This window comes from Doryrhamphus excisus, chromosome 3 (genome assembly GCF_030265055.1).
Source record: "Doryrhamphus excisus isolate RoL2022-K1 chromosome 3, RoL_Dexc_1.0, whole genome shotgun sequence".
NCBI lineage: Eukaryota > Metazoa > Chordata > Actinopteri > Syngnathiformes > Syngnathidae > Doryrhamphus > Doryrhamphus excisus.
Genome location: NC_080468.1, coordinates 28,182,334 through 28,304,424, shown reverse-complemented (window position 1 = coordinate 28,304,424; position 122,091 = coordinate 28,182,334). Strand labels below are relative to the sequence as shown.

At 40.8% G+C, this 122,091-nt stretch overlaps 10 protein-coding genes across 12 annotated transcripts; 4 read left to right on the top strand and 6 right to left on the bottom strand.

Annotated features, from left to right (window-relative positions):
- Window positions 1-2,473: 2,473 nt before the first annotated feature.
- On the bottom strand, window positions 2,474-8,992 carry tp53 (tumor protein p53). The gene is made up of 10 exons (XM_058068177.1): window positions 8,826-8,992; window positions 8,156-8,258; window positions 7,775-8,066; window positions 6,220-6,394; window positions 6,040-6,152; window positions 4,856-4,965; window positions 4,646-4,770; window positions 4,082-4,194; window positions 3,931-4,001; window positions 2,474-2,852 (listed from the first exon to the last, which is right to left on the bottom strand). The coding sequence occupies exons 2-10, from the start codon at window positions 8,236-8,238 to the stop codon at window positions 2,756-2,758; spliced, it is 1,179 nt and encodes a 392-aa protein (XP_057924160.1). The 5' UTR covers window positions 8,239-8,258; window positions 8,826-8,992; the 3' UTR covers window positions 2,474-2,755.
- A 1,407-nt stretch (window positions 8,993-10,399) lies between these two features.
- Window positions 10,400-31,040, top strand: LOC131126037 (solute carrier family 2, facilitated glucose transporter member 4-like). The gene is made up of 11 exons (XM_058068176.1): window positions 10,400-10,622; window positions 14,831-14,926; window positions 15,735-15,895; window positions 18,250-18,374; window positions 20,485-20,600; window positions 21,917-22,079; window positions 23,019-23,206; window positions 23,270-23,374; window positions 27,889-27,990; window positions 28,066-28,269; window positions 29,412-31,040. The coding sequence occupies exons 1-11, from the start codon at window positions 10,590-10,592 to the stop codon at window positions 29,634-29,636; spliced, it is 1,518 nt and encodes a 505-aa protein (XP_057924159.1). The 5' UTR covers window positions 10,400-10,589; the 3' UTR covers window positions 29,637-31,040.
- A 718-nt stretch (window positions 31,041-31,758) lies between these two features.
- LOC131126040 (Y-box-binding protein 2-A-like) lies at window positions 31,759-40,092 on the bottom strand. The gene is made up of 10 exons (XM_058068180.1): window positions 39,925-40,092; window positions 39,163-39,226; window positions 39,051-39,084; window positions 38,885-38,974; window positions 37,381-37,635; window positions 33,823-33,902; window positions 33,588-33,759; window positions 33,417-33,530; window positions 33,269-33,346; window positions 31,759-32,203 (listed from the first exon to the last, which is right to left on the bottom strand). The coding sequence occupies exons 1-9, from the start codon at window positions 40,025-40,027 to the stop codon at window positions 33,305-33,307; spliced, it is 954 nt and encodes a 317-aa protein (XP_057924163.1). The 5' UTR covers window positions 40,028-40,092; the 3' UTR covers window positions 31,759-32,203; window positions 33,269-33,304.
- Window positions 40,093-41,703: 1,611 nt separating this feature from the next.
- LOC131126047 (eukaryotic translation initiation factor 5A-1) lies at window positions 41,704-53,098 on the top strand. 2 transcript variants are annotated; one of them, XM_058068187.1, is made up of 6 exons: window positions 41,704-42,011; window positions 47,426-47,595; window positions 47,666-47,770; window positions 51,191-51,322; window positions 52,413-52,489; window positions 52,746-53,098. In XM_058068187.1, the coding sequence occupies exons 2-5, from the start codon at window positions 47,428-47,430 to the stop codon at window positions 52,473-52,475; spliced, it is 468 nt and encodes a 155-aa protein (XP_057924170.1). In that variant the 5' UTR covers window positions 41,704-42,011; window positions 47,426-47,427; the 3' UTR covers window positions 52,476-52,489; window positions 52,746-53,098. The 2 variants fall into 2 exon arrangements, with proteins under 2 accessions (XP_057924170.1, XP_057924171.1); XM_058068188.1 differs by having other exon boundaries at window positions 47,423-47,595.
- Window positions 53,099-54,325: 1,227 nt separating this feature from the next.
- On the bottom strand, window positions 54,326-59,505 carry gps2 (G protein pathway suppressor 2). Of its 2 annotated transcripts, none has more exons than XM_058068178.1 (11): window positions 59,337-59,505; window positions 58,509-58,626; window positions 58,317-58,426; window positions 57,630-57,742; window positions 57,468-57,547; window positions 57,308-57,387; window positions 57,061-57,232; window positions 55,110-55,193; window positions 54,886-54,962; window positions 54,707-54,802; window positions 54,326-54,636 (listed from the first exon to the last, which is right to left on the bottom strand). In XM_058068178.1, the coding sequence occupies exons 2-11, from the start codon at window positions 58,600-58,602 to the stop codon at window positions 54,544-54,546; spliced, it is 999 nt and encodes a 332-aa protein (XP_057924161.1). In that variant the 5' UTR covers window positions 58,603-58,626; window positions 59,337-59,505; the 3' UTR covers window positions 54,326-54,543. The 2 variants fall into 2 exon arrangements, with proteins under 2 accessions (XP_057924161.1, XP_057924162.1); XM_058068179.1 differs by having other exon boundaries at window positions 54,326-54,612.
- An 828-nt stretch (window positions 59,506-60,333) lies between these two features.
- Window positions 60,334-64,555, bottom strand: LOC131126048 (gamma-aminobutyric acid receptor-associated protein). Its single transcript, XM_058068189.1, has 4 exons — window positions 64,310-64,555; window positions 63,758-63,836; window positions 60,660-60,778; window positions 60,334-60,586 (listed from the first exon to the last, which is right to left on the bottom strand). The coding sequence occupies exons 1-4, from the start codon at window positions 64,397-64,399 to the stop codon at window positions 60,500-60,502; spliced, it is 375 nt and encodes a 124-aa protein (XP_057924172.1). The 5' UTR covers window positions 64,400-64,555; the 3' UTR covers window positions 60,334-60,499.
- Window positions 64,556-66,269: 1,714 nt separating this feature from the next.
- Window positions 66,270-76,082, bottom strand: LOC131126046 (CTD nuclear envelope phosphatase 1A). The gene is made up of 8 exons (XM_058068186.1): window positions 75,430-76,082; window positions 70,720-70,786; window positions 69,421-69,539; window positions 69,266-69,337; window positions 69,078-69,194; window positions 68,186-68,297; window positions 68,019-68,103; window positions 66,270-66,960 (listed from the first exon to the last, which is right to left on the bottom strand). Exons 1-8 carry the CDS (start codon window positions 75,532-75,534, stop codon window positions 66,900-66,902), a joined length of 738 nt encoding a protein of 245 aa, XP_057924169.1. The 5' UTR covers window positions 75,535-76,082; the 3' UTR covers window positions 66,270-66,899.
- Window positions 76,083-76,621: 539 nt separating this feature from the next.
- Window positions 76,622-83,274, bottom strand: elp5 (elongator acetyltransferase complex subunit 5). Its single transcript, XM_058068185.1, has 8 exons — window positions 81,968-83,274; window positions 81,838-81,898; window positions 80,599-80,679; window positions 79,626-79,843; window positions 78,195-78,364; window positions 77,011-77,094; window positions 76,834-76,934; window positions 76,622-76,767 (listed from the first exon to the last, which is right to left on the bottom strand). The coding sequence occupies exons 1-8, from the start codon at window positions 82,020-82,022 to the stop codon at window positions 76,659-76,661; spliced, it is 879 nt and encodes a 292-aa protein (XP_057924168.1). The 5' UTR covers window positions 82,023-83,274; the 3' UTR covers window positions 76,622-76,658.
- On the top strand, window positions 81,710-93,770 carry phf23b (PHD finger protein 23b). Its single transcript, XM_058068181.1, has 5 exons — window positions 81,710-82,821; window positions 83,521-83,552; window positions 83,631-83,723; window positions 87,270-87,867; window positions 92,721-93,770. The coding sequence occupies exons 1-5, from the start codon at window positions 82,794-82,796 to the stop codon at window positions 92,912-92,914; spliced, it is 945 nt and encodes a 314-aa protein (XP_057924164.1). The 5' UTR covers window positions 81,710-82,793; the 3' UTR covers window positions 92,915-93,770.
- Window positions 93,771-107,738: 13,968 nt separating this feature from the next.
- On the top strand, window positions 107,739-121,653 carry LOC131126043 (phospholipid scramblase 2-like). Its single transcript, XM_058068182.1, has 8 exons — window positions 107,739-107,887; window positions 111,540-111,613; window positions 111,812-112,089; window positions 113,977-114,019; window positions 114,094-114,314; window positions 119,499-119,660; window positions 119,741-119,902; window positions 121,286-121,653. The coding sequence occupies exons 2-8, from the start codon at window positions 111,607-111,609 to the stop codon at window positions 121,343-121,345; spliced, it is 933 nt and encodes a 310-aa protein (XP_057924165.1). The 5' UTR covers window positions 107,739-107,887; window positions 111,540-111,606; the 3' UTR covers window positions 121,346-121,653.
- The last annotated feature ends 438 nt before the right edge of the window (window positions 121,654-122,091 follow it).

The following is a 122,091-nucleotide window of genomic DNA, read 5'->3' as shown; positions in this document are numbered from 1 at the left end:
GCTGGCGACCAGTCCAGGGTGTACCCCGACAGCTGGGATAGGCTCCAGCACCCCCGCGACCCTCGTGAGGAAAAAGCGGTAGAAAATGAATGAATGAATTAAAATTATTTGTAGCATTTATTGTATTTTTTTATAGTGTTGTTGTCGGAGGCGGTAAATACATCTGTCCGGTAACATCTTATTTAAAGGGAATTTTTATTTCATAGAAATGATACATCCATTATACTTTTTCAAAATGTTATTTAATCATATGGAGAAGGAAGGGTCCTGAACTAACCCGCAGAGCATGGGGAGAGTTTAGACCTTTGCAGTTTGTAGGCAACTTAATCCCCCCAGCCCCTAACAGCAGTGTAAAACACACAGCAACATATATTTAGAACACTATTTTAAATGCACATTCACACTCACTCACTTGAGTCAGCTCTTTTCAGTCATTCAGTCCGTGTCCAGCTTGGATAACAGCGTATAATAACTAACTGTTATCTGAGATAACAGGGATAGCAGGGGGAGGGCAAAAGTTGTCAGTATGTGGTGTGCCCACCAAAATCACCGTATACGCTGATCCAGTGAGTATGCTGCCCGTGCAGGCACTGGGATGTTTTCACCTTCCGGGAATTGTGTACAGATTAGTGATACCGTATGTCAGGGGTCGCAAACTCAATTTACCTGGGGGCCACCCGAGCTAGGTTCTGGGTGAAGCCGGGTCGCATCAGGTTTTCAAAAAAAAAAACCAAAACACATTTATTAAAAACTCGAAAAAAAATCTTAAATGCTTTTGCTTCTGCTATACCCTACACTTTTTCAGTACTTTGGTTCCGGTTTTCCACACCAAAATATCTGATAAAACATTCCACTGTTCTCAAATATCTTAATTTTTATATTTCTATACACAAAATAAGATTTAAAAAATTAACAAATTAAAAATAAAGACAATAAATCAATCAATCAGTAATAAATAAGTAAAATAATAATAAAACAGCAAAAAACGTAAGAAACCACATAGTACAGTTGGTAGAGAATTTTTTTTTTCAGATTCAAATGTACAGTATTAACAGTTATTTAACCTTTAACATGAACATTAATGAAACTTAATAATTTTACCCAATTAGCAAGTTAGCGTCGTACTCAGTTCCATCTGGGAGCAGCGTCGTAACTTTAACAACATGTTTGATGAGATGCTTTATCTTGACGTGTATTATTTACGTTTTATTCCAAATCATTTCCTGCATTTATTTGTACCCAGCGTCATAAGCCTTTAGCTTCACTGCTAATCCAAAGCAAAACAGGGCGGGGTAACAGGGTAGGGTAACAGTATGGGCGGGGCAAAATCATGTTAATTGTGTCCGGTGTGCACACAGCTTTAAGCTGTCATTTCAACATTAAACTTTGGTATCAAGGTGCCTCAAACTAGCGTCTCGCGGCCCACATTTGGCCCGCGAGCCGCGAGTTTGAGACCCCCGCCATATGTCATATGCCATTTTGTTTAGCTAGATATTAGGATGCCGTCATTACACAATCCGTGCCAGAAACACGATCGGTTGCACGTCATACATTTACGTGAAAAGAGTTGTAAATAGGCGGCACGGCGGTCTAGTGGTTAGCGCGCAGACCTCACAGCTAGGAGACCAGGGTTCAGTTCCACCCTCGGCCACACTCTATGTGGAGTTTGCATGTTCTCCCCGTGCATGCGTGGGTTTTCTCCGGGTACTCCGGTTTCCTCCCACATTCCAAAAACATGCTAGGTTAATTGGCGACTCCAAATTGTCCATAGGTATGAATGTGAGTGTGAATGGTTGTTTGTCTATATGTGCCCTGTGATTGGCTGGCGACCAGTCCAGGGTGTCTTGGGCAATGCCTGTTACGATGGTGCATTCAAATAATGAGATTGAGAAAGTCGTAAATTAACAAGAAAAAAAACTTAGTCATAGATTTACACACAGTAACCATCAAATGAAAAGCAGTTCATGAATAAAGAGCCACCATCCACCAGTACCAGCCTGGACTTCCTATATTTTTTAGAGAAAAAATATACACATTAGCACTCAAAGTCATCCAATCTTACCTTAATGCATTCCCACATTGCATCAGCATTTGGGAGCAAATATGAGGTGAAAGAACAAGGCTACAAATACAGCGTAGTAGTGAGGCTGGGACAATGGTGCATTCAAGGACTGTCCGAGTGTTAATTACCAGTTACTGAAAAAAGTAACTGCAATTTTAAATGCCAACAACAGCACAGTAACATTCTATCATGTTGTGTATAAAGTATTTGCAGAGATGTGAATACTGTACTCGCGTTCTTTCTACATTTTAGGCCAAATAAATGATTAGAAAATATAAGCATGTAAAAATAAGTATGTTTAGCAGTTTTTAGCCATTTTACGAGGCCACACGTGTGGAAGCGTTAACCGTCTTAATTAGCTTGACGTGTCCCTTCACTTCTCATTGTCATTCAACAACATCAACACTTGAATAACAAAGACCCTTTTTATTTGGGGGATATCACAATACAAAAACATGTCAAGTAGTTAAAAAAAAAAGCATGTACTGTAATACTACATGCAGTACAACACTATTTCGCAGGAGGGCGATGGTGTGTTAACAGGAAATCATAAAGTAAAGCAAAAAATGTAATGGGTTAAAAAAAAGGAATGTACATTTGACTTAACACATGATTTGGTCAAAAGAAATATATCAAAAATAACATCATCTCGACTTTTTGTGTGTGCTGAATTTAGCCCAACGGTTATTTTTGCTAGTCTGTGTCGCTACGTGGTTCTTTCAGCAAGAGGCGTTTCCCGACGGAAGGCAGCGGAACTTCACTTTTCACTGCCACAGGTGACTTGGTTTTGCTGCAGGGGTAAAAAACAAAAACAAAAAGGTAAAATACATAAAATAACAGCTAAACAAATATTTTGTGTGTTTTCCCCCCAGAAACAATACAAGCAGTTGATGTTTGCTAAATACAAGGATGAAGAGTCTTCAACCAGTCATGATGTGCTATATATATCACTATATTGACACTTACTATGGTACCCATTATGTCATTGGATGCTCATATCACCTCCTACTTCGGTATGTGACAAAAAATTCATTCATTCATTTTCTACCGCTTTTTCCTCACGAGGGTCGCGGGGGGTGCTGGAGCCTATCCCAGCTGTCTTCGGGCGAGAGGCGGGGTACACCCTGGACTGGTCGCCAGCCAATCACAGGGCACATATAGACAAACAACCATTCACACTCACATTCATACCTATGGACAATTTGGAGTCGCCAATTAACCTAGCATGTTTTTGGAATGTGGGAGGAAACCGGAGTACCCGGAGAAAACCCACGCATGCACGGGGAGAACATGCAAAACTCCACACAGAGATGCCCGAGGGTGGAATTGAACCCTGGTCTCCTAGCTGTGAGGTCTGCACGCTAACCACTACACCGCCGGTGACAAAAAATTAAAAAATAAAAATTAATAGATAAATAAAAACTTTAATTAGATTAGGAAAGCAGGAAGTGAACAAATGTAACAGTTACTGATTGTAAAAGTACCAGATGGAGGGGTAGGATTTAATAAGCTTTGCTTCTTCTACTCCTTTTGACATGTGGAACTGTGAACTGATTATGGGATGCACTCAATTGTAATCTGATGCATGTTCAAATGAAATTAAACCAATACATACAGTAGAATAAATAAATATATTCTCACCCCCACTTCTTCTGGTAAAAATGTGTATTGAATGTGATTGAGTGTCAGGTATTCCCAACTGTCATCATCTCCTGATGACAAAGGCAACAAAGCTTTCTCTCTTTGAACATGGTGGGATGGTTGAGCTCCATAAGCAAGGCCTCCAGCAGCACTGTTGCTGCTGAGCTTGGACGCAGCAGGACCATCATTTCTAGATGATGTACATGCCATGTACATTGTAAGCTTACCTTTGCTTGTCCAACAGCTCCAGGCCGTCGTTGACTTTCTTCAAAAATTCGTAACGCTCACGTCCACGAATCTGCGTGACAAATGCAACATCAACGGTGATTAGCGGCATTCCAATGAGGTCCCCCCACCCACCCGCTTCTACCAACTTACTTCAAGATGATATATTTCTCTGTCCTCCTCATCGGCACTGGAGGCAGCCCTGGGCTTCTTCAGGGGGGCGGCAGTGGTAGCAGCTGCGGGAGCAGCGGGGCCTGAGGCGCTCTCTGTGCACACAGACAGGGACAAGCATGGGTAACCTGTGGACCGCCATTCTAGCTTCAACGCCGAGACCCCCTTTGGGCAGCACCGACACACACACACACACACACACACACACAATCCATATTGCCACTTCACCGTCCCTTTCCTTAGACCCGCTTCACATCCTCATTCAGGTATCCGCCCACACAAGGGGGTGTGAACCCCCCCAACCCCCATCCATGTGCCACCACTGAGTGGCATGTCCTGACATGGGATGCAGGCCAAGGCTGCCTGTGCACTCATCTTCTACTTTGTCCAATCCTCCCAACTTTTCCTGGACATTCGTATAAATCAGTGACTTCCACCAATGGTAGCGTAACTTACGCTAGCTATGTTCGACAAGCATCCCACTTTCATTCATGTCTACGTTCCCAAGACTCCATGGGTGCTGATGTTTTCGTTTGTCAAACCTACTTCGTTTTTTGGTTTCTTTGGTCCCGTTCTCCATCTTGGCAGCGTTCTCCTCTTCGGTTTTGCGGTCACGGCCGGGACACGCACAAACACGCACCTCAAAGCACCTCCGGCCCAAAACAAGCCCACTGGGGACAAGACAAAAAACGGTTAGTTGGGGTGTTGGGGGGTCCCAAGACAATGACATTCAAAGGTGAGAAATGGGGCACCCACTCTGGGGTCTCCAGGGTCAGGATGGTAAGGATGGGTCTGCGGTTCATGCCCCCCATGCAGGAGCTGTTGCACATGAAGCTCAGCAGGATGGTGGTCATCTCGGACCCCAGCTAAAGGGGTGGGGGGTGGGGGCAACCAAAATAAACAACAGATACTGGATTAATCTCCAAGAGAAATTCACTTTTCCAGGAGCTCTGCAAAAATATCAATGAACTTAATCACAAAAAAATAATAGCCAATGGAAGACATGAGCCATGGGAAAATAGTACTTGTATCTATATATCACATCAAATTTGTAGTGCAGTATTATATAATAATAATACATAAAAGGTAATAAGTTGGAGTGGGACGGGGATAGTAATCTGCCGGTCTTTCAGTGGAGCGGGACGGCGATAGTAATCTGCCGGTCTTTCAGTGGAGCGGGACGGCGATAGTAATCTGCCCGTCTTTCAGTGGAGCGGGACGGCGATAGTAATCTGCCCGTCTTTCAGTGGAGCGGGACGGCGATAGTAATCTGCCGGTCTTTCAGTGGAGCGGGACGGCGATAGTAATCTGCCCGTCTTTCAGTGGAGCGGGACGGCGATAGTAATCTGCCCGTCTTTCAGTGGAGCGGGACGGCGATAGTAATCTGCCCGTCTTTCAGTGGAGCGGGACGGCGATAGTAATCTGCCCGTCTTTCAGTGGAGCGGGACGGCGATAGTAATCTGCCGGCCTTTCAGTGGAGCGGGACGGCGATAGTAATCTGCCGGTCTTTCAGTGGAGCGGGACGGCGATAGTAATCTGCCGGTCTTTCAGTGGAGCGGGGCAGCGATAGTAATCTGCCGGTCTTTCAGTGGAGCGGGACGGCGATAGTAATCTGCCGGTCTTTCAGTGGAGCGGGACGACGATAGTAATCTGCCGGTCTTTCAGTGGAGCGGGACGGCGATAGTAATCTGCCCGTCTTTCAGTGGAGCGGGACGGCGATAGTAATCTGCCGGCCTTTCAGTGGAGCGGGACAGCGATAGTAATCTGCCGGTCTTTCAGTGGAGCGGGACGGCGATAGTAATCTGCCAGTCTTTCAGTGGACTGAGCTGGTGCGTGATAAACCAAGGTCTGGCATATCACGTGTGATGGCAGCCCTACACATAATATACGTATATGCTTTTTTTTTTTTTAAAAAAAGGACTGAATGAGCAACTTCTTACCTGGGGCTGTTCATACGGGACGGTGACGCTGTGTCTCTTGGTGTGGGGGTCCTCGAAATACAGCGCCCTCTGGCTGCCTTCCACTCTAATCAAATGGCTGCGATGCTCTGTGGCTACAAAACAAACCCTGTGACGATACAAGTATGTATAGTTGTACTTCTTAAGTCATAGCGTATTTACCATCCTGGTTCTGGTGGTGCGGACATCTGCGTACCACGTCAGCCACGTGCTCCGTCTTCTTGTAGACAGCCGTGGCCCTGAGGACGGCCCCCGCTGGCGGCGCCTTGGTCACCAGCACCTCCACGGGGGTGGTCTTGGCCAGCTGGCAGTACAGCTTGTTCAGCACCTCGGAAAACTGCACGGCAACAGAAGAATTTCATAAAACACCTTGAATTGATTTGTAATGACATTCCCTGAGTTCATGTTGACTTTTAACCCTTTGGGGGCTGCGGGAACATGTCCCGTCATGTTAAGCAGCAGTCGGGAAGAAGGTGGAGGGACCTCAGCGGAAGGCGGCCAATCAGAGCGAGCAGAAGGGCGAGTCATTGCACACCATTGGCTATACGTGACGCACTCTGAGGCCAAAAAGAATGAATGAGTCTACAAGCACGGCCGCAAGTTAACGGGAAACTAAGAGGACGTGTATGAACCAGGTAAGATTTGAAGGTTTTTGTGTGTTTTGGTTTGAATGTTAATGTTAGAAAGTAACAAGAATAACAAAGCAAAGCTGCTTTATTCTCACAGCATATATTTTAACTCCAGTTTTGGACAGCAGAGAGAAACTTCCCCATGATTTCATTTAAAACATTCTTTAAAATAATGTCTGAATACACAAAAGGTACAGTAGCATTTTAATATAGACAGCTTTGCTGCATTTATTCTCTCATCCCATTAATAAATGTACTTTGGTATGACTATACATATACAAAAATTAATAACAGAACGAGCAATTTTCCACCAAAACTAAAAGTATTTATTATGCCATAATGCCGTGGTCCCTTTTCAGTTTTTCCTTTGTCCTACTTCTCCACTCTGAAAGACTTTTAGAAAGTTTAGAATCTTTGAGATGAAGGCTATTAGCATGCCGTGTTTAACACGATACTGTCTCCTGTGCTGCGCAAGGTGGTGTAAACAAAGAATGAAATATGGTGTCATTTCATGTCTATAGGGCTTGAATAATAATAATAATAATAATAATTCCGTTCTAAATGTATTTTCCCCCCAAAATATAATAATTTAAGTTTGACTCTAGAACAGACTTCGACTATACTGAAAAACTGTGTGACTGGGTGGGAAAAAAATTGCAACCATACACTGTAGAAAAAAAAACCTGAAAAAAAACTTAAATGTAAAAAGCATACCGTAATGCATTTTTTAAAATAAAAGATAATATGTGACTAGGCAGACGTTGTGTAATTACAAAAATACCACACTTGTATTCATAAAAAAATGTAAACTGAAAAAGCTTAAATGTAAAAAGCATACCGTAATGCATTTTTTAAATAAATGATAAAAATTTTAATAAAAAATTTTAAAAAGTGAAAGAAAAACTATTTCACGTTGACTCTAGAAGAGAAAATAAACTAGATAAAAATGTGACTGAGGGCGCAGGGGGCACCTTGCTTACTATAGGAAAAAAATCTATTAAAATCCTTCGAAAATGTATTAAAAAGTAATTACAAAAATACCAAATTTGTATTCATAAAAAAATTGAAAAGAAAAAAAAAAAACTTACTGTGGAGGTGACCGACTTGGCAGTGCCTGATTTCTGGAAACGAAGCTGGAAGTCGTAATCACCGGGACAGTCGGTGGTGACTGGGACGGTGGGGCCGGTGGAGGGTGCCGCCGCTGCCGCCGGAGTTGGTGGTGGGAGTGGGGGCAGCGGTATCTCAAAGATCTTTTCATCAAAATTGTCAGAGAGGGCTCCGTCATCTAGGAGTTGCGTCAACGGGATGTCCGTTTCGGTCTTCCACATGAAGGCGGGGGGGTTGTCCTCATTGTGAATGCTGGAAATGGACGGCGCTTTCCTGGGGAGATAAACAAAATGCATCACGTTCTGCTTCGCCGCATATGTAAATCCATATTAATATAAATCCATATTTAAAGTGTGACTTACACACTGTCCCACAACTGCTGGAAGGACTCCTGGCTCATCTGGATCGTGGGGCTCAGAGAAGGGTCCAAAGATGAGTCCTCCATCTTGATGAGGCGGAGGAACGCTGAAAAAAACAGGAAGTGAGTGCTAACACTACAAAAATTAAATCTAAAATATATAAAACATAAAGCATCTCTTAAATACAACAGCTAAATCACAAAAATAAAATAGACATTATGGAAGTGTAAAATAGTCGACATTTAAATAGGTAAGGACTAATGAAAATTCGTTCAAACATAAATGAGTTAATTATTGATTACCAATAGGATGAAAAAGATGAAAATGAGTCCATAAAATGACATGACCGAAATGAATCGTTGTAGCATTGAGAGCAAGTTGTGTTTACTGCCGCAACCTAAATACAACCATGGGCCTTCAAACTAGGCAGACGCTGTGTAAACGTGAAATACATATAAATCACGGCAAATACTGCAAATATGAATACTAACTAAACGTGTTCAAGTGTTAAGCTGAGTTGAGTTAAGTAGTTGTTGCCACAATAAACTATCAGACGTAAATTAGCAAAATAGCATTAGCATTGAACTAGCGCTGCTAGCTTTCAAGCGCGTTTAGCATAGGCGAAAAACGTCATTATTGCAAAATCGATTGCAGGAATTCCGCTGCGCTTTACCTCCTGCTCCACGCAGAGTGCGGAAATGATATGAGGGTGTGGCTTTTAGTCGATAGAAATGGCAAAAAACGCCAAAATATTTGGAGAGAAAAAGTTCCACGCGATGTTATTAATGGGGGATTCCCACAATAGTCAAAACATGGAAGACAGTCGCTCACTTCCGGTACGGACTATTTATCCAATCACATGTGACTTTACTGGCACACAGCTGCTGAGTGTGAAATCATCGTGATGCATTCACCAAGCATCGGGATTTCCGCAACTAAACAGGAATAAATAACTTTGGACACTTTTAATGATAATAGATGACTGTAGTCTGACTTATTTTGTACTTCTTTTGTACTTCTTTTGTACCCTTTCTCCCCTTTACGGCACCCCTGTATGTAAGTATACAGAGCACATAGTTCTGGTGTGTTCAAGGACGTTCATAAGTATATAGTAGTTCATTTTGACTGACATGAAATCAGATAAAGGTGTCCAAAGTGTGGGCCGGGGTGGGTTTTTTTTTATTCAAATTAATAAAAAATCTAATTTCACATTTTTTTTTACAAAAACAGTAGCAAAAAGTGAGAAAATCTGAAGCAGTTTTACAATAATAAAGTGAAACTATTGAGAGAAAAAAATTACAACTTAAGTCAACAGAATAACATGGTAATATGATGAGGAAAAAACTGTGATTTAAAATGTTACTAAAATCTGATTTTATAACATAAAGTTGAAATATTAAAAAAAAACTCTTAATATTATCATAAACAAAACAAGTAACACTGTATTTTTAGGGTAAAGTGCTATGAGAATAAAGTAAATATATAATGACACTAAAATCTTGGTTACAAAATGAAAAAGAAAAAAAACATTGGTTAGCGCGCAGGCCACACAGCTAGAAGACGCGAGTTCGATTCCACCCTCGGCCATCTCGGTGTGGAGTTTGCATGCTCTCCCCATGCATGCGTGGGTTTTCTCCGGATACACTGGTTTCCTCCCACATTCCAAAAACATGCTAGGTTAATTGGCGACTCCAAATAGTCCATAGATATGAATGTGAGTGTGAATGGTTGTTTGTCTATATGTGCCCTGTGATTGGCTGGTGACCAGTCTGGGGTGTACCCCGCCTCTCGCCCGAAGACAGCTGGGATAGGCTCCAGCACCCCCGCGACCCTCTTTTGTAGTATGTCTTTTGGAAGTCCTGTTTATAATAATAATAATAATAATAATAAAATGTACATGTATGGTGGCCCCCGGTGGGTGGCGGGCTTGTCCAAGTTGATGAACTAAGAGATTTGATGCCATAATAGATCCCAAATAAAGGTACCACCTGTTTCCCGGCTCTTATAAGTGCACTGTTGTGTGCAATGGCAGGGGGGGCCCCCAAGGGGGCTGGGCGGGGGGGGGGGGGGTGAGACCATTTGGCATGTCCCCTCAAAAATAGAAACAATGGCACGTGGTTGGTTAAGGTCAAGAGAGTCTTCCACAACTGCTTGACGTCCTCTGTCGCAGGACATCAAGATCAGGGATCATGGGAAATCCGCCCACCCAGCCCTCCACCCCCCACCCCCCACCCCGCCTCCCAGTCTGTTGAATAGTGTTTGGTCTCTCCGCCAACTGGACAGATCTTCAAAATCAGTCATACACGCTGTTGGAATTCCTCCTTTTTTGTTGAAGTTTTTGGGTTCTTTTTTTTTTTGTCCGGCGTAAGAGTTTTCAGAGGAGTGGGGGTCTCACGTGTCTCCGCTTGTGTCACCAAGTGGGGGGGCAGCCAAAGTCATGCCGGCCGGGTTTCAGCAACTGGGAGGAGAGGTTAGTGTTTGTTGTTTATTTTAATGTGGACGTGTAATAGAAGAAGTAGCCAAAAGGTACAGCAGAAAGGTTTGTTTTTATGTCCTTTAAGGTTTGACCTTGACTGTTAAGTCAGCGACTGCTTTGACTGCTTCACCCTTCTAAGCTAGCGCCCACATAAACAATTGCTGTTTTTAATATAAAATGTTCGTCAAAGTTCCTCAGTATGACAGAAGTTCTCTGCCAAAGAGTGTTTGCTGTTTTTAAGGACCTACTGCAAAAAATATTTTTGAAAAACTCTTGTCAAAGATCCTTTATATGCCAGAAGTGCTACTTTTACTGAATGCACCAAAGATCCGCTTCATAACAAGAGCTCTCAGTTGTGTTAAAACTAAAAGGGTGGTCAAAGATCCTCCACACAAGAAGAACTGAACTCTCTACTGTTTTTAAGGACTGTACCGCAAAAGAAGGCTTGTCAAAGATCTTCTAAATGACAGACGCACTCTGCTGTTTTTACTGAAAAAAAAAAACACCACAGCAGCACTCTGCTGTTTTTAAGGACCTAGTGTAAAAATGCAAGTCGGAAATCCTTTCGGAAAGAAGAAGTTTGCTGTTTTTAAGGACCTACTGCAAAACCATGCGTCAAAAATCCTTCAAAAGGCTTCATTGATTTTAAGGATCTCAAAGATCCTCTATACGCCAGAAACATTGCTGTGTTTATGGAAACAATTATGATAGGCACACGCTGCTGTTTTTAAGGACCTACTGCAAAACATACGTCAAAGATGTGCCCTATAACAGTAGTGGTCTGTTGTTTTTAAACAAAAATAATGGTTAAAGATCCTCAACATGTGAGGAAGGCTCTACTGTTTTTAAGGACTCTACTGCAATATAAGGCTTGTCATAGAGTCTCTACGTATATGACAGGAGCACCCTTCTGTTTTTAAGGACCTACTGCAAAACCACTAGTCAAAGATCCTCTATATAACTGGCACACTCTGCTGGATCTACTGCCAAAAAAAACCCCAAACACGTCAAAGATCCTTTATATGCTCTGCTGTTTATCACAAAGATTCTGTATATGACAGAAACAGTTTGCTCTTTTTAAGGACCTACTGTAAAAATGCTAGTCAGAGATCCTCTATGTGACCGGAAGGCTCTGTTGTTTTTTAACTAAAGTGGTGGTCAAAGATCCTCAACATGAGAGGAACTTTCTACTGTTTTTAAAAACCTGCTGCAAAAGAATGGGAGTCAAAGATCTTGTATATGACGGGAGTGCTTTGCTGTTTTTAAGGACCTACTGCAAAACCACAAGTCAAAGATCCTCTATATAACTGGCACACTCTGATGTTTTAAGGACCTACAGCCAAAAAAAAAAAACTGTCAAAGATCCTTTATATGCCGGAAGTGCTCTGTTGTTTAGGGTCTTTACTGCAAAGGAATTTGGCTTGTCAAAGATTTTGCATATGACAGAAACAGTTTGCTGTTTTTAAAGACCTACTGTAAAAATGCAGGTCAGAGATCCTCTATATGACCGGAAGGCTCTGTTGTTTTTTAACTAAAGTGGTGGTCAAAGATCCTCAACATGAGAGGAACTTTCTACTGTTTTTAAAAACCTGCTCCAAAAAATGGGAGTGAAAGATCCTGTATATGACGGGAGCGCTTTGCTGTTTTTAAGGACCTACTGCAAAACCACTAGTCAAAGATCCTCTATATAACTGCCACACTAACTGTTTTTAAGGACAGACTGCCAAAAAAAACCCAAACTCGTCAAAGATCCTTTATATGCCGGAAGTGCTCTGCTGTTTAGGGTCTCTGCTGCAAAGGAATATGACAGAAACAGTTTGCTGTTTTTAAGGACCTACTGTAAAAATGCTTGTCAGAGATCCTCTATGTCACCGGAAGGCTCTGTTGTTTTTTAACTAAAGTGGTGGTCAAAGATCCTCAACATGAGAGGAACTTTCTACTGTTTTTAAAAACCTGCTGCGAAAGAATGGGAGTGAAAGATCCTGTATATGACGGGAGTGCTTTGCTGTTTTTAAGGACCTACTGCCAAAAAAATCAAACTTGTCAAAGATCCTTTATATGCTGTAAGTGCTCTGCTGTTTAGGGTCTCTAAATACAAAGGAATTGGGCTTGTCAAAGATTCTGTATATGACAGAAACAGTTTGCTGTTTTTTAGGACCTACTGTAAAAATGCTAGTCAGAGATCCTCTATATGACCGGAAGGCTCTGTTGTTTTTTAACTAACGTGGTGGTCAAAGATCCTCAACACGAGAGGAACTTTTTAAAAACCTGCTGCAAAAGAATGGCAGTCAAAGATCTTGTATATGACAGGAGTGCTTTGCTGTTTTTAGAGATGTACTTCAAAACCACTAGTCTGCTGACACTTTGTTGATTTACCCTTATTTACCCTTATTAGTCTTGGTTCTGGTTTTCGTGACTTTATTTTGTAGTACTTCCTGTTGCACAGTTCTGTTTGTCGTCATGATCGATGGTTGTTCATTTTCGTTTGCCACATGTCTGTTGCCTGCCTGCATCCCTTCTGCAAGTTTCCCTGCTTTTGTTTCGCTGTTGGGGATTCAATGAAAGACTTTTTAGCTGCACTTGGGCCTCGTCTCTGCATCCTGAGGTCGTCGCCAGTCCACCACCACGCCAGGCTGTGCCAGAAGGATGCCCAGATGTTGACCTTGCAGAGTTAGATGACTGGACCAAGCTGTTCCTCGGGGCAGTGGAGGAGCAATGGACAAGGTTCATGTCAGAGGAATTGGAGACGATGGTTTGGGGGCCAGACTGCAGGTTGGTCCACATGGAGTCGGTGTGAAGGTGCAGCCTTCCCTCCCTCCTTCCTCTTCATGGCATGCTGAGGTGCAGCAGCCACACTCTGTTCTTGAGTGCCAGCCCACGGCTCAGCCAATGACGGTCCCTGCTCAATGTCTGCACGCCCTCCAGGTGCCATCCGCACCAGTTTTACCTCCAGTACAACAGCAACAGGAGGTTATTTAACCCCCCACTCCTGCACCCCGGCTCATCGAGATCCTCAACACTCCCGGAATCTGCACCACATCAGCTCCCAAACGCTCCTGGAGCCGACACCATATCAGTGCCAGCACCACGCTGTCTCAAACTTCAGACTCCCCCAGTCCCTGTTACATGTTGTCTCAAACCAGTACCGGCACCACGTCTGAAGTCACCATTAGTTTTGGCCGAGGGAGCATCTCTCTGTCCATACCTGGTTTTGGCAGAGGAGCCCTGGAAGTCCCTTTGGAGCTGGGGGGGGTAATGTACACCTCGCTCCCATTGCTCCTGCTTCGCCGTCACATCAGGCGGATGAGAAGTTCTCTGCTTTGCCGTCACGTCAGGCAAACGAGACGCTTCCTGCTTCGCCTTCCGGCCCTGTGGACCTGCCGCTTCTCTCTGCACTTTACTTTGTCTTCAGTTCCTGTCCTGTTCCTCAGCCTATGCGTCAGCCACAGTCTTCGGTTCTTGTCCCTATGCCGTCCATGCGCCAGCTGCAATCACTTCCAGGATCCAGTGCCCCCTTGGTTAGTCGCCACGGGGTCTCTCAACGATATGCCTGTATCCTGGAGTGGTTCTGTCGGTTTCTCTGGGCTTGCATGCTCTCCTGGCCATCACCGGGATACTTTTTTTTCCGGTCCCAGTCGGGACTCAACACCGGGCCTACCGCCACTCACCATTTTTGACTCTGGATGTATGGGACCCGTCCGTAAGGGGGGTACTATCACGCCCTGTGTGTCAGATTTATTTCCTCTTATATGCTCTTATATGCTTTTCATGCCTATTTTGTAGGACTTCCTGTTTTGCTGTGTTCTGTTCCCAGCTGCATTTACGTTCCTGATTATACCTGCTGCTAATTTGATCTAATTCAGCCTTTGGAATCGGTCCTTTGTTGAAGCGTTGCTTTGTGTTTGGTGTCGTCATGATCGATGGTTGTTCATTTTCGTTTGCCTGCCCGCATCTCGTTACGTGCCTTCTACAAGCTTCCTTGCTTTCTGTTTTGCGGTTGTGGATTCAATTTAAGACTTTCTAGATGCACTTGGGCCCCGTCTCCACGCAACGTTGGGACATTCACAGCATCACAATATAACGCTGTAAGGATGCAATCACATGACACCAAACCAGGAAGTGTGGAGTCTCATTGAAAACAATTAGTTTGGCCCTTGTTGACTTTATTCACAATTCAACCAACAAAAACGTGTGCCTTGCAGACGGTGACTGGAACCCTCGCGCTGTCCGTCTTCACTGCTGTACTGGGATCACTGGAGTTTGGATACAACATCGGTGTCATTAATGCACCCCAGAAGGTAGTACTAACTTTAAAAATGCCGCAAATGCTGTACAGTAGAGCAACATGCTAGCTCGGTTGATGCTAACACTGTAAATGTTGCATTGATGAAATCAATAGATATCAGTATATATTGTACAATATATGTAAATTAGGGCGGCACCACGGTCGAGTGGTTAGCGCGCAGACCTCACAGCTAGGATACCAGGGTTCAATTCCACCCTCGGCCATCTCTGTGTGGAGTTTGCATGTTCTCCCTGTGCATGCGTGGGTTTTCTCCGGGTACTCCGGTTTCCTCCCACATTCCAAAAACATGCTAGGTTAATTGGTGACTCCAAATTGTCCATAGGTATGAATGTGAGTGTGAATGGTTGTTTGTCTATATGTGCCCTGTGATTGGCTGGCGACCAGTCCAGGGTGTACCCCGCCTCTCGCCCGAAGACAGCTGGGATAGGCTCCAGCACCCCCCACGACCCTCGTGAGGAAAAGCGGTAGAAAATGAATGAATGAATGAACTGGAATTATGTACATAAATAATATATATTATATAATATAATTCTACCAAATCTAAATAAAAATAGGAATATATATGTAAAATATTGAAAGATTATTTAGAGTCAGGTGACTTTTTCCAGGGACGTCTCACCTTGACCCTCATGCAAACGTCAGCTGATGCTAACACCAAAATAGAGGCTGACATGTTTATGCCACACACACACACACACACACACACACACACACACACACACACACACACACGCAACCTTTAGTGTTGACGTCATCAGATGAGTTAGAACACGTGTCTTTTATGCGGTTTTGTCTTTTAGATCATTGAAAAGGACTACAACGCGACATGGGTGCATCGCTATGGACAGTCCATCCCGACCGGGACGCTTACGTCCTTGTGGTCTCTGTCCGTGGCCATCTTCTCTATTGGGGGCATGCTGTCCTCTTCCTGTGTCGGTTTTGTTTCTGAGTGGTTGGGAAGGTAAGAGCGTGTCACTTTAAGGACAAATGAGACCCAAACAAGAAAGAAAAGAAGGGGGAAAGTGACACAACTGCAAATTTCAAGTGTTTTCTTCGACACTGATGATCAAACTTCGATCAAACTTGAATTCATTCATCTTGACAGGAATTGACAGGAAGCAATATGTTAAGATAGGAAAACACACATCTGCAAGTTTATATATTAAGTGCGGAGTACCCCAGGGGTCAATACCGAGACCAAAACTGTTCAACTTGTACATCAATAATATTTGCAAAGTCACCAAAGACTTAAAGCTGGTATTATTTGCAGATGATACCACTGCTTTTTGTTCCGGAGGAGCACAGAAGAAATCATTAGAAAGGTCAGAGATGAAATGGTCATATTAAAAAGATGGTTTGATAATAATAGATTGTCCTTGAACCTAAGTAAAACTAAAATCATGCTGTTTGGTAACAGCAGAAAGGACACGTACCAGCAAATACAAATAGATGGTGTGGACATTGAAAGGGTGAAGAAAAATACATTTCTATAGATCAGTGATTCCCAAAGTGTGGGCCGTGGTGGTACTGCAGGTGGGCCATGAGAGGTCATTAAAAATGAATCATTTTGCAAATATTATTTTTGTTGTAAAATATTTATTGCACAATAAAAAAATATTTATAAGCCTAAGTAATAACCTATTGAGCATTATTGACCTGTCACAATATTTTAGGAACCTTATACAGTTTATGATTGGAGCGTAGTTCTCTGGTCATCATGCCAGTCTTGAATGCAGTTATGAAAAGTATGAGAATTAATTCTGTCTTGTGTGTACACCACAGATTAAAAGTTTATCCCCCTGCTTTCATTTCAATCCTTTTTAAAATCAAATTATTATTATTATTAATAATAATACATTATAATGATACATAATAATAATCATTATTATTATTTATTGTTAATTAATAGTATTGATATAATAAATAATAATTGTTATTTATTAATATTATTATTAATAATTATTATGTATTAATATTAATTAATAATGATGATTAGTAATGAATATTAATTAATAATAATTAATATTATTATTCATTATTCATCTATTACAGGGGTTCCCAAACTTTACCAACTCAGGGCCCACTTGAAAATCTAAAACATGTCTGCAGCCCACCTTTGTCCTATAAACAGCACATAGACAAAATGCTGCATTCTCAGAGCACTTAACTTAATGATAATAATAATAATAATTATTATTATTATTAAAAAGATCAGTAAGGATAATCCATAATGCCGCCTATAGAGAACATACTAACTCCTTATTTCTAAAAGTCACAAATACTAAAACTTGCTGATATACACTACCGCTCAAAAGTTTGGGATCACTTGGAAAAATGTTTGGCCAGTCTGAGATAGGGCTTTTTCTTGGCAGTCCTGCTATGAAGTCCAGCATCCTGAAGTCGCCGCTTCACTGTTGATACTGACACTGGTGTTTCATGGGTACTATTTAGTGCAGCTGCCAGGTGACGACCTGTGAGGCGTCTTTGTCTTAAACTACACACTCTCAGATATTTGTCTTCTTGCACAGATGTGCATCGTTTTTCTGTCCTTGTTAGACCCAGTTTGTGCTGCTCTCTGATCTCTGATAGTTAACAGCATGGTAAGAGATTTTAGTTTTAGTTTAGATTTTTAGATGGGTTTTCTAATAATCTATTAGCCTTATAAAATGATGAACTTGGATTAGCAGCCATACCAGGAGATTGATGCAGAGGACTGACAGTTGTTGATAGTAGGCCTCTATGCAAAAATGGAGATCCTTCTTTGAAAATCATCTGATTCATTTTAATTCTTTGTGAAATGGATAAAAATGTTTGCAGGAAATTTAGGTTTTTTTTGGAAAACAAAGAAGTTCGCAAGGGATCCCAAACCTTTGAACGATAGTGTCAAGCTAACAATAACCTATTAGCTAAACATGTCATCAATACTTCTCTACAAGAGAGGAGAAATATGATCTCAGGGAAGAAGTAAATATGAAACACTTATATGCTAGGACTACGTTATGCTAGCCATAGCATTTCAGTATGTGGAATCAAACTATGGAATGGATTGAGTATGGACCTCAAACAATGCACAACGATGAGCCAATTCAAGAAACAATACAAGCAGTTGATGTTTGCTAAATACAAGGATGAAGAGTCTTGAACCAGTCATGATGTGCTATATATATCACTATATTGACACTTACTATGGTACCCATTATGTCATTGTATGGTGACATCACCTTATACTTCAGTATATTTCAATTTTGTCAGATGTCTTGACTGCATGGCCAACATGCTAAAAGAAATGATATGATGCAAAGTGTCGTTCGCCAGGAGGAAGGCCATGCTCATCAACAACCTGTTTGCCTTCATGGGCGGTAGCCTGATGGGAATGTCCAAACTCTGTCGCTCCTTTGAGATGATGATTCTTGGACGCTTCATCATCGGTGCCTACTGTGGTAATGCCATATTCATTGTGTGTTGCTGCTTTTGTTTTTTCTATTTTTTTGCTATGTTCTAGTGTGTTTTTACTGAGAATTACACCAAGTCTGTTATGATGGCAATTTGCATGTACAGTACCGGACCAAAGTCTTGTCGTTTACGACAATAAATCATAACTTTTAGAATCAGAAATAGCTGATATCAAAGGCAAAAGCCTCTAGATCAGGGGTGGGCAAACTACGGCCCGGGGGCCACATCCGGCCCGCCAAGTGTTTGAATACGGCCCGCCCAATCTTTCAAAAGTATTTAATTTAAACTCAACATACAACCTGGCATCATGGCCTGAGCCAACCTTTTGATGGTTTTATCAATTTCGTTGTTTGACATGGTCTGTTGTTTACAAAGTGCTCCTGAAAAAAGAGACACAAGCACATAATAATAATAAAAATTAAAATAATAATTATTATATTATTATTATAAATATTATGATTATTATATGTATTATATTAATGCTAATTATTATATTAATTATATATAATAATATTGTTATATTTGCATATTTTACATAATAATAATATAATAATTATTATTTTAATTTTATTTTAATTATTATAATATTCTATTATTTTTAAAATATTTAAATATATATATAAAATAATAAATAATAATAGTAGATTGCATGACAATTTTACAGATACAATAATACCAGGTGGACTGTTACGTGTAAAATATATAGTCTGCCCCCCCCCCCCCCCCCCCGGAAATTTTGTTATATCAATGCGGCCCGCGAGTCAAAAAGTTTGCCCACCCCTGGTCTAGATGATGCTTGTTATAGCAAAATAAGGTCTTGTACCATGATCAGGTAAGATTGGGCTAACAAAAACATGCAAATTCTGACAAACTCCCAAGCATTGGTGATGCAAGAATGCGCGGTCATCGGTCAGGATGCCGCCCACAAGTCAGTGGACGGCATGCCGCGCCAAATGGAAAACACCACAGTATGAGAGCCACATTGAACAAAAATACATCGGAGATTTACAGTAAAAAAGGTCGGAAAATTCATTCAAAAAAAGTCATACATTTACAAGATTAAAGTGGTAAATTTAGAAGAAAAATTTGGGATAATAAAATTGGAAATTTATGAGAAAAACATTGTTAATTTACAAGTAAAAAGCCTTGAATTTATCACTCAAACAAGTCATATATTTATGAGAAAGTAGTTGGATATTTACATGAATGAAGTCTGAAATGTATGAGAAAAAACTTTGACATTCATGAGAAAATAAGTTGGACATTTATGAGTAAAAAAATAAATACAAAAAAAAGAAAAAACTAAACGTACAAGAATAAAGTCATAAATTTATGAGTAAAAAATAAACACATTTGCAAGAATAAAAGTTTACAAGAAAAAAAGCCCAAGTCAAGGTCAAATCATCTGAGACTTAAATAAAGTTGTACATTTACAAGAAAAAAAACTTATATTTTATATTATGAGGATTAAGTCATAAATTCACAAGAAAAAATGACTTTATTCTTGTAAATGTACGAGTTTTTTTTTATTATCCCATATTAATTTATTCTTGTAAATTTATGACTTATTCTTGTAAATTTACGACTTTTTATTCTTGTTAATTTATGATTTTATTCTGGTGAATTTACACCTTTTGATCTTGTAAAATTGTAAATCTTGTCAATTGCTGACAATTTCTGACAGTTCTATGAGGTTTATAAGAACTGTCCGGAACAACTACATCGGCTTTGGAAGGCCTTGAAGGTGATCTGAAGGTGAATCTGGAGGATTCGGTGAAATCAAGGAAGAAGTCAACTTTATGAAAAGCAAAACTTGTGTCATTGTCAAACGTTTGGCCATGACTGTACAATAAAGTTACAGTATACAGCGTAGAATATACAGTCATACTGTAATATGTACTATTGTGGCCACTGGGCGGCAGTAATGACACAAAACTTTACCACAACATTACATAACATTGAATCCTGTATTGTGGAAATTCATTTATCACTGTCAGGTTTGGAAGGAATTAACTGCCATAAACGAGGGATGACTGCACAGACAACGAACCAAGATGGCGTCAGAACACAGAAGCCTAATTCAGGCTTTATTTGCAGGGCTGGCGTCAGGCTTGACCCCCATGTACGTGGGTGAAATTGCACCGACCAGCCTGCGGGGGGCGCTGGGTACGCTGCACCAACTCGCCATCGTTACTGGGATTCTCATTGCTCAGGTAATACTTCTACATTTGAACATTCTACTTTGGGATGACGGCTGTCAAATTAATTATAAATTATTAATAATAATAGAATATATCATATCAAATATTATTAATATTCAAATTAATTACAGTTTGTTTATATGTGCCCTGTGATTGGCTGGCGTCCAGTCCACGGTGTACCCCGCCTCTCGCACGAAGACAGCTGGGATAGGCTCCAGCACCCCCACGACCCTTGTGAGGATAAGGAATGGATTAATCATGATTAATCACCATTTGCAACCATTTGTGAAATAGATGAGTTGAGGTCAGAATAAAGGCTCTGAGTGACGGTGTGCGGACACTATATCGTGCTGTGTCTGCCGTCATAACAGAGAGGTGTGGCTCGATAAAAAATGATGCAATGTTTTCATAATTTGTTACTGCCATGTAAATAAACAATACAATCAAATTCAATCCTAGGCATGCTAGCATGTTAGCATCGCTTGTGTGGATCATATCAGGCAGGGGCATCACTAGGTTCTGAGTACGGGGGGGTGGGGCTTAGCCCCCTGGAGATGCACAGGATATGAATGAATGTAGTAGACATTTTAAAAAAATCCAAAAAACAAATAAGGAACAAGAACCGGGATTTAACTTTCCCACTTTTGGACAGATTTAGTAAAGATACTCAATTGTTTTAGGCCACCATTAAATTTACACAAGTACACACAATCTGGACTGCAAAACCGCTGATCAAGCTCTGCAACCATTCTGTCCAGTGATCAATGATATAATAATCATTATAATGTTATTAATTAGCCTAATATTATTACTATCACCATTATTCTTCTGATAATTATTACTACTACTACTACTAGTAGTACTTGGCTAGTATTAGCCTTCTTATTGGCTTTCTTATTAGCCTGCTTTTGCCCTATTATATAAAATTAAAAATATATATAATATATAAATATAAAAATAAAATAATATATAAAAAAAAATATTTTAAAAAATCAATAAAAATATCAAATGATTTAGGCGGCTTAAGAACATTTTAAATAAATAAAATAATAAAAGAAAAGAAAAAATAATTAATAAAATAAGAAGGAACCCAAGAGGCCTGCAGTGGTGCCGAGTGAAGCCACGAGACCAAGACTGCAAACACAAAATTAGCCAAAACTATCTTAATCGCTACGGTGATGAACAGACTGGCTCCGGATGTTTCTCGGCGCTCCACTCAGAACTAAAGAAAGAACTAAAAGAAACAAAGAACTAAATCAGCAAAAAAAAAAATAATAACAACATAAATCTTTTTCACGCGTACTGTGTTTGTTTTTTTAACCGGACAGATTCTGGGCCTGGAGTCGCTACTAGGCAGCGAGGACTTGTGGCCCGTTCTGTTGGGGCTGACGGTGGTGCCGACCGTCCTCCAGATGGGGCTGCTGCCTTTCTGCCCCGAGAGCCCTCGCTTCCTCTACATTGTACGCTGTCAGGAACACCATGCCAAGCGTGGTTAGTAGGATTTTTACTTCTTTGGAACTATACATTTGTACCTTACATTTCCTGGTGCAGTGAAACCAAGGTTAACGTCCCTGGTTAGCAGGCTAATGTCAAAAAGTTTTGCCTCGTTTTGCGGTCATTCTTCGGTACGTTCGTACGATATGGCGTACGCCTTGTTGTGTTGTTAATACACTGCGTGAGTCCATCTGTATTCTTTGTATGAATTTTTTTTTTTTTATCAGAAAACATCCTTCCTGGGATGGCACGGCGGTCAAGTGGTTAGCGCGCAGACCTCACAGCTAGGAGACCAGGGTTCAATTCCACCCTCGGCCATCTCTGTGTGGAGTTTGCATGTTCTCCCCGTGCATGCGTGGGTTTTCTCCGGGTACTCCGGTTTCCTCCCACATTCCAAAAACATGCTAGGTTAATTGCCCACTCCAAATTGTCCATAGGTATGAATGTGAGTGTGAATGGTTGTTTGTCTATATGTGCCCTGTGATTGGCTGGCGACCAATCCAGGGCTGTACCCCGCCTCTCGCCCGAAGACAGCTGGGATAGGCTCCAGCACCCCCCGCGACCCTCGTGAGGATAAAGCAATAGAAAATGAATGAATGAATGAACATCCTTCCTTGTTAGCATCCTATTAGCTAGCAAACAAAATGGCTGGCTCGTGACCCGGAAGTCACATACATCAGCAGTTGACTCTCAAAACACCTTTTCACGGTTTTCAAATTATAGGTTTACATGCATAAAACAATTGTAAATTAACTTTTTTACTTTATTCGCCTAAATGTACAACTTTATTCCAGTAAATTTCCAACTTCTTTCTCGTAAATTTACCAGTTTATTGTCATAAATTTATAACGACTATTGGCGACTTTATTATCATAATATTGCGACTTTATTATCGTAATATTACACACTGATAAACGTTGAACCACTTTTCACCAGGCCTGAGGAGGCTGACTGGCCGACAGGAAGTTGGCGACCTGCTCGCCGAGATGAAGGAGGAGAAGAGGAGGATGGACATGGAGCGCAAAGTGTCCATTTTGGAACTCTTCCGATCACCCGTGTACCGCCAACCCATCGTCATTTCTATCCTGTTGCAACTTTCCCAGCAGCTATCTGGCATCAACGCCGTACGTAGACAGTTGTAATTCAATTAAAAGACAGGAATGAAGTAACTTTTGTTGTTGTTTCAGATTTTCTACTACTCCACCAGTATCTTCACCAAGGCCGGAGTCCAAAGTCCAGTTTACGCCACAATAGGAGCCGGCATCGTCAACTGTGCTTTCACTGTCGTGTCGGTCAGTAGGAACGCTTGATAATACGCTGGTCTCATGTCACATCGCAGTTACTATTCCACGGCTTCACTCGATCATGGTGTGTCCAAAATACACTACCGCTCAAAAGTTTGGGATCACTTGGACATTTTTTTGGGCCAGTCTGAGATATGGCTTTTTCTTGGCAGTCCTGCCATGAAGTCCAGCATCCTGAAGTCGCCGCTTCACTGTTTATACTGACAACTGGTTTTGGACGGGTACTATTTTTACTATTTTGTCTTTGTCTTAAACTACACACTCTCAGATATTTGTATTCTTGCACAGTTGTGCATCGTTTTTCTGTCCTTGTTAGACCCAGTTTGTGCTGCTCTCTGAAGGGAGTAGTTAACAGCATGGTAAGAGATTTTAGTTTTAGTTTAGATTTTTAGATGGGTTTTCTAATAATCTATTAGCCTTATAAAATGATGAACTTGGATTAGCAGCCATACCAGGAGATTGATGCAGAGGACTGACAGTTGTTGATAGTAGGCCTCTATGCAAAAATGGAGATCCTTTGAAAATCGTCTGATTCATTTTAATTGTTTGTGAAATGAGACCCAAGTTCAATTCCACCCTTGGCAATCTGTGTGTAAAGTGTGCATGTTCTCCCCGTGCATGTGTGGGTTTTCTCCGGGTACTCCGGTTTCCTCCCACATTCCAAAAACATGCTAGGCTAATTGGAGTCTCCAAATTGTCCATAGGTATGAATGTGAGTGTGAATGGTTGTTTGTCTATATGTGCCCTGTGATTGGCTGGCGACCAGTCCAGGGTGTACCCCGCCTCTTGCCCGAAGACAGCTGGGATAGGCTCCATGCAAAAATGTAGATCCTTCTTTGAAAATCATCTGATTAATTTTAATTGTTTGTGAAATGCAGGAAAATTTGTTGTTTTTTGAAAACAAAGACATAGGAAGGCAGGAAGTGAACAAATGTAACAGTTACTGATTGTAAAAGTACCAGATGGAGGGGTAGGATTTAATAAGCTTTGCTTCTTCCTACTCCTTTTGGACATGTGGAACTGTGAACTGATTATGTGATGCACTCAATTGTAATCTGATGCATGTTCAAATGAAATAAAACCATTACCATTACATTTGCAAGTGATCCCAAACTTATGAGCAGTAGTGTATATTAATTCACAATCAAGCTGTGTGCTTGGATCAGTATTGCCAATCATAAAAATGGCTACATGAAGTAAAATACAAATACAAGACATTCAGGTAATAATAATAATAATATTAAACATATTTTTCTGCAACCTTATTTCCTAAAACTTATTTGTTTTGTTTGTTTTTCATATTATGACATCTTATGACATCCCCAGGCTGCATTTTGGACACCCATGATGCGAAAGGAAAGCTTTGTTTCAAAGTGGACATTTTCGGGTTAGGAATGATATCCAGGAGTCCAGGGGTCCTTCAAAGACCAAGTTCTACAAAGACTAGACAAAGAGTTCAAGCTAAACTGTGAATTGCCGGACTGACCATAAAAAAGCGGATGTTCTAACTCAGGGGTGTCAATCATTTCGCATCGTGGGCCACATACGGCCTAGGGAGATGTCAAGTGGGCCGGACCATTAAAATTATACCATACTCTGCTATGAATAACCAAAATATCATGTCTTTCCTTTGTTTTGGTGTAAAGAAGCACAAGAACATTAGGAAAATATTGAAATTTAATGAACTATCCTTTTACAAAACATTTCATGAAACACCTCATATTTCCTTAGAACAGGGGTGTCAAACATACGGCCCGCGGGCCGGAACCGGCCCCCAAGGAGGTTCGATTAGGCCCGCAGGATAATTTGAAAGTGGAAAAAATGCATAAAAGACATGGAATTAATATTTTTAATTCGCTGCAATTCATGGATTATCCGCTAAGGGGCGCACTCTTTCCATCAGAGTAGCAGACAAGCCGCATCACTGAGACAGACTGAAAACAGCAGACGGTATCAATGCGCCATCTGCTGCTTGTTACGACGTTGTTAATACCTTGGTCTCTACCGCTCCGCTACACCCTCATTAGCCAAAATGTCGTTATCCAAACGGAGAAAAGTAGATAAGGAGTGTAGAATTTTCAAAGAAAAATGGACCACGTCCTATTTATTTACAGACATGCACGGAAAACCTTTGTGCTTGGTGTGTTTGCAACAAGTTTCGGTATTGAAGGAATATAATATTCGACGCCACTACGAGACTCATCACAGCGAAAAATATGACGGCTTACTGTTTGCATTGAAAGAATACAGCTCTGTGAAGATGAATCCTTACTGTGGTGATTTAAAAAATGTGCACTTTAATGTTAGTCAGCAGCTTAAAAAAACAAAAACAAACAAAAAAAAAAGTTGTGTGATGGAATTCTACTGTTCATACAACTCCATAAATGTTCAGTATATATTGTATGTGTATGTATGTTTCATGTATGAAGTTTACAGATTTACAGGACAGGCGAACACATTCTTCATTACACATTTAAAATCACTCTCCTTAGTTTGTAAGGTGTACGCAGGGATTACATTTAGATTTTATATGCGTATGTGTAAGTGGTTTAAAAATCCCTTTAATTTAATCTTAAAGTGCATTACTATATTTTTCAGTACCAATTAAAGTTTTGTGCCTTTGTACAATCAGTGGGATCAGTTGCAATGCATATTTGTGAATGATAAAAGTAAATTGCACATTTGTCTAAGGAAATATGAGGTGTTTCATGAAATGTTTTGTAAAAGGATAGTTCATTAAATTTCAATATTTTCCTAATGTTCCTAATGTGCTTCTTTACACCAAAACAAAGGAAAGACATGATATTTTGGTTATTTATAGCAGAGTATGGTATAATTTTAATGGTCCGGCCCACTTGACATCTCCCTAGGCCAGGGGTCGGCAACCTTTATTATGAAAAGAGCCATTTCACCCCCTTGCTCACTAAAGAAAAATAGCCTGGAGCCGCAAAACATAGTATGTTTAAAACAAAATTGGAGGGAATTTGGGGCTATCAAAGTAGTTCAGATAAGAAAAAAACAAGTTGGAGTACTCTTGCTAGTATTATATTAAATATAAACTTACATAAATATATGTGTAAATTACTGTAAACTTACCTGATACCTGAAGTTCCAATGTCGCTGTTTTATATGATCTCTAATTTATTTTTTAGAATTGTCAAATAGCTTTGGGAAAGTATGAAAAGTATTTATAAAGTATTTTCCTTAATGTTTACCTGTGAGAGAGAACTGAATAGCATCCTGTCTGCTCATCCTTGTACTCATCCAATCACCAGTCAGAACTCAGTCAGGATGCATTCATGGACTCACACAAAGTTGGATTTTTTTAAACTCATTACAAAGACATGCTTTTTCCCCACTGTGGTGTTAAAAAATATTCAAGCATTGCAAAGGGAGCCACAACAAAGAGGCTGAAGAGCCACATGCGGCTCTGGAGCCGCGGGTTGCTGACCCCTGCCCTAGGCCGTATGTGGCCCACGATGCGAAATGAGTTTGACACCCCTGCCTTAGACAAATGTGCAATTTACTTTTATCATTCACAAATATGCATTGCAACTGATCCCACTGATTGTACAAAGGCACAAAACTTTAATTGGTACTGAAAAATATAGTAATGCACTTTCAGATTAAATGAGACTTTTAAAGAAAGGGATTTTTAAACCACTTACACATACGCATATAAAATCTAAATGTAATCCCTGCGTACACCTTACAAACTAAGGAGAGTGATTTTAAATGTGTGATGAAGAAAGTGTTCGCCTGTCCTGTAAATCTGTAAACTTCATACATGAAACATGCATACACATACAATATATACTGAAAATTTATGGAGTTGTATGAACAGTAGAATTCCATCACACAACTTTTTTTGTTTTTTTTTTGTTTTTGTTTTTTTGAAGCTGCTGACTAACATTAAAGTGCACATTTTTTAAATCACCACAGTAAGGATTCATCTTCACAGAGCTGTATTCCTTCAATGCAAACAGTAAGCCGTCATATTTTTCGCTGTGATGAGTCTCGTAGTGGCGTCGAATATTATATTCCTTCAATACCGAAACTTGTTGCAAACACACCAAGCACAAAGGTTTTCCGTGCATGTCTGTAAATAAATAGGACGTGGTCCATTTTTCTTTGAAAATTCTACACTCCTTATCTACTTTTCTCCGTTTGGATAACGACATTTTGGCTAATGAGGGTGTAGCGGAGAGGTAGAGACCAAGGTATTAACAACGTCGTAACAAGCAGCAGATGGCGCATTGATACCGTCTGCTGTTTTCAGTCTGTCTCAGTGATGCGGCTTGTCTTCTACTCTGATGGAAAGAGTGCGCCCCTTAGCGGATAATCCATGAATTGCAGCGAATTAAAAATATTAATTCCATGTCTTTTATGCATTTTTTCCACTTTCAAATTATCCTGCGGGCCTGATCGAACCTCCTTGGGGGCCGGTTCCGGCCCGCGGGCCGTATGTTTGACACCCCTGTTCTAACTAGTGTTCTTGACAGCTCTTCCTGGTTGAGAGGATGGGTCGGAGGACGCTACACATGCTGGGACTCAGCGGCATGTGCATCTGTGCAGTGATCATGACTGTAGCGCTCAGCTTACTGGTCAGTATGCCAGCAATTAGCCTGCACCGGTTTCTGGCTATTTCCTGACGTGTGTCCTGTTGTAAACCCTCACAGGACAGTGTTCCATTCATGAGCTACATTAGCATGCTGTCCATTTTCGGCTTCGTGGCTTTCTTCGAGGTGGGCCCGGGTCCCATCCCATGGTTCTTTGTGGCCGAACTGTTCTCTCAGGGTCCCAGACCGGCCGCCATGGCTGTGGCGGGCTGCTCCAACTGGACCGCTAACTTCATCGTTGGCATGTGCTTCCAGTATGTTGCTGTAAGTATTCATTTGTAACTTTTTTCTCGCAAATTCACGCCTTTTTGTCTTGTCAATTTACAACTTTATTTTCGTAACATTATTTTCTCACAAATAGAAGACTTTTTGTAAATGTACAACTTTATTCTCATAAGTGTATGACTTTATTCTAGTAAATTGACTACTTTATTGTGGTGATATTTCTTTTTTGTCGTAATTTTTTTTTTGGTAAATTTCTGACTTTATTCTCACCATTGTATAACTTTTTTCTCGTAACTACGTCCTAGTAAATTCAGGACATTTTTCTTGTGAATTTGTTATTGTTTTTACACATAAATGTATGATGTCTTAATTGTTGTGAATTCACAACTTTTTTTCTGGTAAATTTACGACTTCATTCTAATATAAAAATTTCCATCCATTCATATATCACCCATCTACTACATATATTGGGTCATAGGAGTGTAAAGGTGACTATAGGGGTGTTAGTTCATGTCTAGAGGGCTCTAATGTTAAAACATATTGAGGAGGAATCCTACTACAAGGGAATTCACTTTATCAGAGTTGGGTCTAGAACAGGGGTGGGCAAACTACGGCCCGGGGGCCACATCCGGCCCGCCAAGTGTTTGAATACGGCCCGTCCGTTCTTTCCAAAGTATTTCATTTAAACTCAACATACGAACTGGCATCGTGGCCTGAGCCAACCTTTTGATGGTTTTATCAATTTTGTTATTTGATGTGGTCTGTTGTTTACAAAGTGCTCCTGAAAAAAGGGACACAAGCATGATGATAATAATAATAATAATAATAATAAATTTTAAAATATTTAAATATAGAATATTTAAATAAAAATATTTAAATATAAAATATTTAAATATAAATATAAAATAATAAATAGCAGATTGCATGACACTTTTACAGATACAATAATACCAGGTGGACTGTTATGTGTAAAATATATAGTCTGCCCCCCCCCCCGTTTTGTTAAATTAATGCGGCCCGCGAGTCAAAAAGTTTGCCCACCCCTGGTCTAGAACCAATTAACTGTGCTACATTTATTAGGGATTAGTGTATAATATTTCATCTTAGTGTATGCGAGTAGAATTCCCTATGCAAATTTCACAGTGGCTAATTCTGCATTAAGTATAATATTTCTGTTTTAGGATCTTTGTGGTCCGTACGTCTTCCTGATCTTCGCCGGTCTGCTGCTTTTCTTCCTTGTATTCACATTCTTCCGTGTTCCTGAGACGCGGGGAAAAACCTTTGACCAGATTGCAGCAAACTTCCTACAGCACTCGGCTGACGGCATGATGGATATGAACCTGGACCTAACCACGGACAAGACCAGCACGGAACTGGACTATTTAGGGGAGGAAATCATGGACTGAGAGAAAGCGAGAGAGACTCATGGTGGTGAAAATGTGCTTTGCATTGTGTTGTTTCTAATACTGTGTGCTGTTCTCCAAATACTTCAATACTCATGAATTCCACATACGGGATTTCCTGCACTTTATCGCCACATGCGGCAACTTTTAGCAGCTTTTTCAAACTATGCGTGTCTGCTTGTCCCTTCGGATTGCCTTCCATATAACATACCAGTCCTACTCAAGCAGCACTGGCACGGAAACAAGAGTTCAGAACATTAAAATATTTGAGTCCCCCTTTTTTTGGCTTCACTGTCGAACTAATGTCCATTTTTGTAAATCCATCCCAAATGTTCTCCATTGGATCTAGATGAGGGGAAGACCCATGATGGGTCCTCTGGAAGACGTCCTTTGTCATCACCACACAGACCAGGGCCTTCAGTCATGAGAGATGCCCCCTGCAAAATCTCCACATAGCCGGCTTCCGTCACCCCTGCATGTCCTGAATCGCCATCGTTCCATTGAAGGATGGTGGAAAACATCAGGTGGGATCTTCTTGGGCGCCAGGCACATCAACGGAGAAGAAAACCTATCACCTTTCAATGTCCCATGTTTGGAGGCGTTCAACTGCTCATGCCTGGCTTTTTTTCTTCTGATGTTATGGGACTGCCCTCAGCACCAGTACCAACCTTCATTTGGGCCCAGGATGGTCCCTGTCTTGACCAGCCAATGGGATCCTGCGGCTCATTTTGTGTTTGTTTTATGGTCTATCCCACCCTCTAATCCCACCTTGTTCAAAGAGAGAAAGCTTTTCTGCCTTTGCCACCAAGAGAAGACTACCTGACAATCACTTCAATACTCATTTTGCCTTTTAAAGGCTGTGCTGTGATGAACAGCCTATTTCACGTGAATGCTTCTTTGCAATAAATTGCTAACTGTTATTTTTTGTTTCACTCCCATTTCCTTTTTTTGCATTTTGAAGATAAACTGAAACGTTTTATTATCCTAAAACGTTTAGAGTGATCTAATGAAATATAATAGTTTATATATAATATAACTAGAATTTGTATAATGTATTCCATTGACATTTTAGCCCTGCCTTTAGTTCCTTGATCTTATTTTTGCATGTTTGACACAAATGTTTCAGATATATAAAAAAAAAAATAGTCAACACCACAAAGGTTAAACTTTAAAAGGGGAAAAAAAATCCAAATATAAATGCGCCCCCGCCTGTTAAAACGTAACTGAAATAAAGCCATTTCTAAAGATTTGGGACTCCAGCCAAACACAATGAGAGCCATTAACCACAAATGGCCAAAACAATGGCAAACTTCCCCATGCAGGAGTGGCCACCAACCAAAATGACCCAAGAGGTCACAAAAGACCCCACAACATCATCCACAGATGCCTCAGTTAAGGTCAGGGTTCATGACTGGTGTGGTCACCAATATTTCAAGGTCATCTGAAAATTTAAGTGACAAGACATGGGGGGGGGGGTGCAACACTTCACAGTATAGTGTACATTCACAAGTTTATAAAGATGTAAATATCTTAAAAAATAATACAAATGCTGGCAGAAATTCCGTCCCAGTGCAGGCCCAGGTAGCAAAGGCACCATTGAGAAAGGTCTGCGTTCTAGAAGTAAGTCCTAGCATAAGGCTAAAGTGGTGTAGGTGTAGCTCTATGCTACCGCTACCAAATCGCCATCTTTATTAAAAGCGATGTGAAATCTTCATTTGTCATTTTCATGCTTTTCAAATTGCTTCCGCATGCAAATCTTTGTCATTGTAATAAAATTGGAAAAAAAAAACTCACCTGGGTTAGCATTATGATTTGGTTAAGAGAATGTTTTGGTTTGAGTCAGAGCTTCTGAGAGAATACATGATGCTAACTGAGGTTTCACAGTCATTTAAAACAGCAGTAGTCATGCCATCTATCGCTTATCTGTGGGTGGCGGGGGGGGGGGTGAGGACAGCGGGCCAAGCAGAAACGCCCAGACTTCACCCACCCACCCACCCAAGCCCCGACCCGCCAGGCACGCTGCATCCCGAGGCGTTCCTCCGCCGGAGACAATATTTACCAAACTAAAATGTTCCAAATCCCCAAGTTTGCCAAAGAAAAAGCAAAATGGTGACAATTGCAAACATTTATTCACATTGTTCAGTCATTGCACATAATCCCCTCCATATAAAGAAAAAAAAATACCCACAAATAAGTAAAAAAGTAAAGTCGGGCGGTGGTAAGAACTAATCCAAGCCCTTTAAATGCACCTGCTCTGTCCCTTGTCCCCACAGGGTTTTTTTTTTTTTTTTAAACAAAATTTAAAAAGTGAAATAAAAATCAAGCCTCTAGTTGCTACTTGATGCATTGAAGGAAATGAATATTTAAATAGGGGGACAGGAACAAGCATCTGTTTGGTGCATATGATTTTCTTTCCCTTTTAAAGATTTTTTTATGTAAATGCACACCCCGCCCCACCCGTGTCGCCTGGAAACTCAACAGGGGGTGGTGGGGTTGAGGATGGGGGAGTGCAAGGAGGGGAGACACGTGCCGTGTTCTCAAAATAAGGCCAGCCCCTTCAACCCTGGAACCTATGGGCCAGTGGGGGGGAAAAAAAAATATCCATCAATTTGCATTTTAAAGTACCTGTTGACACTTTTCTATTGGGTTTACTACGATATTTCAACAGGAAAACTTATAAACCATAATACAAAAACTATAAAGACAATTTTTATTTCTAGATAAAATGCTCAATGAATATATTTAGTTATATCAAGTACTTTTATTTTGACAAAAGTGGCCGAAATAAATGCTAAAAACGCAACAAGCTAGCATGTCATTACCGAGGGTGCTAGCATAGCCCTTTGGCGTACCGGTGTGTGATTGTGCTAGTCTTGTAAGATATTAAAAAGCACTCAACAAGGCAAGGTAAAATAACTGTATGCTAGCATAGCTTGAGGCCAAAATGGCGCTAAGCGCCAACTCAGGGCGGCCCAAATTTACACACAGACGGGCCACTGATAGTATTTGACATTTTATAAACCAAGCCAAGTACGTATTCACTAAGGAGTCTTAGATTTAAAATAAAACCGCCTTCATATGAAGCTTTGAGTTATGCCCGGATCCAAAAATATTTTAATTCTTGTACTTTAATTTTCCCCAAATTAACACCATTTGTTTCCCCATTACAACTTTTGCAAGTCTTTATACTTATATAAAAATAAAATATAAAAATATGACTATGCAATCAAAATTGCCATTATCCTAATGGGTCGATATTCTTATATTACCCCCATTTTTACTGTTTTGTTTTAGTTCTGTTGTATTGTACTTCTACAAAGTGCCACGCAAAACAACCCTGCAACAACTTTCATGGTCATTTCATGAACAGCTTGCGTGGGAACCCATAGCGAACCGACGTAGATGCGGAAATTGGTAACGCTAACGCCACTAACAGCCAGTACGCCAACGTGTAGCTTGCTAGCAACTGGCTAATGAAGAACGCGTGTGTTTAACATACAGGTGCGCAACACGCTAGCAACAGTATGCTAGCCCAAGTTGCAACTAGTGTGCGGTTTCAGGTAGCATTTCAAAACTCATTAGCCTAACAACTGGTATGCTAACATAAAGCAAGGTAGTAGCATGCAAATGCGCACCTCTTCCCATGGGTCACATGATCCCGCTTGGGATCATCACTCCGTCGGTGCCGGAACAGTTGCGGTGGTGGTGGCTGCCTGTTTGAGAGTTAATATTTTAAACCTTGGCTAGGAGTTAGCTTACAAGAAAGTGGCTTCGGCGCCTTACTTCTGGTGATTTTGGCGTTTTGGGAGATCGTTTCGGGGATTTCAACTTCAATTCGGCTGACTTTGATATCTGCGGGGGGGTGCCGGGGTCTGAAGGCAACTTTTCGGTACCGTTCTAAGAGGACAGAGTTTAAATAAAGCCAACTTCCTGTCCAGGTTCTTATTGACTTACTTTAGAAGCTGAAGACTCAGAGTTCCTTAGCCGACGGCGTCTCGTTTGACGACGATCTTTGGCGTCTTCGTCGTTCGTCTGGGAAGATTCCGCATGCTCATCCGATGACGCCGGAGGAGGCGGAGTCGTAGGGACATCTGTCTGTTCCAACACGGGACGTGCACGGAACGGTCTGGAAACGACAATGTTAGCAAGTCTTGAAAATTAGGGGGGAAAAAAAAAGTATCCAAGTTACCGTCGATATGGCCTCCAGAATCGACGCCGCTGGGGTCTTTGAGTTTGTTCGCCTTCAATTTTTGTTTCACCCGCTTCCCCCTGCAAGCAAACATCAATCACCACCATCGCTTAGCTCGAAAGTGCAGAAGTCATCAGCAGTGCAGCGCCAACACTACGACAGATTTCCACCAACTGCACCGCTAACGTGGGTTAGTCGTTCCATTCGTAGCATGCTAACTAGCGTAGCAAGCGCATGAAATTCTACAACATACTTCAAATTTCATTTTACTTCTCAAAAGAGTACATCCCTTCCGAAGACCCCAATGGTTTGGTCTTGACCGTCCAAAACTCAACGGCCATCAGCTCAGACCACAAACTGATAGAAGCCAATGGCAACTTGGATAAAAAGGTCAAAAGGACAAGTCATTATGCAAAAGGAAGTCGAAATTAGGAGCCAAAAAGTACAGTCCGAATGACGAATACAAATAGGATAGTCAGATTAAAATGGCTAAAATAGATTAAAAAAAGGTTAAAATGACCAGAAAGTCATTCTGGAAAAAAGTTAAAATTCAGAGAAATTGAAATTGTGAAGTCTAAATTAAAAATACAAAAATTGGAACGGTTGAAACTGAGGAAAATGGTTGAAATGGGGGGGAAAGCGTCCCAAAGTCTAAATGAGAATTGTGTTTGTGAAAATTCCTTTTACCTTCACTGAAGACTGGACTGTCCCCAAAGACGCCATGTGGCAGCCACATCAACCACCTTAACCAAAATGGAGGCAGAAAAGTTGCAAATGGCGACATTTTGATTAAACCACCATTGAACTCAATTAACTTGTGGCAAAAACAGGATGATGGCGTCTGTGTGGTTGATCTGGCTGCCACATGGAGTCTTTGGAACGTCTTCAGTATGTTCGTATCCCTTTCATCCATCATTGATATGCATGTTAATTGATTGATGCTAGCCGTCGTTATAGGTTAGTTGTACCCTACTCGTGAGGTCAAATTACGAGGGAAAAAATAAAAAGGTTGAAATTATGAAATAATCTATTACAAGAAAGTGAATTGTGAACAAAAAGTGGAAATACACTACTGCTCAAAAGTTTGGGATCACTTGGAATTTTTTTGGGCCAGTCTGAGATATGGCTTTTTCTTGGAAGTCCAGCATCCTGAAGTCGCCGCTTCACTGTTGATACTGACACTGGTGTTTCATGGGTACTATTTAGTGCAGCTGCCAGGTGACGACCTGTGAGGCGTCTTTGTCTTAAACTACACACTCGCAGATATTTGTCTTCTTGCACAGTTGTGCATCGTTTTTCTGTCCTTGTTAGACCCAGTTTGTGCTGCTCTCTGAAGGGAGTAGTTAACAGCATGGCAAGAGATTTTAGTTTTAGATTTTTAGATGGGTTTTCTAATAATCTATTAGCCTTATAAAATGATGAACTTGGATTAGCAGCCATACCAGGAGATTGATGCAGAGGACTGACAGTTGTTGATAGTAGGCCTCTATGCAAAAATGGAGATCCTTTGAAAATCAGATTAATTTTAATTGTTTATCAAATGAGACCCGAGTTCAATTCCACCCTTGACAATCTCTGTGTGGAGTTTGCATGTTCTCCCCGTGCATGCGTGGGTTTTCTCCGGGTACTCCGGTTTCCTCCTCCATTCCAAAAACATGCTAGGCTAATTGGAGATTCCAAATTGTCCATAGGTATGAATGAGAGTGTGAATAGTTGTTTGTCTATATGTGCGCTGTGATTGGCTGGCGACCAGTCCAGGGTGTACCCCGCCTCTCGCCCGAAGACAGCTAGGATAGGCTCCAGCACCCCCGCAACCCTTGTGAGGATAAGCGGTAGAAAAGGAATGAATGAATGTTTGTGAAATGGAAAAAAATTGTGTGTGAAATGCAGGAAATCTGTTTTTTTCTTGGAAAACAAAAACATTTCCAAGTGACCCCAAACGTGAGCGGTTGTATAAGTTGAAATGATAAATGCCCACCAGATGGTCACATGGTACGAGACGCGACACCCCATTGACAGACCGGCGACGTAGTGTCCAGTTCCGGTTGCGTTTGCTACCAAGGAAGGATGTTTTCTGATTAAAATATGAATAACTTGTTTCCATTTCTCAAAAGACAACCCTTCAACCCCATTTGATGCTTGATCGAGACAAGACTGTGTGCTAGAGTTCCATAAAGGTTCTACCTTTGTGTTCTTTAGTAAATCAGCAGCCATAAGTCAGTTTCAGCAAAAACATACATTTCAAACTCATTTTAACAAAATTAGCCAAAATATCTAAACTATGCCTACAACAACAAAAATGTTTTATACAGGGTGACCCAAAAAGATGCGTACCCATGAAAATTTCAATTGTGACTTTGATTAAAAAGCTATTTATTTCAAATTACAACCACACATTATTCAGTTTATGGAAGACCATTCACCAGAGTTTCAGCTATTTCTGTCCATTTTTAGTCAATTTATGGCTTTCCCAAGATGTGTTCCAAATGTCCACCATTCCGTTGCAAGCAAACCTGTACTCGTCTGACAAAGTTGTCAATCACTTTTACACACTCCTCTTTCGGGATGGCTCTTATTTTTGCTGTGATGGCAGTTTTCAGTTCCTCAATTGTTTGTGGATTTCCCTGGTATACATTGTCTTTGAGGAAACCCCACAGATAAAAATCTGGGGGGTTAAGATCTGGTGAGTGTGGGGCACATTCCACATCGCATCTTCTGCTTATGAGTCTCTCTTCGAACCTCTGCCTCAACCAAGCAAAAAAAAATAAGAGCCATCCCGAAAGAGGAGTGTGTAAAAGTGATTGACAACTTTGTCAGACGAGTACAGGTTTGCTTGCAACGAAATGGTGGACATTTGGAACACATCTTGGGAAAGCCATAAATTGACTAAAAATTGACAGAAATAGCTGAAACTCTGGTGAATGGTCTTCCATAAACTGAATAATGTGTGGTTGTAATTTGAAATAAATAGCTTTTTAATCAAAGTCACAATTGAAATTTTCATGGGTACGCATCTTTTTGGGTCACCCTGTACATGAAAATTTTTAAACTATAACAGTGAACTATTAAAAATAGTCACATTTGCAACTGAAGCGTGTCTAACATGCACAATTTGTGTAACCTTCATTTTCACTTCCTGGTTGCCGCAAAAACATGCAGAGTTCTCAAAAAAACTGTACCAAATGTGATCTCTTCTATTGTGGAGTCGCATCATCGCATCTTTGTGCCTCGTGGACAGAAAAAATGTAAGACATTCACTCATTGGGAGTGAACAGTCTGGTTGGGAGAAAAAAAAAAAAAAAACAAGATGCGTGCCATATTGTATGCCAACTGGAGAACCGAAGCAAAATTGTGGCGTAAATTTGGCTTTAACCAAAAAACATGCTAACCAAGGTTCCACTGTACTAGGAAGAAATGGCAACTTTGTCACTGTGAGTTCTTAATATGTTCTTGCAGTGAATTTTTCTTCCACTATTCTGCAACTTGTGGTATATATAGCATGCTAATTACGTAGCATTGAAAACAAAAGGCGAAGTTTCAAGGGAAGGTTTTGCTTACATTTTGTGCTTCTGGGAGCGGTCGGCGAGGTCTGCGACGTTGCGTTCGAGGTCTTCCGTTCTCCCCTGATCCTGCCTCCTCGTCCTCGCCGCCGCCGCCGCCGGGGGGGGCCTGGCCATCCACCACCTTGGCCTGGTCGCCGGGCCAGGGGCTGCGGGGGAAGAGCCGCCGACGGAAGCGACGTTTGTTGGGAGCGTAGCGGCTGCCCTTGACCGGCACGCCACCGGGACCAGTCACGTTGGCCGCTTCTGAACCCTGCAGAGGGACGAGATGCACTTCATAGCAAACATTGTTGGAAAAAAAACATTAAAATTTGAACTTAGACGATCAATTTATGACATTCTAATTCTTCTAGATGTGCATTACATTCTTATTTATAACAAGCACACAAAAGCCAAGTGTCACTTAGACATTTATAAAATTAATGTAGTTGAATAGTTTGTAATCGTATGAAATTTGACATGTCCAAAGTGCATTTTATCACTCCAACAACAAAAAGTGCATGCAGACAAAAATTTAAAATATCCAAATTGCACTCAAGACCACAAAAATCTAATCTAGCTGAACCTTGGTTAGCGTCAATTCCTTCCCACCAAATCAATTTGCTGATTAATTATGTAAACCCAATTCATCTGCGCCAAGAAAGGCAAAAATGTAAATTCCGAGCTACCATGGACCGCGGCTCTGGTCTGGTAAACAACGCAAGAAACGAGCTAGCTCCGCTGCAGAGACGGCTTCAGGGTCGGCGGCGTCCCAAAAGTTAGTTCTGTTGTGCCGTATGGCCGCCGGAGTAGCAAAGCTCAGACTTAATGAGCCTCCAACGGGGATTTCAATCTTGCAGAATTCCGTGTGATCCCAGGGTAACAAAGCATTCCAATGCTAGCTTGGCATGCACGTAAATGATTAGAGGATCAGTGAACATTTAAGGTTACTTTCACCTTCACTGAAGACTTGATTGAAAGGAGTGAAAACAGGAAGGTGGTGGTGGTTGATCTCGCTGCCACATGCCGTCTTTGGGAACGGTTATGTCTTCAGCCACGGTCAAAGTAACCTTCAATCTGGGGTGTCCAACATGCAAGCTGGGGCCATTTATACACAAGTCATTCATTGACTAAAAATAATAACTCCATATTCTACCCAAACCAAGGTAAATTTGTGGTGTGAATTTTAAAAATTAACCAAAAATCATGCTAACCAGGGTTGATGGCAACCATCAAGTCTAAACGTAGATTTTTTTCACAGCTCAAAAAAACAAAAATAGGTCAAATATGATCAAGAGAACCCAAAGTCAGACTTAAGAGGCCAATTTGGGCTCCTAATTGGGACGTGTGACACCTTGTCCTTTAACTCATTCATTCGCTACACCGCTTGCCCTTACTAGGGTGGCGGGACTATGCTGGAGCCTACTCCAACTGCTTTCACGGGGGGAGGCAGGCTGGTCCCCGGCAAATGGACAACTTTGAGTCACCAAACCTTGACCATCAACGTCAAACATTCAGCTTACCTTTGTCGCCTCAATGACATCAAACTCCACCACTTCTCCATCTCCTACACTGCGTAGAAACTTCCGAGGGTTGTTCTTCTTGATAGCGGTCTGGTTGGGGGGCGGGGGGGGGCAGGGACAAAATTGATCATACAAATCTTAAATCAATGTTCTACATTTGCTTTACCTGATGGACAAACACATCTTCTTTCGTGTCATTCCTTAAAAAAAAACAAAAACAACGCAGCATATATCATAGTTGATCTATATACTGTACTTCTATAGGTATAGTGAATTACCTGTTGATGAAGCCGTAACCGTTACGCACGTTGAACCACTTCACCGTGCCCTGCACCAAAGTGGCTGGGGCAGGAGAAGTCATGTGACCGCAGAGGAAGCGGAAGAGGACAAGAAGTTGCGTGTCAATGATTAACAGAAAGACTTTGAAACCAGGGGTCACAAGGGCAACAAAACGGATGCTAAATTTCACAAATAAAAACATAACCAGCTACAGTATGTTTAATTTCTTATTTGAAAAATAATCCTCTTAAAAAAAAAAAAAAAAAAGTAGAATTTGGGAAAAATAACATTGGAAAGTCCATACAAATCTTGTTTACTCTTTACTATTAATTATTTTTACCACTGCAAAATTAACAAGCAACGCTTTTTTGATTAATAATTAAAAAGCTTAAAGCAAGACCAACATTTTTTTTTTTACTTTTACTAGTTTACAAAACAATTCCATATATTTTTATTATAATTTTTTTAAAGATGAGAAAGATGTTAATGAGGTGGAGCGTTGCACCTGAGCCTATGGACACGCCCCACTCCACTAGCACACTGAAAAAGTAGGTCAAAGTAGGTCAAAACACACCTAACAGTGTTTCATGTGTGTTTGTAAACTAGAAAGACTTCATATCTATATGGCATATAGCTATGCTACCAAGAACACCAGGCAGGTGTGTGAAGCAGACCCCCTGCCGTCGTTAATGCGGTGATTAGTGATTAATTAGCGGAAACTTTAAAACAATAAAACAACAACGAGACGAGGTTGAGTTTACCAAGGACTTTTCTCTCAGTGAGCGGCTTGTCTTCTGCCGATGGAACCGAGGATGGCGGTGCCGGTGACGGCGGAGGGGGGCTGTGCGCCTCGGTGTCAGTCATACTCTCTGTACCCTCCTTCCTCTGCTTCTTGATAGTGTTTTCTCCTCCGCGCCGTCGACTTTTTATGCCTAGAAAGCAGCGCGGTGATTGGTGGAAAAGAGCCGGAAGTGGACGGGGTTTGATTGACTGGGGTCCGGATTGCCCAATGGAAACAATGGTGACAGGAACAGTAGTTCCAGGGTCAGAAGTCAGGTTTAAACATACTTGAGCTGTCACACAAGTGTAAAATCAAGTCAATCATTATCAATATCAATGTTTTGTTGATGATATCCTGGACCTTTTTTTGAGAGGGGGGGGGGGGCACCTTGTGTCTTAAAACACAAAACCCCAAAGAAAAGTGTTTCATATTACCAATAATAATGATAATAATAATCCATCCATTTTCTACCGCTTATCCTCACTAGGGTCGCGGGTATGCCGGAGCCTATTCCAGCTGTCTTTGGGCAAGAGGCGGGGTACACCCTGGACTGGTGGCCAGCCAATCACAGGGCACATTTAGACAAACAACCATTGACACCCACATTCATACCTATGGACAATTTGGAGTGGCCAATGAAGCTAACATGCATAATAATAATAATAATAATAATAATAATAATAATAATAATAATAATAATAATAATAATAATAATAATAATAATAATAATAATAATAATAATAATAATAAATATTGCCTAGTAGTGGTTAGCTCGCAAATCTGTTTTAAAAGCTTTATTCTTGTAGTATTACAACATTTTTCCCTGTAAATGAATGAGTTTATTATCATAATATTAAATTTATCTAGTAAATTTGACTTTCTTGCAATTTGACGACTTTATTCTCATAATATAAAGACTTTAAAAACGTGATAACTGCGTGCACACAAATAATGCATAAAGTAAAATTAAATATAAAAAAAGACCACAAAATATGACCACAGATATGTGAATACTAACCGTCATATGCAATGGGCATATAGCCTGTAAGAAGGAAGCTAAGTCGTGAATGAGCCTGGGTGTAATGAGTAGTCATTTAATGAGGATTAAGATTATAAACATCGACGTTTCAGATCTCGCTCCCCGTGGCATCGCGCCTCGCGGATGCGTGATTCATGGTTGTGAAGCGCGACTCTGCTCTCAGTGTGCAGTCGGAGCTGACGAATTGTGCACTGGCAGGTTGCGACCGCTTTGTGGCGCGGCGCACCCGCTGCTGTTCAGTTCTGAACAAAAACTGCAGAACTAGAGTTCTTTCACTTTTAAGTCCCCAAATACCAGAAACTGCTCCAACGCCACAAGCAAAAGACGCTAAATTTGCAGCTAGTGCTTTAGAGAGGGGTGGGAAAGTCGCCAGATTTAGCGCCAAAGTGGCCAAGTTGGCAATACTGACGAAACATAATGTATAAACCGCGCGTGCGCACACACAGCCATCAAGCCGCAATCAAGCCATGTTTACCACAACAAGACAGGATACGGTACACCTTCAAAATAAAATTAAAATTACATTGACTTCATACTTGCACTGTCTTTGTGTTAAATATAAGTATGTTCCATGTTATTATATTGACTTTTGAATGCACTCTAAATAATGTAACGTGTGCTAACATGCCAAATACATCGCGACACGTGACTAATAGTGGTTTTATTTTGATAGTTATAACCGAAAGAGGAGTATTTGCTCCGTCACAGTCCGGCCGGATGAGAGAGAGGGCGGGGTGTGGGGAGTTGAAGCCGCTGACGACACTCGAATAACGGGACCGAAGAGGCTGCCTTTTTCTGTCCGGGCCGGTGGTGGCAGCGGCAGACTTTCACGCTTAAACAGCCTTGGGTTGATTAAAAAAACAATTGAGAGTGCCATGAAAAAAGAAGAATAACGACGAATACAATTAACTACTCGCAATAACGGAAGAGCGACGAAGAGCCTAGCTTAAACGGCTCGGGCCAAAACAGAAAGGGGAGTGAAAGAGAGTGAAAAGTGAAGCAAGAGCGAGGAGTTATTATCTCTAAAGGTGAGTTTTTATATCAATAAATCCACAAAATGATGCCGTTTAAGTCAAGTATATGCTGAGAAGAACAACCTGAGTTTAAGCTCCTTAAAACATCGATCTCGTGTGCGTACAACAACAATCTAGCTAGGTTGATTCCCTCCTCAGAGCACGTTGCATTATTTACAATCGTAACATTCCACTAAATATGGAATGATTCTGTTGATACAACAAAGTTGTTCGTTCGGTTAAAAATAAGTGTCAGCTGGTGCACGGCACCGCAGCGTTCCAATTCCCAAGTAATGGCTTAGTCATTATAGTTAGCTAGCCGCTATTATACTAGCTACATCAGCGGACCTGGATTCAAACAATAATACAAAAACAGGCAGGATATTGAGACACTTTTGTTGTGGTTTTGTTCAAAATATGGTTCTCCGTAGTCTTAGTTGAATGTGTTGTGTGTAATCAGGGAGCACTGGATGGATGCAGCCAAGCGGGACCGCCCTGCTAGGCCGCAAGCATCATCACTATTATTACCAGCAACTTCCTGCTAGTACCTCGCTACTAACCCAATTGACACGTTTTATACCTTTTTTATTGACTGCTTCATTCATTTTTATATATTAGATATGTTGTTAATAGGCCAGTCACCCACCTCGTGTCTCTGAAGTGTGTTATTCTATTAAAAATGGCTGATTCATCCGTTACAGGGTCAAACTATGTCCATCACACAACCCCTATTAACGGTTTGAGTAAAACAAATGCAGATCCACAGAGCAAAAGTGCTTTTGGTGACAGAAGTGGAGAAAAACCTACATGTCCTAAAGTATAAAGAAGTGAACTACACACATTTCCTGAAAAAAAGTATTTTTTTCGGGTCGCTTTTCCATATTGCTGTTGTGTTTCAAGATGTAACTTGTGTGTATTATTCTCCAATGCAGGACATTACATAAATGTTATAAATAAACATGGAATGTTGGGGGACCCAGCAATTTTCTGTCTTCCGAGGTAGCATAATCCTTATCTTATCCTATTTTGTTGTCGTTGTCGGATCAGGGTTTTGTACGTCACACGAGATGCTAACATCGTGTCATGATGCCATGCCACAGGCATGTAGGGCCCCATGAAATCCAGTTTTTCTGTTTACACTAGGGATGGAAGGATATGGATTTTTTGGGCAGATGCCGATACCGTTTTTTTTCCCATCACCCTTAGCCGATGGTCGATTATGGACTGCTGATTTTTCTTGGGCCGATGTTTGTGGCCGATACTGCTTTTGCTCCCTCAATTTACATGAAAAAATGACAATGATAACAATGATAAACAAACATTTACTGAAATGTAAACACTGAACACAGATTCAGCTTTCTTAAACACACATTCAAGTAAAAAAGTGTTTGGTGCTTCTAATTATTAATGTATGTTGATGAAATAAAAAATATATATTTAAGCATAATTAAAACAACTGAGGAGAGAGTGCACACACATAACACGACATGCATTTAACCCCTAAACTAAGTTTAACTGTTAGAGGCTAATTAAAAGTTTAAAACTTACCCTTGTTGTGGGTAATGCTGCTTTCGCCACCCGCAGTGTGGGAGGGGTAGCGCATCTGCATGTGCTGCAGGGTCTTCTGGCAACACAAAGTTGCCCATGGATGCCTGTCTGTAAATCATGCAGCGGAAAACTACATTTGTGAACCCACGCGTGTATCGGCCAATACCGAGCGAAGTAAAGAAGGCAAATATCGGCCGGCCAATGTATCGGTCGATCCTTAGTTTACACTATTTAGAATTCAGGTTTTTTTTTTTTTACCTATTACACATCTTTTACCAGCATCGACTGTGTCCTTTTTGGTTTTGTGAATAAAATGTTGGTTAACTCATTAAATCTCAACAATTTCAACCATTTTTCAAAAGACAATCCCTTCAGTGGTGGCCATTTTACACAATTTTGGCAGATCTTTTAAGGCACACATAGGTGTATAAACATGGAACCTACCAAAAGAAAGACTAGACTCTCATCTTTCATCAGAAAAAAGTTTGTCTCTACCTATTTTCGCTCTTTAGTTATCAGCAGTAGAACAGTTTCAGGAAAATATCAGTTCCCAACTAAAAAAGGGAGAAAGCATCTTTTTGAGAAAAGATACATTTCAAGCATAACTTTCACTTTGACACAAATGTAGCCATATATAATAAAAAATAAAATTAATAAAATAAATTTGAAAAAAACAAACTTGAATTATATTAGGAAAGCAGGAAGTGAACAAATGTACCAGTTACTGATTGTAAAAGTACCAGATGGAGGGGTAGGATTTAATAAGCTTTGCTTCTTCCTACTCCTTTTGGACATGTGGAACTGTGAACTGATTATGGGATGCACTCAATTGTAATCTGATGCATGTTCAAATGAAATAAAACCATTACCATATATAATTATGTAATTACTTCCTCAACGAACAGTCCTTCTCCCCACCATGACATTTCATTCACATAATGTCCCTTTCCACGAGATTCCCCATTTAACAGTAAATGTAGTTTTTATTGGCCAATTCCACAATTCTGTTGACGCAGGGTCCTAGTTGTGGCAATAAACTGTTTCTTTTGGGTTCTGTGTAAAAGGCGTAAGTGGATATGTGCTGGATCTACTGTTATGGCTCGAATTAGGGCTGCCACCACTTATTGTGATTATGTCGTCGACTATTAAAATAGTCATTGTTGTAATCTTGTTTTTCTCACAAAAACTTTGATCATGACAACCTGCCAGGCAGATCCCACTTGGACTAGTGTTAGATGCCAAAAACAACTTAAGGAAAGAAAAAAAACTAAAAAAATAAAATAAAGCTGAAGTATTTATTTTTGTATTGTTTAGGGAGGTGCCTTACCCTAATTTTACTCAGCTGTTTGAGCTTTATGTTACACAGTTAAACAAGTGTTTGTTGCTACAAGCAAAATTTCATCTATTAGCACATACGTACGTTGAACATTTCAAAATGATGCTTTTATAAGCAGCTCCATGCTGGTGCCATAAGTTGTATGTTTGACATTCTATTTAACCATGATAAATGGATACTTCATTTATCTGTAAGCAATTCACCTTTCCAGTCTCCAGAATGTCATAATAAACTGAACCCATTTGCTCCTAAAGACCACCTGGCTATAGAAGGGACCACCTTTGATGCAGTTTTAAATGGAAAAACAGATGCAGAAGTGCGTTTTCTAAGAACTCGGCCTGCAACCATAGAAATACACCTGCACAGCAAATAGTTGAAAGTGTTATAATTAAAAATATATATATTATATATACATGTAAAACAACTGTTTTTTGTCTTGTTTATGCTGTCATAGTTATTTTCATATTTTGCCTCAATAAATATGGCTGCATTTGTGTTATGCTTGAAATGCATCTTTTCACAAAAAGCTGTTTTTCCTCCTGTGTTTTGTTTAGAAGTGATATTTTACTGGAACTTAGCTCTGTTCTACTGCTGATTACTGAGAGTCTAATCTTTCTTTTGGTATCATCGGCTAACCCAGGGGTGAGCAACCCACGGCTCCGGAGCCTCATGAGACTCTTCAGCCTCTTTGTTGTGGCTCCCTTTGCAATGCTTAAGTATTTTTTAACACCCGAATGGGGAAAATATGCATCTTTGAAATGAGTTTAAAAAAACGGCTTCCTTACGTTTAGAACTACAAATAGACTTTATTCTTAGTTTGTTCATTGAAGATTGACCATCCCTTTATCATCAAATTAAAATCATTTGAATATTTTATCCCAGCTAGCGCCTGGCCAAGTCTAGATGGCGTCATAATTACATCTGGACTGGTTTCCAGCCGCCACGTGTTATCGGGTAGTTTGGACGGAAACTCCCCCAACTATGTTGATTTTCTGTATCATTAGCCATGTTTGCATGAGGAGTTTTTCTCTTTCCGAATGGAATCTTTCTGAATGACCTTTCCAAAAACAATGGTATACATGGAAAGGAATATTCCAATCTCCTGTCTACACGCGCCGTTATAATCAAACAGAATAGTACATATTCTGCATGCCTAGTATAACGTAAACATCAACATCACATAATACCGGCTTCCCCGAGTTTTTGTTCCACTTGTTGGAATAACTCCATATTGCCAGTTTTTTGTTTGTCCAATCTTGAAATTTAGTTTGGATTAAAAACAAACTTTCCACAGCAGTCCAGTGCCGATTGCTCGCCTCCATTTTTAAAACTGAAGAACGTCTGGAGCTGCGTGTTACGTCATATCTGAGCATGCGCTGAAAGAACTTAAACAGGAAAAGATCAAATTCAATCTTGCTAACATTTTATAATTAAACTTCGGGACATGTTTTATATAGATACATATTTTTTCTTTTTTAATAAAACTGGACTTGTGAATAAAGCATAGAAGTGTTTAGATTCTGACCCACAGATGGCTCTAATGCACACGAAGGCTCCTTGCCAACCCCCAATAAACAACAGAAGAAGAAAAACACCACGAAGAAGAACGCACCCTGACAACTTTCCATTTGAGCGGGTACAAGATACCTCAATCGGATTGGGAAAAGGAATATTCCACCCCCAATCCAATTTGGATTGGCACTTTTCTTTCGTAATGAGGTTCAATTCATTCCCTTTGAGCAAATAAACCAAATGCAATTGGAATATTTGCGTCCATGTATACGTGGCTACAGTTCTGTATAAACAGCACCAACGCTAAATATGGGGTATGAAGTCAACCTGGGACTATTCGGCAGTTTGGGGTAGTATCAGAGCTGTAACATAGACGGGACGGCACTCCTCGGCCTTAAGCACGGTCTGTAACGTCCCTGTTCTGTGTGAAAAGCACCGACCGTAATGCAGTATGTAGTCCGCCTTTCAATTGTCGCTTAATCAATTAGGAATTTTCCACCTTTTTCCAGGGATTGTTGGTGGAAGTGTGAAAAACATGACGCTAAAAGCTTTGTTATGCTCCAGCTTCACGGCGACACCGACTGGCTCCGCCACCGTGCTCTCAAATGCCTGAAAACGTGACTCCTAAAAATTCCAACGTTATATCCACGGTGACGCGGGCTGCAGAGCTGTGATTGGTCGGCTTTGTTTGAGCACACATTTTCCGCTGTTTTGCCTCCTGCGAAAGCGCTCTGCCAAGTGTTTGGTGCATCATGGACAATGAAAGCGCAATGGTTCAAGCTCCAACAACAACCTGGATGTTGCTTTAAATGTTGTTTACTAGCACTACACAGGAAGCTGGAGAGTTGTTTGCTCACTCTTAGCGAAACACTGCCCCTAGAGTATTGGAAGACAAGTGACATTACTCTGGACGTTGCCATTTCATGACTGAGTTTTGCTGTTGCAGCGCCAGCCGACTTAGCTGGGGTTCTGTATGAAAGACACAGATGGAAAAACGGCAGCTCTAACCTGAACTCTGCTCCTCCATAATCAGACATGGCAGATGCAGAGCTGGATTTCCAGACAGGCGATGCCGGAGCGTCTGCCACCTACCCCATGCAGTGCTCGGCCCTGCGCAAGAACGGCCACGTCGTGCTTAAAGGACGACCCTGCAAGATCGTTGAGATGTCCACGTCCAAGACGGGCAAGCACGGCCACGCCAAGGTTGGGGGGGAAAAAAATGTATACATGTCAAAAAACTAGTACACTGACCTCGGTTCCTCTTCCTGTGCAGGTCCACCTGGTAGGCATCGACATTTTTTCCGGCAAGAAGTATGAAGACATCTGTCCTTCCACCCACAACATGGATGTGCCAAACATCAAGAGAATGGACTACCAAGTAAGGCCTTTTTAATCAAGACAGTGCATGATATGCTGCAATGTCTCAACGGGATAGTTGGGATTTTTTTACATGAAGTTGGATGACATCCCCGCCAGTTGGGACTACAGAGCTGAGTTCTGGTCAGGTGTTGGTGTTAAAGAAAGTAGTAGTAGAGAGTCCTTTGTAATCGTTCTGCTATGCCGACTGTCAGTTGTTGCACACATTTCCATCACCTGTTCCATGATGTTTACGTCAGGGGTGTCCTGGGGAGAAATGAGGGATGAAAGGGCTGCTTTGATATTTTTGAGGGAAAAAAAAGCATTTCAGCTTTGTGATGTAGGTGGGAAAAGCCTTAGATCAGGGGTCTCAAACTCAATTTACCTGGGGGCCACTGGAGCTAGGGTCTGGGTGAGGCTGGGCCGCATCAGGTTTTCCAAAAAAAAACAACTAAAAAACGTATTTATTAAAAACAGAAAAATGAATAATCTTTGCTTTGGTTCCGATTTACTACAAGAAAAGCTCTGATAAAACATTTCACTGTTCTCAAATATCTTACTTTTTATTTTTCTACACAAAATAAGATGAAAAATAAATAAACAAATCAAGAATAAAAAAAATCAATCAATCAGTAATAAATAAATAAATATAATAATAATAATAAAACGGCAAATAATAAAAACTTAAGAAACCACATATAGTTGGTGGGTAGACAAATTATTTTTTCAGATTAAAATTAACAAAGCATTATTAGAGCCCTGTAGACATGACAAAACACAACTATAGTCACATTTATACTCTTTTTATTTACAACATATTGCGCAACTGCAGGGTCTTGTGACACATGCTAACTCGCAAACTAGAGAGCTAGCGACCTAAACGGTAGCCTCCAAGTTATTTCCTTTAAACTTAAATAGCCAAAAACTTACCACTTCCACACGGATAGGGAGGATAACTATTAACAGTTATTTAACCTTTAACATGAACATTAATCAAACGTAATAATTTTTTCTGGGTACATGATACCATACAGCATCCATATCAAACTTGCGCGGGCCACACTAACATTAAACTTTCATATCAAGGCGGGGGCCTCAAACGGGCCGCGTGTTTGAGACCCCTGCCTTAGATGGAAACTTCACTCTTGGCTCATCATTACAACATTTTTGATGTTTTTTATTGTCGTAATATTTCAACAATTACCCTTTTCCCATAATACCATAACTTTCCCCAACCCAATTCTTTCAAAAATGACAACCTTACAGTAATTAATAAATGATTGCAGTTTCATGGTTGAATACCATATTTTCTGGACTATAAGTCGCTCCGGAGTATAAGTCGCACAAGGCCAAAAATGCATAATTAGGTAGAAAAAAACATACATAAGTCGCACTGGAGTATAAGTTGCATTTTTTGCGGGTAATTTATTTTACAAACTACTTGACCAAAACAGACATTACGTCCTCTTGGAAGGCAAGTTCTAACAATAAAAGAATAGAGAACATTCCTAATAGGTGTAAGATATGCTAACACAATGGTTATTCAGCTACATGAAAAATAATCATAAAGAGAAAATGTGTCCAGTGTTGATGTAACATAAACAGTTTTTTCATTTATAAGTCCCTCTGGAGTATAAGTCGAAGGAACAGCCAACCTTTGAAAAAAAGTGTGACTTATAGTCCAGAAAGAATTATTATTATTAGTTTAAAAAAAATCACATCTAACGCTTTCAATACCAAAGATGTATGTGTACATTTTTTAAATCTTGAACAGCCAATCCCAAAGACGTACTAAATAAAGTATTTTCAAGTTACACAAATGGAATAAAGAACAAAAATATAAATGAAAATACTGTTTATGTTACGTATGTTACCCCGGTTTCCTCCCACATTCCAAAAACATGCTAGGTTAATTGGCGACTCCAAATTGTCCATAGGTATGAATGTGAGTGTGAATGGTTGTTTGTCTATATGTGCCCTGTGATTGGCTGGCCACCAGTTCACGGTGTACCCCGCCTCTCGCCCGAAGACAGCTGGGATAGGCTCCAGCACCCACGCGACCCTCGTGAGGAAAAGCGGTAGAAAATGAATGAATGATTTCAGATTGCAACTCCAAGCGCCATTTCTTTAACAACAACAGAATGCTGTTGTACCTCACCACAGTGAATCCCACCTGTTGGACAAAGCCAGCTGGAGACGCCATCATAGCTAATGCTAACAAGCAGCACACAAAGTGTTTGTTTGTCACATGTTGATCAGAAGGGAAGCAAGATAAATAGAAGAGAACACATATGTAAATACACACATTGCATTGAAATACAATTATTTGGCACACCCTAAGACCACCCCAATGCTGGTGAGTTTGTAAGTTGCATAACTCAGCTAGTACAGTGCTTGGTTCCTCACCCAGAGCGTGTTGGTTCAATTCCAGAGTTGAGAGCTAACTGCACTTACATCCATTCCCTGCTTTAGCATATTTCCACAGCATTTCAGTCCAGCATCAGCTGCTAAGTGGCTCCTAAACTGGGCCGTTTTCCAAGCATTCCGGTTTTGCTTGAGCTTTTCGGAATTCACACGGAATGTCTTGCATCATCCAGTTAATAAAGCCATTGAAGTGCAGCGTAAACACAAACAGTATTCTACACCGGTCACTCGGTGTCAGTAACGCTACACTGATGAGACAATAGCCATAGCATGCTAACGTGTGAGTCTTATCTAAGCCTAAGATAGACATAGACTTTCTTTATTGTCATTGCACAATAACACAGCAGTAAAATTGCCAACGAAATGTCATGTTTATTATGTTTATATGTTATATTATGTTTATATTATGTTTACTATATTGGGTATCCTTTATATTAATCCTTGTTTTTAGTAGTAGTTGTTCATTATTAGTTGTCTAATGGTTCGCTTTGTCTGTTTCCACAAAGTCTGTGCTGCATGTTGGCTCATTTGCATACTAACAGTGATTGGATGGTTACTGAGGGGAGGGCAGGGAGGGACGATCCGGGCTATGAAAAAGCCTACAGCACAACCACAGCGATGAGTGGATCTGTCCTGCACTGGACCAAATTACCACTGCGTGGGGTGCACCCACACTCCGCCACCCTGCGCCACGAAATTAGAGTCCAAATTAGTGTTTAAAATCCACAGCGGCAAAAGTGTTTGTATGTATGCATGCTATGATATTCTCTCAGATATCCGAGTTTGTGTCTGACATATTGAATCAAATGTGCAAAGACTGAGCTGATGGGTCACTTGAAAGGATGAGAGGCGCCATCCCGTCTCTGATATGAAAGCAGACTATTTCTACGTGTGTTACTTAAACTCTAACCTGGGATGGTGTCACCTTGCCAAGGCAAACAATGCATGATATGCTTCACGCTGGATGGAACAAATGTTTTACCTCACCTGCACCCTTGCTATGCTTCTCTGTCTCTAGCTGATTGGTATCCAAGATGGCTACCTGTCCCTGCTCCAGGACAGCGGGGAGGTGAGAGAGGACCTGAAGATCCCCGAGGGCGACCTGGGCAAAGAGATAGAGAACAAACACGATGCCGGGGAGGAGATCCAGGTCAGGATTACTCTTGCTACTACTACTACTACGACTACTACAAAATATTTATACTTTACAATATTTACCATACAATCATTTCTATTATTTCACACTTTTATTTATGTAATTATGATAATTATTATGGTAATTAAAGTAATTATAAAATACAATTATACCATATAATATAATAATAATTATTAATATTATTGTATTTATTTATTTATTTTTATTCATCCATCCCTTCAGCCAATCACAGGGCACATATAGACAAACAACCATTCCCACCCACATTCATACTAGGATTACTATTGCTACTACTACTACTACTACTACTAGGACTACTACAATATATTTATACTTTACAATATATATCATACAATCATTTTTAATATTTCACACTTTATTTATGTAATTATGATAATGTTATGATAATTATAATAATAATAACAATGACGATTATTGTCATTGTTATAATCATTATCATTATTATCAAATGATAAATATATCATATAATAATAATAATCATATTATAATTATTGTAATTATTATGATTATTTGTACAATTGTATTCATCCATCCATTCAGCCAATCACAGGGCACATATAGACAAACAACCATTCACACTCACATTCATACCTATGGACAATTTGGAGTGGCCAATTAACCTAGCATGTTTTTGGAATGTGGGAGGAAACCGGAGTACCCGGAGAAAACCCACGCATGCACGGGGAGAACATGCAAACTCCACACAGAGATGGCTGATCGGGGGAATCGAACACTTTTATTCAAGTCATTTTAATAATGTTTTAATAATATTTTTTACTTTGTTTAAGTTTTTACACTATTATTTCGGGTGCAACGATTATTTGAATAATTTGAGTACCTTGATGACAAAAAGTGTATTTTTTTCTCCCTCAGTGTTTGAACCACTAGATGGCACTCAAGTTTAGTGTATGGTGTATCTGTGTGTGCTACAGTAGCTTGGCAGAGTTGTGTGTTTCTTATTGTATGTTTTTTGCAATGTAGCCAGCAACAGCGTCGTTGAAGTAAGCTGAAAAAGAATAGTACAAATGCTAGCTTATTTGGACATTTGGTCTGGTCTTTTCAGGTGACTGTTCTCAATGCCATGGACGAAGAAGCCGCCATCGGCATCAAAGCCTTGGGTAAATAAGCCGGCCACTGCAGGTAAATAAGCACCACACCACATCCGAGGCAAGGCCTGCCTACTTAGCTTTGTTGATGTTAAACATTGCATACTGGGATTAAACATACTGGAAGGCATGGTGTACCTAAGAACTGAACTGGGAACAAATAATGATATGCTAACGCTAGAATTGTATAATACAGCTTTGCTGTTATTTTATGACAAATAACCCACACATGTTTTCTTCTCTTCTCTTCTGGGCGTCCCTTCCCGCTTGGTCTTGTACCCGTCCTTCAGGGGCTTGCACTGGACACCCGTGGGGGGAAAAGAAGGGAGGGAACTCCATACTGTCCTCTCCGTCTTTTTCTTCCCTTCCTTTTTCCACACTTCTGGCTATTTTGCTAGACATGTATTCATGAGAAATCATCGCAAGGCCAACCAGGTCCAGCATCTCCTTTGAGAGCAAAGGTTTTGGTTTTATGTTCCATCATAAGGGCTTCACCCGAAGATTTGCTCACTTTATTTTTTAGCAATTATTTTTCTTTTTCTTTATTTGGCCATTTATCTCAAGTAAGCCCTTACCACTTCCTCCTTCTTTGATTTTCTGCAACATTAATAATCGCCTGGAAATTAAAATGGAACATTACCAACATGGTAGAAACAGCGTCCTTCTGTCTCAACCTTCACAATAAAGTGTGGCATTTTTACTATTGTAAACAAAAGGATATTAGGAAATAAGATACTGGTGTATTTTCTGAAAATTATTTTATTTCAAAAATGATTTTATTAAATAGATCCAATGTCTATAGAAAATATGTAATGTATATTTATAAAAATTCAATATATACAAAATATTTTGAATATTTTTGATAGAAATACGTAATCTTATTTGCCTGTTAAAATTTGCCAATTATTCATTTTCTACTGTTTATCCTCACGAGAGTCTCGGGGGTGCTGGAGCCTATCCCAGCTGTCTTCAGGCGAGAGGCGGGGTACACCCTGGACTGGTGGCCAGCCAATCACAGGGCATATATAGACAAACAACCATTCACACTCACATTCATACCTATGGACAATTTGGAGTCTCCAATTAACCTAGCATGTTTTTGGAATGGGAGAGGAAAGCGGAGTACCCGGAGAAAACCCACGCATGCAAACTCCACACAGATGGCAAAACGGAGAATTCAACCCAGATCTTCCCATCTCCTGACTTTGTGGCCTAGATGCTAACCACTCGTACAACCAATTTGGAAACCTGTCCTGAATCCCCCCCCAAAAAAAGATCATCGTGGAGGAGTTCCTCACCATCTTGTCTTAGAGCAGGTCCAGTCCCCGACAAAGGAACTTTCTTATGCTTGTATCAGTGATCTTGCTCTTTTGGTAGGTGAAGAAACGGAGATAGACAGGTCAATCTGCTTCATCTATGGAAGGGAGACGGGGAGGGGCCTCCAAGTGTTCCTTTCAGCGTCTGATTCTATCACCCAGGAGAGGTGAGCAGGCCCCCGTACCCGATGTGTACCCCAGTGTGGACACAGCACTGCCTCCCCTTACTCGGACCCTCAGATTGTTATTTTAAAAATATCAATTAACTTGACTGTGAATTTTCTTCCTCCCCAATTAAAATTAACATAATTTGATTGTGAAGCTAAAAAAAAAGGTATTTGTCTGAGAATACTTTTGACTATTTTTCTCGTGGCCAATTCAAAGGAATATTAAAATGTTTTAAATAATATTGTAAATATAAAAACAGCAATTAATTGCCTGTTTTATTTTTAAAAATACAATTTAATAAATCCATCAATTGCTCCGTAGACAATTCAAATCTCCAAATATTTCATAAATGTCATACTTGATACATCTTCAAGGAATAAGAGTGGTGGAGTTGCTGAGCATTTTAATAAGCAAGGTAGAATAAAGTTGTGATATTATGCCTAGAGAAGCAGATGATAATATTATAATAATAATAATAATCCATGATTATGTTAGCCAAGGCTAGTTTGTTGTGTTGTGTTGTTTTTTAATTCAAAGAACTAGAATATAAACACTGGAAGATGGACTTGGTGAAAAGAAATACAAATATGGAGGCATGGAAGAGTCACTTGGCGTGGTGATAGAACCTCTGACTACTCGGCGCGTGAGGGAGGAAGCCGTGGCGAGGGGTGGCTTGCGGCGAGCTCTGGAATGAAGCCTGGGCGACACAAAAAGAAGTAGCATATTTAATTTTTGGACGTTTTCGATGTCAATCACGACATAAATACCTTGGCAGTGGGAATCTGGACGGCCATGGACGGCGTTGGGAGCAAGCCTTGGGCCGAGGGGTGAATGGTAGAGGGGTGCAAGGGCCTCAGAGCACCCTGGAAAGACGGAAAGAGCAAGGAGTTGAGGATTTTCCATCAATGGGGGGGGGGGGGGGGGGGGCAATCAAACAAACACGTACTGCGTCGGTAAAGCCTGACTGCTGGTTGGCGTGTTCCAACTGCTTCTGGAGAGGGATTCCTGCTCCTGGGATGTAGCCTGACGTATAGCAAGTCACATCATTTTCAATTCAGTTGCAATAAAAGTGCAAAAACAACATTAAATTCTAGTCATATACTGCCCGTCAGAACAGACGGTGTCCATTTCACGCTAACATATCCTGACTGGAGGGAAGAAGGCACTGACCGGGCTGAGATGTGAAGTGACTGTGGACAGGGTAGCCAGGCTGCTGGTGGGGAAGATACTGCATCGCCTGGAATGCGGATGCTCCTGAAATCATACAATAGTCCCAAGTTACATGCGGCGCACCCGTTAACTGTATTTCTTTTTAGGAAGGTGCTCTCATCTTGACGTCTCCGCGTCACAACCATGAGGCCCCAGTGGGCACCGTAGCTGAGGAGCCCCGCCAGGTCTGATGCAGATACGTAGGGCTGTTGTCATAGATACTCTCCCTGACATTTTTTTTTGTCTGCATTAAAGCAGACGACCTCACTTGAAATAAGTAGAGTGTGCGGAAAGGGGACATTCCGTCATGGTGAGGGCTTTTCACCAGCATGGAAAAAAACGTATAAATACAGTAAACCTCGGATATATCGGAAATTCGCTCACAACGGACAGATAAAAAAGAACCAATTTTTCTGTAATGCATTTCCAATAAAAATTAATTGCATATATCGGATTTTTTATAACGGATTTCGCCTATTTCGGACAAAATCTCCAGTCCCGTTCCAATGCATTTCCATGAAATTTCCCTGGCATATATCGGATGGCCGCATCGTTATGCTAATCTTGTTGATGTCACTGGCTATTGTCTTTCTCCTGGCTCCAGATTTAGGACAAATATAAAAGTGAGTGACGTCAATAATACTAGCACAGCAGTGAATGAGATCTTAACCTCACTATTGGAAATAACGTAGGCCTGACGGGCGTAACAGGGCCTAGCTTAATTAACAATTTGTTATGCTCAGAGTCCAATAAAGTTCAATTCTCATTACCTTACGTCTCTTTTCATTGCCCAGTCCAGGTACATTGGAAACATAGTCAAGGAAGTGCCTTTTTATAACAGATAAAATCCGATTTACACGTAAAACGGACATTTTCCGGTATACGCATATAACGGATTTCGCTTATATCGGACAAAACCAGTGGGAACAATTGAATCCGATATATCCGAGGTTTACTGTACGTCTTTGGTAGCAAATGAGTTCATCACAAGCGCAGATATGAAGATTTAGTAGCAATGTGTGCCAAGGCTGACATCCCAGCATCAGAGAAGAGTGTATTTCATGATATGGCTTAAGCCTTGTAGCTTGTTGTACGAGACTCTGCATTTTATATCATCTTGTATTGTCATACTGTGATGCATCCCAAAAGTATCCTGATACATGCCAAGGTCCATACGGCCCAGCCCTACTCTGGAGGTTTCACCAGTGATGCTAAAAAGGGTGTCAAGATATGTTTGTTGTCCCTTTTGAATATCAGAACCAGTAGTAGGGGTGCCACCAGGAAGTCTGGGCCCATGGGAAAAAAATTAATCATGCTGGGTGACCAATATTTTGGGGGCCCTTGGCAGTCAAATTACAAAATGTACACGTTATGTGATGGGTGTCATCTGATTTCAGTCCAGGATGGTGATGATGATGATGAGTCCGCAGCATAACAGCCTGCCGCGTGTCCACTATAGTCCAGTATAGTTTATGCTAATGAGCATGTGTGCCGGCATGTGGGATGTCAGGTAGTAGCCATGAAGCGTACAAGGAAGTGCGGTAGAGGTCTACACGGAGCGGCTGGCCGGACTCCTCACTAACAGGGCCGGGCGGGCTGAAGAAATCTCAAGAACATGGCCATGGCTATGGCTATGGAAAACTCAAGACTTCTTGCTTTCCGCGATAGTTCTTCACAAACGTCTTAGTTGGTGTCAACACTAATGTCTACTTATATCATCTTTTTCACACAATTTATACTATCTTGAGCTGAAGAGGTAACTTAATTTTTGCGCTTGTTTGGCCGGCTGACGGCTGGCCGCTCAAATCTCACCACAGCTGTGGACAACTGTGGCTGTCTTGCCACGGCTGTGGGGCGGGGCGGCCAAGGAAAAGCACAGCCGTGTAGACCTCTAAAAGTGCGGATTACATACCCCTGATCTGAGAGTTGTTGGCAAAGCTGACGGGTACAGATGGTCCGGGGGCATAGGTGGCGGGATGCTGGGCCTGTGTCACCCCGTAGGGCTCATGGACCCCTTGGGCCCCGCTGAACTGCCCGTGCTCCGCCGAGCCGGAACTGAAGGCAGGTGTTTGATAGTGGCGAGTCTTTTAAAAAAAAAATAATAATAATTTGTTAGCATGCTCATGAGGAATGATTCAAAGTAATTGGCTGTTACTTACGGGAAGAACGGCGGTTGGGAAAAGTTGTTTACTCCGTTCTCCAAGCAGTGCACCGGGTCGACTATGGCTGACTGGACTGCCTGGAAGATGAAAGCGAACACATCTATCATATCTATAACATATCTGACTGGTCACAGCAGTACTACACGTGAATGCCGACCTTGGATGCTGAGGAGATGCTGGCCGGCGTGCATGGGGAGACTGGCTTGGTAGCTGGCTGATGTCAACGTGGTGATGTCGCTGACACAACAGGAAGCAGGAAATGAGCTGTGTTATACACAGTACATCAAAAGGTGGCCATGCTTGTTGTAGTCCTACCAACCTCTGCTCCTTCCTGCGTCTCTTCTCCTCCTCGTGGAGAACCTTCTTCAGTTGTAGGAACAGCTGATGTTTCTCTTCTTGGAGACCCTGAAGCTTCTCGCCCATCTTCATTACCTTGATTGTTACAGTAGCACGTTTTACTCCTGAATTACTGCATTTTTATATACTACAGTTGTACAGCGGCAAGAAAAAGTATGTGAACCCTGCATATATTTGGCGTAACGTGGCTTCATCTTCATGTAAGTCACCACAATAGATAAACAACTTCTGTTGTAACTACTGTATCTTCCGAACTATAAGTTGCACTTTTTTATAGGTTGGCCGTTCCTGTGACTTATAAATAAAAAAACATAATTTCACAGACAGCCACAAGAGGGCACTCTACCCTACTCCTTAACAGTATACATTAGCTTACAAAGACAGAGAACGGCAGAACACAAATGCCCCCCAAAGGAAAATCATATTCTGCAGACTACAAGCAGCAAGTACTGAAATTTGCAGCTGAAAACAGGAATACAGCAGCACAAAGTTAGGGACTGCTCGTTCAGGGTGCTGCCAAGTGATGCTGTCGTCTCCGGGTCAACATCAGGCGACCAATGTCCTGAAACGCCTACATGCAGGATTGGAACTGCGGCTTCCAGTAATTGATGTATTTCTGTCTCGGAAATGGTGATGCTTGTATCTTAACCTGTTCTTTGGTCTCCTCCAAGGACATCCGCTCTTCAATTTCTTTGGTCCTCTTCCTCTCCTCCTCCTCCTTCATCTTCTGCTCCATCATTTTGTCCACTTCTTCCTCCTCTGGACAAAATGGCGTAGATAGTAATGAAGAAATGACCCATCGTGTAATATGCACCGCTCCACACATATGGCTACCGAGTACCTTGTCTTTTGCGTTCCCTTTCCCTCATGATGTGCTTGTGGAGGGCTCGTGCCATCGCGTTGGACAGCTTTGGTCTCTCCAGCAGGGCAGGCATGGTGACGGGTAGTGGCGGGGCCAGCTAAAAAAAATATTAGGCGTTTTACCGTAATACTTAGCTCAATCATGCACAACGTCCATCAGTCTTTGTCCAACCACTGGTTGGTTAAGGTTTGAATTTAGGGAGGGGGGGTGAGGGGTCATACCTCATGATGGGCCCATCCCCAAAATTAAGGACATTGGTGCATGCTTACTTCTCACGGGGCAATTTCGAACCAGTATACAGTGGTGTTAAAAGTGAACCGAATCCTAATGGGGGGGTGGGACCACTCAGGAATGTGATGTCCAGCTGATCTTTAAGTTGAATGACCTTTGTTACACACTTAGATCATTCGTGTAAATATGAAAGTCCAATGTTCCACTTTAAGGCGGAGAGCCCAAAGTTCAAAGGTTTGTTTTTTCCCCACCCATTTATTCACTGCAAATCCCCTGCCTTGCCAATAACACGTTTGACCGCAAGAGGCCTAGATAGACGAGCTAGCTGCTAGGCTAGGCTAACGTTAGCATTCGTACATTTAGCTTTTGTTCCATGTACTACGCCACAGCGACAACACCAAGTGACACTTAATAAGACCAAAATTGACATAGCTTTCCACAACATTACGGCGACAAACTAATTGAATACTTGAAGAAAGGCAGCGACAGTAGTTAGCTTGAGGCAGCTAGCTAGCAACACTACTACTACAAATACGGTGACTAAGGCTGTGCGAAAAAAAGCCCAAAATGACTTACTTTTGATGCTGTCTGTGTCCTTTAAAGTGACGTTAATCCCACTACTGTTAGGATTTAAACACCCCCCGACCAACTCGAATGTGGCTGTTCGGACTGACAAACGGTAAATATTTATAGGCGACGATGGCGTTGATTCGCTTCCGGTAGACAGCAGCTTTCTTCGCAGGTGCATTATGGGTAGCGTAGTTGTACACACCAATACTGTATACACCGTAGTGCATTTATTAAAAAAATTTAGTACCTAAAATAAATATAATCACTTGAACAATATGAATTATAATACAAATATATATTTTCAATGTCATATGAATTCAACAAAATATAAAACAATCAATACCTTTAATTAAGATTACTTTGCATCAATTCTACAAGTTACTATTCTAAATTTAAATGATAATTGATGTATATTTAAAAACCCCAAAATGTAGCAACTATTTTAGTGCTAAATATATCCAATATTATTTCACAAATAAAAAACAGTATTATGTTATTCATATGAAATTGTCAAAACACCTGAACTATTAAAACTAAAATTTGTAAACATTAAAAACAATAGTATATGAAATGTGACTCAAATATTGAAATACAGTAACTAAATCCAAGAGTGACAAACAATGGCAATATTAAAAAGCATGGAAGAAAATACAGTATGGAAAAATTCTACATGCAGCGTGTTAAAAAAGGCAGTGAGGCAAATGTTTTTTCATCACATTTCATTTTATCACGTAAGCATGAGTGGAGACAAAGCGCCAGTAAAGCAGCTCTATACAGAGTTCTTTCAAATCAAAACAAAGGAAAAGAACAGAAAAAAAAGACATTTCAACAACAACAAAAGATTGCACTGCGTTTTACAAGACTGTAAATAAAGCTAAACCTAAAAAGAAACAATAACCACTGACAATAATAATAGAACAGCTCCACCACTCCAAGTACAATTCATTGTTGTGTTAACGCTGAGCATTCTTCTCATTGATTTATCGGTATTTTTGTATGAATATTGTATTTTGGATTATGATGCTTAGAAACTGGCCATCAAATTAGAGCAGAGAAAAGTGGAAGGCGACATGAACTCTACAGCTGCTGAGCTAAGCTTGAATATTTAAATGAATGTATGTATAGGTTGGGGGGGGTGAGGTGGGGGCGTGAGCGGGGCTTCCGTGGGATCATATTTCCCTTTGGCTGTAGTTATTGCCATACACGCTCTCGTCACTGTAGGCGATGTAGAGGAAGAAGTCCTCTTCGTGATGCTCCTGGAAGACACCAAGATTTCAAGACAACCAAGGACAGTTAAGAACGGGCGTGGCGAACATTGTGGCCGGGTACCTGGTACAAGAGCCCCATGGTGGCCGAGGTGGGGGGAATGACGTTGTTTACGAAGAAGAAGAGCGCGTCCTCGGCTCTCAAGTGGATTCGTTTTCGGATGAGGAAATAAAACTGGCCCACTGGATTTACGAGAGGAAAAAAAAACACATATTTCAGAAGTATTCATGTTTTACACTTTCATTGCTTCCATAAATCAACCATGGTCAATAATGTGGCTTTTTTAACACAAAAATGTATCGGAAAAAACTCTTTCATGTCAAAGTGCAAACAGATTTCTACAAAGTAAGGATAAGTGGTACAGAAAAAAAAAAAAAAAAAATATATATATATATATATATATTATAATATACACACACACAACCGCTCAAAAGTTTGGGATCACTTGCATATTACTGTTTTCCAAAAAAAACACATTTTCCTGCCTTTCGCAAACAATTTTCTTCCATTTCACAAACATTTTTATCCATTTCACAAACAATTAAAATGAATCAGATGATTTTCAAAGAAGGATCTCCATTTTTGCATAGAGGCCTACTATCAACAACTGTCAGTCCTCTGCATCAATCTCCTGGTATGGCTGCTAATCCAAGTTCATCATTTTATAAGGCTAATAGATTATTAGAAAACCCATCTAAAAATCTAAACTAAAACTAAAATCTCTTACCATGTTGTTAACTACTCCCTTTCAGAGAGCAGCACAAACTGGGTCTAACAAGGACAGAAAAACAATGCCGGTCATCACCTGGCAGCTGCACTAAATAGTACCCGTCAAACACCAGTGTCAGTAACAGCAAAGCGACGACTTCAGGACATCAGACTTTATGGCAGGATTGCCAAGAAAAAGCCATATCTCAGACTGGCTAAAAAAAAAAAATCCATGTGATCCCAAACTTTTGAGCGGTATATGTGTATAAAACACCAGCGTCTGAAGGGTCCAGAGACTGGTTGATCCGTATTCCCGGCTACCACTACAGCAGGGGTGTCAAACTCATACCACGGAGGGCCGAGACACTACAGGTTTTCTCTCCAGCCGGTCACTTTGGTCCTTTGGTTCGAGGGCAGAAGCTCTCAATTAAATGACCTGCTGGAGAAACTTAGTTGGAAAGAAAACCTGCAGTGCTTCGGCCGTCTGTGAACACGTGGGCTGCACCATGAAGACAGAAGAACACTCCAAATAACCCAGGGGAAGGGTTAATGAGAAGTACAATTCAGGGGATGGATGGAAAAATATTTCCAAGGCATTGAACATTCAGTGAATTCAGTGAAATCAATCATCAAGAATGGAAGGAATATGGCACTGGTGTGTATCGGAATCTGCCTAGATCAGACGCCCTCGTAAACTGAGGGATGGTGTAAGTAGGAGACTAGTGAGAGAAGCCACCAAGACCCCAACAACTTTTCTGAAGGAGTTACACACTTCAGCAGCTGGGATAGGAGAGACTGCTTCTTTGGTCTGATGAGTCTGATAAGTACATTAATTTTATTTATATTTTAACATTTTGAAGTAACATTTTAAATATTTAAACTTATTTTATTATGAAGAAAAAAATGTAAAAATAAAAAACATATGCTTAGGTACATGAAATAATTTGATTTATATTTTAACAGTGTCAACTAACATTTTAAATATTGGTAACCATTTATTTCATTATTAAAATGTTTAATAAAGTAAAAAAAAAAAGTATGTACTTTTTATATTTTAAGAGTTTGAACTAAAATTTGTATTTTTTAAGTCTATTTTATTTTAACAAATTAGTTAAAAACAATTATATATTTAAGTACATTAATTTAATTTATATTTTAACAGTTTGAAGTAATATTTTAAATATTTCTAATTATTTTATTGTGAAGAAAAAATTGTAAAGTTAAAAAAATATGCTTACGTAAATGAAATAATTTGATTTATATTTTAACAGTGTCAACTAACATTTTAAATATTTGTAACTGTTTTTCCATTATTAAAATGTTTAATAACTTTAAAAAAAAGTATGTACTTTTGACATTTTAAGAGTTTGAACTAAATTTTCATTTTTTAAGTCTATTTTATGATAACAAATTAGTTAAAAACAATTATATATTTAAGTACATTAATTTTGTTTATATTAACAGTTTGAAGTCATATTTTAAATATTTCTACTTATTTTTATTATGAAGAAAAAAATTGTAAAGTTAAAAACATATGCTTAGGTAAGTGAAATAATTTGATTTATATTTTAAAAGCATCAACTAACATTTTAAATATTTGTAACTGTTTTTCAATAGTAAAATGTTTAACTAAAATTGTATTTTTTCCAAGTCTATTTTACTATAACAATTAGTTAAAAACAATTATATACTTAAGTACATTAATCTTGTTTATACTTAACCGTTAGACGTAATATTTCAAATATTTCTACTTATTTTATTATGAAAAAATTGTAAAGCTAAAAAACATATGCTTAGGTACATTAAATAATTTGATTCATATTTTAATAGTGTAAACTAAGTTAAGATAAGATATGCCTTTATTCGTCCCTCAGTGGGGAAATGCAAATTTATTTTTAAATACTAAGTATTTATTTCATGTTTTTAAAATAAGTAAAGTCAAAAAACAATTATATACTTTACAATACTTTACTATACATTAAATATTTTTGTCATATTTGAACAGTTGGAAGTCACACTTTAAATGTTTAAGTATTACTGTATAGTAAAGTAAAAAAAATATATACTATATACTGAAGTATATCAAATAATTTAATGTCCATGCTTTGAACAGTTTCAACTAACATTTTAAATATTTTTAAGTAGTTCTTTTATTATGAAAAAAATCACTATTATTTACAATACATTCATTAACAATATTTCTTGTTCAACATCTAAAATGTGTATTGTCGTTTGCCGTGTTACCTCATCTACAGTTTTATTTCAATGCAATTGTTTACATGATATAAAAACATTATTACCTGTACTTTTATTACTTAATTTATTACTATTATTAAGAGATATCGCATAAATTGCAAATATTAACTTGAATTAATCTGGTTTGCACTCTTCAATGAAGAGAGACAATGAATGTCCACTGTGTGTATTGTAAAGTGCATGACATGTTTCATCACCTGTCAAGTCGGAGGGGACAAGATATTTCTTCTTATCCAGGTCGCCTATTCTGGCTTTGGGCGCCTTTTCCACAATAACCTGCCAGGAAAATGATATGAAAATAACCAACAGCAACAATATGAAAAAAACATGTGGCGATAACGTAATCTACAGTACGTATTTCATCGCGTCAAACGTGACAGGAATGTCAACTTTTAAAAGCACGAAGCGACAAACGTCCTAATCGTGTAGAAATGACAGGCTCGTTAGGAGTTTAATGACCACTTTAAGATGAACTTGAACAGTATTACGACAATATCTCTACTCTTGTTATTGTTGCTAACAATAAACGCCCGAATGCGGAAGCTTATGCTGCTCAGAGCTAGCTGACCCCAAGTCTGTGGTGTTTATCAGCTCGGTTAAAACATAACACTTTAATTACAAGCACGTTAATAAGAATCATGTAAATAAATGCCTGTGTTAAGGCAATAAAAGCTAAATAAAACATTTGCTGTGATAGCTGAGCTCAGTTAGCTGCGAGATTGCTAACAACATCGAGCTTAGCTACTTACAGGAACCCTATCCGGGTACTTCTTCCTTATTTTCTCTCCTTCGGACCGCCTTTTCTCAAAAGGATGCTCTTCTTTGTATTGGAACTTCATGTTTAGATACGATGACAAGACGAAAAGTCGTTTTTTTATCACGTCGAGAAATCGCTGACACACACGCGACAACAAGGACTAGCTAACAACTAGCTAGCTTTAGCATGCCGCAGCTGTTTTTCCCCTGTACAACTCGACGGCGGCGGAGGGATACAATAACAACGTGACGTTCGTAACACCCACGTCACTCTGTTACGAAAACGTGCTATGTTAGACGCCTTCCATGAACGGTTACAAGATTCCCTTTCATTTAAAATCGCTTAAACCCAAGTATGTTGTTGGTGTTGGTGTGGAACTACTTTATTTTTGTCATCCGCTGCGGCGAATGACGTCAGAGGAAAGCGGTGATTCGGCATCTGTCCTTGTCATATGACCGAGGCCCATAAGGCAGCAGCGCTTTTTAACGCAATTGTAGAACTTTAAGCAATAAATACGATTTTTTAAATCACAAAGCACGGCCTTATATGCGTCACTAAAACATTACGTGTCTTGCTGTCCGGGATTGGCATTTTATGGTTTACACGACCAAGACATGACTAGCAAAAGCAAATGGGCAACAACATGACAGTACCCGGATATTAGAGACGGAAGTCATTCCATATATGGAATATCATTACGGACTACCGTAGCACTGTTGTTTTACACCGCAAGATGGCAGCATGTTGAAATAACAACGCCTCTATTATGATAATACAGTTTATAGAAAGAAACAATTAAAACAGTGACGACTTATCTTTAGCTATTCTTGAAAGAAAATAACAGATATGCGTTGCAAATGTGGTGACAGAAATGTGTGGTCCCCGCTGCTTGCGGGCATCTGACTGGTCTCCTCGGTCCCCGGGCAGGCGGTGTGTCTGCCCCCAGGGGCGCCCTCCTCGGCGGTGTCGGTGGGGTGGTGACTGGCGCGTAGGGTTGCCAACACCCGTATTGAGCCGACAAGGGATGCACTTTGTTCGTATTGCCTCGATAATCAACACCAGTCTGGCTTTATACACATATGACTTTATTCTTGTACATTTATGAGTATTTTTGTCGCAAATATATGACGTTATTCTTGCAATTTTGTGACTTTTTTTCTCGCAAATTCACTAGTATTATGACTTTTTTTTTTTTAGCATAAATGACTTTATCCTTGTAATGTTAAGACTTTTCCCTCATATTACTTTATTCTCATGATCTATTACTCGTAAATGTATGACTGTTGTAATAAATTGACACCTTTTTTCATAAATGTATATTTATTCTCATATGTATCATGACCTTTTTTTCTCTTAAATATACCACTTTATTCTCAATGTCTCATATTTATGAATTTCTCTTAGTTGTATGACTTTATTCTCACTAATCCGTCTCATGTTTTTTGTTCTCAAAATATTACTTTATTCTTGTAACAATACATCTTTTTATCCTGTAATTTTGATACTTTTCCTCATAATTTTACGACTTTGTTATAATACATTTATGACTTTTTTCTCATACATTTGTGACTATTTTCACAATATAATTATATTTAGTGATATTTACAAGTTTTTCTCTCGCGAATGCATGACTTTATTCTTGTAAAATTAGGACTTTATTCTCCTAACTACTTCTCGTTAGTTTTTTTCCTCAAAATATGACTGTTTTCTCATAGTATTACAACTTTTTTCACGTAAGTTTGCATTTTGTCTTGCGCTTAATTTAAGTTGTCCATTTGTTTGATGAACATAACGCCATACGATGGTGAGTCAGTCATCAAAATGAAGGCATGCCTAACTGTTTGAATCCTTTTAAACGACAGCTCAATGTTTTCCCACTTTTAAGATGGATGTTTATTTGTTTGGATTTAAAAGTAATGATAAAAAGCCAAGCGGGACTGACAAGATTGTGTTTTTTTTATTATATTAGCAACACAGAGCCAATACAAGAACATGAGCGACATTGTTCCGAAGGCGTGAGGCTCTAAATCCCTCTCCCCCCCCACACACACAAAAATATGGTAATGGTAAAGGGGCCGGAGCTAAGTGAAATCTGTCAATCAAAAAAAAAGTGCAATTTCATAGTATTATTATGGTTATGGTTCCTAAGGTGACAGACGGCACAGCAGTTCATGTTTTTCCTTCAAACCCGCATTCAGTCAATGAGTCTTTTTGGGGGAGAGTTTATTTAAAAAAAAAAAAAAGAAAAAAAAAACTTGTCCAGAAACAGCCAAAAAAAAAAAAAAAAAAAATGCTTTCAAAAGCAATCACCATTCAATCAGTGATAAAAAAAAAAAGTGTTGATTTTTGTATGGCGAATCCCCTTCCTCATCATGGTGGGGGAAAAAGGTTTAAAAATATGCACCTCCGTTATCCGTTTTTCGTGTTTTGTTGACATGGGATGAAATCAAAAAGTCCAGGCTGATTCCAAAGAGTTCTTTCATGACACAATTTTCTTTTCAATGGTGGTTGGTTGGGGTGGAGGGGGGCGGAGCTTAAAAGAAAGAAGAAAGAGACCCCGCCCCTCTTTCTGATTGGGCCAATCACCAGAGCCGATGCTGGTGGAGATTTCGGCTGAGGACGGAGCGCACATCAGCAGTGAACCTAAAACAGATGTTTTTTAAGTAGTAAAGAAAAAGACGACAAATTTTCATTCAAAAAAATCTGCTCTAATTTTCCTCAATTTTGTGGTTACATACAAACTGCCCAATTTTGGTCCATAAACACTGCAGACGCTGAAGGCTACACGCTGATAGCTGCAACCAGCATCATCCAATGAACATTATCATCTCCCGACTGATCAGATTACTATCACTGTCCTGGTCCTTTGAAAAACTGGAGTAGATTACTATCACTGTCCTGCTATCACTGTCCTGCTATCACTGTCCTGCTATCACTGTCCTGCTATCACTGTCCTGCTACATTGACAGACTGGCAGATTACTATCACTGTCCTGCTCCACTGAAAGACTGGCAAATTCCTATCACTGTCCTGCTCCACTGACAGACTGGTAAATTACTATCACTGTCCTCCCCCGCTGACAGATTACTATCACTGTCCTGTCCCACTGACAGACTGTCAGATTACTATCACTGTCCCACTCCACTAAAAGACTGGCAGATTACTATCACTGCCGTGGTCCTCTGAAAAACTGGAGTAGATTACTATCACTGTCCTGCTCCGCTGACAGACTGGTAAATTACTATCACTGTCCTCCCCCGCTGACAGATTACTATCACTGTCCTGCCCCACTGACAGACTGTCAGATTACTATCACTGTCCCACTCCACTAAAAGACTGGCAGATTACCATCACTGCCGTGGTCCTCTGAAAAACTGGAGTAGATTACTATCACTGTCCTGCTCCGCTGACAGACTGGTAAATTACTATCACTGTCCTCCCCCGCTGACAGATTACTATCACTGTCCTGCCCCACTGACAGACTGTCAGATTACTATCACTGTCCTGGTCCGCTGAAAAACTGGAGTAGATTACTATCACTGTCCTGCCACACTGACAAACTGGCAGATTACTGTCACTGTCCTGCCCCGCTGACAGACTGTCAGATTACCATCACTATCCCACTCCACAAAAGACTGACAGATTACCTGACAAATTATCTATGAATGCTACATAATTATTCCATACAAAGAATAGCTTACCTTAATGCATCAAGCATAGGCAACAAGTTAAGAAGTGCCGTGTCGCTAGGGTCGCTAAACCAGGACTTGATGGGGATTGCATTGTCTGGAAACAAATATTGTTTTTTTTACACGTTGGAGTATCAATATGATTATGATGATGATTGCGACAATGTTGGGGGTCTTACCTGGATGGCTTCTATAAGCTCCTGGTGAATTATCCAGGATAACAATACTGGACAGGTCGTCGTGTACGACTGCCAGGTCTTTGATGTAACTGCCTAGATCCAATGTACAGTGCTAGCAAAACAACAGAGTTTGTTAGCTAGCAGGTGACAAAATGGCTGCTTGTAGTCATAACATTCCCCAATAACAGACACAACAAATTGATAATATGACGAGGAAACTGTGTTGTCGTTTGGGGTGGGGCATCGGTTTCTGCCGTTGACGTAGCTGGGCCTACCCTCGGGTGTAGGGTTTGTGGTGGCAGGTTTTTTTTGTGGGGGGTGGGGGGTTCGGAGTGGATTTTTTTTGTGTGTGTGTGGGGGGGGGTGGGGGGGGGGGGGTTAATGTGGGGCTTCGGAGGATCCATCCTGGATTCATGAGCCAGTGGGTCCCCTGGCATTCCCTCTGGTGGGTTTTTTCTTTAGGTGACGGGGGGTGGGTGGCCTGACTTCCCATTGGCCGGTGGTCTTGAGGGGCGGGGACTGGAGGAGGAGACTTGAATAAAGGTGTAGGGTCCGCTGTTTTGTCTAAAGTTCCTAAAGTGATGTGGTTAACGTTAAAGGAACAGTGGCCATCATCTTACATCCTGTTAGACACCAACACGTCGTAATGGGACTATTGACCATATTCCACACACTATTTGTAAATACATTTTGTCGGACCCAAGCAATTTCCCTTATGTCTATGACGAGGTCTAATTTGTGTAAAATAATTTTACGACCATAATGGTTTCAGTTGCTCATGTAACTGACCAATGAGAGTAGCGGTTTACATTATATAGTGAATGGATTTGTACCACAGCTAGCGTAGTGTGGTCCATGATGCTAAGACTTGCCAATAAAAGTTACTATGTACCTGTCTGTAGTATCTGCGTCTGAGGATGTTCCTATTGTTGTCCAACTTGTCGGCCACCGCGGAGCCGTAGATCTCCATGCTGGCCGTGAAGACCACCAGCTCGTACCACTGACTCACCTGTGGTGGCGTACAGCAACACGTTACAACACCGCCAGCGTCCGTGCTCGCCACAACTACAAAACACGCACCACTTCGAGAAAGAAGTCGACGTGTGGCCTTTTGTGTACGAAGAATCTGACGGGGTGTTTATCGATGACGACCTGCGAGGCAAACAAGTCAGAACATGAGAATTCAGAATGAAGACCCTGGTCCTGACCCTGATGATTGTTACAGCGGTTCTTACTTTGAGGATAAAGTCGGGTGGCGTTCCTGGTCTCACTGTGGGTCTCAGGACCCCGTCGTGGTGAGAGTGGATCAGCGTCTCGTCCAGATCCAAGACCAGAATCTTCCTCTTGACTGCATCTTTAGTGCGTAGAAGATGACGACACAGCAATGTAGTACATAGTGTGGGGTGGTCCTTATATGGGGATGACATTTTTCTTTTTCACATGTTCAACTCTCACCCCCCACAATGCTGGGTTATCAATAAAGTTTGTGTGCAATATCTAGGGGTTGCTCAATGCCTTTGAATAATCGCTCGGTTTTGCAGCAATTGTACCATTTACAGACAACTAAACAACAGGTAATATCATTTTGGAGTACACAAAGGTATTGTGATAGACTCAAAAACATATTACATTCATACCAGAATATTACATGACAAACAAATCATTAGGCCCATCACCATAATCAATCAATTCATTCAAAAACAAACTCCATATATCGACATGTTCAAAAGATCAGGGGTGATTTTGGAAAAACATACACTTGCTTGCTTTGACCAAAAGTGTAAAAAAATATATAAATAAAATACATTAATGAAGGAATAAATACATAAATGAAGACTTAAAAGTGCAGAAATTAAAAAAGAAAATTCCAAATGACTTTAAGATGTGTAAAACACTATAAATAAATAAAATGACTTAAAAGTGATATTTATATAATAATAGTATAAATAAAAAATTACAAAATATAAAAAATATATATTTAAATGGGCGTGTGTAAAAAAACAAAAAAGTAGAAATAAATCAAATGACTTCCGTCATGTCGATCTTAGCAGCCAGCTGAGGGTTAACAAACCCTATTCTACAGAATAAGACTCAACAACACTTTCTGTTGCAGTAAGTCTTATCATACAACTGCACCCATCTTTTCCCTCCGGGGGCCATGGAACATCTCGTGGCATTATTCTTCATCTTAAGGCACGTGTAGTCAAGTGCCACGTAGTGTCAATGCCATTCACACTTTAGCTGATGTGCTGTGGCTAAAACCACAGCATGTGCTAAGCAATAACAAACACATTGACGGCATGTCAAATAAGTCCATTGGTGCCATAAACAATTATACATGCTTAAGTCATTAGCACATAATATACAAACAATCTGGAATACACATAGCACAAGTTGAACATCAAAGGTCTTGAGCAACCTCGAAAGTTTTGTCCCAAATTGCTTTTTTAATTGATTCAGGCATAATGCTGGGGTGAGAACACCATACGATATACAAAAATAGTTATAGTGTATGTTGCTTATGATGTACTCACTCAGTCTGTTTCTGGAGATAGGCGACAGAGGCAGAGTGTCGTATCTCACCGTTTGATACTGGATTATCTGCAGCAACAGGTTTACAATACAAAATTAGAACAATAACAACAGGCCTATATGACAGATGTTATATCAATGTAGACATTTTAAGGGTATGTTGTCAAGAGAATAATGCCGTATTATAGCCAGAATATGTTTTTTAATGATGGACAATACAGTTGTGTCAATGAATAGCTGCAATTTTCAACAATAAGATAGTAATCTTGCAACAAAGAGCAAAAAATGATGCAAGATCACAAAATGGACAAAAAACAGATAATAGACAGAGAATATAATATGTTTCAAAAACGGTGGGCTTTTTGAGTAGTTACAGTATTGTAATAAAATAATATTTACTATATTATAATGATGAGTTTCTATGTATTTTAATTTGTTTTAAAAGAGAAATGAAATGACTTTAGGTTTGCAATTTGGATTAAATGTTTTATGACTATTATGCCCTATGTTTTAGGTATTTTCATTTGTACATTTCATGGAGAAAAGGTGCATTGAGGCAAATCTTAATAATATTAATAATAATAATAATAATAATCCTTTCTGAATGTTCCTAAATATTTAGAATTTACATTTAGAATTTAAAACTAGGTTCATAAATAAATCTTATTTTGAGCTGACACTGTAATAAAAAAAACATGTTTGTGTCAGTGAGAGGTCTCACTCGCTCACATTTTGGATTTTCTGAACATTTGTGGGCGAGTTTAAGAGCTAATATGCCAATAACAATGAAAAATAGTAATACAAAAATATGCTTGCTGACAGTATTGTTTTAAATAACGGCCCATAGTTCCCAAATTGATATCCTTTTACTTTGAATTTTATGTAACTATCGTTGTAGTTGCACAACAAATCATTTACCACACAGAGTTTTCCCCTACTTGTTATAGATAACAATTTATTTCTATCTGCGATTAAATGCAATTAATTGTGAGTTAACTGTGGCCCAAAATGCAATTAATCGCTATCAAATATTTTAATTGTTTGACAGACCTAGAAATACGGAATAAAGTTGTAATAAAAACAAGTAAGTAATAAAGTACAAAAATGCAAACAGGCTGCATGGCGGTCGAGTGGTTACCGCGCACACCTCACAGCTAGCAGACCTGAGTTCAATCCCACCCTCACCCATCTCCGTGTGGAGTTTGCATGTTCTCCCCGTGCATGCGTGGGTTTTCTCCGGGTACTCCGGTTTCCTCCCACATTCCAAAAATAAGATAGGTTAATTGGCCACTCCAAATTGTCCATAGGTATGAATGTGAGTGTGAATGGTTGTTTGTCTATATGTGAGCTGCTTGTGAGGAGAAGACGTTGTACGTTTTCAACTTTTTTTTATTTCCTTTTTATTACTATTTGAAACTATTTTCTACATTAATCGATTACAGAAATAATCGTTTAGCCCAGCCCTAGTTGGTGTGTGGAAGTATTTACTTGCCAGACCGCTCAATCGTGGCACAAAACACTGAACAGTACCCTCCCGACCAAAACAGGTTGAATTGCCTATAAACCCCGGTGAAACTTTGCTCCTCTTCCAGAGTGTGAATGGAAGCTAGTAGCGTTAGCTTGTGTGGTTGTGTGTGCGTAACCATTATCATCAGGTCGTATTTTATAGCTTTAATGTAAGGAAGATTTTACAGTGCCCAGTGACCATGTGGAAGTTCTGAGTGAAAATATACAAGAAGCACGTCTTAACCGTAAATACACATTCTCCACGCACACGGAACACACTTCCGTGACAGTCCTTCAAAACAAGTGCACCGTTTGCCTCATGTCTGCGTAAACAAAACAAGAGTGTCATCAATATATCGTCCATATGCAGTTGGAATGGCATGGGTGACTACATGTTCCTTCATGACAAGCACAGGCATTACAGTTGGTTGAGGATTTAGTAGCAATGTGTGAAGGGGCTCTTACATCCCATTAGAACAGTTAGTTTGATATCATCTTGTATCATCACAGTGGGATACATCCTAAAAATATAATATATGCAGTGTAGCTGTAGTTGCCATGAATGAATAAGTATTAACAATACAGCGTAGTCCTTCCCTCCTTCGCTTGCACCTTTCCTTAAAGGTGCTATTTTTATCCAGCCCAGCTGTCAGTGGGTGTCAGCTGACCACTGGGTAACACTTGGAAAGGGGGGTGACTTTGACCACCTTGCTGCCACACTTTCCCTTTTATACTTCTTACTCGGGCCGGGGACCCCCATCGGTTGGTGAGATTAGGCAAGATTACCCCAACTGTGCTGTGGGTGGGGTCGCGTGAGCAAATCAAGCGCTCCTTTTCTGCGACGTGCTGCAAACGTATCATCCTCACTTGTAAACAAACACGGTGTGGACGGTGTGGGACCTGTCGCTGTTACAGAGGAAGACATTTAGCCAAACTTTATCAGACGCCTGAAAGGACAGCGGGGCCTGTTCCTAGCGCCAGGGCCTTGGAGACGTGCCATAGGTTTGCCAGAGACCACTCAGGATGTCATCCTCTGCACACATTGCTACAAAATCCTCAATAAGCTGGAATGTGCTTCAGGTTCAGATGCAATAACAAGGATGTTATTAATGTAAGATATTTTGTTGACATGAATTAGACGCTATGTGGAAGACAGTGCTCTTTGGAAAGAAGAAGTGTGTTGTGTGTGTGTGTGGAGAATGTCCGTTGATGGTTGAGAGACCGGGATGGTGCAAGAATAAACATGCTTCTTGTCCTTATTTCACTCAGAGCTTACATGACGTGAGATGGCATAAAGAAGCGGTAGAACGCAACACGGTGTAAACTCATGCAGCCTGAGCTGCACACACATGCTTTGCTAAACTAAGATAAGCTAAGATAAGCCAGCAAGTTTTGAAGCTGCTTTGACGTGGTTATTTGGGGAGGGCGCAGGCTAGCGTTTCCCGAGATTTCCGAGATTCCATCACGATGGAACGGTCCGCCGGGGAAATGCTTCCCCACACAAACGTTCCTTCTCACGATGACACCATTTCATTCACAATCTGTACATTTCCACAAGATACCACGTTTAACCTTTGAGTTTCTTTCAGTTTTGTTTATAGCTATTTCAAAAGTTTGAAGCTTGAGAGCGGTTAAAGCACCTAGATAGCTAATATTACAAGGGACAAAAACAGTCATGGCTGCACGGCGGTCGAGTGGTTAGCGTGCAGAACTCACAGCTAGGACACACAAGTTCAATCCCACCCTCGGCCATCTCTGTGTGGAGTTTGCATGTTTCTCCGGGGACTCCAATTTTCTCCCACACTCCAAAAACATGCTAGGTTCATTGGCTATGACTCCAAATTGTCCATAGGTATGAATGTGAGTGGGAATGGTTGTTTGTGCCCTGTGATTGGCTGGCCACCAGTCCAGGGTGTACCCGGCCTCTTGCCCGAAGACAGCTGGGATAGGCTCCAGCACCCCCGCGACCCTCGTGACGATAAGCGGTAGAAAATGAATGAATGAAAAAAAAGTCATAACTGCTACTTTGACTTTGGCATCTGTAAAGCTGTCATTTACAGCTTTACAGATGCTTTACAGAGATTAACAGACAATCTTGACTCAAACACTTTATTATTATTATCAGCTATTATTAATACCTACTACTATATATGTGGCATCTGTAAAGCTGAGTAACTCCCTTAATACCAATAGATGTATTTTTAATTTTTTACACCCTATGCCATTACATCTTTTACACACCATTTAGTTCCAAATGTGAAAATTGTAAATAATTGATGGTGTTATGTTTATAAATAAATAATGTTGATGTTTTTTTGGGTTGTTTATGTTGGTATAGTTGTTTAGATATTTCAGTTGTCACAAAAGCAAGTACATTTCTCCCTTGTTTGTTAGGAACTGATATTTCCTGAAACTTACCTACCTTTTATGGCTGATTACTAAAGAATGGTAGAAACTAAAAAAGGTAGAAACAAACTTTTTTCTGCTGAAAAATGCAGGAGTCTCGTCTTTCTTTTGACAGGACACAATATTCTGTGTGCCTTGAAGGATCAGTCCTAATCATCTGAAATGGCCACTACTGCAGGGGTTGTTTTTGGGAAAATGTCTGGGATTAAATGAGTTAAAAATGCGATTTTTCCATTTTCACAATAGATAAATATAATGTTTTAGATTAAAATTCATAAATATGCGGCTGGCACTCTCTGTGGTTGAGTGAATACATGTTACTCAGCCACTATATGCAGTGTGGCAATAGCTAATATTAGGTGTATACGTATATTATTACAAGAAAAACGTGCAACTGCTTCTACTACAACTGATAAGGTTTAAAGAGGAATTGAATAATATAGTATTTTTTATCTACTACAATAATATGCAATACATGTTACAACAAAAAAAGCTGTTATTTTTTGAGACTCACCAACACGACTATGGCTGATACATACTTAAAGATGCAGTTTGCAGTTTTATATATGTTAGAATTAAATATCAATTATTTGTAAGTACCCCCGACAGCCTCTATGGCGGAGTAAATGAATGATACTATTTAAGCAACTACAGGAGATCGCTATAGAGCGTTAGCTGATGTGCTAGTAGTTGTGGTCGTAACACGGAATAACCGCGTCCTTTTCACACTTGTTGGCGATGACACACATAATATACAGTCTTGGCGGTGCACCTAATTTAGTGACGTCAGCATGTCTTACCGTTCGTAGGTGCTTCCTGAGGATGTACATGATGAAGCCCCATAGTCTGGACGTCACGCCGAGGAAAGTGCGGATCCCCAGTAAACACTGGCGGGTCTTCAGCATGTTGCCAAGCACACAAAGACCCCCCCAAAAGACGACGAAGTAATAATAAGAAGCAGCGGCGGCGGCAGCCCTTTTAATGGCGAGTGACAGTCCGCATTAGTCGCCGCCACCAAAGCGACTGGAAGTTCCCCCAAAAGAGGCAAAGCAAACGTGTGAGGACCTCGCTCTACACATAAAGTGAACATCCAATAGAGACTATTGGCATAGTAACACTTAAAGAGAAACACTAATGTCACCGTTTATAGGACCTCGCTGGCAAGCTAGCGAGCGTTGCCCTGCTAGCCTCCAAGCTACCGCTAGCTTCGACAAGACCTTGAACCCGGCTCGGAAATTAGCCCCAAAAACCAGCGGCGTGGCCTCATAAGTCGGGTCACCGGCTGGACTCTTCCTCTCGAAGCCGTGTGGGCGTTAAAAAAGTTCCATAGGGTCCAGTATAGGTTAGTAATATCAGTTTGTAGTCCACTGGAAATCCGGAATGAAACTGCGAGCCGCCATTGCCGCCTTGCGACGTCACATCCGGAAAGGGAATCTGCGGGATCGCGCGCGCAGCACGTCAACGTGGAAAGAAATTAAACAGACGCGAACGCGCATTTCGTCAGAGGACTGTTCTGCATATCTATCCAGGATCTCTTCTTTGTTTTCCGTGTTAACTAAGCCAAACACTGAAAATCAACGATGAACAGACAATCTTACTTCACTCAAGAGAAACAATTATAGTAATGGTGCCGTCTGTCACTGTTCGGTACTGCAGTGGAGGCGGTACAATTCTATAGCTATTATCAAGAAAACCACGGGGATGGCTAGATTCCTAGTCTTAAATTAAAGTCTTATAAAGTATGTTTCTTGTCACTGTGATACTTGTCCAAACATATGCACATTAAGTTGTACCAGGCATTAAAATTTGTTGGAGGGACTGGCTTGTCTTTTATTCTCAGGAAGTCTTTTCTGTCTCTGATCAAGTCCTTGCAGGAGAGTTAAGGGTCAACCTTCCACACCCTGAGGTGTGTCTTAGCAGATGAAACCCTGGTTTCACACCCGAGACTGCCACCACAATGCACAACAAACATGCACCAGAAGGTGGGCAGACTTATGCATAGTTTTTTTTATTTCAAAAGAAAAGCTGATCACACGTCAAGATCATCATCAGGATCTTCCTGGTCATAGTCATCGTTAGCGTCGGGCTCGTATGTAATTCTCCCCGCTCCGGCACCCGGCTTTAGCAGCGCTGCTTTCCTGCAACAAAGTAAATGACTGTCAGACAGACAGCCCGATGTTCTATGACAACTGCCATTTACTTACTTCTCCCGACTGAAGGCGAACGGAAGTGCCAGCTTCTCCTTAGCGTCACGCTCTGCATCTGATAGGCGGAGGTTGAAGGTCAGGTTGGCTGTTGGGTCAGTCTGAGGGATAAATGTATAGTGGTCACAACAGGTGAGTGTTTTTTTCTATTCATTATAATGTTACTGATAAAAATACCTCCTGTTTCTGCATCTGCATGGCATTGCCAGGTTTGCTCTGTTTGACCACTGTAAGATCCTCTGCAATGGCAAAAGTCTCCTCCTTAAAAAAACATTTTATTTAAACATTTGGGAAAAAAGAGTGGCAGTATGATGAATGCACTCTATTATCAAAATTATTATTATTAGGGATGCCCCGATTGAAAAAAGCCCAGAGGGAGGCTGACGTCATTGCAGCGCCCCAATGAATGCATTGTTCAGACACAAAGAAAACTTTTGAGAAAACTTTAAATGTTTATAGTTTAAACTCATGTTGGTACATGTTTATATTATTTTGTCAGGCACATTTGTCAGGGTTAAGTTGCCATGTGATGAATTTAGCATTAGTAAAGTGTTCTTTGATAGATGTCAGACTGTTGCATTGTCATACTGTTGTATACAATGACCTCCTGCGATTTCCAGTGGGTTAACAAGCTTGTTGTGACTGCACTGCTAGCCTGTGATTGGGTCCTGCCCAACAAAGAGCTACCTTTCAACTCAGTCACCAATGATATAAGTTCTCTTGAAGAACTAAATCAACTATGCTATTGTCTAAACGAAGGTGACTTTGAGAACCAGATTTGGCCGACAAAGACCAGAGCACCTAGCATCTCCGAGCCGCTTCTCCTTCACATGGAGAGGAGCCAGTTGAGGTGGCTCGGGCATCTAGTCCTCCTGCTCCCGGACGCCTCCCTGGTGAGGTCGTCCAGGCATGCCCAGTTGGGAGAAGGCCATGGGGCAGACCTAGGACACGCTGGAGGGATTGTGTCTAACAGCTGGCCTGGGAAAGCCTGTGGAGCTGGCCGGGGACCAGGAAGTCTGGGCTTCCCTACAGAGACAGCTGCCCCCCACGACACGGATAAGCGGAGGAGAATGGAATGAAGGTGATTTTAAGGTTCATTTTTTCCAGATCATACAGCAAGTAGCAGGGGTGCAGCTAGGAACTCTGGACCCCATAAAAAAATTATGTAATAAATTGAAAAAAGAGCTACTTTTTGGGGGCCGCCTGACAGCTGTCAGGGGCCCTTAGAACTGTACAAACTTTTCCCCCATGGCCAATAGCACTCATCATAAATACAAAATGTCAGTGAAGCCATGTGATCTGCATCGGCATCATCCTGCTCGGAGCACCTCTAATTATGATCATGATTATGTTTTACGTACGTCCTGCAAAACCTTCCCCGATTTCAATCGCTTCGTTATCTTCGCCTCACTTCCGTGAAGGCCAGGGGCCACGGTGATCAGAGACGTCGCCAAGTGACACAAACTGGCAGCTGTTCCCAACTGGTGCATGTCAGAATGGAGGAGGGCGACAATGTTTCGTATGGCTCCCCCTAGTGGAGACAAACATTTTTTAATTACATCAATGGTTTCAGCAGCAGATTGATAGTAACAGTTTGACTGTGTGTGTGTGTGTGGGGGGGGGGGGGGGGGCTGCACGATGACGAGTGGTTGGCACGCAGGCCTCACAGCTAGGAGACCAGTGTTCAATCCCACCCTCGGCCATCCCTCTGTAGAGTTTCTACGAGGACTCCCCCATTCCAAAAACATGCTAGGTTAATTGGCGAATCCAAATTGTCCATAGGTATGAATATGAGTGTGAATGGTTGTTTGTCTATATGTGCCCTGTGATTGGCTGGTGACTAGTCCAGGGTGTACCCCGCCTCTCGCCCGAAAACAGCTGGGATAGGCTCCAGCACCCCCTGTGACCCTCATGAGGATAAGCGGTAGAAAATTAATTAATAATAACAGAAAAAACTTGTAATCTAGCAAGAAAAGTCGTACTTTTATGACAATAATGTGATATTATCAGGATAAATACAACTTTATTAGCATAATATTTAATTATTGAAGAAAAAATATGTTATAGGGATTAAAAACTTAAAAAACAACATTTACAAGATACATTTCGAAGGAAAAATCAAACAGCAAGAATTACAAGAATAAAGTTAAAATATTAGTAGGGAGAAAAAGCCATATGTAATTAAAAATGTGCACTTTAATGAGAATAAATTTGTAATATGAAGAAAAATAACAACTCTTAATAGCATAGAGTTGAAGTATTAAAGAAAAAAAATTGCTTGTTGTTTTTTTTCCCCAACTTGTAATATGAGAAAACAAAACAAATTAAAGTTGTCTTTTTTTTTTTGAAGTTGTCAAAATGAGCTTGGGGGAAAATCTAAATATTACAAGACATACATTTCTGAAGATTATTCGAGAAGCATGTTGTAATATTTGGAAAATTAAACAAAAACAGCAAAAACGGAAGTTGATACTAAGATACTTTTTCATCGATATGGCAAAGCTTCAGGCAAGCTTTTATTGATAAGGTGGCAGCAAAACAGAGCATTTAACAACTAGATTAGCATGTCAAGCCCTTGCTAGCCCATGCCGTAGGTGCCCTTAAAGTTACAGCTTTTATTCTCCTAAATTTACCACTTTATTCTGAAATGTCAGATTATTTTAATACTCGGCCGGAACAGGCAGTGCAAGAAGACGGCTATTGTGACTTTGGGCAAACGTGTGAACATTTTCAACATGAATTGAAATGATTGGACTTGACGGTTTCTAAGACCCCGTGGGTACCCTGAATACCTTTTTGAAGCTGCAGCAGGGTCTGGCAGACGGCAGGCGTGCTGTGATGCCTCACAATCCATGAAAGAGAGTCAATGACGAGTAGGGCTGGCCTATGTTGTGACAGCTGTTTGACGAGACGCGTCACTTCCTCTGAACAGAAGCGATCCACCGTGAAAGTGCCGCCACCGCCGCCGCTCCAACCAAGGGGGTCACTGTAAGCATCATGGAAGTGGATCCTAAAAGGACAGAAGAAGAAATAGAAAGTGCTAACTGTCAGTTCTTCTTTCGGATAAAGCTAATGGTGTGAGTGTGGGGCAGTGCCCCGACACAGCCAGAAGATGGTACTGTTTTTATTTTTAATTTGCTACAGTGTAGAGTCAGTGTTTGAAACACTGACAAAGAAATATAATATTACAAGAATAAAGGCCTACAGTTGGGAAACATTTGACATTTTATTTTAAAGCTGAAAGTTGGAATAGAACAAGAAAAAAAAATCCTGATATGAGAGGGAGGAAAAAAATCTAAATTGCACATCAATAGTCTTAATATTACTATTCATAGTTTTTTTCCTGTAAATTGACTACTTTATTCACATAAATTTACCACTATTTACCACAATATTCAGAGTTTTTTCTTTTTTTACAACGTTATGTTGTAATAAGAGACATGTCACGACTTTGTTCTCGTAATGTGCAAGTTAAATAAAATATTCAGAATTTTTTCTTAATAATTACTTTATTCTTCTATTGTTACGATTTCTTTCTTGTAAATTTACATCTTTATTCTGTTTTTTCCCCCTGTAAACTTACAATTTTGTCATATTACTGAGTTTTTTCGTAATATTACGAAAACAAATTTTCTCGAAAATTTACAACTTCCATCTCAAAATCTCTTTTTCTCTGAAATTTACAGCACAACATTATTCTAGCAATATGAGCTTTTTCTACTAAATTTATGACTGAGGAAGAAATTAACAATATCACACAAATACCTTTCCATGGCTGAACCTGTCAAGCGCTTTTTCATGTCATCTTCACTGACCTCAAAGCTGAGGACGTGCACCACTTGCTCCCTAAAACAACAAAAACCGAACAGATTACACACACACACACTTTGCACGGATATTAAGGAGGTTTCTGCTGCTTTAAGACAGGGATATTTTTTTAATTGTCTCACAGCACATTCGAAAAACACAACTAATCAATATTTGCAACAATTAAATTCCCAGCGTGACTGATTGCTGCTGTTGCTGACGGATGAAACTACTCTGCCAAATATTGGTATACGATTGCCAAATATGGTATATGAAGCCGCTGTGTTGTGTAGGTTGCTGCACTCGATGCTAACCAGTAGCAGTAGCAGAACACATACAGTGTGTAACGGATGCTACGTCGTCTGCCTTATTTACAACGGTATGTCATGTGTTTTATTTCATCTGCAAAAAGAAAGCACTGTGCATTAAGAAGATGGAAAATTAAAACACTTTAGCTCACAAATCAGTCTTTGTCATTTCTAGCAGACAATATTGTTTAATGGAACAAGGAAATGCGTGTGTCTCAATTAATGTAGTAGGTGTCTTTGTTTGAACAATGCAAAAAAAAAATAAAAAATTACACCTACAGCTTGCACCCGGACACGCCCATTCAGCTGGTGACTTTTCACAAAGCTCACTGTGATGTCATAGAAAGACCGAGCCATCCCAAACTTCTTTCAGGTCTCATGAATGTGCAAACCTCATGATCTGATCTGAATATTAATAACATTCTAACAACAATTATTGGTCAGAAAAGTGGAAAAAGCATAATCAGTAACCTTAAACCGATTGTCACATTATTGAAATAACATTTAGTAAACACTAAACAGTGCTTATGACTTGGAAGGACCCGGACCTTTCAAGTCTATGACTTGGAACTTGACTCAAACAGTCTTACCCTGATTTGAGATTAGATTTAGGATTAAAGCACGTGTTGACAGAGGGCTGAAGCACTGCAGGTTTTCTTTCCAACCAGTTTCTCCAGCAGGTGATTTAATTGACCAAATGAGGGTTAATCAATAAAATCACCTGCTTTGGTGACAGGCTGGAAAGAAAACCAGTAGTGTCTCCGCCCTCCATGGCATGAGTTTGACACCCCTGGATTAAAGGCTTGCACAACACTGACTTTCTCCCACCTCTATATATATTTATATATAGGCAGGCTGTACATTCAGCTATACACACATACAGTAATACCTGATCGACGCAGACTTGATGAAGCTCCATAGAAGCGGTCGGCCTGAACAACAGCAGGAATCTTCAAGGCAAAAGGTCGTTTCATTTAAATTTCTTAAACCAAATTAATAATTAGTCACTTTTGTTTTACCTTGTATTAAAAGCAACCACCCAGCGTCTGCTCCTTGTAGCAATTCAAGCAACATGATACTAGCTACTCAAACCAGCAGTTAGCATACATGTATTATTTAGTTGAAAAATACTTAATATAAAAAAGTGGCACATCCTTGAATACTTATCTTTGCGAGGACGGTCGCTATTTAACACGAATAAATGTCATTTCTTGCCCAAAAGTGACATATCCAGCTTCGCGGCGAGATGAAGCTAAAGGAGTCAACGACATCACGCAGAGCTCATAAGACATGGGTAATGTAGTCCAACCCTGTGAGTTCCTGTTTACTCACGCGGCAATACAACTGCAATACCCATAAACCTTTGTGTCCCCCAAGCGGCTTCTGCCGCGCGCCGACTAGTTGAAGGAGTGTGTCGAATCCGTTGCGTTGTCTCTTTACTACGAAATATTAAAACGGAAAAAATCGGCTATTTACTTTGCGTCACCACTCTCCATCACTCTTATTTGAGTGTTAAATTAATGTTCAACGGGTGGCATGGCATTTGTATTCATTTTTTAACGAGACAGCATGAGTGACAGTAAAACTACGTATCGTTCAGTGTGGCGACACTTTTAAAGGCGGTTCGCAGGATTACGAAGGGGACGTGCAGCAACTTTTCACTTTCACTGTTTTTTGTGAGAAGTTTATTTTTTATTTTCATCCGTTATTGCCCTGGTGCATCCACGCCGGGGAAGAGGAGAAGGCACACACCGCGACGGCCGCTGCTGAGCTCCGGCTAGCTAGCTGGTTCTTGGATCTAATAATCAAAATAAGGCCTGCTCGTCGGAGGAGAGAAGGGGGACAATGCTCGACATAATGTCTGACCACCAAGGTATGTTTGATGACATTAAAAAATAAGCCCCATAACGTAAGCAGCTTTGTTGTGTGTGCAGGTTTGAGAACAGATGTAGCCGATTGAAGCTCTTGCTAGCTCGCTAACGTCGATGCTGCGTTCGGGTTGCGTATGTCGCAATTCTAAATTTTCTCGATAAATCACTAATCTTAGAATATCAAATTTGCTTAGCTCTTGATCATTATTCTCGCTTTAATCGTCAAATCAGACGTCCTTTGCATGTGTTTCATGCATTTCAAAGAGGCGTTCAGTTGGCTTGATAGCCGCGCCGAGCGCGCTTACAAACACAGATAAAGCATTAAAGTTACGCTTACCAACATGTCAACTGTCATAGTAACACCATTATCCTTTAGAAATTAGATTAAAATCCAAGCAAATTGTTATAAAGGCTATATATGTCGGTTCGTCGAGTTAGTGTATTTTTTTTACCTGCTAGCATAAGCGGTGGCTAATAAAAGTTACCACAAAAGTCAACAAAGCATTAAAAGTGTGCCATTGAACAGTCAAGGCGCCGTTAAGTCGTGAGTTATACAGCCGTCCAAATGTAACGTTGTTACTCATGAACCGCCCCTCTTGGGTCGCCTATATGGCTAATAATCCCCATTAAGCTGTTTAGCAGCTAATGCTAGTTAGCCTTAATTCATAAAAATGGCTGACAGATTGTTTCTCCCCCTGTAGATTCACTTCTGACGTGCAAAACTGAACCTTTGGTAAGCGTTTTCCTCCTCTTTTTTCCTATTCGAGATAGTAGATAAGCGTTCTGATGCATGTGTTTATTTTGGTGTTAGCCCCCAGAGAGGAAGCGAAGGACTGTGGAGGATTTCAACAAATTCTGCAGCTTCGTCCTAGCCTATGCTGGTTACATCCCCAGTCCCAAAGAGGTACGGTCATGTTCGCTATCACTATCTTCTTATTGTTACTTGTTACTTTAATCCGCAAATGTCATAAAGAGCATGCCTATAGTTTGTTTATACCTAGAAAGACTGATACTGTTTTGTATGAGAGAACCCCAATGTTGTAATATTAGAGGTTATGTTTTGAGGGGAACGTCAACATTTGACAATAATTAAATCATGCTGCAAGACAAAAGCTTAAATAAAAAAAGGCACATCGTCCACAATACATATGTGAGACATGAACGCATGTATTTCTATTTTCTGAGAGCTGTAAGGCTATAAAAAGAAGTGGGTAGATAATGCACATAATGGGACACACCTCCTCTGCCTGGAAAGCCCATCATTAAAACCCCTCCAACAAGGTTTTATCATTTTACATCCATGTTGTAACCATGTAGCAACAGGCACATTCATGATAGCATGTAATACTGAAAATATTTTGGGTCATTTTAATCATTAGTGTGACTTCCTTCCTGGGTACATTGATTTTGCATAGCAACATAGAAAGGAACTCTACACCGAGGCCTGCCATGAAAACAAATGTTACTAGTCGATAAATGTGTGTCAACATTACAATATGACAATTTTTTAATTTAATTTTAATCATGGGAGTTGTAATTCACATTTCAACCACTAGATGGTCCTTCATTATAGTGTACGACAGGGGTGGGCAAACTACGGCCCGGGGGCCACATCCGGCCCGCCAAGTGTTTGAATACGGCCCGCCCAATCTTTCAAAAGTATTTAATTTAAACTCAACATACAACCTGGCATCATGGCCTGAGCCAACCTTTTGATGGTTTTATCAATTTCGTTGTTTGACATGGTCTGTTGTTTAAAAAATGTGCTCCTGAAAAAAGAGACACAAGCACATAATAATAATAAAAATTAAAATAATAATTATTATATTATCATTATAACTATGATGATTATTATATTTATTATATTAATGCTAATTATTATATTAATTATATATAATAATATTGTTATATTTGCATATTTTACATAATAATAATATAATAATAATAATTATTTTAATTTTATTTTAATTATTATAATATTTTATTATTTTTAAAATATAAAATAATAATAATAATAATAATAATAAATATAAAATAATAAATAATAATAGCAGATTGCATGACAATTTTACAGATACAATAATACCAGGTGGACTGTTACGTGTAAAATACATAGTCCCCCCCCCGGAAATTTTGTTATATCAATGCGGCCCGCGAGTCAAAAAGTTTGCCCACCCCTGGTGTACGACGTACCTATGTGAGCTACATTAGTTTGACACAGACGTTGCCTGTTTAAGTTTTTTTCAATGTAGCTGAGACACTGTCTGCGGACGCGCGCCATTCTGGACTGTATTTGTTTATATTTGCCCACCAAACACAAAAGTAAGTGTTGACATCAGTAGTTTGATTTCCCTGGAGAGAAAATTGTCTTGTCGGTTGTCTGTGTTCATGCGTTTGCTTGGTTCATTTGTTTTAAAGCCGAAATATTCCCACACTGTGGCAGTGGCATTCGCCTTAGAAACCATCGCCAGCATTTATGTTAGCGTATGCTGGCTAAAGCTAACTGCTCGCAGGGTAGGAGCTTGTAGCGCTGCCTCCACAAAGAGGCTGAATGAGATGAGAGCCCACTCTATCCTTTCATTCCACTATAGAACCAATGCGCACAGACAGTGTGAACCTTGTTGTCATGTAGCCTATGTGGTACAGAGAGACGAGCAGACGGGCAAACACACAGACATACTGTACATACAGTACACATGTCAATTTATCAAGGGTGTCGTAATTGTCACAAGGCTCACTATGAGCAGGTATTTGAAAAAAAACAAAAAACTCTGAGACCGAGCATTCAGAGCCACCCCGAACTTCTTCCAAATGCCCAGATCTCATTATCTGACACTTTGGCGTCGTTTAATGCAATAATGCAACATCACATTTATAGTTAAAAGTGTTAAAGCTTAATAGGTCACCGATAATGTGCAGGTCACACAAGGTGTGTTTTCAGAAGGCTTTACAGGCGGAATAGTTTTATCCCATTCCGTGCGTTCTTCGCTGTCTCTTTTTCTGTTTTTGAATGTTTAGACCGCACAGAAAAGAGAGACTTGTGTTGAAGTCTCGCATAAGGATTGTGGATGATGGGCAAAAGTCTGAAAAAGTAAAATTTTCCTTTATGGGAGAAAAGCTAAGCGGAAAGAGCAAAAAAAAATGAACAAATACAACATTATATTCGGTCCCCTTACTGCTTTGACTATGTAAACACTAGTTCTATTTGTTGTCAGCTAATGATAGTGATTTGGATGTTTAGCTGCAAACGTCAGGTCACACATTCAATGAATGCTATCATAACATCATCATGACTGCATATTGTTTTTTTTCTTTTTTGGCGGGGAAAAAATGCCTCTATGTGGTTGTATAAGTGGGTGTACACTTTTTTTTTGTGACGCCCTTAACGTCATTGAGCATCTTGATATATGTCATTTGACTTCCCTGATTTTGGCTGCCTAGAGCAGGGCGAAAACAAACAGCAAAATGGAAAAAGACAGGGGAGTCCCTATTGGGGAGTACAGTGTGGGACTGGCAAAAAAACCTGGGTAACCTAGGCACAAATAAGCACACTTTACAACATAAGAACTTGAAGACTTGAGCCAGGGGAAGAAAATGGGGGTTGGCGTAGCTGGCGTCTGGCCTGCGCAGCTGTTGCAGCTATACTTTGGCATGTGGCATGGAACGCCCCCATTACCCAACCCCCGTCAGCACTGCGATATAGTCATTTTATGAAAATGAAGTAATACTAGGTTTACATGATAACATTATTTTAGTAGCATTAAGTTGAGATATTAAAGAACAAACACTTTTGTAAATAAAACAATGTAATAAGTTGAAAATTAGATCGAGGAAAAAATTCAAAAAATGGAAATAATTACAAGAAGAAAAATGACAAAGTTGAAATACTTGGAAATTTTAAAAATACAGTACAAATTGAAACAAGCAGCTGTAAAAATTATTTTGAAAAAAATATAAACAAAACAAAAGGTTATAATTTTTGGAAACTAGGTTGGGGAAAAATTATAATATGGTAATAAAATTTAAATATTGTTGCAATAAAGTAGTAATGCATAATGAAAATGTACAAAGATTATTGAAGAAAAAAGTGTAAATATTTGGACAATTGAAAAACAAAAGAATGAAAATGGCTAAAATAACAGAATAGAGGGGTGCTCTGACATAGGACGTGTTGGACACGATGGATCAGGTGATGTTTGCTGAATGATAGGTCGGAAGTGCTACTTCCGAGCAGTGTCCTTCTCGAAGTCTGACATCAGCTTTGTGGTTTATTTTTCACGTTCATTTTACCATCTGTAATATTCATTTCACAAGGAAAAATCTAACTAGAAGAAAAAAAGTAGGGTGAAAAGTTGAGAAATTGTTTGCAACTTTTAATGGACAAATAGGATGATGCCAGCTGGGGTGTATGATACTCTTCTACCGCTAAGATTCCTCGTTTGTTTTCCAGGAAAGCTCATGGTCACCGACATCGTCAAGCTCCGCCCACAGCTCGGGGTTGTCTGTGGACGGCGGTGGGGGCGGCAGCAGCTCCATGAGCGCAGCGTGGGCGGACGGCGGCTCCTCGGACCTGCACACCATCCACACGTTTGTACGCAAGGCCCGTGCCAACAAGGGCAAAAGCCGCGTGCCCTCCGACAGCACCTTGTTGGACAAGATGCGCCTCAAAGACACGCTATATGACGGTACCAGTCCGGGCAAAGCCGAGCGCAGGAAGGACAAAAAGCCCAAGAAGCTGTTCGGCTCGCCGTCCTCAGCGGCGGCGGCGGCAGCGGGAGACAGTGGCAGCAGCGAAGGCGAGAAGCGGCCGCGCATCAAGCGCTGCAAAAACAGCAAGCAGCCCAAAGCCAAGCGGTTCAAGAGCACCACCACGAATGAGCATAGTGACGCAGAGGAGCAGGGGGAGGACGGGGCAGGCGGACACGGGGACCCCAGCCTGCATGGCGCCGCCGGGAAGGTGCACTCCGACGAGACCATGAGGGATGCTGAGATGAGCTCCAGCGAGGGTGAAACGTGGATCGCCGACGAAGACATCATGGTGGAGTCTGGTAAGGATGCACCATTTGAACTCATTAGATTATATAATATAATAATAATTATTATTATTATCATAATGATAATTAATTATTATTATTATTAGACAGGGTTCCCCGTGGGCTGCTGCTGCTGCATTTACAAATTATTTATTATGACAAAAAATGTTATCATGTACAATGCATTCGGAAAGTATTCACAGCGCTTCACCTTTACCACATTTTTTATGTCACAGCTTTACTCCAAAATGGATAAAATCAATGTTTTTTCTAAAAAATTCTACATACAACACCCAATAACAGCAACATGAAAAAAAGTCTTTAGATTGTTGCTAATTTATTAAAAATAAAGAAGTGAAAAATGACATATTAGACAGGGTTCCCCGTGGGCTGCTGCTGCATTTACAAATTATTTATTATGACAAAAAATGTTATGTACAATGCATTCGGAAAGTATTCACAGCGCTTCACCTTTACCACATTTTTTATGCCACAGCTTTACTCCAAAATGGATAAAATCAATGTTTTTTTTCTAAAAAATTCTACATACAACACTCAATAACAGCAACATGAAAAAAAGTCTTTAGATTGTTGCTGATTTATTAAAAATAAAGAAGTGAAAAATGACATGAACATAAGTATTCACAGCCCTTGCTCAATACTTTGTGGCTGCCCCTTTGGCCAATTACAGCCTCGGGTGGTTTTGAATATGATACCACCAGCTTGGCACACCTGTCTTGGGCCAGTTTTGCCCATTCCTCTTTGCAATACCTCTCAAGCACCATCAGGTTGGATGGGAACTGTCGGTGCACGGCCATTTTCAGAACTCTCCAGAGATGTTCAATAGGATTCAGGTCTGGGCTCTGGCTCGGCCCCTTGAGGATATTCACCGAGTTGTTCTGAAGCCACTCCTTTGATATCTTGGCTGTCTGCTGAAGGTCTTGCTGAAAGATGAACCTTCGTCCAAGTCTGGGGTCAAAAGAGCAGGTTTTCACCCAGGATGTCTCTTTACCAGGGATCGACCGGTGTTCTTTTTTTTCGGGCCGATACCGATTTCTTCCAATCACCCTTAGCCGATGCTTTTGATTTTGCTTGGGCTTATATTTGTGGCCGATACTGCTTTTGCTCCCCCAATTTACATGAAAAAATGACAACGATAACAAACATTACAGGTCTCAAGTTGAAACAAATATTTATTGAAATGTAAACACTGAACACAGTAGGATTCAGTCCCATGGTGTTTGTAGGAGTTTCATTCAGCGAACATCGGGCTGAGGTTAAATGCGTGTCGTATTGTGTGTGTGTGTGTGTGTGTGTGTGTGTGTGTGTGCGCGCTCCGAACACACACACACACACAGAAGGAATTGGAGCAGCCATGTCTGCTTATGAGAGATCTTTAGCCTGCACAACATAAACTTTGATGAGAGTAATGTTTTATATATCGTACTAAATTGTGTCAGTGTGATGTGTTTGTGTGTGTGGAGGCGGGGGGGTTGCGCGTCACACTACGGAGAAGCAGTCATCACATCGATTTAATTCTTTAAATGTGTGTTTAAGAAAGCTGAATCCTACTGTGTTCAGTGTTTACATTTCAATAAATATCTGTTTAAACTTGAGACCTATAATATTTGTTATCATTGTCATTTTTTCATATAAATTGAGGGAGCAAAAGCAATATCGGCCCAAGCAAAATCAGCCATCAGCTCAGGGTGATGGAAAAAAATCGGTATCAGCATCGGCTCCCAAAAAACCATCTCGGTTGATCCCTAATTTCGATACACACCGGTATGCTAGCTCTGTCAACAACAGCGACAACACTTCTGATGTCTACTCTCCCAGGGATGGCTATGTCGTCCAGCACAACATGTCCTCTCTTCCGTCTGTGAATGACGTTGAGACTAGCGATTAGTGAGGCATTGTTAGTTCGGTAGTATCGATGCACAGAAGACGTTTTGGGTAGTATCATCAGTGTATATATTTAATACATGATAAGAGCGTGTGTATCAAATCATGCATTGTTGTTAGAGGTTTATTTTTTAGGTTTCATAGTCCAAATAGGTGAATCCCAGCGGCCGGCAACCCAAAATGTTGAAAGAGCCATATTGGACCACAAAAAAACAACAAAAAAATCCTTATACCGTATTTTCTGGACTATAAGTCGTTCCGGAGTTTTTGAAGTTGCACAAGGCCAAAAATGCATAATTAGGTAGAAAAAAAACATACATAAGTCGCACTGGAGTATATGTCGCATTTTTTGCAGGTAATTTATTTTCCAAACTACTTGACCAAAACAGACATTACGTCCTCTTGGAAGGCAAGTTCTAACAATAAAAGAATAGCGAATTAGGCTGAATAGGTGTAAGATATGCTAACACAATGGTTATTCAGCTACACAAAAAATAAACATGAACATAAAAGTTGTCCTGTGGTCATGTAACAAACAGTTTTTTCATTTATAAGTCGCTCTGGAGTATAAGTCTCAGGAACAGCCAACCTATGAAAAAAGTGCGACTTATAGTCCGGAAAATACAGTTTAAGTTTACAATGAAGGCAACACATGCTGTATGCATCTATATTAGCTACCTAACCAAGGTAGCTATCCTGGTGTTAACTTGTCAGGTAGGTAGGTAGATGAATAAAGTATCTACCTAACCAACGTAGCTATCCTGGTGTTAACTTGTTAGGTAGGTAGGTAGGTAGATGAATAAAGTATCTACCTAACCAACGTAGCTATCCTGGTGTTAACTTGTCAGGTAGGTAGGTAGGTAGGTAGATGAATAAAGTATCTACTTAACCAACGCAGCTATCTTAGTGTTAACTTGTCAGGTAGGTAGATAGATGAATAAAGTATCTACCTAACCAACCTAGCTATCCTGGTGTTAAGTTGTCAGGAAGGTAGGTATGTAGGTAGGTAGGTAGGTAGATGAATAACGTATCCACCTAACCAATGTAGCTATCCTGGTGTTAACTTGTCAGGTAGGTAGGTAGGTAGGTAGATGAATAAAGTATCTACCTAACCAACGTAGCTATCCTGGTGTTAACTTGGTAGGTAGGTAGGTAGGTAGGTAGATGAATAAAGTATCCACCTAACCAACGTAGCTATCTTAGTGTTAACTTGTCAGGTAGGTAGATAGATGAATAAAGTATCTACCTAACCAACCTAGCTATCCTGGTGTTAAGTTGTCAGGTAGGTAGGTAGGTAGGTAGGTAGGTAGATGAATGACGTATCCACCTAACCAATGTAGCTATCCTGGTGTTAACTTGTCAGGTAGGTAGGTAGGTAGGTAGGTAGATGAATAAAATATCTACCTAACCAACTTAGCTATCCTGGTGTTAACTTGTTAGGTAGGTTGGTAGGTAGGTAGATAGATGAATAAAGTATGTACTTAACCAACGTAGCTATCTTAGTGTTAACTTGTCAGGTAGGAACGTAGGTAGGTAGATGAATAAAGTATCTACTTAACCAACGCAGCTATCTTAGTGTTAACTTGTCAGGTAGGTAGATAGATGAATAAAGTATCTACCTAACCAACCTAGCTATCCTGGTGTTAAGTTGTCAGGAAGGTAGGTATGTAGGTAGGTAGGTAGGTAGATGAATAACGTATCCACCTAACCAATGTAGCTATCCTGGTGTTAACTTGTCAGGTAGGTAGGTAGGTAGGTAGATGAATAAAGTATCTACCTAACCAACGTAGCTATCCTGGTGTTAACTTGGTAGGTAGGTAGGTAGGTAGGTAGATGAATAAAGTATCCACCTAACCAACGTAGCTATCTTAGTGTTAACTTGTCAGGTAGGTAGATAGATGAATAAAGTATCTACCTAACCAACCTAGCTATCCTGGTGTTAAGTTGTCAGGTAGGTAGGTAGGTAGGTAGGTAGGTAGATGAATGACGTATCCACCTAACCAATGTAGCTATCCTGGTGTTAACTTGTCAGGTAGGTAGGTAGGTAGGTAGGTAGATGAATAAAATATCTACCTAACCAACTTAGCTATCCTGGTGTTAACTTGTTAGGTAGGTTGGTAGGTAGGTAGATAGATGAATAAAGTATGTACTTAACCAACGTAGCTATCTTAGTGTTAACTTGTCAGGTAGGAACGTAGGTAGATAGATGAATAAAGTATCTACCTAACCAACCTAGCTATCCTGGTGTTAACTTGTCAGGTAGGAAGGTAGGTAGATGAATAAAGTATCCACCTAACCAATGTAGCTATCCTGGTGTTAACTTGTCAGGTAGGAAGGTAGGTAGATAGATTAATCCTCTGTTCTCCTCAGTTATTTTTCTCTTTTTTCCCTTTGGGATCCATGGCCCATCACACAGCCACCCTCCTGGCGTGTGTCGCAGGCTATGACGCAAATCTTCGTTGACAGAAATGTTGAACTTTAATATTTACTCTATTGGAAAACGTTAATGCTTGTGTCATGTTTGTCCTCCTACAGAAACCATATTTAAAAAAATATATATATTTCCCTCCCCCATCTTTTTACATTTTCAAACATTTTTCAAAAAGCTCTATGGTGGCGCTAAAGAGCCGCGGGTTGCCGACCCCCGGTGTATCCCAATGACAGTATTGTAAATAGCTGAAATTAACTCGTGAATGATGGGCAAAATTCCTCAAAAGTGCAGTTGCCCTTTAAGAAGACATCACAGGTAGCTGATGTCGGGTGGTCGCCCGTATTTAATGACAATGAGCACACTGGGTTGAGACGTGCTTTGTAAATAAAGTACAGTCAATGTACTATTTGTCTTTTTTTTTTATTGCAGATGTAGCAGCAGCCCACCACCACAGCTTCAAAGTAATCCTAGCTGAAACCCTGCTAGCAATGCATTTGTACAATTAATTTTCTTCAATGTCCCCCCCCCATAGGGGACGACTCGTGGGACCTGATCACATGCTACTGCGGGAAGCCGTTCGCCGGGCGACCGATGATCGAGTGCAACCAGTGCGGGATCTGGGTGCACTTGTCCTGCGCCAAAATCAAGAAGTCCAACGTGCCCGACATCTTTTACTGCCACAAGTGCAGGGACTTGAGACGGTCGGGACACAAAAAAGACACTTAAGAAACAAACTAGAGGGGACAGGCGGGGTCCCTTTTTGCTTTTGTTGCCTAAAACAGCCAAAAACAGCCTAACCTGTCACTGTATTTGTCCTTCTTTTCAGACAATCAACCGTTCTTTTAGTTGGATGGAATGTTTTTGCGTTTTTGACATAGTTCGTCTTAAGGGTAGGCACTGTTAGCTTCCCAAAAATAGAAGCGGAAGACGTCCCGTATTTTGTCATTTTGTCTAAAAAGGCAGCTCTTTTCCCCTCCTTTTTCATGTTTTAATTTCAGTGGCAGTCACTGATTCTTCAAATTTTAAGCAAAGTTAGGGGACCCGGATCCCAAGGGTGGGGGGTCTTCTTCAGAGGATGGGCTGTTTTTTGTTGTTGTGCATCACTTTCAAATTCAAGCAGCGCACTTTTTCCTTTTTCTGTCCATGACTGAGCGCTTATACTCCCGTACCAGCTTGTACGTCACAATCAAACCTTTGCTTTGGGTCTACCTTCACCAGGCTGTTTTTCCCTTTCCGTTAGCGCTCTTAAACGGCTAGTCGTCTCCCGCTTTAAGACGGTTGTAAAAGTGTACAGAGAATAATTGGACGCCATGGACATTTTTGGGAATTTTGTCTATTTTTGGTTTTATTATTATTTTTGTTTGTGATTGAGATTGGTGAGTAGCGTTTAATATTTTTTTTTTGCGCACTCTCTTTCTCTCTCTGTTGTGTTGTACAAATCGCATTTTTTGACAAATGTACATATGTGAAAGTACCAGAGAGAAAAAACTAGCCATGCAAAAAAAAAGTCTATTTTCTGCAGTTCTGCATTTTCCTTTTCTTTAATCGTAGTTTGGAAAATAAAAAGTCTTCTTTGGGAAAATCCAATGTTTTGCGGACCTTTTTAATATCATGTATGATGGCGATGAGCAACAGGCCACTTGGACCCTGGTCTGCCGTGGAGGTGCGGTGCGTCTGCTTTTGAACACTTGGCCCTTGTTCACAAGAGATGAGAGTGGTTCCGGACGCTGCACTTCAGGTAAGGAACTTTACCAAGAAAAAATGATCATCACCCTCTTGAAGCTCTGACTTCAAGCTTCTGGTAGTATGTCATTAGATTCTACTCTGGGCTAATGGTACAGTATGGCTTTTAGTATCTTTACAGATGTTCACCTCAAAGTGGCCCCCACATCCTTCCAGTGCAGTAGCCATCGAGACTGTAACTGCCAGAGGATTTTAAGAACAAACCTCTTCAAAAGCCTGGTCTCCTTGGAGGTTTGGAATTGGATGGACAAAGGTTTTCTCCTCCCTTGACGTTCCTAAGGGCTTCCAACGTTACTGGCAGGAAGGGGAGATCCCACCTGATTTCTACCAGAAACGTCTCAGGAGCTTGGAACGATGGAGCTTCAGGTCGTGCAGGGGCGTCAAACGGCAGGTGGCATCCATCATGACTGAAGGCCCTATTCTGTGTGTTGACACTTGACAAAGGACTTCCACAGGAAGAAGCTGACTCTTTGAGACCATCCTGAGTCTTCCCCTCATCTAGATCCAATGGAGAACATTTGGGATGGATTTACAAAAATGCACACATTTTTATGTTTATGTGTGTAAATCTTGTTTATGGGCTGCACGGCGGTTGATCCGGTTCAATCCGACCCTCGGCTATCTCTGTGTGGAGTTTGCATGTTCTCCCTTTGCATGCGTGGGTTTCCTCCCACATTCCAAAAACATGCTAGGTTAATTGGCGACTCCAAATTGTCCATAGGTATGAATGTGAGTGAGAACGGTTGTTTGTCTATATGTGCCCTGTGATTGGATGGCCACCAGTCCAGGGTGAACCCCGTTTCTCGCCCGAAGACAGCTGGGATAGGCTCCAGCACCCTTGTGAGGATAAGCGATAGAGAATGAATGAATGAATGAATCTTGTTTATTCATGGACTAATAAAATCAAAAGACTTTTATGACCAACTTGTTTTAAATGACATATTCCATCAGATGGGTCCAAATCAAATAATGCATAAATGCTACAATTTGACATATATTATCAATATACTGTAATTACACATGTTGAAAACACTCACTGGAATGTGAATTTCTCCTGGCGATGAATCTGTCTCCATCTGATGACGTCAGAGATCAACGCTCTAATTTCCGGTTCAGTTTGCCATTTTAGCTAAGCTAAAGATGCTAAGAATGAAGGATGTTTTATAATTAAAAAAAATACATTAAGAACACAGTTGGACTCACGAAGTGTCTTCGCTAGACGTTTTTCGGCGAAGATAAAACAAAGAAAAAACTAAAGTACCACGATATATTAGACGTAATGGAGGAGTTTGGACATAACAGTGTTTTGTCAAGTTTGCTTTTGACCACCAGAGGGTGCCAGTGTGCATAATGGCGATCCGTAGGACATCGTTGTTGGTATTTTTCTTTGGCCGCAAGAGGTCGCCAGTGTACATATCTTTTTTTCTTGTAACTACTTCGTACTTTATTCCAACTTCGTTGTTGTAATGTCTTGATGGATTAGTGTCATTTGTGATTGATATGCCTTTTGTGTGGTTAGAATATATCAGTTTAGATGGAAGAAAAAACAAAAGTGTATATATTTGTTTAGTATATATTTATGGAGTAGTATATAGTATATAGAGTGTTTATTTCTTAAAATATTGATTTTTATAGATCCAGGTGTATTTTCTATTGGGTCTTCATTGTTGCCCCCTGCAGAGCTGAGGAGGTACTGCATGAGGGTTGTTTCCATGATTTGGCTGATGTTTGGAGGGCCAAAGGAAAAGCTTTGGGAGAACCGATGTGGGCCGCGTGCCACCTGTTTGGGAACCACTGACGCAGCCGACGACATCAGCTTAATCCTGTAACCCAAATAGTCACGCAATGACAAATTCAGCTTTATTTTGAAGTTATGATAATGTGTCAAGTTTTTACCAACCTTTCCTTTTCTAAAAGTGGACATGAGGGAGCTGCCGATGGAATCCAAAGGAGCTAGCTTCCGCCTGTTTCAGCAGAGAACACAAAAATATCCCAATGGTAAGTCATAAACAAAATACAAAATTAATTATCATAATAAGTAGATTAAAAGTAATAAAAAAGTCAAAATGATAAGGTGTCAGAATTATCAGATGAAAAGTTGAAATAATGAATACAAATTAAAAAGTGATTATAATAACTAAACGGGTGAATATTAAGATGACAGCTGCAAAGCGTTGCAGGCATGCCCATAATTTTGAGAAAAAAAATTCAAAATAACGCAATAAATTGAAATAATTACATGGAAAGTCCTAATTACAGTATGAGATGAGAAAGTTATAAATAGGTCATAAAAATCCAAATGACAAGATTGAAAAGGAATAAATAGTCAATATGATGCGATGAATTGAAATTATGAGATAGAATAATGTTATACATTTATTATTTAAACCTCATGCAACTGTTTTGTGCATAAAATGAACACTTTATTCTGGAAAAGATTACTTTTTCCTTTATTTCGCCTCCGTCCTTCGTACAAGCAAGAGTATTTTTAGTCCTTCACCTCTTTTGGTTGGTCTGATGTTGGTAGCGACTGTTGTGGTGTTGGCGTTCCACAGGGTTGGGAAATGTGGCTGGATAGGAGTTTTTCATGTCCAATCCTTCCAACCGCTCTTCTTCTTCTATCCAGCTGACTTCCTGATAAAACAAAAATGTTATTATCCTCAGCCTTTTTAAGGATGCTGGATTTCACTGGAGTTTTTCCCCAAAATAAACAAAAATACCAAAGCATTTTACCAACATGGCACACAAAAATGGGCAAAATAGGCTTTATTCAGTCACAATAACGTACACCTCTAATGCAGACCTCTGCCAAGTGCCATATATCTCTTCTTAATGTGATTGACACCATAAATAGTAGCCGTACATTTATTTTATTGATGTATTTACATTCCTTGAGAATGAAAACATACCATGGAAGAGTTGAATGACTTTCACCAGAATGAAAACACTAAGCATAATAGTGCAAAGTGTTTACATAAGTGCCTACCTCTGAAAATGCTAAAAATGTTAGTATAATCGTTAGCATGCTAACATTAGCATTTAAACCCTAGCATGATTCTGTGTCTGCTTCAATGATAGAATGCTCATGTTAGCATGCTAGCAATCTAACATGTCAAAATTAGCATGCTAAAATGCAAAGTGCAAAGTGTTTGTATATGTGTATACGTCTGAACATGCTATAAATGTTAGCATAATTGTTTTTGTGCTAACATGCTAACATTAGCATGCACTACATGTCCGCTTAAGAAAATCGCACAAAATGCATGTATGCTCATGTTGGCATACTAGTGTCTATCGATGAAAATGCTTTAGAAATTCTATTGGTAGTTACCATGCTAATGTTACATACTAACATCTAGCATAGTAGTATTTGTATGTGTCTACCCATGAAAACAGCTTGCTATGTTAATATTAGCATGCTAGCAATGTTAACATGCTAACGTTAGCATGCTAACACCTATCATAATAGTAAGTGTCTACCTGTGAAAATAGTAAAAACCATTAGCAAGCTAGAATTGTGAATGATTAGTGAAATTGCTAGCATGCTACCACTTAGCATGATAGCGCAACGTACAGAGAAGTCTCCATGTCCTCATAACGTGCTCCGACCATTCTCTGACCCACGCATGCACGGGGAGAACATGCACAACATGAACTCCACACAGAGATGTAATCAGTTCTTCCATATCCAATTTTTTTTTGTTTTTATCTTTCATTATTATTATTATTTTAATCCAATTTTGGCGGCACGGTGGTTTAGGGGTTAGCGCGCAGACCTCACAGCTAGGAGACCAGGGTTCAATCCCACCCTCGGGCATCTCTGTGTGGAGTTTGCATGTTCTCCCCGTGCATGCGTGGGTTTTCTCCGGGTACTCCGGTTTCCTCCCACATTCCAAAAACATGCTAGGTTAATTGGCCACTCCAAATTGTCCATAGGTGTGAGTGTGAATGGTTGTTTGTCTATATGTGCCCTGTGATTGGCTGGCGACCAGTCTAGGGTGTACCCCGCCTTACGCCCGAAGACAGCTGGGATAGGCTCCAGCACCCCCGCGACCCTCGTGAGGAAAAGCGGTAGAAAATGAATGAATGAATAATCCAATTTTTGACAATTCCTGAAAATCATCCAAATCCATTCGGAGCTTTTCAGGTTATTTTGAAAGTTATTTACATAACGTTTCAGTTTTGCGTCAGCTTTTCAGAATTCACATGCAATATCTGCTGACATTATCTAGTTTAATTATGTAACTGCAATTATGTAGATTTTCATTTTTCATTGACTAAAGCCAAAATAAAAAACAAAAAAAATTACACTGATGTTTTTTAAATAATTTGTTTATAGATATTTTGATTTTATTTATTTAATTATGTGACTTAAATTATTTAATTTATATAATTTCTTTGTTTTTCTCTTCATTCATAAATAACCATTCTTTTTTGACAAGCTGGGATAATTTTTTATGTTTTTTTGGATTAAGTCTAATTTATATTGACGTTTTTAAAACATATTTCAAAATATGTTTTTAATGTTTTTTCATTTTTTGTTATGTAATAATATGTAATAATTTATTTTACATATTGTATTCATTTAATTCATTCATTGTATTCATTTAGCATAATTATTATTATTATTACTACATTAAATATAAATACATTATTATTACATTAAATATATTCCCTTCAATAATGAATAATTGTTCTTTCTTGACGAGGCTGTTTTTTTACGTGTTTATGTACTTACCGTACTGTGTGTGTTTATCAAAGGAGATCAAGTTTACCTTTATGGCCTCCACAGTGGTGCGTGTAAGAGCCACTGTCTCCATCCCTTCCAGCAGCACGGTCAAAAAGTAGACACCCAGCAACGGTAGCACACATTTGGAGTGAGGCATCTGATGATCACATCAAATAAAAGATTAGCCAGTTGGTTCCTAACGATGTGAAACCAGCCAGCCATGCAAAGACATCACAGCAAACTTGCCTTGTCTCCGTGAACCGCTGACTGCTAGTGTTGATGTGCGTGGACTGCTGGGTATTTGTAGCCCAGCATCATTGTGGGTGGCTGTTTACGTCTACGCCTAGCCTTCCTATCACTTGCATCAAACAAAAACACGCACACCCACAACTTAAAACAATCATTAGCTCAGTAGTGCTCGTCCTTTATTGACGTAGGGCAGCAATAATGGTAGCTACTGTAGTATTCTAGGGTGCCTTGCTTTGAAAAATTTACCTAAAAATATAATTTCGCAGTTACAGGCATGTATTTTTTCCTATATGAGATTCATTTTAATGGATAAATAGTTTTTTTGTTTAAATTCAAGGTAGACATAATGTGTTATTTTTGTTCAAATTCAAGATAGTGCATGATAGGCTGCTAAATAATTTGATATTTTTTATTGATTTTTTTTGTTTACAAAAAAAAAATCTCTGTGTTTGACCTAAAATGGGACAATATCTGCGAAAAAAAAAGTGCAAAATTATATCTGTTTTTTAAAATGAAGATAATGCATGATATGCAACACATTTTTGAGACATTTTGAGACTCAAAGTTGATTTTGACCCCCAAAATCTAACTACTACTGCATTCAGAATTGTTTTATGCATGTAAAACTATCATGATTATACTATAAAAACATGTTGGTGTTAACATTTTGAGAATCAATCGCTGATGGAATGATCTACCTTGTCTTTCAGTGGAGCAGAACAGTGATAGTAATATGCCACTGCTCTTCTGTCAGATGACAGAAGTTCCTGCACCCGTGGTGTCATTAGGCCTATTTTAGGGGGTATTCAGCACCCCCTAAAATGCTCTTAAGCCCCCCCTAAATAATTTGATATTTTTTGACAAATTGTACATAATAGGGCAAAAGTAGGCTAATAAGCAAGCCAATAAGCAGGCTAATACTAGCCTACTAGTACTACTAGTAGTAGTAGTAATAATCAGAAGAAGAATAATGATGCTAGTAATAATAATACGCTAATTAATAATATAATAATGATTATTATATAATTGATCACTGTCCACTGGACAGAATGGTTGCAGAGCTTGCAGTGTAGATTGTGTGTACTTGTGTAAATTCAATGGTGGCCTAAAGCAATTGAGTATCTTTACTAAATCTGTCCAAAAGTGGGAAAGTTATATCCCGGTTCTTGTTTGTTATTTGTTTTTTGGATTTTTTGGAATGTCCACTACATTCATTCATATCCTGTGCATCTCCAGGGGGCTAAGCCCCCCTGTCCTCAGAACCTAGTGGCGCCCATGGCCTGCACACCCGCCTCACCCGCAAAACCACAAGGATTGCAGGTGACCCCACCCACCCATCCCACAGTTTTTTCAGCCTGCTGCCATTGGGGAGGAGACTACAGAGTCTCCGGGCCAAAACCAGCAGACTCAAGGTCAGTTTCTTCCACCACGCAGTCAGGATGCTTAAGTTCCTCCCTGCTTTGCCACCACTTCCCCCCGTTGGCCCCCACCATTGACTCTGGGCCTCTGACTCTGCCCATGCACACACTTATCTCAGGGCTGCACACTGTTCCATACCTTATGTCTATTTATACTGTTTACATTGTTAATTGTATTATTGAAGTAGTCTTTATTTAGTTGAGTTATTTTAATTTCATTTATTACTTGTTGCACCGGGGGTGCAAATTTCACCTATGCTGTATGTCGAGCATGTATAGCATATTTGACAATAAAGTTGACCCACTGTCCTGCTCCCCTGAAAAACAAAGCAAATTATTCCTCTACAGTGATAGTAATCTGCCACTGAAACGGCTCCTCTGTCAGATGACTCTCACTGTCCTGCTCCCCTGAAAGACGAAGCAGATCATTCCTCCACAGTGATAGTAATCGCCACTGAAACCGCTCCTCTGTCAGATGACTCTCACTGCCCTGCTCCCCTGAAAGACAAAGCATATCATTCCTCTACGGTGATAGTAATCTGCCACTGAAAACGCTTATCTGTCAGATGACTCTCACTGTCCTGCTCCCCTGAAAGACGAAGCAGATTATTCCTCTACAGTGACAGTAATCTGCCACTGAAACGGCTCCTCTGTCAGATGACTCTCACTGTCCTGCTCCCCTGAAAGACGAAGCAGATCATTCCTCCACAGTGATAGTAATCTTCCACTGAAACCACTCCTCTGTCAGATGACTCTCACTGCCCTGCTCCCCTGAAAGACGAAGCAAATCATTCCTCTACAGTGATAGTAATCGCCACTGAAACCGCTCCTCTGTCAGATGACTCTCACTGCCCTGCTCCCCTGAAAGACAAAGCATATCATTCCTCTACAGTGATAGTAATCTGCCACTGAAAACGCTCATCTGTCAGATGACTCTCACTGTCCTGCTCCACTGAAAGACGAAGCAGATCATTACTCTACAGTGATAGTAATCTGCCACTGAAACGGCTCCTCTGTCAGATGACTCTCACTGTCCTGCTCCACTGAAAGACGAAGCAAATCATTCCTCTACAGCAGAGGTAGGGAACCTATGGCTCGGGAGCCAGGTAGGGCTCTTTTGATGACTGCATCTGGCTCTCAAGCATTTCTTACCACAATAAAAATGCATTTTTGCTAACATTTTAAAGTAAACCATCACAGAAATGACTGTTAAAAATAATATTCAAAATCAACAACTTTCTTATGCATTTTAATTCATCCATCTATTTTCTACTGCAATACGGCCAACCATATCTATCTTTCCTGATGATATTTTCCAGGTCAAACACCAAAACTTGATTATTACTGGGTAATGCTGTAGTCTACCTCGGTCATTGAGATGTCAAAAAAACATGTAAATGTAAACTTCCCTCCTTTAGTCAAATAGCTAAAGCTGCAGAACCAAGCCTTCTGGTGAAGATGGCCAAAAGAATGAAATACGTGTACTGAATACGGTTCAAAACTATGCAGCAGCAGAAGTTGCATTAATGGCAGCAAGTATTTGATTTATTATTAGACATTGCGCTGCTCACGAAAGTATGCTGGCCACACCCCATTGGCGTGGGGTAGTGTGCCTGGTCTACATAATTAGAGCCCATTATATCTAAAACTGTTGGTCTTACATAAAAATGCACACATTTTATTGCATTCAAAATGTATATGGCTCTCACAGATACACATTTTAAAATATCTGGCCTTCATGGCTCTCTTAGCCAAAAAGGTTCCCGACCCCTGCTCTACAGTGATAGTAATCGCCACTGAAACCGCTCCTCTGTCAGATGACTCTCACTGCCCTGCTCCCCTGAAAGACAAAGAATATCATTCCTCTATTGTGATAGCAATCTGCCACTGAAAACGCCTATCTGTCAGATGACTCTCACTGTCCTGCTCCACTGAAAGACGAAGCAGATCATTTCTCTACAGTGATAGTAATCTGCCACTAAAAATCTAAAATTCTAGATTGTCCATGGCCTGGCAATAAAATCAAGGAATAATACAAAACATTATAATAAATATGTCTATTTAAATTATTAGATTTAGTTATTGTAATAATCATTGTCGTTAATATAAAATAATAAAAAATATTTAAAATAAAATGAAGGAGAAATTTTCCAGTGCTCCTGCCACCCCAACCAAGCGAATCAGCACTTGTTACCGTACAACCTATAATGAGGTGCTCACATCTGACTTGTGGTTAGCATGCTGGCCTCAAAGTCAGGAGAGTGCGAGCTGGAATCTCTGTTTGAGCACATCTGTGGAGTTTTACCTGTTCTCTGGTTACTCCAGAGAATCCAAACTTCACCCCTGCCAACCGACGCCGGTTGACCCCGGCGGGAAAGCCACATCCCCACCTTCATGGAAGACTGGTCCACAGTTGCAGCACTGGCCGCACCCCAACCCATGCCCGTGATGTGATTGGATTGTGTCTACTGTGTTGTTAAACAGGACATCTATGATGGGCTGTTCTACGTTTGTGTGTGTCATCATGTTTTAAAATATGTTCAACTCTCCTAATTCTTGCTAGATTCCTTTTAATTAGATTCCACAACAAGTGATGTAATCTGTGATGACTGGCATGCCAAACACGCTAATCTCATTATGTTGTTGGCTTCAAGATGATAAAGGAGCTCTTGTGTGTCCAGGCATGGTTTTGCCCTTAAAGCTAGGCTAACCCAACCAGGGCCCCAACCCAATGCTCCACCACAGGGGGGGCGAACTTTGGCCTCTTAACTAGAATTTCATGGCAGCTACAGAGACTCCGCTCAAGCCTCACCTCCAGGTTTCAACATGGATTACAACTAAGGTCAAAAAGCTTCTGTCATGTTTCACCTACCCAGCTTCCCCAAACCGTAAGTGTTTACTTTGCAGTTAAAATTGAGACACAACTAAGTTGGAGGCACGCCAGGAGAAGTGGAACAGCCATGAGGCACCCCCATTGTAAGCCAGGTCCCACAGTCCTATATGCTGACGCAGTGCGATGAGCCACCTGCCACAACCCTAATCACCCCCAGGGACCCCAGGTCAGAGCCCATCTCAGAGGCCACAGCAACTGGCCAGGACAGGTAGGGGAAAAGGGATCCAGCCCCCGAGGTACAGATTTGGGCAAACCATGAGCTGCAGGCAACAACCAGTTTGCAGGCCCCACCCAGCCCGTAAGGACACCCATCCTGGCCTGCCCAACCACCCAAAATGGCACCATCAAATCCCCCTAAAACCAGAGGCCTCACTGGCCACCGGCAGCGCCTCCACCCAAGCACCACATGCAATGGACCAGTCACACACCCTGAGGCAGACCTGATGGCCCCACCCTTAGAAACACAAACACCACAGCAGCCCAAGGGGCCACACCACGGCAACCCTAAGAGGACAGGGACTGCAGAGAGAGGAACGGGGCCGCGCTCACAAAGCAAGCAAGCCCAATGCGACAAAGCGGCAAAGAGACGGAAACCCCACAAGGCAGGACCCACTCGCCAGGATAGTAGAAGGGGATGCAGCAACTGGCCAGGACAGGTAAGGGGACAGGGAACCAGCCCCCGAGGTACGGACTTGGGTAAACCATGGGCCACAGGCAACACCCAGTTCACAGCCCATACCTGGCCCGCCACGGCACTCAGCCTTGCCCGCCAACCCCCCCCAAAATGGCTACACCAAAACTGGAGCCCCTGCTTGTCAGCACCCCTAATGCCACGGACCAGTCACACACACCAAGAGAAGCCCTGACCGGCCCCCAAAATGGCAAGCCCCGCATCCAAGCAACACACAAGGCCACAGCAGTCCTTGGGGCCACACCAGAGCATCCCAGAGAGGACAGGGCCCAGCGTAGAGAGGAACACACTAAGCAAGCCCAATTTGACAAACAGGGACAGAGAAGCTAGCCCCCCAGAGGGAAACCCCACCGGGCACCAATGGACCAGCTCTCACCCAACCACAAACACGGCAACGAGGAAGACACTACAGCGCCAACCCAAGACACCAGCAGGCAGAAGGAGCTGCGCCACACATCCCCGCCAAACACCCAACACCCAAACCCCCAAACCCTCGAGTACAGAACCAGAACCTCCAAATAGGAACATCACCTCGTTGAGATGGTCCCATCTAGGTATGATGGGAGACAGTGTGTCGTTAATAAGTTATTGATTATTTCTGTGCAGCCTGGTAGCAAATGCACCATGGAACGGTACCGGTCCCCGGCCCGGCGGTTGGAGACCCCTGTCCTAGACAACAACATTTGAATCTGTGCCTGCAAATTTACATGCATACGTGTGTGTGTGTGTGTGTGCATGTGTTGGTGCCAACCATGACCACCACCCAGCACGTAGCCTTACTCAGGCACGTTGTCCTTTTTCCTTCTTCCCGCCCTGTGGTAATTATCTCTGAAAACGTAGACCTAGACCAGCCAGATCAGGCAGATAATTGTAAATAAAGCAAAAAAGGGAACAGCCGACAGTCATGATGTCATCTCATCTGCTGATTACTGTCTGGACGCTCATTTAAGGGCCTCATCTGACCATTGTTGATGTTTTTGGTGACAACACGGGTGTCCAAATTGTATTCACTGACGCCCACATACTGAATAAAATGAAAGAATGTGGGGCCAATTATATATATATATATTTTAAACCAACCAATGGAAATATGTTGATATGTTTTTTTATCTTTAAAGAAAGAAACAACCTGCTGGTTTGTGTTATTGGTGACAAACAAAGTGTTATATTACTTAAATTACGCTTTTTTTGTGTTTTTTTTTTAATTTGTAAACATTAGCATGTTAAGCATTGCTACCATGCAAACATTAGCATAGTAGCATTTTTACTCATTTTCATAGGAAGATACATATATAAACACTTAGCACGACTATGCTTGGTGTTGGAATGGTAATGTTACCATGTTAATGTTGCTAACATGCTAGTGTTAGCATAGTAGCATTTTTAACATTTTCCATAGGTAAACACTTACAAACAATTTACTCATTTTCATAGGTAGACACATATAAATAAGCACTAAGTACTAATATGCTAGATGTTGGCATGCTAACTTGAGCATGTTAGCATTGCTAGCATGCTAACATGAGCATACTAGCAATTTTTGGGATTATCATGAATGTAAAGTTAAGCACACAATTGGTGCTATCATGCTAGGTGTTAGCATTCTAACAATTATACTAAGATTTCTAGCATTTTCAGAGGTCGACATTTACACAAACACACAAATTTTAACACCCAAAAGCTTCTAAAATGAAATCTGTTCTCATAATGTTATCAAGTTTTTTATCAATACTTGTTCCTCTCAATATTTTGACATAGATAGATAGATAGATAGATAGATAGATAGATAGATAGATAGATAGATAGATAGATAGATAGATAGATAGATAGATAGATAGATAGATAGATAGATAGATAGATAGATAGATAGATAGATAGATAGATAGATAGATAGATAGATAGATAGATAGATAGATAGATAGATAGATAGATAGATAGATAGATAGATAGATAGAGGCAGATAGAGGGGCTTATTTGGCATTCAGCAGTCTGATGGCCAGGGGGAAGTAGCTGTCTCTAAACCTGGTTGTTCTACAGCGGATGCTGCAGAGCCTTCTCCCCGACGACAGGCCAGAAAACAGTCCATGCTTCATTCTTGTAACGGTTCTTCCAACAATTTCATCATTCGTTCATTCATTTTCTACCGCTTTTCCTCACGAGGGTCGCGGGGGGTGCTGGAGCCTATCCCAGCTGTCTTCGGGCGTAAGGCGGGGTACACCCTAGACTGGTCGCCAGCCAATCACAGGGCACACATAGACAAACAACCATTCACACTCACATTCATACCTATGGACAATTTGGAGTGGCCAATTAACCTAGCATGTTTTTGGAATGTGGGAGGAAACCGGAGTACCCGGAGAAAACCCACGCATGCACGGGGAGAACATGCAAACTCCACACAGAGATGCCCGAGGGTGGAATTGAACCCTGGTCTCCTAATTTCAGCATTTTTCTTGTAAATATTTATTGTCACTATTACTTTATTTATTATAATTAATATTTTCAGCTGGGATAGGCTCTAGCACCCAGCGACCCTAGTGAGGATAAGCGGTAGAAAATGAATGAATGAATGAATGAATGAATATTTTCAGCTTTCTTCTTAAATAATTGTTTTAACTTTGTCGCATTATGAGTCAAGTCAAGTCAAGTCAAGTTATTTATATAGCCCTTAATCACAAAAGAGCCTCAAAGGGCTTAACAAGCAGGCAGCACGAGACAACAGTAGATCGACGATATATGACATCCCCTGATCTGAACCCCCATCTGGACAAGGGCATTATGACTTTATTCCCATAATATTTTGACTTTATGCTCATCATATTATAACTTTTTCCACAACCAAAATTTCCAAAAATGACAACTTTGTTGTTTTCTTGTTTGTTTGACTTGAAAAAATAATATTATGACATTAATCCCATAAATCAGGAGTGTTTCTCATTGGTTTCAACCGTTTTTCCTTTAATATTTTGGCTTTATTTTAAAAAATTACTGCTGATTCTTTTCATTTTTGCTGTTTCTTGGTAGTATTCCTGATATATTATATATTTAATATAGGTGAAATTGTGGGTTGCACGGTTGTACAAAAGTATACAACACACAAAAGTGTATACAAACAACCTTATGCCACTCTGATCATATTAACTAACATTTCCATGGATACAACTTTTAAATCGGTTAAATTTGACAAATTTGACCCCACGGCGGTCGAGTGGTTAGCGCACAGACCTCACAGCTAGGAGGACCAGGGTTCAATTCCACCCTCGGCCATCTCTGTGTGGAGTTTGCATGTTCTCCCCCATGCATGCGTGGGTACTCCGGTTTCCTCCCACATTCCAAAAACATGCTAGGTTAATTGGCGACTCCAAATTGTCCATAGGTATGAATGTGAGTGTGAATGGTTGTTTGTCTATATGTGCTCTGTGATTGGCTGGCCACCAGTCCAGGGTGTACCACGCCTCTCGCCAGAAAGAGAGCTGGGATAGGCTCCAGCACCCCCCGCGACCCTCGTGAGGATAAGCGGTAGAAAATGAATGAATGAATAAATGAAATTTGACATGAGAATTTCCTGAGTAATTATACGTGGCTTGTGGGTAATGTCTCTCTCTGGTGGTCATATTTGGTAAAACAGCAAAAACGCTCCTTTACGTCACGACGTCTCTGGAAAAAAAATCCACAAACCAAAGCCTTGCCATATGTTACTCAAACATATCCAGTCGTCTTAAGCGGAATATATGTATTAATATATAGTTTAAGAAAGACTCGTTTTAAGGTCATGTGACACCACCCCTCCGCAAAAAAAAAAAAAAAAAAGAAACAGTTGGGCGGGGCATATATGAAAGCTTGAAGGAGGAGGATTGCCAGCGAAAAAGCGTCACTGGTTAAACAGGTTCTGGAGTGTCAACACAGAGAAAAGGGACGTTCTTTTGTGGATCTAATTCATATTTTAGGAGCCGTGAGTGGATAAACTGACTAAAGGGTAAGTCGTGGGCTTGGTGTTTGTATGTCCAGCCGAGAAAAACCCGCCATTTATCGTCAACTCCTTGGAAGACAACAGGAAGGGACCAACTTGACGCATTCGCTCTGTGAGTGAGCTTTAGAAGTTCATCACCCGTACACCCGAGAACACACGGAGATGGTCTCGACCGTAAATGTTGCTCATTTTGTTGCTAAAGGAGGTTAAAGAGTAGAATTTCCAAAGAAGAGAGAAATAGAAGAACCACACCCGGCCTAGCTTGATTCAAACCACGCCCACTTTGCTAATCACCCACGCTGTTGCCAAAACTAAACATAAGATTAGATTCATTTATTGAAACATTTGGTTAGCTATTTATTTAGCTGCACCTTCATCATTGTTGGCCTGGCGCAATTAAATGTACCTTTATACAGATAGATATGATGATGACAACTAAATTTCATTTTTAGGCAGTACAGTGCTGTAGCTATTGACCTATGAACTGAAGTTATTATCAAGAAAAGCATGGAAGTTGACCCATTTTGTGGTCCCTGAAAGCGGCCATTTTCTGTCACTCTGAAATACACATTCTTTTTCATATACACTGTAGGACAGGGGTCTCAAACTCAATTTACCTGGGGGCCACTGGAGCTAGGGTCTGGGCAAGGCTGGGCCGCATCAGGTTTTCCAAAAAAAAAAAAAAAACGCATTTATTAAAAAAACAGAAAAATATACAAACTTTTTCAAACTTTTTGGTTCCGATTTTGTACAATAAAAGCTCTGATAAAACATTCCACTGTTCTCAAATATCTTAATTTTTATTTTTCTGCACAAAATAAGATGAAAAATAAATAAACAAATCAAAAATAAAGAAAATCAATCAATCAGTAATAAATAAATATAATAATAATAATAAAACGGCAAATAATAAAAACTTAAGAAACCACATATAGTTGGTGGGTAGACAAATTATTTTTTTCAGATTAAAATGAACAAAGCATTATTAGAGCCCTGTAGACATGACAAAACACGACTATAGTCACATTTATACTCTTTTTATTTACAACATATTGCGCAACTGCAGGGTCTTGAGACACATGCTAACTCGCAAACTAGAGAGCTAGCGATCTAAACGGTAGCCTTCAAGTTATTTCCTTTAAACTTAAATAGCCAAAAACCTACCACTTCCACACGGATAGGGAGGATAACTATTAACAGTTATTTAACCTTTAACATGAACATTAATCAAACGTAATAATTTTTTCTGGGTACATGATACCATACAGCATCCATATCAAACTTGCGCGGGCCGCACTAATATTAAACTTTCATATCAAGGCGGGGGCCTCAAACTAGTGTCCTGCGGGCCGCGTGTTTGAGACCCCTGCTGTAGGACGTTACCTCCATGACAACAACAGACACTTGAAAAATGATCTGCATATCCGAAGGACGTGATAGCCACTTCCCCGTGGGTCAAAAACGAGCTCCAAACTAACCACGTTGCTTATTTGCTTTAAAAACAAAATACCACATCCCTTTGTAACATATCAAGCTAAGACCACAGGCTATAAAAGCGAAAATCTGCTTCAAATTCTTATTTTCTGTCAGGCATTGACACAGTCATGCCCTCCTGATGTCTAAAGCTAAGAAGCTTTCTCTTCTTCTGATGGTGGAGCTCCATAAGCCAGGCTTTTGCTAGCATGCCATTGATGCTGAGGTTGGACGCAGTAAGACGGTCATTCTACATTTTTAGCGAAGAGCCTCAGCATTACGGAACTAAAGAGTCAAGCGGTAGACCCCCAAAAAATGACACCTGTGTTGAGCCGGAGGATCCGATGGGCTGTCCGTCAAGACACAGGGCGGTCCTGGACCCACATGAAGACCCTTACTGGTGCCGACTGCAGCACAATTACTTTCAGACGCCATCTGTGGGAAAAGGAATCCAAAGTCCTGGTCTCCTTCAATGCCACAAAACTGCCCGGTTAGACTTTGGCAGGGAGCATCAAACATGGGATATTGGAAGGTGGAAACAAGTTTTATTCTCTGATGAGAAAAAATTGCAACCTTGACGGTGCAGATGGCTTCCAACGTTACTGGCACGACAAGGAGATCACCCTGAGACCGTGGAGGGGGGCCAATCTTTTTCATTCAATGGAACACCGGATCTTCAGGCGGTACAAGGTCATCAAACGGCAATCAGTGACATGAGCGAGGACCCTGGTCTGTGTGGTAAGAACTGGGTTCTTCAACAGGACAACGCTGTAGTCCACAATGCTGGCTTGACCAAGGACTTCTCTGGGAGAATAACATCACTCTTTTGGACCTTCCTGCATCCTCCCTTGATTGACATCCTATAGAGAACATTTGGGGATGGATAACAAGGGAAGTTTATGAAAATGGCCATCAGTTCCAGACAGTGGACCCTTGGTGAAGCCATCTTCACCACTTGGACCAATGTTCCCAGATCCATTCTACCTATTTTTACACTGGTCTTAAGAGTTTGATCAGGGCTGTGTGCTGTGTCACGTAGGGTGGCCAACACCCGCATTGAGCCAACAATGGATGCACTTTGTCCTCTACTGTGGCTAGAAACAACCCCAGTCTGTTAGACAGCCTGACATGCCCTCATCAAACCAATCCGTGTTCTTGCCTAGCTGTCAGCTAGCTAGAATTATCCGCCTTAGCTTGTCCTCTTCGGACCCCAAATGTGGTTTTTGACCACAAACAAGCAAGTGGTTAGTTTGGAGCTCGCTTTTGTCCCACATGGAAGTGGTGACCAATCCAAGGTGTACCCCGCTTTTCACTAGTTAGCTGGGGTAGGCTCCAGCATACCCCCACCCTCGTATGGGTTTGGTCCATTGAGGGCCGGCCACATTGTGAGAAATAAACTTTGGAAGTGATGCAATATATATTATATAGTGTATATATATATATATATATTATATTATTTTATTTTTATATAAAAATAATATATAATATACATATTTTATTTTTTTAAATATTTTGTTATATATTATTATATATATATATTTCAACTTGTGAATTTTCTTCTTGTAATATTATGACTTTCATCATCTTACTTTATTATTTCAACTTTTTGCTGCTACAAAATTGACTTTTTGTAGTTATATTTATTTAATTTAATTTTTAAATTTTTTATTATTTTAATCTTCCAACTATTTCAACTTTCTTCTAGTAATTTTTCTTATGGTAATTATAACTTTAATCGCATAATATTTTTAGACTTTATCACTTTTTCCCCAAGTCAATTTTTCAGAATGGACAACTGTTTTTTTTTTTCATATAAAATAACATATTATCTTTCTGTAATCTTTAACTGTATGCTACCAAGATTTTCTTTTAATATTTTGGTGCTGATTTGTCAATTTTTGCTGTGTTTTTTTTCAAATTTTCTTATAATTCTATTTTTAGAATGTGCTCTGAGCCAATAAAAAAGCCGTGGGCTACAAATGGACCCCAGGCTGGACTGTGGACACCCTTGGTCTGGGGCCTAAACGTTGACTCGATTAATGGAAACAAGAAGCTTCAGATTAATTGACTAAGAAATAGTTAAATAATCATCCCTGTTAATCGATAGTGAGACCTGGATGAGCTTGTTTTGTTCTTTCGTGTTCTATTGACAGTGTCAACATGAGTGTTTGTGTTTTTCTTTTAGTTTTTCCATCAGGGTCTTTGGATTGAAACAGGAAGTGCCACCCGGTCCCAGCAAGCCCCCCCTCATCATGTCTGGTCAGTGCCCACACTAAATATGTTTGTTAACATTTTGTGTGTTAAAAATGTCATTTTCTGTCCCCACTTGCCGCCGTTACGCGGTAGATTCCACTGGTCATGTGAAGCTTGCTAACCTCGTTACTTCGGGTCCAGGATGAGAAAGGAGTCCTTGTGTGTCCCGGCTGGGCTAATGCCTATGTTTACTCTTTCTGCCAGGCTACCCCAACCAGGCCCCCTACCCGGTGCCCCACCACGGGGGCCAATCGGTCGCCCCTTATCCCGCATTTCAGGGCGGCTACGGCGACCCCGCTCAAGCTCCGCCTCCAGGTTTTAACATGGATTACAACCAAGGTCAAACACCTCCTGTCATGTTCCAGCCGGGACCCGCCCCTGGTGGGCCCCCAATGTACGGCGGTGGCCCCTCCCAGGCAGCAGTGGCCACTACTGGTGTTGTTGCTGTCGGGGTCCCGCCAGGGCTTGAATACCTCATGCAGGTACAGCGTGTCAATAATTTTTTCCTATTTTTATTTATTTTCACGAATTTAAAAAGTGCTGCAAATGACATGAATATATTTTCTATTTTTCTGTTCAAAATATTTTCCTGTTTGCTGAGTTTGCATGTTCTCCCTGTACATGCGTGGGTTTTCTCCGGGTGTTCTGGTTTCCTCCCACATTCCAAAAACATGCTAGGTTAATTAGTGACTCCAAATTGTCCATAGGTATGAATGTGAGTGTGAATGGTTGTTTGTCTATATGTGCCCTGTGATTGGCTGGCCACCAGTCCAGGGTGTACTCCGCCTCTTGCCTGAATACAGTATGCGGCAACACATACAGGATGAAGCCTTCTAAGAAGCTCTGCATATGTTGGAGTATTTCACTCTCACGGTTTTCCACTGTTCCGCCTCTTCTAAGATAAGAGTGCGTCTTGACCTTTGAGCAAGACATTTTTCCATGGTCTTAAAGATAAGAAGTAAGACAGCAGCTTTTACGAGGTGCCACCATGCATGGTAATCACTTCATACGGAGCGCTACCGGCCCACGGCACGTTCAAAAAATACCATTTAGCCAGAACAGCAAAAACAGGAAAATCAACAGGAATTTCACAAGAATAAAGTCAAAATATGAAACTCCAACCTCACATTAAGTCAAGGTAATATTATGAGGAAAAATGTCCTAAGTTTTGTAGCATAAAGTTGAAATATAAATATAGTCGCGGTATCACGGGCATCAAGTTGTGATATCACAGGCATCAAATCTCTGTATCAAGTCACGGTATCACGGGCATCAAGTCGCGGTATCACGGGCATCAAGTCGCGGTATCACGGGCATCAAGTCGCGGTATCACGGGCATCAAGTCGCGGTATCACGGGTATCGAGTCGTATCACAGGCATCAAGTCATGGTATCAAGTCACGGTATCATGGTATTAAGTTGCGGTATCACGGGCAGCAAGTTGCAGTGTCACGGTCATCAAGTAGCGGTATCACGAGCATCAAGTCATGGTATCAAGTCACAGTATCATGGTATTACGTCGCAGTATCACGGGCAGCAAGTCGCGGTATCACAGGCAGCAAGTCGCAGTATCACGGGCATCAAGTCGCGGTATCACGGGCATCAAGTCGCAGTATCACGGGCATCAAGTTGCGGTATCACGGGCATCAAGTCTTGGTTTCATGGGCATCAAGTCATGGTATCAAGTCGCGGTATCACAGGCATCAAGTCTTGGTATCACAGGCATCAAGTCTTGGTATCACAGGCATCAAGTCGCAGTATCACGTGTATCAAGTTGCGGTATCAAGTCTTGGTATCACGGGCATCAGGTCGCGATATTACGGGCATCAAGTCGTGGTATCAAGTCACGGTATCACGTGTATCAAGTCGTATTATCAAGTCACGGTATCACAGGCATCAAGTTGTGGTATCAAGTTATGGTATCACGGGCATCAAGTCGCGGTATTACGGGCATTAAGTCGTGGTATCAAGTCTTGGTATCACGGGCATCAGGTCACGGTATCACGGGCATCAAGTCATGGTATCAAGTCACGGTATCACGTGTATCAAGTCGTATTATCAAGTCACGGTATCACAGGCATCAAGTTGTGGTATCAAGTTATGGTATCACGGGCATCAAGTCGCGGTATTACGGGCATTAAGTCGTGGTATCAAGTCTTGGTATCACAGGCATCAAGTCGCGGTATCGAGGCGCGGTATTACGTGTATCAAGTCGCGGAATCAAGTCACAGTATCACGTGCATCAAGTCGCGGTATTACGGGCATCCAGTTGTGGTATTACAGCCCTTGCTGGTAAACGCCACCCCAGGTGTTGACATCCTGTAACATCCAAGTACCACAAAGTGACGTCCTTTTATTCGTTGTTTTTAGATCGACCAGATTCTCATCCATCAGAAAGTGGAACTCCTGGAAGGTACGTCCTGTTTTTGTATTTATTTATGGTAACATGCTTTTGTCCTCATGTATGTTCTTTTTTCTCGTGGTCAGCGTTCATTGGCTTCGAATCCAACAACCAGTACGAAATCAAGAACAGCCTGGGCCAGAAGATCTATAAAGCCAAGGAGAAGAACGACTGCTGCACCAGGAACTGCTGCGGTTCGCTACGAAGTTTCGACATGAAGATCAAAGACAACTCCGACCGAGAGGTCATCCGCCTGGTGCGACCTTTTCGATGTGTTTCCTGCTGGTGTCCCTGCTGCCTGCAAGAGGTGTGCTATTCCACGAGTCTCGCCTCGCACCTTCTTCTAGCCTTGTAACAACGGCTAGGGATGCTGATTATGTTTTATAATGTCAACATCACGTTCGTGGGTAGCCATCTTTCAAGATTCCTTCACTGTCACTCAGGAATCCGTGACTCAGTTTTTCTGTCGTCTTTTTTGTAAGACTCCTTCAGTGCAGTACGCTTCACCCTGAATTTTCTGTTGTAATATGAGAGCCTTAAGTTTCTGTAGCCCAGGGGTGCTCATTAAGTCGATCGCGATCTACCGGTCAATCGCGGAGGTGGTACTGGTCGATCGCTGGTCGATCGCGGCGTGACATTAAAAAAATATCATCCTAGCATCAATGCCGTCACTTGATTGATATACAGGGCAGCCATTCAGATGACAACTGAATGTTGCCCTTCGGGCGACCAATCAAATCAAACAACGTCTCTAAGTGCAGCAGAACTTACGATGTCAGCCTATCATCCAGCCCCGTTACTTGATTGACATACAGGACAACCAGTCAGATGACAACTGAATTTTGACCTTTAGGTCACCGCTCATGCGTAAACAGCGATGCAAAGTGCTAAGCTAGTCGGCGAATTGCGTCAGATTTTAAGCCCTCGCTAAAGTTTATGGTCACTAAAATGAGTGAAGGAGCTGGACCAAGTAAAAAGGCAAAAACATATCACTTCCATACGGAATGGGAGGTGGACTTTTTTTTTCACAATGTCTTTTTCGAAGTGCGTTTGCCTGGCTAACCTGGCTAACCTGGCTATCAGCAGCTACTGTCCGGACTATGCATCCCTGGCTGGTTCAATTCAGTGCAAGTCATCAAAGTAAACTCAGGTAATTACAAAAAATGTTAATAGTTAATTATGTGTGTTTTGCAATATTGGCTCATTTGGTTATGTAAGGTACATCAACATACATTGTACGTACAAATAATCCTCAATACATTTGAAAATAAATAGATGTTTTGCATTTTTGTAGTGGGTAGATCATTTTGACTCGCTCATTTTAAAAGTAGCTCGCATGCTGAAAAAGTGTGAGCACCCCTGCTGTAGCCAAATGACATATCTTGAGTTTTCTGTCATAAGAGCCCCCGATTTACTGCCCCCAAATGACAACCCCAAGTTTAGGGATCAACCGATATGTTTTTTTTTCCGGCTGATGCTGATACCGATTTTTTTTCCATCACTCTTAGCCGATGGCCGATTTTGCTTGGGCCGATATTTGTAGCCGATACTGCTTTTGCTCCCTCAATTTATATGAAAAAATGACAATGATAACAAATATTATAGGTCTCAAGTTGAAACAAATATTTATTGAAATGTAAACACTGAACACAGTAGCGTTCTTAAACACACATTTAAACAGCATTATCAATTTTAAAAGGAGCAAATATTCAACCATCTGCAAAACATCTCGCATCAATGCACACACGCATCACACACACAAACACATCACACTGACACAATTTAGTACGATATATAAAACATTTGTCTCATCGTTAAAGTTGGTGTTGTGCACGCTCATCTCTCATAAGCAGACACAGCTGCTCCAATTCCTTCTGTGTGTGTGTGTTCTGTGCTCGGCGAGAGCGCATACACATAACATGACACGCATTTAACCTCAGCACGGCGTTGGCCAATCAACTAGTGAGAGTGCTTTTATTCGTCTGTTGTGTTGGTATGTGATGTTTTTGGGATTTCTTGTTGTCACACCATGACTTCAACTGTTATGCCTAGCGGTCTGTATGGTGTAAAAAGCAAGCTAAATCTTTTACTTGGTATTCGTGTTACCTATTTCAAAGCAGGTGGCAATATTTCAACTAAGCCTAACTGTTAGATCAGGGGTGCTCACACTTTTTCAGCATGCGAGCTACTTTTAAAATGACCGAGTCAAAATGATCTACCCACTACAAAAATGCAAAACATCTATTTATTTTCAAATGTATTGAGGATTATTTGTACGTACAATGTATGTTGATGTACCTTACATAACCAAATGAGCCAATATTGCAAAACACACATAATTAACTATTAACATTTTTTGTAATTACCTGAGTTTACTTTGATGACTTGCACTGAATTGAACCAGCCAGGGATGCATAGTCCGGACAGTAGCTGCTGATAGCCAGCCTCAAGCACACTTCCAAATGTTTATCAGTCATGGATAATATCCGTATCATAATATCCGTATAATATTCCATATCCGTATGGAAGTGATATGTTTTTGCCTTTTTACTTGATCCAGTTTTTGCCTTTTTACTTGGTCCAGCTCCTTCACTCATTTTAGTGACCATAAACTTTAGCGAGGGCTTAAAATCTGACGCAATTCGCCGACTAGCTTAGCACTTTGCATCGTTGTTTACGCATGAGCGGTGACCTAAAGGTCAAAATTCAGTTGTCATCTGATTGGTTGTCCTGTATGTCAATCAAGTAACGGGGCTGGATGATAGGCTGACATCGTAAGTTCTGCTGCACTTAGAGACGTTGTTTGATTTGATTGGTCGCCCGAAGGGCAACATTCAGTTGTCATCTGAATGGCTGCCCTGTATATCAATCAAGTGACGGCATTGATGCTAGGATGATATTTTTTTAATGTCACGCCGCGATCGACCAGCGATCGACCGGTAGATCGCGATCGACTTAATGAGCACCCCTGTGTTAGAGGGTAATTAAAAGTTGAAAACATACCCTTGTTATGATGTGGCGGCAGGGTGCCGCGACTGCATGTGTTGCAGGGTCCTCCAGCAACACAAAGCTGCCCGGCGGGTGCCTGTCTGTAAATCATGCGGCGGAAAAATATATCAGCAAACCCTTGCGTGTATCGGCCGATACGATTATATATATCGTCCGGCCGATATATCGGTCGATCCTTACCCAGTTTTACTGCCCCCAAATGACAACCCCAAATTTTCTGTTGTAAAATGAGAGCCTCAAGGTTCTGTCGCGGAATGACATATCCTAAGTTTTCTGTCATAAAAGCCCCCGGTTTTCTGCTGCACAATGGGAACAACAGGTTCACTGCCCCCTGGGGTTTTGCTTTCCCCGTATGGAAATCAGTAGCATGTGAATACCCATGCGATGCGGCCACCATGCTGTGTCAATTACGTATTTGTGTGTTGATGATATGAAGATATCAAGACACAAACTGGTGGCCCATTCAGTCTCAGCTCATCTCATGTCTTCACTGGAAATACTGGAGGACTTTTAAACGTCCCAGAAGCTGGCTTAGGACTTCTGTTGTAGCGGCTTTTGGTCTCTTAGGTGGGATTTACTACAGTTGATCCTGTTCTGGGTGGGTGATGGGTTAAGCTGGAGCCCATCCCACCTGGCTTTGCTTGAGCGTATTCGCTGGTAACCACTTACATTAGTTTTTAGATTGTGTTGGTGCTTAGGAGAGCTGGAGCCAACCCTAGTTAACTGATGTGAAGACGACCACATGGCACATAAAGACAACAATTCACATTCATTGCTGTTGTAGAGCTCGCTGGAGCTAAGCTGGATCCTACACCAATCGACCTCCTACCTAAAGGAGTATAAAACATGTAAATGGTTTGGTGCGTCTTTATGTGCAATGTGGCCAACTGCCGAACAATCCAAGGTCTAGCCCGACTTGAAGCCAAAGATAACTGGGGTAGGCTCCAGCATTCTTAGGTGCTAAAACGTTTAGTTGGTATAGAAAATGCGAGGGTGCTTTTTTGTGTGTTTTTGTGCCGTGTGGCCAACTGCCAAGCAGTCCAAGGTCTTGTCCACCTTGAAACCAAAGTGAACTGGGGTGGGCTCCAGCACTCTTAAGCACTAAATTGGTATTGAAAATGTGAGGGTGTTTTTTTGTGTGTTTTTTTTTTGTGCCATGTGACCAACTGCCAAGCAGTCCAAGGTTTTGTCCGCCTTGAAACCACAGTGATCTGGGGTGGGCTCCAGCTCTCTAAAGCACCAAATTGGTATAGAAAATGCGAGGGTGTTTTTTTGTGTGTTTTTTTGTGCCATGTGGCCAACTGCCAAGCAGTCCAAGGTCTTGTCCGCCTTGAAACCAAAGTGAACTGGGGTGGGCTCCAGCACTCTAAAGCACCAAATGGTATAGAAAACGCGAGGGTGTTTTTTTGTGCCATGTGGCCAGCTGCCAAGCAGTCCAAGGTTTTGTCCGCCTTGAAACCAAAGTGAACTGGGGTGGGCTCCAGCACTCTAAAGCACCAAATGGTATAGAAAACGCGAGGGTGTTTTTTTGTGCCATGTGGCTAACTGCCAAGCAGTCCAAGGTCTTGTCCGCCTTGAAACCAAAGTGAACTGGGGTGGGCTCCAGCACTCTTAAGCACTAAATTGGTATTGAAAATGCGAGGGTGTTTTTTTTGTGTTTTTTTTTGTGCCATGTGACCAACTGCCAAGCAGTCCAAGGTTTTGTCCGCCTTGAAACCACAGTGATCTGGGGTGGGCTCCAGCCCTCTAAAGCACCAAATGGTATAGAAAATGCGAGGGTGTTTTTTTGTGTGTTTTTTTTGTGCCGTGTGGCCAACTGCCAAGCAGTCCAAGGTCTTGTCCGCCTTGAAACTAAAGTGAACTGGGGTGGGCTCCAGCTCTCTAAAGCACCAAATGGTATAGAAAACGCGAGGGTGTTTTTTTGTGCCATGTGGCCAACTGCCAAGCAGTCCAAGGTCTAGTCTGCCTTGAAACCAAAGTTTGCTGGAGTAGGCTCCAGCTTTCTAAAGTGCTAAAACTGCAGAGAAAATGTGCTGTTTTCTTTTGTGTCTATATACGGCAACCAGCTCAGTGTGAAGTCAACATTTCATTCAAACTGAAATGAGCTGGGGTAGGCTCCAGTTTCCTAATGCGCTAAATTAGTATTGAAAATGAGCGCAGATGTTTTTTTTTTATGTGACTAACTGGCGACTGTTCCAGGGTCCACGCCTTCATACCAACGTCACCTGGGGTTGGCTTCAGCTTTCTGTGGGCTAAAATGGTGTCAAAAATGAGGTGGATGTATTTTTTGTGACTATACGTGGCATGTGACCAATGACCAACCGGTTCAAGCATGAGTAGTCTTTCAAATTTAAGTGACCTGGAGTAGGCTCCAGCCTCCTAACTGGCAACAAGTCCAAGATCCGCTTTGAAACTGAAGTTAGCTGTGATAGGCTTCAGCGTCCGTGTGCGTATATGTGACTAACCATCAATTCCCCCACAGTTGGAGGTCCAGGCCCCACCGGGCACCACGGTGGGCTACGTCAAACAGGACTGGCACCCTTTCGTCCCTCGCTTTTCCATCCAGGATGCCAACAAGGAGACGGTGCTGAAGCTGGAGGGTCCTTGCTTCGCCTGTAACTGCTGCGGGGACGTCAGCTTTGAGGTGAGCTCCAGCGGTAAAGTCGTTATCTTGTCAAGATGGTTAACATAAAAGTGTGTTGTTGTTGTTTTGTTTTTTTTTAGCTGAAGAGCAAAAATGGCGGCCAACCTGTGGGTCGCATCACCAAGCAGTGGAGCGGACTTTTGAAAGAGGTCTTCACCGACACCGACAACTTTGGTATCCAGTTTCCTCTGGACATGGACGTCAAGATGAAAGCTGTCCTCCTGGGCGCATGTTTCCTTATTGTACGTACCCCCCCCCCCCCCCTTTCCTTTTTTAACTACGGTCTGCGTGTTTATTTATAGTGCACCATCGCTACACAAGGTAAGTCATAGTGCTTTACAGAAAATAAGGGTCCGTTGAGCCACACATGGTCTCATGGGTGGGTGACCCCACCAGGGTCATCCAAGGGCATGCAGACCCCTCCACCAGGCTCAGGTCTTTCTGGATCAAAATGAAACTTTGGGGTTGTTGAGGTGAGAAACACTATTGGTGCAAATTCAGCGTTGTGTAGAAAATGTGTGACCCTGCAGCCAACGACACAGTCCAGGGTTGTACCCAATCCCCAACGACACAGTCCAGGGTTGTACTCAATCCAAAGTCATAGCCTTAACCAAAATGTACAAAAGACTCAACTGGTAAAGCGGTATCTTATCCTGTTGCCCAAATAAAGTACCGTAATATCCGGTGTATAAGCCGTTACCCTTTGCTTAAACTTTGAACACTGTGGCATATACAGCGGTGCAGCAAATCTCCTTTCAAAGAACCCTAAAGTCATCACACGGCAAATTAACACTCAAAAGAAACATGCAACACTAAGAAAACATGCAAACGTGTACCATTCATTCATTCATTTTCTACTGCTTTTCCTCACAAGGGTCGCGGGGGGTGCTGGAGCCTATCCCAGCTGTCTTCGGGCGAGAGGCGGGGTACACCCTGGACTGGTGGCCAGCCAATCACAGGGCACATATAGACAAACAACCATTCACACTCACATTCATACCTATGGACAATTTGGAGTGGCCAATTAACCTAGCATGTTTTTGGAATGTGGGAGGAAACCGGAGTACCCGGAGAAAACCCACGCATGCACGGGGAGAACATGCAAACTCCACACAGAGATGGCCGAGGGTGGAATTGAACCCTGGTCTCCTAGCTGTGAGGTCTGCGCGCTAACCACTCGACCGCCATGCCACCCAAACGTGTACCAACAAGAGTTAAAATAAAAAAATAAATATATTGTTGTCTATATGTGCCCTGTGATTGGCTGGCGACCAGTCCAGGGTGTACCCCGCCTCTCACCCGAAGAAAGCTGGGATAGGCTCCAGCACCCCTGCAAACCTCGTGAGGATAAGGGGTAGAAAATGAATGAATAAATATATTGTAATGTTTTCCCTTAATACATTGCATCTGAGCAAAGCATTCATTGGTGCCTGGTGCTGCAAAGACGTCAGCCTCCCTCTGTTGGACAGAGATGCCTTAAGCACCAGCCATCCATTTTCTATGCCGCTTTCATCCTCCACTGAAGTGACTTTTTGTTCCAAATCTCACATGAAGCAAGAAAAAACAAGAAAAAAAATAGTTTTGGCAGGAACTAAAAAGTACTTTTGTGTTTTTTGTGTGTGCAGGATTTCATGTTCTTTGAGAAGGTGGGCGAGGCCAACCAGCGCAGCACGGTCTTTTCGTAAAAGAAGAGGAAAAACATCAAACTATCCGTCCACCCGTCATGGCATTGTATATGCAGCATATGTAATATTTGTCTTGTGTACCTGTTGCCATAGCAACTGAAGCCAAATACCACTATAAAACATACTGGCCTTCAACCTTAGTGCCTGATGATTGTATATTATTAAATATTATTAACATTGTAGCATACAGATCATCGCATAAACAACTAACTACTACGTTACAAACTACCTACTTTACTACACTTTTATACTCTGTTTTTTTAACGTTTCAAAGCAATTAAAGCACCAGATACAGATGGTAAAATGCACTACTGTGTTGTTGTTATTATGTTTATTATGTATATGGAATACACAGCATACACTGCATGAGTCGGCCTTCACCGATTTTTGGTCCAAAAATTTTTTGATTTAGTTAGTTTTTTCTTTGTTTTGGTTGTTTCTCATCTCAAAACTTTTTCCTTTTATTTTAATATTTTCTGCCATTCTTTTCTCTCTTAACTTTATGACTTTATAGTCTTAATATTTTGTCTTTAGTCTTGTAAAATTAGTGTTTTTTTTTTTCAAAAAATGTTAACAAATATTTTAGTTTTTGTCTAGTACATTTTTCTTTTATAATATGATTGTATATAATATAATACAATATAATTTATTGTCATATTTTGACTTTTTGATATTATTTTTTTCCTTATTATTGCTGTTTTTTTCATTTTGTTATTTTTTCTCTTAATATCATGACTTTCAATATT

Excerpts from the sequence above, each read along its gene's own strand:
- LOC131126043 (XM_058068182.1), top strand. Across the intron at positions 114,020-114,093 it reads GAAAGTGGAACTCCTGGAAG|CGTTCATTGGCTTCGAATCC; the intron begins GTACGTCCTGTT and ends TCTCGTGGTCAG. Across the intron at positions 119,903-121,285 it reads TGGGCGCATGTTTCCTTATT|GATTTCATGTTCTTTGAGAA; the intron begins GTACGTACCCCC and ends TTGTGTGTGCAG.
- gps2 (XM_058068178.1), bottom strand. The coding sequence starts at position 58,602 with ATGCCTGCCCTGCTGGAGAGACCAAAGCTGTCCAACGCGATGGCACGA. Across the intron at positions 57,743-58,316 it reads TGGAGGAGACCAAAGAACAG|GTAATGAAGATGGGCGAGAA; the intron begins GTTAAGATACAA and ends GTAACAATCAAG. Across the intron at positions 57,233-57,307 it reads TCCCAACCGCCGTTCTTCCC|ACTCGCCACTATCAAACACC; the intron begins GTAAGTAACAGC and ends TTTTTTTAAAAG.
- phf23b (XM_058068181.1), top strand. The coding sequence starts at position 82,794 with ATGCTCGACATAATGTCTGACCACCAAG. Across the intron at positions 83,553-83,630 it reads CGTGCAAAACTGAACCTTTG|CCCCCAGAGAGGAAGCGAAG; the intron begins GTAAGCGTTTTC and ends TTTTGGTGTTAG. Across the intron at positions 83,724-87,269 it reads ACATCCCCAGTCCCAAAGAG|GAAAGCTCATGGTCACCGAC; the intron begins GTACGGTCATGT and ends TTTGTTTTCCAG.
- tp53 (XM_058068177.1), bottom strand. The coding sequence starts at position 8,238 with ATGGAGGACTCATCTTTGGACCCTTCTCTGAGCCCCACGATCCAGATG. Across the intron at positions 6,395-7,774 it reads CCAAGTCGGTCACCTCCACA|TTTTCCGAGGTGCTGAACAA; the intron begins GTAAGTTTTTTT and ends GTTGCCGTGCAG. Across the intron at positions 4,771-4,855 it reads CTGACCCTGGAGACCCCAGA|TGGGCTTGTTTTGGGCCGGA; the intron begins GTGGGTGCCCCA and ends TCTTGTCCCCAG.
- LOC131126047 (XM_058068187.1), top strand. The coding sequence starts at position 47,428 with ATGGCAGATGCAGAGCTGGATTTCCAGACAGGCGATGCCGGAGCGTCT. Across the intron at positions 47,596-47,665 it reads GCAAGCACGGCCACGCCAAG|GTCCACCTGGTAGGCATCGA; the intron begins GTTGGGGGGGAA and ends CTTCCTGTGCAG. Across the intron at positions 51,323-52,412 it reads ATGCCGGGGAGGAGATCCAG|GTGACTGTTCTCAATGCCAT; the intron begins GTCAGGATTACT and ends TGGTCTTTTCAG.
- LOC131126048 (XM_058068189.1), bottom strand. The coding sequence starts at position 64,399 with ATGAAGTTCCAATACAAAGAAGAGCATCCTTTTGAGAAAAGGCGGTCC. Across the intron at positions 63,837-64,309 it reads AGTACCCGGATAGGGTTCCT|GTTATTGTGGAAAAGGCGCC; the intron begins GTAAGTAGCTAA and ends TTTTCCTGGCAG. Across the intron at positions 60,779-63,757 it reads TGTCCCCTCCGACTTGACAG|TGGGCCAGTTTTATTTCCTC; the intron begins GTGATGAAACAT and ends TCGTAAATCCAG.
- LOC131126046 (XM_058068186.1), bottom strand. The coding sequence starts at position 75,534 with ATGCTGAAGACCCGCCAGTGTTTACTGGGGATCCGCACTTTCCTCGGC. Across the intron at positions 69,338-69,420 it reads CACCCGACTTTATCCTCAAA|GTCGTCATCGATAAACACCC; the intron begins GTAAGAACCGCT and ends TTTGCCTCGCAG. Across the intron at positions 66,961-68,018 it reads CCTATGCTTGATGCATTAAG|GTTCACTGCTGATGTGCGCT; the intron begins GTAAGCTATTCT and ends CATCTGTTTTAG.
- LOC131126037 (XM_058068176.1), top strand. The coding sequence starts at position 10,590 with ATGCCGGCCGGGTTTCAGCAACTGGGAGGAGAG. Across the intron at positions 14,927-15,734 it reads TCATTAATGCACCCCAGAAG|ATCATTGAAAAGGACTACAA; the intron begins GTAGTACTAACT and ends TTTGTCTTTTAG. Across the intron at positions 22,080-23,018 it reads GGAACACCATGCCAAGCGTG|GCCTGAGGAGGCTGACTGGC; the intron begins GTTAGTAGGATT and ends ACTTTTCACCAG.
- elp5 (XM_058068185.1), bottom strand. The coding sequence starts at position 82,022 with ATGTTGCTTGAATTGCTACAAGGAGCAGACGCTGGGTGGTTGCTTTTA. Across the intron at positions 81,899-81,967 it reads GTGGTTGCTTTTAATACAAG|ATTCCTGCTGTTGTTCAGGC; the intron begins GTAAAACAAAAG and ends TTTGCCTTGAAG. Across the intron at positions 77,095-78,194 it reads CGGGGAAGGTTTTGCAGGAC|GAGGAGACTTTTGCCATTGC; the intron begins GTACGTAAAACA and ends TGTTTTTTTAAG.
- LOC131126040 (XM_058068180.1), bottom strand. The coding sequence starts at position 40,027 with ATGACTGACACCGAGGCGCACAGCCCCCCTCCGCCGTCACCGGCACCG. Across the intron at positions 37,636-38,884 it reads ATGTCATTGAGGCGACAAAG|GGTTCAGAAGCGGCCAACGT; the intron begins GTAAGCTGAATG and ends GTCCCTCTGCAG. Across the intron at positions 33,903-37,380 it reads CGCTCCCAGAAGCACAAAAT|GGGGAAGCGGGTGAAACAAA; the intron begins GTAAGCAAAACC and ends GTTTGCTTGCAG.